The sequence below is a fragment of the Scatophagus argus genome, chromosome 19 (genome assembly GCF_020382885.2).
Source record: "Scatophagus argus isolate fScaArg1 chromosome 19, fScaArg1.pri, whole genome shotgun sequence".
Classification (NCBI taxonomy): Eukaryota; Metazoa; Chordata; class Actinopteri; family Scatophagidae; genus Scatophagus; species Scatophagus argus.
Genome location: NC_058511.1, coordinates 15,171,935 through 15,316,113, shown reverse-complemented (window position 1 = coordinate 15,316,113; position 144,179 = coordinate 15,171,935). Strand labels below are relative to the sequence as shown.

The following is a 144,179-nucleotide window of genomic DNA, read 5'->3' as shown; positions in this document are numbered from 1 at the left end:
ACTTATGTGATAGTATTAAAATGCTATCGTGTCATGACACCGACACTTGAATGGCAGGAAGCTGTATTTTCTTCAACTGTGTCAAACTACTGTCACCTGCAGTCAGCCTGTGCTACATGATATCTGCACTGCTCATAGACTCATTCATTTTGAACTCTTCTCTCATGACAGATATTTTTTATATTTATTCATTTCAAACCAGAGAACCCAACTTTTTTTATTTTTATTTTTTTGGACTTAATTGTGCAAGTGATACACTTCCTGTTTTTTGAACATACTGACACATATCTTTGGCCTTTTAACTTTTCTTTATCCTTCACTTGCACACAGCGAGAACTCATTGCATACCCTTACCAATACTGGTAGTGGATACTGGTTTATCCTTACGTGTACAAATAAACATACAGACCTACAAAATAAACACATGCTTAAAGATACTCAAATACTCCACTTCTCAAAGCCTGTTCATATTCATCAATTTCGAAAAGCATATTGTTCTTACCGATTTTATATGTTTTCCGTACTATGTTTGCACTATACTGTTTCCAGCCACTTGTTTACCTTGGGAGGTTCAGAATATTTTGTTCTTTGCTTGAGTGTTGGAATTCCACACATCCAAGGAGATCGAATGCTTCCCAATACAATCTCATTAGTCTCTTATTCTTGATGTTCAGCAGTATTTATTTTAGAATTACAGCTTCTTGGATGAAACACTGCAAGAAGTCTGTTAGTTACTTTTGATGTTACATGATGTAGGGTGCTGCATTTGATGTGAATCATTTGAAGTACATTTGTGCAGAATTTAGTTTTACAATTCATGAACCACTTCGTGATTAAGAGGAACCGAGGAATGAGTAATAACTGTTGTCTGAAGACAGGGGCTTGGTTCAAGGTTCCTGGCTTTTACACTGTGGGAGCACAACGCTGATACCAGAAACATTATTTCACTAAAGTGCAGTACTTGCAAAGTGCAGAGCTTCATAAATGCTTATATTATCAGTGGGAGTGGCATTCTCTAGATGGGTGTCAACTTGAGGTCACTATCACTCATTTGACCTTTGAACTCAATTCTGCCCTGTGTTATTCTCCAGAGTATTGGCTGAGCCAGTTGAACCACGTGGTTGTTTCTCTTGTCAGTGAATTACTAGACAATCCCCTGTTCCCATATTGCCGACTCACTGCACCAGTGGATTTTAACTGAACACTACATCACTCACACTGTCCAGCTCCCCGGAGACTGTCAGCTGTGTCAAGAGACATGATTTAGAGGGTTTGAAGATTAGGCAGCTCATGACATCAATGAGGATACTCAACACAATGAGAAAATACTTTTTTATTTCTGCTCTGATGTCTGTGAATTCATGCATTACTTTGAAATTGTGTGCTTGATGTGATGTGCTGAGGTATACAAACAAATATCAGGAAAATTATTCAAAAGATTTTAATTCAAGTTAATGGTTTGCATTCATTTCCAATTCATAATGAAATGTATCATGCATGTTTTTATCCAAGTAATGTTTATCATTCTCATCACACTTGATGCAACTACACAGATATGCAACAGGGTGTGATGTAACAAAAAGTATATAATGTGCTTGAAATCAGTTTTCACTTCCACTGTGCCCTTCTGTTAGCCTGAGGAGACATCATGTGGATAACTCATTTCAACCTCACAATGCAACTCCACGATGCATTGCTTACAGTGTGAGCAACAAGAATAAACAGAAATAGGGTGTCAAACAAAAGTTCAAAACAGATTTGAAACAGGTGATGACTCAGTGTTTGGTGGTGCTAATTTAAAAACCTTCAGCTGACCTCTCACTGAGTGACCCTGCTCACTGACTGCTAATCAACTTCGACCGACCTCACCTCCCTGTAACCCTTGGATGGCGTCATGCTCCATTCGCCAGCTGATCAAGCATGAAATGATTATTGGTTTCCAAACTGTGAGATCAGATTTGGTATTCCATTGAGCCTCTGCGCTGGCAGGCCAGTTTGGTTAATGGCATAAATCAAACAAACAGGACCATTATCCAGATGCCATCTATTTTTAGACTGATGGAGGAGGGATGAGAAAGAGATGGAAATGTACAGTGCCTATATCCACCGCCCCCCCTCTTTTTTTTTTTTTTTTTGCTGTAATAAAAGGAATCATGGTCAATATAATTAGGCTTTTAGTCTGTGAGAACAGATTTCTACAAAGTAGTCAATTAGTTAAAAATATATAATGTAACATAAGTAATTTCATAAATATTTACCCCCTTCATTTTGTGTTTATGGTGATGTATAGTTGTTGGTATACACCAAACATAGCGTCTAGTCTGATGGCCAGAAAGCTCTGTTTTGTTCTCATCAGACTATAGAACCTTCTTCCAGTTGACCTTGGAGTATCCCACATGCCTTTGGACACACTTTTGTCAAGATATCTAATATGAGCTTTCTTCATCAGTGGCTTTCTCCCATAAACATTTGACTGGTGAATAACCCAGGCAACCATCACCATATGCAAAGTCCTTCCGAGTAGTCATAGGTGTCTAGTGGCCTCCCTCACTAGTCTCCAGTCTCCTTCTTGCACGGTCACTCAGTTTGTGAGGACGGCTTGCTCCAGGCAGATTTACACATGTGCCATATTCCTACCATTCTTAATGATGGATTTAACTGCACTCTAGGGGATGATTTTGTGTGTGTGTGTGTGTGTGTGTGTGCATGTGTGTGTGTGTGTGTGCACACCTCCTGACTTATACTTATCAATAACCTTTTCTGGGAGTTACTTGCAGTGTTCCTATGTCTTTGTGACATAATTGTAGCCAGAAATAGTGAATAACACATGACTGGACCTTTTAGACACAAGTGTCTTTTGTGATATAATCACTGTAGACCGATTCACTGCACTCATGTGATCTCCATCTCACTAATTGTGAGGCGACTAGTACCAATTGGCTGGACCTCTGCTGAATTAGGTCTGTCACTTTAACAGGGGTGAGTATTCATGCAAAACAACCAAGGGGGTGGATACCCTTTATAGGCTCTGTAATTACACAGAAACAGGGGGAAGGTGATACAAGGGGAGCTGAGACCAAAAAAAGAAGAAGCAAAGAACAAAGGGATGAGAAAGGGAGAAGAGGGATATCGGTACGGTGGGTTCAGGCCTAATGACTATTTGCACAGCTCATTGGACAGGAAGAACAACCTTGGCCACCTTGATGCAGCCCAGGGAAAGCTATCTATATATCTGGCACTTTACAAGCTGCATTGGCTCCTTTATCCAGCTGTATTACCTGCCTGCCATCGACATGCATCATCAGTTCTGGCTGCCCGCATCATCACCCTGAGATCTATACTGCCATAGTACTTAGCAGCAGCTGTCAGCCACAGAAATGGCTGCCTTTATACATGAGCAAGGACAGTCAACATAACACAGTCATACCATAAACAGAATCCACAAAGCACCAGTCATAAGGCTTTATAATACATACATGGGACATTGGGTTTTCTCCTTTCTTCCCGTGCAGTAATTGTCACCAGGCAGGATTCAGTGATGCTCTGGCAGCCTAATTTCTGGGCAGCTCTGTTCAGCACTATATCTAGGCAGGTGATGCACTTAGATTTGCAGGTTTGACCTCTTCCTGCAGCCTCGTGTCTATGTTAGTGGTGAGATGCACTGTTTGTTATGGCTGGTTCATGCACTATGTCTCCTCTTGATTTAACTTCCCACAGAATATAGTATGCAGTCTTCCAGCTTTTCATTGGTGTTAAAGCTCCCCTTGATTTGCAGCTTAGCTAGCTGTGCTCCTCACTGCTGGATCTGGGGTAATATTTTCTTTGAACCCTTAGCTTCACGCATTTTTGCTTTTTCTGAAGTAGGCTGGCTTGTTTTATTCTGCTTACCTCAGGTGGCTTCTGTTTGGACTGTTTGATGCTGTTTAGCGTTGTCCAGAAAACTGTTCTCTGTATGTGCAGGCCAGTTTGCATTACTGTTAATTCAAGTGCAGTTCCCAATTGGTTATTTTGGCATACTCATGCAATAACAGGCACGTGTAGGCCGGCCTGTGAATTGTAGCGGGAGGCCTTTTCCAAAGTACCGCCCGCCATTCCTTGGGTTAGGGCACAGTTATGTGAAGGAAGTCAAGACAGAAGAGTCAAGGGCAGGAAAACTTACTGCTATTTTAGCTAGCACAGTGTTCATGCATAGTCACCCTGACTGCGAGTCTTTTAGTCATTATTCCAAGATCCTTGATTGGCTACTTTCGTGATGTTATGGATTTATAGGCGTAAAATAAAATATAAACATATGAAGCTACTCTTAAATTAATCAAATGTATTAGTGCTAGTATTGGCTTTTATCTCGATTTATATGCAACCTTTTTGATACTAGTTTGTTGACACTGTTTTAACCAGTCGGTTCCATGAACATGGGATGACAGCTAGGTTGGAAACCACCAGAATGTACAAATGTACACAATGCACCTCTATACACAAAGCAGTTATCAACAGTTCACTGATTGGGTATAATTTCATTTGAGTTTTCCAACTTTCTCAAAGTTACTGCAGTAATTCAGTACACCTCCTCACAGTGAATTTGACCTTTATATAATGAGCTTTCCCCTTATGCAATACAGAGCTATGCCATCAGTCAGTTTTCGCTTAGCCAGGCTGTCTGGCACACCATCAGGTGCTATAACAGAGCAGGTGCTGGAGTCTGCGAGCTGTGATTGTGTTTTGAACAGGGTATTTCCTCCAGGCTTCCCTCCCCACTTCTCTCTCTCTCTCTGAGCAGCTGGATGTCACTGTAGCTTGATTTAAATAGAAATGCTGTCGTCATATGTGTTGCATTATTTATATGTAAAGCTTGGAGTAGTTTTTGATGGTTTTCACATAGGGCATTTAAACTGAGTGTCCAAATTGATGAAGGATCTTTCAGTGGTTCTATATTTTCTTAGAGACTGACAGACTGTGCCTTCATTAAATGTAATAACATATTTGAAAAAAAAAAGGTGATTACAATATAATTTATAATACATTCAAAGCTCATGACTATTGCCTGTCAATTTTCCAGTCCTTTCCTGTTGTTTTCAGTTACAATCCTGAAGTGTTTCATCATTTTTGATGCTATTCATGATTGGATTTTCAGCCTACAAAGTCTTTCTATATTTTTATGAAAAAAAAATATGCAGGTACAGAATTATGTGGAGGTTGAAAAATGGTTTGATGAGCCCTTGCTTGGCTTCACAATAGATTTTGGAAATGTGACTGACACTGCTCTATTTGTAATCTGTATTTAATTCAGACTGGTTACTAAAGTCAGAAACAACAGTTCTCTGCTTCAGAGATAAAGCAGAATATTTCATCTTGTGCAGTATGTAACAAGAGGAAACAGGTTACATCATAACTCTGTGTTGAAAAGCCACACATGTGTATGGAGCTCTTTTTTATTTTTAAATCACTGTGCTCTGTGAGCAGGTAGCTGTAGGGACTGTGTTTGGGATCCGCAGCACCAGATGTGTTCAGCGTGGGGAATCCCTTTGTGGCAGACTTTTCTGATCTTAGTATTGCCTGATATTATTTGGCTTTAATCCATTATAATTTCAGACACACTCTGAGACCCAGCACCGGAGTTGTGAGTCCTCATTAGCGGTAATAATATCCAGCTGGCCCTCTCGATGCCTACCAATGAGGCCTATCAACAAGGAAAAAGGTGCTGCTTGTTTTGACTCTGTGCCAGAAGGGGGATGTGTTGATATAAAGGGACGAATGCAGTTGAAGAATAAAAATGAGGCACAGTGAGTGGAGTATCTGACTGGGGAAAGCAAAGTGACGCCACTACTGAGTCACTAGCTGACGTTTCACCTCATCATGTTTGGTGTCATTTACAAGATGTGTCCAGTCACCATTGATCTGTGATGTTCATGGACAATGCTACAGGGGTGAATACACCAAACTGAGCTGTATTCAAAGCCTTCTCTGAGAGTTGTCTTTTTTTTTAACTGATTAAAAAGCCTTTTCATCATTAGGATTGTTGGGATCTCTAGCCAATGTGCTCAGGAGAACAATAGAGAGACCTACATGTCCCCCCAGAAGCCTGAACCAGAGAGACTGAGCGTTAGATACCCCCCCATGATTTACACCTAGTTGTAAAATCTGAATTCAAATGCAGACCCGGCACGGACGTTGGCTGTGGTCCAGCTATCTCCATATGGGTCAGAGGTGACGTCACTCAGGTGATAAAAGGGTCGCTCCACAATCAGCTGATCTCATGTTAATGAGAACAGCGCGTGCCAACTTTGTTAAAGGAATCTAACAAAGTTAGTTTTTCACCTGTGATTTTCCCCTCTGCCCCCAATGAACACATCAGACCACATCACCAGAGGAGCGAGGTAACGGACCGTCAGCACCCCGTTGAGGACAGCGCCGTGGCCGATTATTACTTTTCAAACTCCAAAGGATTGGAACAACTCAAAGTAAGAGGCTTATGTCTGGGCAGAGGTATTATTAGGATATAGTTATTTGTTCATGATTTGTAACTTGTAAGTGCCGCATTCATTTATTTTCTTTTATTACCGATCGCCCACCCTTATCAGTTCAGTGAGCTCACACATCACCAGTTAAAGGACCAATACCTGATCAGATAGACTTCGGTTTATTGATTCTGCTATTGTGTGGTGATAATGTGGGATTCAAAAGAACTGAGGTGGTGATCTTTATTGTGCTCTTTGTTCTTCTTCTATCACTTTCTCTTCTCCTCACACTTTCACACCGGGCCTTGAGGCAAAGGCCCACCATCTTGGCTCTCACTGACACAGCACTCACGTGACTCCATCACCATTTTCTTTTTCTCTTCTATATATATATACATGTATATTTATATCCTTGCTGCTGTATCTGTGTTACTCATTGTAGTTAGTAGCTAATGTGTGTAGATAAAGTTGGATTATAATAGTGTTTAGTACAAAGTGATACTTATCTCTGGATGGTTGTTGCTATGTTAATGAATTCTGTTATAATTTAACTCGTCGTTGTCTGTGGTTATTGTGAATATACTTGTGATAACAGCTGGATTCAGAACAGTCAGTATTCGGATTTACCCTTCATAAGCTCATAAGAAACTGTTACTTCGACCTATTAACTTGGCTATTGGTCCCTTGTGACAGGGTGGTGCCCCGATTTTATGTGTATAAAGAATGGTTATTACAAATGATTATTTTGTTTCAGTTATTATTCTCCATAATCATTGTCCCTGCTGATGCACAACAGGATTGATAAAAATGTATGAATTTTTCTGAATGTGACATTTTTTCCACTATTGTTCCATGTTAACAATTAGCAATATTAACTATTTCCATTCCATTACAGTTCTTTGTTGAATAGTTGAATATGTCCTGTGGGTTTATTTTGTAATAATGACCAGCCTGCCCTACATTATGTGACATCTAATATTTACAATGACAATATTGGAATATGCAGGTTATAATTTACACATGCACAAAAGCAGGTATGCAAAGTAAGTAAGCAGATTTATTTAACTACTGTTTTAATCACAGTTGTTTTACACATTTAACTTGTAAAGCCTTAATTTACTTTCCAATCTGAAGCTGAAGATTTTTAGCATCTTACTGTTCTATAAACTATTCATGAATTATTAAGCATCACAGTTTTCAAAAGTATACACAGAGTGTGCACATTGCTTACATGTCAAGGCATCAGTAGTAACAATATAAAAATGTTTTTAATATAAATATTGATAAACTTTATTATATAGCACCTGTCATGAGCAAAATTCTGCTCAAAGTGCTTTATTAGAAAGCAGCAAATTTGAACAGTCAAAAAATTAAAATACATGTAAAAATGAAATTATTAACATAAGACAAAAATATCAAATCAAATTCAAGTAAAACTGTATTGGTGAGTATATAAACCAGAATACTTAAATCAAGAAACAGCAGTGGAGTAGTGATAATAGATTCTACATGAAAGATCTGTTTTTTTTTACAGTGATGACGATGTCACGTTCAGATTTAGAGAATTCCACATTCCTGAACTACACAAAGCAGCTTCACCTGATGTCTATACTTCAGTTTTTGGACTATTATGATGGCCTTTTTCATATATGTATGAATTTTGTTGAAAATCTGAATGCTTCCTCCAACATTGCACAAAAGCAAAAGAGTTTTTTATAAAATGTTCTAAAACAGAAATCTGTTGTCATAAAGCAATTATGACAGACTGCTTTCAGATAGACTGACATAATCTTTACAACCATGTCTATAACTGATGACATATGGAAATCCCTGCTGCTATGCCTGGCAGAGTCACTGTCAGAGCTCCGCCTATCGCACTATGCAGCACCAGCATTGACTCATCCCTTATGAATATTCCTTTTGTGCTGATGAAGTGGAGGTGTCAAGGTGTTTGGCATTGTGTGGGCCAGATCTACAGATACATACACTTAATCTGTTAGTTCTACTAGCTCTTTTGGCACCAGAATGGGGAGATTTGAACAGGTATGAGAGGCCAAGAAAACCTTATAAAATACTGCTTCATTTAGATATTTATACATTCAAATATAGTTGAAATTGACCATCTACTAAATGGTTCTTCACCTTGTGTATAATATTATAAAACATTACTAATCTTGTTGAGATACATTTAAAAACAAATGAAAAGGCAAATAAAATTCTTGCCAAATCACCTGTTTTAACATTGTTGCTGAAAAAACCTAAACTCCTATAAGGAACAAAATCTAAGCTGCCTGTTTGTCAGTAATAAGCACTACTGTTTCCTATTCAAGTCATTGTACCTGCTACCTAGTGTTTATCAGGACATCATGTGCAGCACAGCTTGTCACCCTGCAGTTTTGAGCATGTAGGCGTTTTAATAGGTGTGAGGAGTAAAAATCCAACATCTGTTAAAATTCTCTCTCTGTTACAACAAATTTGCAAATTCAGTTTCAAAAATATTTATTTTATTCAAATATTTAAATCTGCATTTCTAAATTCCCAAAACTACATTGGATTGCAAACTGCCAAAAATGAAGACAGGTCCTGAGATGATTTTGTAATATAGGTGAACACAAAAAATCTAGATAAAGCCAAAAGAAATAAGCACAACTTTGTTTTAGGTTTTAGTGGACATCATAGTGACTAAAGAAGCTGATATATCTGACCAGGTTTGGGGAAATGTGAATATTAAATGATGCACCAGTCCTCAGGAATAATTCTGTTTGATGTAATAGTGCAATAAAAATGTGGCATCTTTCATTTTAATATTTGAACACAACTCTGGGTATCACCATCCTGCACCATCTTTGACTTTACATGCTTGAAATCGACTTTTTGTGTTTGTCCATTTACACTTATGTGACATTGCTTTTTTAAGCTTTAAAGAGGACAAAGAAGACCTCCTACTATCTGGTGAGTCTGTCTTTTCAACAGTCTGATCAGCTCCTGGAGGAAGACATGAAGGAGCTGTGCAGTCAAGGGTCAACTATAACTTAGTAAGTTATATAACCAAACTTATATTGTTTAAGAATCCAACGATCATGGCTGTCTGTCACATGATTTCTAGACTCTATGTCAAGTGCTTTTTGAAGTATATGGAAACAGGTGGTTCACACCAAGCTTCCATCATTTTTGGTTTTAATATATTGTCTGCAGTTGTGCTTTTCAAGTTCAGTTCATAATAATTTTAAACACAATACAGATATAGATACACTTAAGAGTTATGCTATCAGTCAGTCTTCTTTGAGGACATTCGGGAAATTAAAACAGAGACAGTGACACACACTTGACAGACACTCTTTCTCTCTCTCTCTCTCTCTCTCTCTCTCTCTCTCACACACACACACACACACACACACACACACACACACACACACACACAAAGCCTCTGAAGATGGCAGGAAATCTCAACAACGCATCCCAAGTTGAACCAATCGATTACTGTGTCCTCTCCGCTTTCCCTCTCAGGACTCATGGGCTAGACAACAGCAGGGGACCACTATATGAGTCAATAAGCTGAGGTATTAGACACACATCACTGACAATGACAATATCAGAGGCAGGCTGTCTGTCTGTGTATGAGGTATAAAAGATGAGAGGACTAGTCTAGGACTAGAGTACTAGGACTAGAGAGCTTCAGTAAGGCTGTACTAACACACAGTGTGCAAGCTAATCTGAATATGCAGCTACGCCAATATTAGCTCAGTCAAATGATACTCAAATGACTCCATCTCCATCAAATGTCCCCCATTTTCTTCTGCTCACTGTCTTTCTGTCCCATTTACCCTCTAAGTGGCTGCACCACCACAAAATAAATGCTCCTCTGCAGACATAAAACGCAGCTTCATCTGCTGGAGTGATGTGCACATACTGCACTACAAGGCTTAATGGATGCTTGGGGTAAGACATGCATTATGTATATGGCGAGGACCATGTGACCTGGAAGGATTTTTGCAGTGACAGTCAAACTGGTTGGAGAAGGATTTCATTCAATCGAGGCATTTATTTGCACTGAATTGGAAAACTGTATGCTATCTTACAGCCTGCAGTTTACAGTGTCATTTAGGTGTATGAATCAGCTACTAACGGAAACCTTACCGAGTCCCAGTGGTATCACAATGTACAGTGAAAGCAACCACAATGTAGAGCAAGGGACTAGCAGCTGGCCACTTTAAAGTAAAGAAGAAAAAAAGGATACTCTCTTACAACATTTTGTTATTCATTTTGTTTTGTTTTCAGGCATTGGTTTTATGATGTTCACCCCTTCCCTCTTGTTTCCATTTATTTCTCAGCATCACTATCTGGCTTTTACTTCAAAAATGAGAGGAACAAAAAAGCCTCTCCTTGCCACTAGATGAGTAGGTGATGATGCTTTTTCTATTGCAGTTTGATCTACCTGTGATGGAGTGGAGTTCACCATTAAGATTGAGGATTTCAGCTGATTTATTCCCCAACAGCCAGTGTCCTTGAAAACATCTTTCAGTGCTGCCAGAGAAGGATCGGCTCTCAGAGAAAACACACTGCAGAGTGATGAGGTCCATAGTGAGTTCCTGTGTATGAACTACAGTAGTTGAAATGTAAAGGAAAGTTGTAACCTGCAGCTGGAGGGCTGCCAGTTCGAATCTATGCATTGGGAAAGTGAATGAAAGCTCCTTTTTGCTGTTGCGTATAGTTTAAGGTACAGCCTTGGAGCACAACAACTAACCTATAACTGCTCCAATATGGAAAATATTTTTGGTTGAAATTCAAGTTGAAATCTATGCATAAAAAGAAATCAAATTAAATTTTTATTACACTGTGAGGAATAATCAGGTCATACTTAAAATTTAACTTTAAATCATAAACATGAAAATGTAAAGAGCAGAGGAACTAGAAAAGGAAAACATCAAATATGAAACTCCCAATCGGAAATGAACAAGCTTAAATGGAAATACTTAAATTTAATCTTTTGACATTTCGTACTTTACTTTTGACTATATGCATGGGAGGGTCAGGACTGGATGGCTGCAGGGGCACCTTTGTTGTTCCAACAAGCTGTGTACTCTACTGTATCTGTATCTCTGAATGCCATTCCTAAAATATATTAAAATAAAATTAAAATATGTTCTTTTGTTATCCTTGGACTCAACATCCAGTACAGTGATCATGGCAATCAATATTTGTACCAAATGTAACAGCAGTGGATCTTGTATTAATTTTGCATCAGCAAAGGTCCTTTGGAGGATTCTGTACCAAATGATGTGTCAATCCATCCATCAATTAAAATATTTCACTAAGCAAGTGAAAAATCTGATGTGCTGGTGGCGCTAGATTAAACACGAGAGGGTTCCAAAAAAAAGTTCACCCTGTGGGGAACATGACTGTTTGAACAACATTTCATGGCAATCCAGCCAATATACTGTCAAAATATTTTATTTCTGGAACTGACTGCCATCCCACACAGCTAAAAACCTTCTTCTATTATCAATAGATTATAGTAGACCTACTATTTTATCCTACCTTTCAACAAACAACACCTCCAAATGCAGATGCAAAAAAGAGCCAGTCTTAAAGTCTCTGGCAAGAACATAAGATACACAAATAGCTAACTGTCAGTAACCTATGCGTAAATAAGCTTCTATGTCAGCATCATATGTTTATGACTGCGCAGCTGTTTGAAAATAGCTCAACAGCCACCCACCGAGAAAGCGGCAATTTTTGGATATTTCCCCAGCTACGGTGTCATAATCAATTACAAGAGATGTGAATGCTTGTCACACACAGTCAAAGTGCTGCTGACACATTGACAGCTTATCTACCAGCACAACAATTAAATTAATTGTTAAAATAACAATTTTATCACATCTGTATGCCAGGGTCTGCTTGTACTCTCCCCTTATTTCCTCTTGTGTTCATGTGCACTGCGTACAATTACTCCTTTTAGGAACAGCTCCCTCTTTTTAGTCACAAGGGGATTAGAAAGTACACTGCGTCATTTAAAGTAAATATACTCACACAGATCACTGCTTGTCTGTGTCTGATCCTCCTCTGTCCTACATCCAGCAGCATCCAGTATATTTAGTCAAGGGTGAGTGAATCTTATCTTTAGTTGACAACAGTGACACTAACCTCAACATTTCTACATGTAATAAACAAATTAAATGCGCCGTAATTATGTTATTTTGGTAACTTTTGACAGGCTTTAATAAAGTAATGAATCATGAAGACCGTGAGTCTGACAGTGTAATCTATCAATGCATACAGTTCATGCATTAGATGATGTGTGTGTATGTCACCTCCACATCTACAGATGCTATTTCAGACCATGTTGTCTTGTATACTGTCTATACTCTGATACATCCATCAACAAGGCTGTCAATAAAAATATATATGAGTGCAGCGCATTCACATGAGATATTAAAATATAGATTCTTCCCAGATCCAGTTATTGCCTTAAAGCGACACGTATCACAAATCTGAAGCAGGCTTTCACAGACAAACACATCTACAGTATCTTTTCAGCCATTCCACTCAGCAAATAAATTGAAGCGTGTGCAAATTTACGAATGCAATATTTAGAGGAGTGGAACCAAATTTGGAGAAATGAGAATGGTGTTACAGAATGCAAAGTTCAAACTTAAAGAGGGAAAATCATTTTCTTGTCACAAAACGTTTGTTGTGCATTACTATCTTACTGCAGAAAGTTTAGGGAGATGCTTTCACTGAAATCACTTAACATCTGTATAGGTTTAATAACTGTTTAGTAGCCAAAATCCCCTCAATTACAATCCAGATGTAAGAAAGAATAAAATAAATGAAAAATAGAACATGTCTCACCAATATCAGTGTGAACTCAGGCTTATCCTGGTCAATAAGACCTCTCTCTCCATAAGTAAATGTTACTAAACTATATTATACTCTGCTACAGGGCTGAGATGAAAAAAAGACACATTCCAAGTGCACTGTTCAATATTCTCACACTCGAACAAATATTGTGTATGAAATGAACCCTGTCTGATTCTATTTAGTATACATTTAATCATAAATTACGTGAGTAACTTCATGAGTAGCCTGGCCTGACATATGTTTTACGACTCTGCACACATCCTTTAACGGAACCAAATGCTGTTTCTTGAAGGACTAGTTTGATAGTTTGGAAAGTCAAGTTTCACTTCCTCTCAGACCGTTAGATGAGAAAATTGATGAAGCTAAAGGCAGCAGCATGGACTGGAAACAGGGATGCAGCTACCTTGGCCCTGTATACATGTTAATGCAACAGATAGATATTTTGGAAGATTACAGTTTTGAATTTTTTTTTTGTTTCATACACTGTATGTGTGTTAAATATCAGTCTCCAGGTATCAGCTGCTTTGCTTAGCTTGGAAGAAAGGCTCAAAATCAAGGGATCAGTTAGACTGAATTGGGTCAACTGCAACAAAATCAATCTACCTGCACCTCTAAAGTACACTGGTTAACATTTTGAACCTCATTTGTTTAATCCGTAAAACAACATTTGAAAATGACAACTTAAGATTTTACATGAAATATTTCTTGACACGGAGCAATAACTTCCTGAAGTTTCCATGGTTCTTTGGCAACCTCATGTTGATACCAAGTTACTGCTCAGGGCCAAAACATAGTCTGATACATTACCAAACATAACATCAACCCCCTTTTCAAAAGGGGAACACACCCAAGACCTGTGTGGTCTTTTCAGAGGCTTGCGTGTGTTCTGTAAGCCAAAGGAGGATTCTGATTGGACCAATCTGATCAAGCCAGAAGAGACAACCACTGTTAACAGGTTAAATATTTACATGAATTTTGTGTGAGCGTTATTCTACTCTAGCAATTACGGATTTTGACTGCAGAGTTGGCAGGAAACATGTGGGTTAAGCAGCATTAAAAATAAGTGCTTTATGGTCTCACAAGAAGACATATAATAGTTTACATTCTCTTGGCAGAGAACAGGAGAAAGTACCAACCAATAACATGACCCTTTGAGTGTGAAGACTCTTGATCTGACTGCAGCAGACTGAATGCTTTAAAACGATCGAGGAATTAACAATAAATGGGTTAAGAAGGGAAACATACACAAATATGAAAATCACTCAGAATAACACCAACATATTAAAACAAAGTTCAGAAAATTCTAGAATAAAATTGTTGTACCTGAGAGGTTGATTTAGTTATTGTAAAGCTTGTTTTGCTATCTCTTAAAAAATGTATTCCACGTTTTTGTGATGATTTAGATTATAAATAAGTTTTGTCAATAAAGCTAAATTAATAAAGTTAAGATAAATTTCATAAAAAATAAAAAGAGAATTGTCACAGAGAGATGTCACAGCATATAAAGCATCAGCTAAGTCCCCCCCCTTTCACCCAATGAGAGGCCCCAATGTGTCCATGCCACACATGGACGTACCACAGGCGATGAAGTCCAGATAAATACGTACAAATCCACTTCAATATCAAATGACAAACATGTAAATAGGAGAAATCACAGAAAAACCCTCCCTATCATCCACGGTTACCTTGTGGGTGGGAACTGCTCATAGCCAAAGGATCCAAGATTGCCAGATGTAAACAATTATATAATTTAATAAAGAAAGCAGGGCACAAGCTGAAACCAGCAGCCAGCTCACAGCCTCCATGGCAACATTCACTTACTGCTGGCATTCATCACAAGCAGTCAATGGAACTGTAGTTCCTAAAATCCAAAATAAAAGAGGAACCAGGAACGTCAAATTCCATTAAGGGGGACATATTATTAAAAACTCACTTTTTCAGTGCTTTTGCACATATATTTGTGTATCTGGAGAGCCTTCCGACTGACAAAATGTGAAAAAAGGCAACCCAGTGACATTTGTGTGGGCTGCCCAGCTCAGAAAACATGGGATTTAACAAGCCGTTCAGATTTTACTCCCCTTGTTATGCCAAGTGCAAGTCAGTTGAATAATCCCACCCTCCATCTCAGTATCTCCATCCACAGCTTGAGATCTGCCTTTGTACAAATCCGCCACTTCTTCTCACAAGCACCGCAGGTGCTAGCAGTATATCGGAGGTCAGATCTAATCACAGGAACTGCTCTGTTGCTGGCTGCATCGACCAACACAAATCGTTATATCACCCTGCGGCCCCAGAGGACATAAGAGCTGTGTGGAAAAACTTTTATTTTTGATGGAAATGTCCCAGCAAAGGGGGACTGTGTAGAAAAACCATTAAATGTTCAATTTCAATGCCAAATGTTAGAACAAGTTCAAGAGTGTGATTAAAACAACGAGTGGGTTCATGTACACACTGAAAGAATCCAGTCAAGTCTAATACAGCGATAACACAGTACAAAGGCTATCATTATCAATACCCACATGAAAATTAAAATCAGAACCAATAATCACTTTAGGGACAAGACTTGATAAGAAGTCTGAGAACTGAGATTAAATTCCTGTTTACTTGTGTTAAATTTCTGACATTGATTTCTGCAGCATTTTGAAAAAGTAAAGAAAAAATTTCAATTAAAATAATGATTCAGTGCCCTCATTCCTGAATTATTAAAGAAAGTCATCCTGCTCAACCTAGAATTTCCACAATTTCTCCCTTCATATTCTTGCATTCCCAGGCGCTATATGCCCCACTTAACATTGCTGGTGAAGAGCCTCATTTATGAAATTAGACATGATTAGCTCCCCATACAGTCCTTTCATCAAAGCAGCCTTCCCTCAATTTGGTCAAATTTCATCTCCACTTCACAGAAAAGTTTCTGACAATTTCATCATCTGTGCTCTGTGCAGTTTTGCAATCAAGGCTGCTGACAAAATGGGAAGGGGGTGGAAAACAGAAACAAAAACCCAAACAAAGAAACTGGGACAGAGCAGGGAGGCAGACTCATAGTGAGGGAGATACCAGTCCTACATCTCATGTGAAACACTTTGGTGAAGTGACTGCTGACACTCAATTGGTACAATCGTGTATTGACCTGTAAACCACTGCCCAGATGAGGTAGGCCTCAGGATAAGAAAGAACTGTTGGGTCACAACAAAGAGTTCAAATATCAAAAGGCTGAGATAATCTACGTCCAAAAGACCTCCATAACTTCCTCTAAACGGGAAGAGATGGAGGAATATCTTCCTTCAGCTCAGAAGATATGTAAGTGTCATGGTTTGAAGTGTCTGTTTAGTTAGTGTCCTGTTTTGTTTAGTAGTTTTTCTCCCATTGGGTCTGATTTAACTTCATTTGCTTCATTTGGTTTTCCCTCCTTTTTTGATTGCTTGCTTCTCCCTGATTGTTTTTACCTGTGTCTAGTCCCATTGTCTCTATATACCTGTGCTCTCCTTTTGTGTGTTTATCAGCTTGTTGGGGGGGACTCTAGTCCCACATCCAATGTTTGAAAAACTTGGATGAAATGAATGTTGACACCCAAGTGGAACTCATCTGGTAATGTTATTGAATTTAACAACTCTGTCAAACATCAGGAAAATAAAACAGCTTGCTGATACAAGATGGTAGTCATGAAAAGTTGCTCCTCAAAGCTTGCATTGTAATCACTGCGATACAGGACATTTTATTTACTTGCCGATTTTTAGAAGTTATTAATAATTCAACATACAAGCAAAGAGGAAAGAAGTATATAAGCATATGCTACAGCAATATTATTTCATGACACCTTTGTGTGCATTAATTAGTCAAAAAGCCATGTACATAGATGGAGAACTTCTTAACACATAGTCCAGCTCATCAAGTCAAATCATTTGCATAAAGCAGGAGCCACAGTTTAGCTGATGGTGATTAGTGAGTTTCTATTCAAACTTAGAAGAAATTTTAGCAGAAAATAGTCAGAAGAAAGTGTAAAGTAACGCATGTTTACAGTTTCCTGTTTTAGCAAACATTAGTAGTTTGGTGGTGGCAATAACTAACATCCTATGTATGATTAAACCACTGCAGAAGAAGACAACATGCAAAACAATGATAATTAATAATTAAAAGTCAAAATCAAATCTTGAATTATAGAAAACCATGGGAAAATGTGATGTTTGTTTCATGTGTTCATTTGGGAAGGTCTCCTCATCACCCTACATATGTTTTCATGTTTCTAGTCAAGTCATGTACTTCATGTACATCAGAATTTAGTCTTTCTTTAGTCTTTGTCTCATGTTCTTTGAACATACATCAGGTTTCCACCGTAGCTACTTCGATACAGCTGTGCTTTATGCTAAATGTTTCATGCTAACATGCTCACAATGACAGTGCGAACGTGCCGTCATATTCAACATGCACTTCAGAGTGCTGCTTTTCTGTCCTCTCAAACAGTTAATCACCAGTATTGGCTCACAGATGTCAAGGCGAAATCTCATTAATTGACATGAGAAATGTGAATGTTCTCAGTCAACTAACTGAGTCAGAGGCAAAAAAGGAAAAATTCTGAATAATAGATGATGTACTGAATTTAGGCTCATTTCTCTATTTTGTGCCTCCTCGTCTCCGCTCTCCTCCATCCTCCAATCTGTTACCGCAAATCAGTCTCAGCTCACCATCTTGAAGAATGTCTCAGTTCCTAACATGCATCCCGAGGAGAGAGGAAGCTTCCTAGAGGAGCTAGCAGCAAGAGGATACAAGTGCATCCTTTTCAGAGGTCTTTTTGGCACCTGTGACCTCAAAGAAGTGTACAAGAAGTGTTGAGAGTTGCATCCACTTCAGCAACATTTTTTGTTTGTTATAATATTTGCTTCGCTACTCATCATTTTCCCCAAATTCCTGTTAGGGATTACACTTTCAGGATTGTGGGCTCCACAAGGTGATGACAATCTGTACTTTACTGGGTGACATGTGAGGGAGGGAGGAAGCAGTGGGTACTTTTTCTTTGTAGTTTTTGTTTTCCTGAAATCGTAAGATTAATTTTGATCAGTGCATTCAAAGTTTAATGAAAAACTAATCTTGCATGAAAGCTTTAATTTTTAATTTCTCAGACCTTTGCAAATGTGTAGGTGGTTGTGGCCGTGGGGTACTCAAAGCTGCTTTTCAACTTTCTTCTCTTCTGTGTCTCTCTGCATTAAGAATACACCCCCTCAGTCTGGTAGGCACATGAGAGAAGCCAAGTGTGTTGCAAACAATTTTAATTTATGAATGCAAATCACATTCTGGCTCCTCTCCGTCCTCTCTTATCTCTGTATTTTCCATCCCTCTTGCATGTGCGTGTGTTTACATGTGTGTGTGTGTGTGTGTGTGGACGTGTATTCCTGTAGTTGTGGGGACAAAACCATTGTGAGGACCTGCCGTACTTATGGAGACAAAATGCAAGTCCCCACAATGTAAATCATTAAATATTAGGGTGATGACTTGCTTTAAGGTTAGGTTAAGGTAAGGGTTAGAGTTAGGAAAGTAATGTTTGGTTAGGTGGTGGTTAAGCCTCCAGGAAATGAATGTAAATCAATGGAATGTCCCCACAAGTGATGGAAACAAGACTCTGTTAGTGTGTGTGTATTTGCCACTGTACACAGCAGTATGTGTGTGTCTTTTTTTTTTTTTTTTTTTTTGAGGGTTTTTTGGTGGCTGTACACCAACATGCTCACACACTTATTCATACAAAGAGCTGCACCAACCTGTAAAAAATGAATGTGACCTGTTCTGTGTCTCTCTGGAGCTAAATGGAATGGAATCTACACTGCTGATCAGTTTAATGATTTAATCCACAGCAGACACCATCTTAGCCTGCCAGTATGTGGTCTCTCTCTCTCTCTCCCTCTCTCTCTCACACACACACACACACACTCACTGATATTATGATGAATGGGGCGATTGGAGCAATATGGAAATACAAACAGGCGCAGATGCATTCGGACACCCATGCATTCACTCTCACACGCTCAGTCACTACTGTGTGTGCAAAGATATGCATAACAATAAACATGCATTCAATTGTATTCACAGAATTAAAGACATTTTTTCATTTACAAAACTGTATACTGTATAAACACACAGCATAACTTTATTGTGTTTTCAAAATGCAACTTAAACATGAACCCCTCCCACCAACAAACATCCAAACAAGGGGGGTCTTGAAAGACGAGTTGCTAACCTGAATTTGTTTGTCTCCTTAGCGATACAGTTGGATAACCAGGCGAGGCGAACGGATGACTCCTCTGCCACAAAATCTGCTCTACTCTCAGGCCTGTGAACAACTTATTGCATAGTGGGGTGGGCATGGAGCAGGCCATATTAAAGGAGACTCACAGCCAGCACAAAAGAGGGTAAACAACAAAATACTGCGCATTATAAGAAAAATGAAAGATTCAAACTCAGCTGGTCTGCATGGATTTTGAATAAAACTATACAATTCTAGTTTTCCTGGACTAAGCTGGAATGGTCTTTTCTCATATTTTTAAATCTCTCAGATTCTTAATACGCCCCCAGTCTTAACAATGCAGAGGATCACGATGAGTGTGAACGTGAACATGATCTGTGGCCAGGCACTGAAATACAAGTAATAAAGCTAACAAATGAGCCAATTTGTACAAGGAAAAGTAAGAACTAACTTTGGGCAAGTAGGTTTCTGACCCACTTGACTGACCAAATATGTACAAAATCTTCCCCTGCTCTGTCTTTGATTTGCTCCAACTCTGACAATTTTTTTCTGACTCTAACCTTTGCTTTAACCTTGTGCTTTTAGCGGTTCGGTCCACTTGTGACTACTTATGTACTTCTTCTCTTTGGTGCTGCACAGCCAGTGTAAACTAGATTTTTAGAGCTTTTTCAGCTGCCTACTACCTCAGGACACAATGCTGATGAAAGAGAATCAAAACAGTAAAGTTGTGGCCTGGAAAAGAGCTAATGGGCACCAAAACCTTTGACAGAGCTGAGGGGGACTGCAGAATGAGATGATTTGTCTTCTGGTTCATCCTGTTCACCCTTGTCCCATACAAGTCCTTTGTTAATATAAAGCTATTGCTTCAAACTATCATAACTTCAAATTAAGGACAGACCAAGAATGAGCTTCTGTGACTGACAGGAGTTACCCCCAAAATCAAAGTTAGCCATACACAAAAGTCACTGTGCAAATACAAAAGCAAATTACAAAAGTCATTCTTTTTTTATTGAGCCATTGCAATATGATAAAGCACAAAACTAAGTTAAAGTGAACAGTAGAGAATGTTTATCTGTAGCTTAACACCTTATTTTGTATAATCACTCATAAGAGAAGCTGAGCAGAAGCAAGGTGTACGCAAATGCTCAGTTCATACTCTAATCGTCTGTAGTTTTAAGATATTTTACATTTCCCTTGTCTGCCTGTGAAATTGTGCCAGTGAAATAACCAATTTGACTTGGTTCAGTGCACACAGTAATGGCCACATTCTCCATAGATGGCATTGTGCTTTGATTGCGCTGTCAACTTGTCGTTACTCCTTTTCAGGAAACAAATGGCAATTTAAATCGGTGCTCGCTGATATGAGATTGTCTTGGCATGTCTTCTTTTCTTGTCCTGTCTTACTCACTCCTCCACTCACTTTATTCTCCATCTGACTTAATGAGGATCATTTGTACTAGCAAACAAAACCTGTACTTGCTCTTGTGCTGACACTGCTGTCACTGCAACAGCATCTGTTTGTTCTCTTGGTGTCTTTGGTCTCTCTAAATTTAGACTGCAATGTTTTTAGGACATTATGAAGGTGCAGATGTCTCAGAAAGCATTTGATGTTGAAGCTAAAAATAGATTTTTCTCACTTCTAGCAGGTAAAAAAAGTCTGAGAAAGTAGACTGATGCAGATGCTGATCTGTAAGATTAAATGTATATTAATAAACCATTAAAACAAACCCAGCAAAGACAGTTTTTCTTCCCAAGCTCTACCTTTTTTCTCAGCCATGTAACCCCACTGGCTCTCTCCGACGACATGCACAAGCCCTTTTGCCCTGCGGTGAAGGCTTTAAAAACATGCTGCTTTTGAATGCGAGCACCCGCTGCCTGTGAGGTCTGACATGCCACGTGGAGGAGATGGATTTGGGTAATGGTCCAGCAACAGTCTGGGTATTAAGCTGTCGCTCAGATGGGCCCACAGAGAGAATGGGAAAGAGAAGAGGACCCAGGACTCCCACAGACCTCTGAATTGCAGGAGGAGGGGGCGGAGGAAGAGGTATTTCCCCTCACATTCTGGTGCTCATTTCACTTATGGCTGCTAAGAAATATTCAGCAATGTTGTAATGGAGATAAAAGGTTTGTCATAATGCATAAGACAGGAAAATTATCCACATGATGATTTTACATTTTTAGTCAATGACCAGGAAAAAAAAAAGAATTGGTTGCTGAAATAGTAATATACAATTTAAACTATTTAGCAAAAAATTTACCAATGTTTGCTAATACTTTACAAACATTTTATGAGAAAGACACTCAACTTGTTTGCTAGAACTCAAAGTTACATTTTTATACTTTTGCTGGTTGCAAAATAAACCCTATAGGGTACCTTTAATGAATGCCAAAACTGCAAAACCCTAAATCAAAATGTAATTCAACTATTGCAAAGTATCATTTAAGTATTCATTTTATTCCATTCAATTAAGCTGTCTACACGTTCATAACATAAAGGACTTAGAATCATAACTGGTTATCAGTGTGCTCTCACTGCTAACCAGACAAGTCACATCATAATGACCTTCTATCACATAAAGCTCTGGGTGAGCAATGAGAAGCAGGTTTTACACTCACTACTGCACAGTAAGCTGGCTACCCTGGTAACTGTTGCTATGCTACCATACACAGTATAGCCAGTCAGTAGTGTTTGAACTGAATTCAGCCTTATATTTTGTGCTATCATCTCTGCAACCTGATGCATCTGACACTCACTGCTCTGAAATCAAATAATAAGATTTAAACTTAATCGACATTTTAGTTTGCTCATGTTATTGATTGGTAGCATTACTTAATGAATCCATACATATTGGGCACTTAAAGAAATGATGGTCTAATGCTTTATGGTTTATATTTTGTTTACTGTGTCCCACAGCAAGCCACAATTCAGACAAATAGATTTTGCATTCTTCAGTTCGAAGCCTTATTTAAGCCTACTCTGTCTATGTTTGCTATTCTTCAAGTTAGAAAATCCACTGAGCGGTCCTCTAAGAAGTGATTAAAAATGTATTAACTATTTGTTTTTTCTGCTGTATTTGTACCAGTCTGCATTTTAGTGCAAAAGTAAAAAGTAGCAGCTGCATGGCTCTACACAATGTTTAAATTTGCCAGTATCATAAATAGGATTCAATATAAACTACATACAAAAGCACTATACTGGCAGAATTTTTGCAAAGATCTTTTGAAGAGTTTCTTATAATTTGTTATTTGTTATGGACTCTGCTGGCCATTGCCATCTCCTCTTGGGAGTTTTTCATTCTGTGGCCTTTGGCAATCAGTCTGACTCTCTCATACTGATGTGGTCAGATTTACATTGGAGGTAGTTTAAAGCCTGATGCATCTCATCCAGATATAGAAGGTACCTTTTAGTGTCTGGATGAGATGCTTAAGGTAGTTCTTGCTGCCTTGGAAATGAGACCTTGCTGGTTTTATTGCATGTCTTACCACTTTCCTCATAGTTCTACACAGATCTGATCTGATGTGGGATGCAACAAGCATAAATCTATCCAAAACTGGGGGATGGAACACACCTAATGGCAATAGATGATTTAACAAATGTTATGTTTAAAGTTTTCTCACTGTCCATCACTATCAGTGCCGGTGGCTATCAGTGGCTTGTAATCCAATGGTTATTGGTTGAGTCAATGTGAAACTGAGGCTAGGAATAGCCTCCCAATCCTGAAATGTTAAATTTCCTCCTGGCAAGGCATTACCCAAACAACAGCTCTTCATGAATGTGTTGGTGTTGTACTGGGGATTTGCAGCTTCACGCTGTGTGAATGTGAAACAAGGAGGTGCTGCAAAAGAGCAAGTGGAATTCATACCTTTGCTCTGATAATTTGGTCCATTCAGTCCATATTTGGAAATGACAGTTCCTGGTTGCTGCCTTGACATTTACATTGTTACTTTTGGATGCATGTAAGCCTAGCTGACTGGCTAGGTTGTTAGCAGGCCAGCAAGGTTAATTGGCTGCCTGCCTGTCTGCCTGCCTGTCTGTCTACCCTCACCCTGGTATAATTCATCAAGTGGTGAGTAAAATGCTCATTCTGAATGATGAACCATAGGCTAAGGTCAGTGTGTGAGCGTTTCATTGTGTATACTTAATTTAAGTGCATATATACGTGTACAGGCTTGCCTTCCAGTGGCTGCACTTTGGGTTACCAGCTGAGTTTTTGCTTCACACAAAGGCCTCTTTCCCTCCACTGAACTGTGAAGTGCAGCAATTTATTTTTACTGGGGCCTGATGGCTTGTGAATGGGTGTGAAGATAGCAGCTGGGCTATGATACATGGGCTTTCCCGTGCTCACCTTGGGGCCTCCTTTTCTGCTCCATATCATTACAATAGCTTCTACATTATCACAGCAGGAAATGGAATATGCTTTGTCGCAATGTGGCTGTGAAGAATGCGGATTACAGAAGCTATTTTCAAGCCACCAAACTGAAATCTGTTCTGTGTGAGTTGCCACACTGGACCTTGTCCTTGATGTGGATGTGTTGTTTTTGGTTTGTTTGTTACCCTTTATTTTTGTGCATGTTTTCCTGTGAGACTGTGGCGTTTTAGTTTCCATGTGTTTTTGTTACGCTGCCCTGATTTTAGAGCAGGGAGCTTGTGGGACCAAGGCTACAGAAGCAAAAATCAATAGCTTTGTGAGCAACATCATTTTACCAGCGACAAGTGCATTCATCAAGTAAAAAGCAGCTCTACTCAGCAAGTGAATCTCCCTGCATATTACTCTTCAGAGCTGCAAACGTGTTGTCTTATAAATATAACCTGTGAAAATGCCAATAGGGAGGAATGCTGCCTCTGTCTGTCACTGCTGTTAACTTTATGGAGCCCTCAGGAATCACACTTACCTTTCAGTGGCTATAGATGTGCTTGTAACTGTTGTCATATGTGCCCCAGTTTTGTGAGGATAAAATTTAATGAGTGTTGGATGCTCTCAGGGGATGAAGTTTGCAGTATCCGCTATATACTTTTGGCATTAAAGCTTCAGTACTAATACAAAAGATTAAAATGTAATGTTGTTACTAGAGACAGTTTGAACAACACTGGGGAGAGGTTAAGAAGTCACAGAATCTATCATCAACTACCAGTAGATAATTACCTTTTTACTTTAGCTAAATTGGTCAAAATCAATAGATATCATGGCTTTCCGTGCTTGGTAAGACCTCCAAACATCCAAACACGCCTACATTGCCCATCATGCAACTTTTTCAGACCCTCTAGGTAAAGATTGCCACCTTTCAGACACATCCAGTTAGCAAATCCTGATGATATCTTCAGTTATTTTCTCAGAAAAGCTTCTCCAAAAGAAGCTAAACAAGACAAAATGTTGTTTTTAGCTGTTTTTACAGGATTATAATACTCCCAGTGACCTTTAATAAGACTGGATTTTCTAATCTAACTCTAAGACAAAACATCTGCATTAGTCTGGAAAATCAGTTAAATGAAAACTTCTTCTAGTGTGATGCAAACATTTTTAAAAATTATTTCTCCATTATCTTCACCTGTCACCTGCAAGATGGAAAATCAGAGGAGTTCCCCTTTAAGGTAAACCTTCCACGTTTGCTCCAAAAGGCTGTTTTCTCTCATATGTGCTTGCCTTAATACTAGAAGTGGCTCAAAGTGCAACCAACTTTAACACCAGTCTGGTCACCTCTCCAGTTGTCCTCAGTCAGTCCGAATTTTGTCGTCTGGCTGAGACGTTGATTACTGCTGCTCATTGAAAGCTTGATAGATTTTTTTTTAAGTGAATGGATGGGGCATTAGAGGGACGTAAATTTGCTGAATGTGTTTGTGTCTTACACTCATTTGTTTGCATTCTTATACCACGCAGTAGCTGGAATGAGGCCCAGTTGTCAGGCTGTAAGTGGAGGGTCTGAGGTTTGATTTTGTGTGTAGCCTATATGTCCTTGAACAGAAAAACTTTAAGTGCTTCTCTGCATAAGAGTGTCACCCAAATGTAAATGCATACGCTCAAGTGAATTGAGCCCAGAATGTTGCGGATGTGTGTGTTGTTCCTGGGTGTCATTTTTATTAGGCTCAATGACGGCTGTGTGGAGCGTCAAGGGCAGCCGTAATAAATGTTGGGGTTTTAGCATCACCGCTCTTCCATGGAGAGCTCAGCAGTGAATAATGATAAGGCTCTGTGTAGTGTGGACCTCAGGTTTGATCCAGCTGCAATATGGCTGACCTTCAGATGAGACCTGACCACTGTGATTCATATAAGCAACCACTCTGGTCTAAAGACCAATATAGAGTTGTCCTGAAAAGGGCACTTTGAGAGTCCATTTGTAATATGAGTTGACACTCCTATACGTGCTAAAAGCTCTGGATGTAGTTTGTATTTAAAGAAGAAGGGAGCAAGCTTTATCCTTTTAACAGACTTTCCCTTTGCATTCAAGTTGAATTATTTGATAGCTTATATCTAAATGAGTTTAAATGAAGAGAGAAATCTGTTAAGATCTCATATAAATAAGTGATAATGCTGACTAGGTATCATAATGGATGACGCGGAGGACATTAATTTCTGATTATGGACACCTCAGAAAGCTTATATCATGACCACTAACCAAAAAAAAAAGACCATTAATTTAAAACCTTACATTGCAGTCAAAATGTAAGGTTTTTAAAAAGCTATGCTCTGTTTCAGTGGATCCACCTGAGGGTTTGGAACAATCATTACTGTCCCTTAAGTTTTCTATGCAAGGGAAATGCAGTTGATGACTCAAATAAATAGGTCCAACCTTATATACAACTTGGCAGCAAGAGATACAGCACATAGACAACTCATGTCTTTATGGACCTTACTTTGTGCACTGGGGCACAGTCGTGCTGCAATAGAAAAGGACCTTCCCCAAACTGTTGCCACAAAGTTGGAAGCACAGCATTGTTCAAAATGTGTTGGTATGCTGAGGTATTAAGATTTCAGTAAGGGGCCAAGCCCAAACCCTGAAAAATCCCCATACCACACCTGAATTTGAGAATAAAGCAGTCTGTCCAAATACTTTTGTCTATATAGTGTATTTCTGGTCCGCTCAGCATTTAGCCAGAGGGCTAACGTTATACTAACAAGGCTTAAAGTCAATAATGTTGTGTGTGTTTGACAATAAGACTATGAAGCTATCCAGCCATGTTACTGTCCCCAAATCAATCTCAAGATTTTCATCAACAAATGATAGTCCATGTGTTTCGGCAGCAGCCTGAGGTAGTGAGCTGAGCAGTAAATGAGATGTGAGATGAACAACTATCAACAGGATAATGAGGAGTTAATGGACTCTGCAGACACAAACATCTAACGCACAGTGTCAGGACTTCTAATGAAAACAGCAACGCAGTTTAGACTGAATCATCGGTGTAGTTTAAACTAAAGCTCAGCAAGTACTCAGCTGAAGCCAGTGTCCACGACAGATAATGTATTTGTATGAGTATCATCTGAGTAAAGTGTGTCATTGGGTAGCTGACTGAAATTTGTTCCTTTAAGTTTTTAAAAAAATGTTCTTTAAATAGTTAAATAGTTCTCTTCTCTTGCGAACAAAACCCCTATGATGATTGTTAAGTCTTGTGACAGCGCAAGTTAAAGATGGAAAATTTGTGCCCATAAAGGTCAAATGACCTTAGTTTTTCATGACCTGCCATGACTCTCGGTTGTGTGTAGTGTTGTGTGTATTAGTGTAATAATAAATAGGAACTTCTGATCAACCCATATCCTGTTTAAATCAACAACTTCTGAACTTGAACAGATACAGATAGATAGGGCGGTGTACTTGCTCATCCACACTATTTTGTCCCGGAAGGTACAAGTTTAAAGACATTGTCAACTTTAAAGCGCAACTAAGCTAATTCAGGTTCAACGGGGCCACGTGCTGTAGACAAACAAGGTAAGAAGACACTTGTGCTGTCCCAATACCTCGACTGCACTGCATCGTTTCTTTGCAGTGTTTCCTCTCTCCTGCAAAGTCACAGGGGCCAGTTTGAGCTACAGTTGAGATAAAACCCCAAACGATGGCCCACCATCTGTCCTTCTCTCATTAAAGTAGAACATATGTTAATGCAGCCACTCTGCAGCTTTCATGTGCTGCTGCTAAGTCAAGGGCAAAATTGAATTGCTCCAGGAGATTGCATCTTCCCATATGCTTGGCATTTTGGCTGCTTTTTGTGCCCTCATATCCGTCTCCTCTATATCTTCCTCCCGTTTAGCTCTGAAATATTCCCAGATAATTGAAAAAATAAAAAAAAAATCTCCTCAGTTCTTATTTGCTGTACTTCCTTTTCTTTTATCCATAATTGCTCCAGGGTCATCTGTGCTCACCACAGTCATATCCCTGATTTGCAGTGACACTGGTGGTTTGTTGGTGACACTATCTTGGGAGCCTAAAGCATGCAGCAGCTCGGAGTGAATCACAGAACGGCAGCAGTGCTTCTAGTGATCAGCACAATTGCCAGGCTTTGAGTCAAGCTCTCAGCATGAGAGTCAAGCACCAGCACTGAGCTCTGTCAGCATATAATACATCCTGAGGGGAACAGACGTCAGGGTAAACAACTACTGACCGTATAAGAACAGGAATGCAAGAACACAAGAACTGTCTGGTGTAATATATCTTGTATGCTTATCTCATTAAATAAATTGAAAGCCCTCTCTAACGTTAAACAGATTATTACTTAGGGATTAGATAGAATTGCTCAATAAACTCCAAAATGAACTGTATGTGCAGTATTGTGTCCCAAGTCAAGTTTTCCATGGACGGATTTAGCTCAGGTAGTTTGTATGGTAACAGGTGGATAAACATTAGCATTTGCACTGCTATAAGATCCACTCTTTTCCAGCAAAATCAGTACAAAACAGTACAAAAATACAAAAAGTTGGTGCACACTGAATTAAGCTTTTAATGCTCCCATTGCAGTCGCCAGACAGCGTAAAACATTTTGAGCTGGAAACCAACTGTTAAGTCAGCTGAACTTGAGATGTTCAGTGACCTCAGGATATTGAACCGAATCAACAGCAGTTCACAGAGGTGTGTACACTTGAAGAAGCACAATTCCAGCTTAGTGGAGGGAAATTTCTTAGTTACGGCCTAAACTGTGGTTTGATTATATATTTTGTTCAGTAAAGCGGCTGCTTTTCCGAGTTCCTAGTAAGTGAGCCTTTTTGTACATAGCAACAGTCAATAAGAAAGGTCTATTTTGAAGTTGATCAGGTGAGTGTCAGAGAGGGTTAATATCTGAGGACTGAAAACCTGTGATGCTTTACAGCTTCATGTGTTGGTCCGATGTTGATTTCTGCTTTACTGTTTTTCTCAAATTCCAAACAACACTTGTACCAAGAAGTCCCTGCAGCTAGACTTTAAAGTTCAGCCTGCCTTCAGATTCTCTCTCTTCTCTCGCTCACACACAAACACACATAAATACACACATCTGGTCCAAGTATTTCAACCATCAATATTCCAGTCACATTTTTACTTCCCTAACTTCCAGCCTGATCTCCAGTCATATCAGTCAGTTTGGAAAAATACATGTCTTTAAATTGTGTCTAGATTTGTCCAAACAGAGAACAGCTGAGCAGTGATGTGATAATCTGTTGCTGTATGAAACTGATTATTTGTTTTTCACCAACACCCTCCTCAAAGGTGATTTAAAAATAGAGAACACAGCAGAGGGAGGTGACAAAGCAATTAACCTGTTAACAAGCCCATCTGTGCATGCTGCCTTCGTTACAAATCTCAGCGCTGAAATAATACATTCAGAATGATTAAGTTCTTTGTGGAACTGTTGAAACATTGTACTATTTTGCTTTATAACATGCGGCGTCTTGTAAGACATATTTCAAAAGCAGATATTAATACAACATATATGGGTATCAGTGATCAGCCTTTTTAAAATAATAACTTTTAAATTACGATAAATTCAAAAGTACACTCATATTAAGAAAGACATACACTTTGAAGCAGAGCAGACTTGCTGACTGAGTGACGTCTGGGAGTCACTTCAGGATCTTTCTGATTTGATGATTGCATCTTCTGCCAACTACATGAATTATTACTTCCTTATGCCTTCAAAGCAGAGTATTTCATCCAAACACAATTTACATAAATATCTGAAAACAATGTCATCTCAGGTTTGCACACACACTCACACACACACATTTCCTGGAGGCTAACCACCACCTAACCATAACAATAAATATCACTTGCCTAACTCTAACCCTTACCTGAACCTAACCCTAACCTCAGCCTAACCCTAACCTCAGCCTAGCCTTAAAGCAAGTCTTCACCCTGATATTTAATGATTTACATTGTGGGGACTTGCATTTTGTCCCCATAAGTAATGCAGGTCCCCACAACGTGACTGTGTAAACGAATTATTGACCACACAACTACAGAAATACATGTCCACACACCCACCCACACACACACACACACAGTCACACTCTTTAAACACACTGTTTATTTCATTCAAAGGAGTGAGCTGAGGTGGCAGGTGAGACCTGTGTGAAGTCAGGGTCACATCATGTTTTTGAGCAAAACTGACAGAGAAACACACTGAAAAGGAAACGCACACACACACACACACACACACACACACACACACACACACACAGTGAGGTTGGAGTTGTTTGTACTGTGGGTATTTTGGTTTATATTGAGTTCAGCTGTGAGCACATTCACTGTCACTAAGGCTCCAGAGTTGCAATGCTTTTTCAGGTCTATTGTCTGTCTTTATAACGAAGGCCTCACACAGCACTTTGTTCTCTATCTCAGGGGCTGAATAAAAACTTGACCCAGTTTGATCTCCAGTCTGAAAATACAATCACTAAAACAGTTTTACAATTAACTGCTGAGGGGAGAGCAACTAATCTTCCATTAGTGTGAATTATTTTCATCTATTCATGCACCAGTCACAATGATACACTAATATAACACGTAACATGACATGCAGTTGAAACCACAAGCCTGACCAATCAAGTGCATCAGACTTTTCAGTAAATGTTCAAGTTCAAAACTCACAAAATGACTCTTTTCTCTATGAGAATTTGATCTATATTCAGCTGATAAAACTTGGAATGTGCAGCTACTTCATTATCATGAAGTCATTTTGTCCCCATTCAAGTTAGCAGAGGGCCAAACCGAAAGTTAGCGTCTCAGCTGGTGAAAATATCTGGTATGTATGCTCCATCCAGTTGTTAATGAATCAACACTGTGTTACTGAGCATGGTAATAATGATTTTTTAATAATTTCAATATCTGAGAAAAAAAAATAACAACAACCACTTTCCTTTATTGTCTCATTTATGACTGATGCTAAGTTTTAGAATTGCTTTAGATGGTACATGGTAACTGTTGGAGGAAATCTAGATGAGTATATCTATATTTTTATTAGCTCAGAGCTCCTCTCAAGTGGACCATGATGGTTTGACACATTATTAACTGTGAGGGATTCTGCTAATGTGAGAACATCTCTTCAACCTTTACCAGAAGCCCCAAATGTCTTAAGAATATCACATAATGAATTTTGAAGAAATTAATTCTTAAAGTGTTTTCACTTGAAGGTATTCCCTCTCACTTAACCGGCCCTCTGATGAGAGGAAATCATAGCCTGCGTCCATTTAAGGGCTGGAAGCTCAGGAGTAGTTTATGAGAGGTACTTCTGTCTGAGAGGCACAGAGAGCAGCATACAGAGACTGTACGAAGTGAGTGATGGGTGTGTGTGTGTGCGTGTGTGTGTGAGAGAGAGAGTGAGATAGAGGGACACACTGCAGGATTTAGTGTCAGTGTGTAATATGTAAGACTTTCAAGGATTCAAGGAGCTTTATTGTCATTTCACACATGTAGAAACATGAGGTGGAACGAAATTAGTTTCCCTGGTCCCAGTATAAGCCCAATAACCTACAAATACTAATGCTATAAATATAAAAACAACACTATATAAATATAAAAACAACCAGAATGACAAGATATAACCAGTTTCAGTAGATACCATAGCAGAAGGCAGAACTGGTTTCAGGAGCTTTGAGGGATATTTCAGGTAAAGTTCAAGGACGCCTTTGTATTAGGAGTGTACAACTGTTGGTAGTTGTTGGGATGTTTTTTTCTTTCTTTTTTTTCTACATTTGCCTGGAAAATACTCTATATGCTAATCATCAGTACCCCAATCTCTTTCTCTAATCTGCATCTTCACAATTAACTCAACTTTAAAAAACATCCTTATTGTGACATATTTATAATTAATTTAAATCAAAAAGAAATGATCTTGATGACTGTAGGTGTGCTAGTTCATGGCCTTTATGTGGTGCGGTGGATAGCGCTGTCACCTCACAGCAAGAGTGTTACAGGGTTGAGTCTGGGTCTGGGCCCCTCTGTGTGGAGTTTGCATGTGCCTCCCTGTGCCTGCATCTCTGGAAACTCTGGCTTCCTCCCACAATCCCACTGCACATTAGGTTAACTGACTACTCTAAAGTGGCCCTAGGTGTTATTGTGTGGCAGCCCTGCAATTGATTGATGACCAGTCCAGGGTGCACCTCGCCTTCAGCCCGTTGTGAGCTGAGATAGGCTCCAGCCCCCCCACAACTCTGTATGGATAATTGGTATAGAAAATGTATGGATTCTTAAGTGGCCAATTCAGAGCCCAGAATGAAATCCAATCATTAATTTGTGGCAGGACTTGAATATTGCCGTTCAGTCATACCTTCCTTGCAGGTTAATAGAGGATGAACGGCTGCAGAATGTAGAAAAACTGCACTTCCCAGATCATTCTTTAGAACAATTTGTTGACATTTCCTTTGGCTATAACATGAATGCATTTTTGAATTGATTAATGCTACTATCATAATTACAAGTTATAGACGCTGTAAAAAATGCCATTGTGTGCCTATGAAACCTCCATCTTTATTTTATATTTTTCTGAGGCACAGTTGAGATTTTGGGGAGAGTGGAAGAAAATGCTTTTGCTGATAATGAAGGTTAGAAAGCAGGCATGATTTATCTCCTAGAGATTTTGTTCACCGAAAGCATCACTTTTATTAACCACTGCGATTTCCCTTTTTTTTTTTTTTGCTACTGACTGTGTAGTCACTGTAAAACTCCTTCTCTTCTCATCTTCATAAATCTATCCGACACTGTCTTTAATGCTGTTGCAGATACATTTATGCTTCCTTCAGTATTTTTCTGGAGAATTAATTAATATATGGCTATACTCAATAGTCGGGCCTTAATCAAGATTGCTAAAACAAAATAATGCAATAAAACAATATTTTTTATTTATTCAGTATTATTCATGCTGTTAGACAAGGTCATTGATTTGGTTTCAGAAGTGCAAGCAGGCACAATAAATTAAAGAAATATATATATATATATATATATAGAATATTGTTTATAATAATATATATATATTGTACTGACAACAAACAAGACTGAAAAACAAAGCTGGCAGAAACATTTTATTTTTACTTCACATCTTTGATCAATAAGGTAGGACAGCCTGTATAAAAAAGAGGGAAGACTTATGGATCGAGTTGAACTTTGTTGAACTTTGACACAGATTCATTAAATTGACCAATAGGAGGCAGCGCTGGCTTGTGAGAGTGGAGGAAGCTATAGTAGCTTTTTCTTGTTCCTCTTCTTATCGTCTCATTCTATGTACTTAGGCTTGGTTGTTATATGGCAACCACACATTAAGGAAAGTAAGCATTACCTGCACTTGTAACTTGTAATGTTGCAAAACAGTGCATATGATGATAATAGAGAAACAAAAAATAGATACTTAAGTTTGGTAGACTGCTGAATTAAGTGCCTTAAAAACATGCTTTTGCTGCTTGTGTGTCTATGACTGAGTCCTAACTTTTGCTACCAACATCACTGAATCATGACAAATACATTCTTATTCAAGAAGTGAGCTGTATACTTGATGTAACTAACAGCTACTGTCCATCAGCTTGTCAAGCTAACAAAATCAGATTTGTGCCAGCTGAGAAATAGGAGCTCAGTGCTGCTATTTGCAGTGACTGATGCCATTTTCCTGGATGAAAAATACTTGTTCTGCGTTTCCACCATATTTATTTTTCCTGCAAGGTCCTGCCATTGTATCATCTACAAATCAAAACATCTAGTATTGTTTGACAGTCCTGGGCAGACCTAGTCATTCACTGCTCTCCTCTTCCACAAAGAAGCACTAATTAATGGGGAAACTGTTGTTTCCTGAGTGTTTCTATCGCTGTCTGCCTCTCTCATTTTCCTGCTTTTTTCACCATTCTGCCTCACTGACTTTCTATTCTCCTTTTGTCTCTGTCACAGACCATTTCTCTATCCATTTCTCTGAAGGAACTTTAAGAACAGAGAGTTATGGAATTGGTGAACAACAATGTATATTTTAGATTCTGAAGATATTAAGCACACAAATTTGTATCTATATCTGTATCTGTTCTTCATTTATGAGTAATAATGTTCAAGGCCTCTGTTAATCTTTCTGTCTATAATTACAATATGAGTAAGTGTTGGGGGGAGATTAGGGGTGGGAGTGTCTCCCCATCATGTTTCAGAGATTCTTGTGCACTGCATCAATACTCCATGAGGATAATGTTACACAGGGTAATTTGCACATAAAATTGGTATTTGCACCTAAAAGTTCAACATGCAATACAGTTTTGAGAATGGGTAGGGTACAGCACAGTATGACTTTGTCACAATACAGTACTACAACTGAACAAAACCCTTAACTACATGTCTTTAAATCATTAATATTTATAGTCTATAACATACCTACAGCTATAATAAAATTAGCTACTACCAGGTTAACAGGTTAGTTTGCTAACTTGCCAGGCTATGCTAACAACTAAGCTTGCCAGTGTGCCAGAATATGTAACATACAAGACATTAAGTCTTGTAAGACTTGCAAGACTTAACAGATCATTCTTTAATGCTGACTTATTGACCAATGTGAGTCATATAACGATCTGTGGTGAACACATTTCCCCTCCTTTTTTAATATATTTCATTCCATAAAGTCCTTACAGGATCAGCAGTAAAATGACCACAGACACAGCTCAGTCTTCTGATTTCCTGTTTGCCTCAGCATGACACAACACAGCTCTGCAGTGAAGGGTACACACACTGGTTACAACTGAACTGACTTATTCTTTCTTTCCCGTACTCTTTCAACTTCCATGTAGAAGAAATCCATGACAGTCACATGTTTGTAGTTTGCTGTCTCATTTTGTTCAGAAGTTACACTCCACACAACCACTTCAGTAGCCCAACGTGAACATCACACAGGTCTGCACCACAGTCAGCGCCTGAATACATGTCACATAATGATGCTGAATGCGTTAGAAAAACATCACATGGATTCACAATTTGACAAAACATTTCACAACATGGCACAAGGCATGGTATGAGAAATATCAATAAGCAACTGATGTACTTGGATGAACAGATTTTCAGATAGGTGGTTTCATGATAGTGGGAAGTTTTCTATTCGCTCACTTCTCCGGAAATAAAGCTGTGATAGATTCTCATGTCATAAACAATATGTAATCTCACTGTGTTATGCACTCTGGAACATTTTCTTCTTAGAAATGGAATGCAAAAGCAGTCAGTGCAAACACTGAACTACCAAGCTATTCCTGTCACCTCAGTTTAAGAGTTCTCTTTTCATGTTCTCATGACTGAAAGTATAGAAAAGCAGTTCTGTGATATCTCTGGGGCCTTGTCCATAGGGATATGGGTATGTCAAGCCCTCAGGCTCATCCTGATTGGATGAGAAGTTTGCATAAAAATTTAATTTCATTAAAATTTCAGTGTGGAGACAGAGAGCTCCTTTTGAGCCCGTATCAGATATGGTATAGTGGGAGCAAGTAGGCAGAACCAGCGGCAATTCTTCTTATGTATGTCAGATTAGCAGTCTTGATGGATGCATATGCACCTGCACAGTTTTTTAACAAGTGGTTGGTATATATTGTTATCTGGTGTGGGTTTTACTGTACTCCAAGACATGTCTCGTGGAACACAGAAAACAACAAGGGAGAAGAAATGTCTCAATTAAAGAATTGTGATTGGTTTATGTTTGATGTTTACTGGCATATCACCAGCGTCTACACATGTGTCTTGACTAAATGTGCAACAGCAGTCCTACAGTGCTCAGCAAGTGCTCCTCTAGGCTGACTTTATAGTTTAATAAAATCTACTGGATAAAATTATCCTGCCAAATCCACTTACTGTGAACAATGATTATTGACTGGACTTTTGATTTATAAGTGCTTTAATAAACTTTTTGAATTTAGCTGCTTAACTTTTCAAACAAATTTCCTGGGTGTTGAGGGATGACCCTAACCCCAGAGGTGGGTAGAGGTCTCCTCTTAAAATGCTTCATCTATAGCAAATCTCATTCAAAACTAAATAGAAAGCTGCTACATACCATAGCTACTACATACTGCAGCAGGTTTTGGTTTATTACAGTAGTTATAAATAGTAAATGGTAACAAATTTTTGTTGTGCATGCATTCAAAGAGCAGAAAAAAATGTGATTTGGAGAGAAATTACTTATTGAAAGACGGACTAGTTGTTTCCAGGATATATATACTCCAAGTTTTCATACAGGTACAAAAAAAACCTGTGAGTTTCTGCTTGAAGTAAACAAGCACATTCTCCCATTTGATGTGTGATGTATTGGACTCTGAGCCGGTGGAGGACCATAGTAATGCTGTTGCTGCCTGAAGACCCCATATATACAAGAGTATGCTGAGTTTGGATGTTTTACTGTTCAGTTGACACAATATATGAATTGTTTGAAGTTTGCTAAAACAACATCTTCTCTGACTACAGCTTTGATGTTTCAGGTTGGATGAATAATATGTATTGTAATTTGTCAGTGCGAGCCTCTACTGTTAATGCACTGTAGTCTCAGTTCAGCTGTCTGTTCAGCAGATATACCTCTGCTGGTTGTCCTCAGGCTGACGCAGAACCAATTGCTTTATTGGCTGCACCGGTGGATGTGTGTCTGCTCAGATGCAGAGCAGGGGGAAGCTAGATAAATGAATTCCTCTCGGCTAGCTGCTGATATTAACACGCATGCTGTGTACCAAGAGACAGGAGAAAACAAGCTGAACAAGTCAGTGAGTGAGAAAGAGTGTGGATGTGTTGTGCCACGAGAGAGATTGATTGATTAAGGTCATATACTCTGGTGTCAAGTCAAATACACCCGACGCACCTTGCAGACAACAGTTGTCAAAGCCAGGATCTGTTGATCTGGGATGCAAAATGAATATACATCTGTGATATGTATCTTATGATGCTGCTGTGTGTTGTGTTAAAGCGAGGTCCAAAACCCCATACACTGGCATGTTTTTAAAACATTATGACAGGTAATATACTGACCACGTTGGTGAGGTGCAGATGCTAACGTTGTGCTGACACATCCCAGCGCCTGCCCACATTATGAATATTAATTGTGGTTATGAGGAGACTTGTGATGTGAATGCAAAGCTTTATTTAGATGGAGCATTCAAAATGTGGCAAATTGATGTCTTTCAGAGAACCTAATTACAAACTAAATAATTGAGGAATACAGACTTTAACATGACATGGGGAACCCGTGAGTTCTCACTTCAAGTAAACAAGCACATCAAAATTCAGTCATTACAAGATATGCACCTGGTGAATGATCTTATCTGCATGCACACTTAATGAGAGCTATTTAAATGCATGGCTTCACTCTTTGTTTTATCTCCACAACGTACTGTATGCTCTTTCTGCTAACATGAGTGAACGTTTAGCTTCAGGAGAATCAACTGCCAACTTCAATGAAAGTTGTTTTTATGTGTGTTTTTATATCAACACTATCAATCATCTTGTGCTGTTTGCCTCACTTACTTCATCTCCTCATCTTCTCACTTTTGCTAAGGCATAAACTGTTCTCTTTTCATATTTTGGCTGTAATTATAGCACTCTACATTCTCCACTCCTACTGTACCTGTAATGATAGCATTTTGTCAGCTTTCTTTACCATTGCTTTCAATAAAACGACATATAATCCAGTGCAAAAATGTGAAAAATGTTTTTATACTTTTCAGCAATGGTTGATTTGGTTACTGGAAACTAGAAACTTTAAGAATTTTAAATAAAATTTAAGCATTTTAAATGTTAAATTTTTACATTTTAAGCATTTTAAGAACACCTTTTACAACACAAGACATGACGTGTTTATCAACATTTAACTCATAAAGATTCTTAAAATTGCTTAAAACACCAATTTGACTGATATTGCATTGAACATACAGTTAAAAAATGATTTATGAATTGTCAAAATGTTTGATGTATAATGCCAAGCCATCACAAATAGATCTTGGTGTGATGAAATCATTAAGTATTTCATCTTAGAATTTCAAATAATGCTGAAAAAGAAAGAAGCAAATCAGTTCTAAACAACACTATACTACTTGTCATCACCGTCAGAATAAGAGTACATGTCTATGGTTGGGCTCAGTTATCAGATGTGAACAAACTAAAAGGCATCAGATTTAGAGTAACAGACAGGCAGCCACAGGTGTACCATTCTGTATTATTTTGATCCCTGCAGACAGAAAGGAAGACAGATTTGTTTCTCTGATGGATCAATGGCTGACTCTCCCATGGCTCTTTCTCCCTCATTTATCTTCTCCACTTTGATTTTATTGTTGGAGCAGAATGGAGGATGTCTACTCATGAACACTGGAGCTCAGCAGTTCCAGTTCTCATCCATCTTTGCTGGATTCTCTATTAGTTCTCTTCTTTTCTTGGTAAAAATGTCATAATATTAGTTTGGCAAAAACCAAAAGAATCCTTTGGATTTGTTCTAGATTACTATACTGATCACGTCATTTTCCTGCACACACAGTATGCAAACATAATGACTCTTCTTTTTGTTGATATGTTATTATAGCAGGCTCTTCTACTTCTGTGGACAGGTAGACACAAATACAGATTCTAGAAGAAGGAGAAGGTATGCTTGAAATGGTGTGATGAAGTTTCAGAATGCTCTTGTTTTACAGCTATTGTAGACTAAGAAAGACTTCAGTCTGCCTTTGCTCTCTATTGTCCATAAACAGCAAGGAAACAAAGGAAATTCCCTACTAGTGAACACAAGAGTTGTATATACAGGCTTCCTGCTGCATTTAAAAATGTAGCTTAAGTTCTATTTGTGTAATGACAGGTCATGGATGATGCCATTGTTCTGATGGCCCACTACTCCAAAACCTTGGCTTAGTTAGTTAGCCTCTCAGTCATGAAACGATGTACACTGCTTTCTGATACAGAAATTGTTAAAATTTGGTGGATAGTCATTACCAGTGTCCATGATATTCAGTAGTGTCAGTAAAAAGCATGTGTGCACGAAGAGCAACAAGGAAGTCTTGGGTGGGATTTTAATGTCTATGTGTTCAGTATGCGATTATCCGGTTGGTGTAATGGTTAAGTGTCCCAGTACCTCTAGCCATTTAATGTATTTTGTTATTTTTATTCTGTTAAAGCAAACAATCAAAAACGCTATTTGAACACTTTGGTATAAAATCTTGTGTAGCACCAGGTCCAGACACAGATGTCACTGCACTGCATTGTGATGGATATAACAACGCTGATGAAAGATAAGTGCTACCTACAGAGTGTCCCCCACACAATAACAGGTCATTCATCCGCAGGTGTAGTCTTCATGCTGAAGAGATGCTGCAAGAAGGTGCTCATCATTTATAAACCACAAGCTATTGGACATAATGCATACCTCCAAAGGGAACAGTCTGCAGTTTTAATGAATACAGTGTTGTTAGGTGTACTTTCGTTATTTGCCATTAGATCACTGGCTTCACACATATACCCAGCAACAAGACCATCAGAGTCACTTCAACACCTTCTCAAGGACAGTATAACTGTGTTTCCTGTCATTGTTGAGTTTTCTATCGCCTATGGTGAAGTCAAGAAGGATCTTTTCACTGGGACTGGGAAAACAAAGGCTTTGGGCCTCATAATTAAATGGAGTTTTATCTTACCACACAGCATGGTGATGTCTGTGGCCAAATAGTCACCATCCTGCCAATCTAATTACTGTTATTTGCAACAGAGGCAGCAAACCATGAAGGATTCATTCATTTACCAAAAGGAAAACCCTCTGAGGTACAGCAGTGAAAGAGAGAAGTCTCATTGAGAGAAGCATTGATCCACCTTTTAGATGTTACAGAAACACACACTGCCAAAAGGTAGAGTTATCTTCATCTTTCTTTTTGATGGAATGATTGTTGTCTTATTCCAATTGTGATGTCACTGCACTGAAAAGCAGAGATTTTTTTTGTAGTTATCTTGAATATATGTATATGAATTGGAATTTTTCAACATTCATGTGGCAGTACAGTATAGTACACTCTACAAAGGAAAATAAAATCACTGCAAAGACACTGAAGGAAAATTCCAAGTTAATTGCAAAAAAAAAAAGGTTTTGGCCATTACTTCCATCAGTAAAAACTTTGTTTGTATGGCGTTCTTTTTCATTTTCACTTCAAACCTTTATTTTTTAGTTCTAGTGAGATTAAAATGTCTTTTACAAGAGAGATGTGGCCAACTTAGCTGCCACAAATCACAACATATTAACATCAACACGCAAGACATTACATACAAAAATCGCTAAAGGTGGCACTAAAGAAAAACAATCAGATGAATTCTAAAACTCACCTTCCACCCCATGTGGCGCTCCCAAATTGTTGCTGTCACATTTATAGAGCCAGGCTTACTGTTAACCGCCATTTGGAGGCTTTATGCTAAGCTAAGTGAATTATATCCTGCATTTAGCTTTAAATTTAAACAGGCAGACACAATAACCCAAAATATTGAACTATTCCTTTAAATCTTTCATTGTTTTAGTTTTATCTTCAGCTAACATGGTGCATATCCCTGAGATTTTGACCCATTAAAACAACCACTAACTAATTTCTAATATATACACATGAAAAATGAGAGATAAAAATAGGAGAAACAGGGAGTGGTGTCAGTGGGGGTCACTTTTGACCTGGGACTCATTTTGAGGGTTAATCCAGCACTGCAGATAATGTTTAATAGAGAAAACAAAGAGAAATAGTATTTTTGTTTTACACAAACTGTTCCCTGTAAAACAAGTAATCATCATGTAGCTGTTCATTTCTTTCTCAGTCTGACCAGATCTCAGACATGAATTTGCAGAGCACAGTGTTCTCATAACTAAAAGAAAAGATGGCAAAAAGTACAAGTATATAAAGAACTTGTACATGAAATCAAGTATATTATTTCAAAATGTATGAATAAAATATCCTTCAAAGATCCCTCTGTAAGAAAGCTTTGTGGTAATTATTTATAAGCTCATAAAAAGATTAGTTTATTCAGAATTTCATAGCAGCTGTGATGGATAATCAAGTTTTTCTGAGAATGACAGAAATCGCATTCCAACTACTCTATTATTCCATTCCCAAAGATTAAAAAATATATATTCAGAACTTCCAGTCAGATTCATTAATCACTACCTTTATGTGATGGCAACAATAAGGGAAACACTCAGTGAAAAACACTTGAAAATAACCAAGATAAATATGTTGTTGGGTTATTTGAAATCAGCTGTGATTCACTGCTTCTTTGTGAATGTGAAATGAATCTTCACTGCATGATTGAGAGTTTAGAGAGATGGTGTAGATATGCTGAATGCTCTGAGGAGTCTTTAATTGGGAATCAGCGCAGCATATCAGCTTTTCAGCTTTGTGAGTATCTGTTTCAGGGGAACAAGTGCAGTCAGCTGCGGCTGCAAAACTGACACTGAGAAATATGACAGCTTAGAGTGAAAGGCTGAGTGTATGATGTACTTTTGACTGAGAGCATTTCTGATCAGCGCATGTAATGAGAAGGGTATTCATGAATCCTGCAGAGCTGTGCGCACAGGCAGCTGTCAATCAAAGTGACACACTGGGCACGATTATCCAGCCTCTGTCTCTTTCAGCACAGGTGCAATCAGAGGTCTAATATTCTGCTTTCTTTCTCATCAGGGCCCTACATCACTGAGGAAACTGAGGTCATGTTCATGATATTTCTACTGTGAAATTCTTGTGAAAGACTGAAAAATCTTTTCAAGCACAATTGTGACGTTCTTGTCGGGAAGTGGTTGCACTTTATTTTAGTGCGGTTCTTACACACTCCTCTTGCAGGTTGCAAGTTTCTTTTGACCAGTGAAACGCAAAACAGAAGAAGAAGAAACAGAAGAAGAAGCGTGATGTTGGAAAGTTCCTCATAATCTGCCCATCCCTTTGTTACTCTTTCAAATTGCTGCCTGCACTCATTTCCTCATCTAAACAGGCATCAGTTTTGCAGTGGACCAACTGCTGAGTTATACAGTGAAAGAAGACGGCTGAGATAAATGGCCGCATAAAAAGAGAAAGACCTGCATTAGTAGATGGGTAATGGATCTGAGCTGCCCACTCAGCGCTGGCTAATACATCAGAGGAGTCACTCTGCCATTATATAAAGCCTGGATAAATAAACGAACAAAAGTCATTAAGATGATTTGACTTGCAAATAAATATTATCAAAGATATTGCTTCTCTCTGCTAGCAATACCTCAGCCAGACTGCTAACCTTGTGTGATTTGTCAAACTGCTCTCTAACAGTATCAAACAGTTGTTTCATCAACATACCGTGTGAATGATAGGATATGTGAAGACACTGGCAATGTGTCCCTGGTTTCTGGAATTGCACCTACAAAGGTTTTGTGAGTGCCCAGCTGCTACAAAATGAACTGTGATACCTTATGTTTCTTATTTTAGAATTTGCAGTAACAAACAGCAGGAGATTACAGTTTGGGGATATGTTCTCATCCAGGTGGTCACATGCCAAGGCTTTATAGGTACCCTAACATCTACAGTATATGTGACACGCAAAGACTTCCTGCCACAAAGCCTTTGGGAAAAGATTGATTACATTTTGTTTCACACAGGATGCAAACTCTGCTGGGTGAAAGTCTTTCCGACCCCAACCTCCAACCTCTTGCGATTTTCTCGCTTTGTAAACTACATCACTTTGTACAGTTGCTCTGATCATCTGATACTGATGTGGATGTGTTTGCATTGGAGGTGCATTAAAGCTCGCTGCATCTCATCCACGCTCATCCCTTCTGCGTCTGGATGAAACGGTGAGGGAGGAGCCAAATCAGCAGTATTTGACGCCCTGATAATGAGACCTGGTGTGAATTATCTCACTTAACTTTCCATATATATATTAGTGTACATGTTTTTTTTGTTTTTTTTTTTTAAAGACATCTGCCTCTGAAGATCTGCCTTTTAAAGTTTAAAAACACACCAATATGTTGCAGTGAAATGGGATTTCACTTGCAGTGTTCAAAGCATTGAAGAAATACATGGGAAAATCTCCAAAGCATCTTGCCTTTATCAAAATAACGCTTCAGGTCTCTTAAGACCTCGCTGCTGACAGCTTTCACTGGAACTCTTCTTCAAACACATCTAAAGCTGAACTCAAAAACAAGGGCCTTGTGTTGCTTCAAAAAAGGCCCAGCCCTCTGGCCGCAGCCCTGATCAATCGCCAAAAAAACTCTCTAAGATGAAGGCTGTTTTCATTCAAGGGTTACCTGTACACCACCTTTTAAAAGCTCATAGTACTTATGGTACTGTAAGTTAATACAGTAATAATAATACTCAAGTATTTCTTCTCAAACAAACTGATGAAGAGATTTTATATATCCTATACTGCAGTACCTCTTTAATCCTTTGATGTATACTCTTCACGATGCTGTTGTACTTGTAGATACTTTGTACTGGTGCTTTTGTCAGGGTTAGTTTAACCTGCTGTTTACAAATGCTGAGCTTTTTGCTGGGATCCACAGTAACGGGAGCTGTCAGCATGCAGGCTCTGAAGCATTCGTCTCTGACTTGCACAAAGCTGCTTTTCTTTCATGCCATAAACTGCCTGCTTAACTTCTCTCTCTCCTGCAGCCCCTTTGATCTCTGCTTCGACAAAATTTTAGAAAATTACTTTCACTCCATGATACTTCACAGATGATGAATTACCAGCTAAAAATAAGTATTAATTAAGTCTATATTTGTTTGTTTGTTTTTGTTGCTCTTGTTATAGTTGAACTTTTACCTACATATAATGGCATGGTAATAGTATTATCATTTTAATTAACAGCTGAACAGCATAATGTATCATCACAAATGAAAAGGACAGCATCTAGACGTAAAAGAAGCTGTACAAAGACACTCTTCTTCTTTTTTATTATTTCTTAACATCATTTCCTTCATACTGAGTGTCATACTGAGTCTCAACATCAAGACTTAGCATGATAAAGAGTCACCATGATAACCCACGCATGGTCTTACAAAAATACACAAAGAGCATGCAAACCTTCACATGCCATCTGCTCGAGTGTGTGTGGGCATGCACGTTATGTATGCTCTAGTACATCTGTGCTCAACCTTAGTACTGTATGTGCATGTACTGTATGTTGTATACATTACATCAAAGATGTATTAACAAAGGACAACAGAGCAAAAATGAACATAAATCGATGAGAGACAGAGACAGTAATAAGGAAAGAAAATGATCATGGGGGTGTGTCTCACAGAGACAGCTGTGAGTGGAAGGTCACTTAACATGTCATTATTTGTCCTTGTAATAAAACTGAATGAAGGTCTCAGCTCTCACTATTAAAAACTGCCTGTTTTTAAAGCAAAATTCCACCCCCCCACACACACACTGAAATAAGCAACGCCTCCACAGCATGTGAATTGCGTTCTTTTTTTTGTTTATACTTATCAACAGGGATGCTGGAGAAGCAGTTATTGCTTCATCTCACAACTCTCCTCCTCCACTCAGCTGCCACAACCTTTTCTTACATGGCACAACAAATTCCTTGTATTTACACTGTAGAGAAATATTCAAATAAGCTCAAAATGTCTGCCCTGATATATTGATATAAAAATATGGATTTGAAAAAAATGCTATACTACAAAATAATCATTAACAAATGTTATTGTTATCATAACAGCACATCAGAGTGAGACTTTTCTTCCAGAACTCAAGCCTAAATATCTCTTCCCATTTCCCAACTCTGTTGAAAATGCTGCTACTGTTTTCAAGAATCTGGGTTACTCCAGTCAAGTTAATGCTAAATTATGGAAAAAGACATTTTATGTGTACTGGAAGTGCATTAAATTATTGATTTTTCTTTCTTTATACCAAGCTTCAGCAGGACTCCCTTTGACCTCTGAGTGCTAAAACTCTTCTATAATTCTTTTGCATCAGAATGCTATATTTTAGCACAAACATGGAGACCACAGAAGCTAGGCTAACAGCATTGCATCCTTTACTTGCTTTCTATCTGAACTGAAGAAGTTTGCCTTGAAAACACTCAGCATCTTTCCTTATCTAAGGGAACAGATGGAATAGCTGCATTAATTAGCATGTTCAGCTGTCAAATAGTGGATGACAGTAAATCTCTTTGCACTGTTGCAGTGTAGAAATGCTGACTGGAGTGTCATTCCTTTTCCAGGGTCATGTATTTTTTAAGTCTTGCTCTCTCTCACGCCTGCACAGACACAGCACAGCGAGCGAGAGAGACAGAAATCAAGAGAGAGTGAGCTGGCAGCTGGAGGCAGCCATCTTGGACTGGGTTAAAAGCGTAATCCTGGTCACGCTGTATCAGCAACAGAGGAGAGATAAGAGAGTGAGGGAATGCCTGTGCGGGGAAGCCCCTCTGCAGAGACAGTGTATGAATACTGCAGATGGTGTTGCAGTCAAATGAAAAGCCTGGGTATAGGAAGTGGAGTAGAATAGTCTCTGGGGCTACTCCAGGCTAATGTTAAGAGCCTTATTAAATCTGCATCATATTTCATATAGAGGATGAGTATGAATAGAGGACCAGAGGGTTTCACTTTGATGAGGGAGCTAAATGTGCTAATTAAAGCTGTGTTCAAGTCAACACATTCTGCTGCTTAATCAGAGAGCAAAAAGAGGAAGTTGTGGTGATGGTGGTACAGTAACAAATTAGTGCCACAAGTGGCTGGCCGATTGGTTGTCCAGCAGCTTTAATACTACCTTCCTGCTCTGTTTAATCATTTATCATATTCAGTCAAACACAATTTTGATTTATATGCACTTTATGTTGTCCTTTTGCACTCAACATAACAGTGTAAATTACTGTTAAACAACAGATTCAAATTTCTCTCACAAAATATATGATCTGTTTGCAAAACATGACGCAATTAAGAAATATATAACTGATTAATTTAAATTTTAGTGGTGGATTATTTTCAGCCAATACAGATCAAATAAAAGATAATTTATGAATTATATTTGTGTTTACCTTTCTTTTTATTTAAGAAAGGCTGTATTCAGCAAAAATGGGACAATTACAGCAAGAGAGAAAGCAGGTTTTATGGTGTTAGCTGTGGAAATGATGCTGGTGATGGGAGGTTTCAGAGAAATAACTGCCTGTGGCAATCGTGCATGGAATGGCTAATTAGCTCGCTGTTTACTCCGCAGTATCTTTGGTGAGGAGGAACGTTTTATCGTTGATGTCACACTGATGCACTGTAACCTTAGAGGATCTCATTTCAGATGCACAGTTTCTCAGTCACTTTCAATCTGTATATCATTAGTGTTCATTATGGTGTAAACACTCTCATAAGACAGTAAGGAACACCATGTACAAGAGCTGAAAGTCCCACTGTGCAACTACACAGAAGAATATGACTGTTCAAGCGAGGGACAAAGTGCTGCTATTGATCTTGAAATTTAAAGTGAAAATTGTGTGACGATGCACAAAGAGTCTGTGATCATTTTCACTCCCGCTATTTCAAGGATTTGAAGCACGTCGCTTGTATTCCATTTTTTACTCACTTTCTGCCCTCTTTCATCTCCCTGCAGCTATTTTTACTTCCTCTCATTCCAACGGTGCAGAGTGCACAACTGCACGCTGATGCAAACAGGAGAGTGAGATGAGATAATGGTGTTTGGCATTGTTTTCTTGTTCCATTCTGGATTGTTTGCATCGGTGTTGTTTACCTCTTCCATTTGAATTTAGTTGTTGTACAACTGACAGCTGAAGCCAAGCACTCCAGCAGTGTGGTGGGGTGAAGGACAGAAATGGGATTATGCACACAGCAAGGTGTGCTGAAGGGTCTTTGAGCAAGGCAATGAATCGCCGTGTCCCCAGGGATGTTGTTAGGTGGCTGACACTGACCTTTCTAACAGCTGAGCTACAAAACATTCCAGTGACAAGGCTAACAATAGACGATATGCAGGGGTTACTTTGGGATTAATTATGTGGGGGGAGGGGTGGGGTCTAGATGAACCCAGCACAGCCCCAGCCCAGTTTAAACCATGGCTGTCATTGTGAATGGGACCTGGTTTTGGCGCTTCACAGGTTCTATGATTAAACATGAGAGAGAACCAGGCAAGAGCCACCTGCACTCATTCTGACGTTTGATTACTTCTCCACCCCGTAAGAGTCGAGGTCACCTCCAGCATAGACACAGGATCACAGTGTGGAGCACTCTTGTTCAGTCAAGCGTGTTCAAGCATGTGTATTTTATTCAAACAGTTTCAACATTGCAGAGCAGGTTATAAAAAATGGCCTCAAACATAATAATTCTGTAGTCAGGAAACAAATTGTGCTAGTAACATCTGGTTACACACAAGACTCAAACCCTGGTCTCCAACAGGAAAGTCCTGTATTTGACCCATCCAACCACCCAAACACCTCCTAATTTGGTCTTTTCTCACTCGTTATATTCCTATACTACACAGGTGAGGACTACCCACAGCACTATACTTTGAAGTGAAGGGCTACTGACCAAGCTGCTGTACCTGAAGCAGTGAGAGTGAGAACTGTATGTCACTGGGTCTAAAACACTCAATTACAATGGCAACTATGATACAGTTAGGATTAGGCAACTAAAATATGGGTTATGGGTACACAAATGTTGGTGAGGTGCAAAATCATCTGAAATGTATGCAATATCTTGGAATATTACCCCCCATAAGGTCACAGGGGGTCTGGAGCATATCCCAGCATGATGTGCAGCAAGAAACGGTACATTCAAAACAGCTCCATCACATTGCCAACTACATATGCAGTGATGACAATAACTGTCTGTTAGCCTGAAGCTCATTTCTTAAATGTCATGTAAATGAGAGACCTAATTATTTGAAAAAACATGATTCCCCAGCTAGTTTTCTTGGAGAGAAATACAATTTTTTGGTCAAGTATACTGTATTTATGTATGAAAGAATCACTGTGACAACAACTACTACACACAAACCATGATGAGGGTGACCTGCACGCAATTACAGATCTTTGTGTAAAATGTCATTCCATTAAAAGTCAGGCTTAAACTAAAAATTTCCCAAAGTAGTGTCAAAAAGTCTTTTTTCACAGCTGATCATTTGAGCATTTGTAAGTGAAATTTCAGTAAAAAAAAGAAATTGGCACAGTTTACAAGTGAGTTCTCCAATTTTTTTTCTTAAAGCAGTAGTTATAATCAATTAAAACCCACACAGGCCCTGCAGATAGTATACAACACTGGCAAATGTTAAATAGGGTCTCTGGTGCTGACTGCAGCCGAACGTAGCTATGTTTACCTCCAGCTACAACAAGGCATGCCATTTGGCGGAGTGGGAGGTACAGCTTGTGAAAACTGCATGTTGAATAATTGATTGTGTACATAACGCATGGATATGAAAGAAAAGGAAGAGGAGGAGGAGGAGGAGGAAGGGGAGAAGGGACGGGGGACTGAGGGGGGGTAACTGGTACAGACAGATAAATAAACCCACGCATTACCTACAGTGAAGCCTCACTCCAGCAGCCAATTCAATTCCTGCCTTATCTTCTCTTGCTTTTCTCTCCACTTGTCCCTGTAATGCTTTCCTTCCAGCCCACTCATTTGCTAAATTGACAGAATTACTTTTCTAACAAGAATTTTTGGATTTCTTGTCGCTCTCAATAGACAATAATTGCAGCTAAAAAATCTGACGGAAATGTAAATGCGACAGCTTTCATTGGGGTCCTGGCATTGTTTCAGTGACATAAATTATGAAAGATGTCCTTGAAATCAGGTTTTGGGTGCAAGGAGATGCAGGTGGATTTATTTGGAGAGTGTGACTCCATCAGTGGTGCAGCTAGTATGGTCTTTTCTCATTTGTCGGCAGTGTGTCTGTAGGTAGAGAAGCTTGTGGAACAACATGCACCATTTGAACACTTTTTTGTGCTCATCGGTATTTTAAGTTTCACTGAAAGACCTTTGTTATGAGTTTCGTATATATTTTTGTGCAGGGAAAGCAGAGAGTTTTCCTTCCTTTTGGATCAAGTTTCAGCACTACAATTGATTGTTAGAGAATGAGATTGTTTCCCATTCTTAAGTCCATCACAGTAATGTCTCAGTGCAGGGACAGTGGTTCAACAATTCCAATTTAAATAATAAAAAGAATGCACCTCTTGTCCTCATCAATTGTACCTGCAGGTGTAAAGACAAACTGTTTAAAAATCAAGATCATGTAAGAACATATGTTATCAGTCTGTATGTAGATGACACACTCTTGCATGTATTTGGAATGCAAGGTTTAATTCCCATCTGTGTTTTGGCTGAGGCAACAAAATCACTTTCATAAGAATAGATTAATTATAGACATTAATTATAGATTACATGATTCATTTTGGTTAAGGTTAGGGACAGATTGTGATTTTGCTTACATGTTGATAAAAAAAATCAATTAGTGAAATACTGCAACATTTTATGTTTAGGATTTGCGTACATGGACAATATTCTATATCTAACATGTGCTGACTGTCACAATAAACGATCAGTTAGTTCATAGGTATACAAAGCCTATACATTTAATCACTGTTAAATAGGATAAATATCATCCTCATCACTATGTATTCATAGACTGGTCCTCAACCAGAAAACTACACTCCACTGATTTTATTTTTAAAGGTCACCAGACCAAGCTAAGTTATTTTTAAAGCATTTTTAAGCCCATCCAATAATTTCATTTGGCCTGGAAGAAATAACTGGACAGCCTACCTGCATGTCTACCTGCATACAAATGCATTGTGTCCGTACACTCATTGTGCATGACTGGAGGCTTGTGATTCAGCAGTACATTGATGGATATAATCCTAAAGCTATTTGCGAGCTAGTCGCACAATAATGGTTGAGCAAGTGCATAAACATTTCCCAGTACTAACATGTTAGCTTGACAGCTGAGAGTACTGACAACAACCATGTTTATTTACAATCATTATGATTGTGGTATATAACAGAATGGTTTATTTATAGCCTAAAAAAAAAATCAAAGAGAGATCACACATATCTCCCATGGAGCTACAGGGCAGTCAGTATCGTCAGGCAGTGTGCATTCATGTATCCGGAGTGGCTTTGGAGGTAAGCCTGAAAGGAGAGAGTGAGATTTTTTTCACTTGGATACTTTTAAAATCTAGTCTGTTCTTGCTGGTTTCTTCAACTTTAGCAACCCTCAGCTTTAATGGAATGAACAAAACACTTTAAGACTTATGTCACACTGGCAGATTGTAAAATTTAAATCTGTACAGCGAGTTACCTGGTAATGTTTGTTTTTCTTTCTCTCTGGTGTACTCCGGGCTCTCTTGCAAAAGAAATTACCTGATTAAATAAAGGTTATAATCAAGCAACATAACTAACCTTTACTGGAAAGACCATGAAGCTCCATCTCCATATTAAACGCAAACGCAAAAAAAATAATTGAGTACCATTTATTCAACATAAATTTGCCATTACGATTTTCTAGATCTGTGAAACATGCAAGAAGGTCAAAAGCTCTTTTAATGTAGCTTTAACTTGTCAAGTTGCTCTTGATCTCTGGAAATTACTGGAGTTTATGGGCAGAAAGACAGAAAAAGAACATCTTTCACAGGATAAAGAACTGCAGCACAGATCCAGAACACTCTTTGGCGGGTATGATCTCTCAAACACACACACACAGTGTAGGTTTTCGTGCCCTTTGGGGACTTTACATAGACTTACATTCATTTCCTGGAGACTTACTCAAACCATTACTTGCCTAACGCCTACCTTTAGCCTAACCTTACCCTAAACCTAAAACTCTAACCTTAGACCAAATCTTCACCATAAAATGTAATCATTTTCCTGTGGAGACTTGCATTTTGTCCCCACATGGTAGGTGAGTCCCCATGTGTAACTATGTAAACAGGTTTTTGTCCCCACAACTACAGGAATATGCGTCCACACCCACACACACGCTCACAAGCAGAGCACAGTTGGTTTACCAGTGTATGTGACAGCAATTTGGATGCCCACTCACCTGATGTTAGAGACATAAGAGAAGCATTTTATTTGGTGTAATATGAAAATATGGTGAGAAAATAACCAGAATAAGGCAGCAGCAACAACCAACTGTTGTTGTATTATTAATTACAATTATCTCTGTAAGTAGTGTGCAGGATCTGGTGTTATACCTTTAAAGTGTATAGAACTAGCTTTCTTAAAACGTGGCATAAATTGAATGGCATTCCTGCTTAAATGCCAGTACTCCACTGACAGCAATCAGCTACACCATCACAAAGTTTAATTTCCCTGAGAGGCCAGGCTAGTGTCTGATAAAAAGCGATGTCACATAAAACTACACTCATCGATTAAGTATAAACATAAAACAAATCTGCACCATATATAACTGAGCTGACACTTAGCAGAGAGCTTTGCAACTAATGGAGTCAGTCAGAGGTTTATCCACGATGCTTCCCAGGAGAGGGAAACAGCAGACAACAGTTATCATTACTTACAGAGTACAGACCTGGGAATTCAAAATAAAAGGCACTGTATCATTTAACAATACAGTGCATTAACGGAGTGAGTCATTTAAAATGATGGTTGTGTGTTTTTATAGCTGTATAAGGCTACCACGGAAGCGAAATATGATTAACTAAAAGAAACATTTTTCTTGATTCAGAAACACAGGGGGGAAATTCTTTTTCCCTACTTCCTTTCATTCTTGAAGCTGCATTAGATAATATTTTTATATGACAATGGACAAAATGACTATGTGTAATGTGAAAGGGGTTGCTCATAACAGTAACAAACCTTTACAGAATTATCTCCTGACTGCAGTTACCACTAGCTCGTTGGTGCATTGTAGCATCTTTTAGCTCACTGTTTTGGTTTGGCTGCCCACAAATTTAAATGTCATCAAACTCATCTGCAGTCTTGGGAGGCAGATGTTTTCATCAAAAAAAGTACTGTATAAGAATGTAGTGCTTGTTACCAAACAACTGGCAAAGTTAGCAAATAACTGTTGAAACTTGTGAAGCATTTAGCATCATAAAAAGACAGATATTTGTTTGATTTGATTTGGTTTTCTAGTCAGCCACATCAGTTTTCATCCTCAACCCTGATTACAGGTGGTGATGCGGTGGTTAGCACTGTTTCCTCACAGCAAGAGGGTTTGGGTTCGAGTCCCGGTCTGGGCCCTTCTGTGTGGAGCTTGCATGTTGTCCCTGTGCCTGTGTGGATTTTCTCCAGGTACTACCAAAGTCATGTCCATTAGGTTAATTGGCTGCTCTACATTGTTCCTAGTTGTGAGTGTCATGGAGTTCATGGGGAACTGACCAGCCTTAAAAGTTAGGCCTGAAATGATGAAACTGAATAACTCAATTACTGACAATCACTGATGCTAATTTTCGGCAGCACAACAGTAATAGCATGGCAGCATATATAGGAACAGAATTAAATAATCACATACAGATGACAAGTAAAATACATGATTAAAGCCATATACATGTTAACTATGTGCATATACACACTTTTATAGTACAACCAAATGCCCATAACTGAAACTCAGCTGGGCACTTTTCACAACATCACAGATCTGAAAGGAAATTTGGGGTTTACAGTACACAGCCAGGACACTGCTGGTTGACAATATTGGTTGAAAAGACAAAACTGAGTCCCAGTCTTATTTTACTATTGCACGGAAGTAGTCAAACTCACTCAAAATTATCAGTCTTTCAGTGTTTTGGCTCTTCACCCATATTCGTGTTTGAGGCACAGGAATAATGATTGCTTGGGAGGTTTTAGTGGATTAGGAGGAAAAATTTGGTTCTGCTGTTCTGTGGAGACTGTGAAAATGTGTGATTTTAAAGAAGCCAACAGCCACTTTCACTCTGGATATTTCAGACTACCATTGTAGTGTTTTCTGGGTGTTTATTTCTCCCATGTTTGACTACTCAGTTGCACAGAAACTGAAGCCTTGATTGAACCAAATGTCAACACAAGCAGTGACATGATTTTTAAATAACTAGATGAGAAAATGTTTAGAGAAGAAATACAAAATGAAATTGAGAGTGCCAGAGAGACAAAATCTGAAGAAAGCTTATGACATATTTAAGATTTATTAGATCCAACTATTTAGCCTAAAGAGATGCTTTTAAGTAATGCAAGTGCTACATGTGTTTAAAAATACAGTGACTGAGGCCAGACAGGTTTCTTCAGAAATTTTATTTTTTTTGGTCTGTAAACCTCAAACAGCATGTTTATGTGCGTGACCAACCTGCTGCCAAATATCACAACCAACAGCTTAGAAATATAGCCAAGCCAGCTGGTACTGTGTGCACAGCTGAGGGCTGATGCTGCCTGGGTGTGAAGGACAACCTAGTGTGTCTCAAGGATAAGTAGCTCTCTCTGCCTTACATTAACAAACATGTACAATTATGGTAGCAATTCTTATTGCCACAAATCATTAGAACATCAGAAGACACAAAGCAACATCAGCCAGCCAATGAATGTTTGTCCAACTTCAATCAGATGTTCTCTTTTATCTGTTTTTGCTCTCCATCATCTCTCAAGGGAGATTCGTCAGCTAGCTGCAAACTTTGTCTGTCACAGTGAGGTTTCTTTTTAGAGCTTTTTCCCTGAAAACTGCTAAAAATGGTTATAAAAGGTTAGTGAATGCAGAGAGAGAATGAAACAGTTCAGCTGGGGGTCGAAAAACCAAAACATTAATGTGAAAGACACCAAACACTCAAAACACACGACTACAACACTGTAGTGTTATAGCATGATTCAATGATGATATAAAAAGAAAAAAATATTGATTATACTTTATCTTTTTTCTTTTGAAGAAATATATCACTTTAACATTTTTAACATAATAACATACTATAGTTTAGCTTAATAACACACATGGATGTAGTAGACACTTCAGCCACTAAAAAGCTGCAGTTTCTCCTGTTACACTAAATCAAGTCAATCAAATTGTGCTTGTGCACACACACACACACGCACACACACGTATAAAAAACCCCCACTCTTATACAATCAAATGCCTGTGTTAATTTAACACATATTTACTCAGTGCTACACTTCCATACATACTGTACACACACAATTACACCACTGACGTGTCACATTTTTCATAGGGATCGATCTGTGCGGCAGAGTGATGCTGAGAAATGACACATGCTGCAGCCTGAACACACACTGGGCCATGTGTGCACCAATTTCCTGCTCTGCTGTGATTTGTAAATCATTGATAAAGTACCTTGGGAGGCTGGGCATTTTACTTTGACTGCTGCTGAAATTACGTATTTGACAGTGACAAATCTGAATGTGTCATGTGCCACACGGAGGGATGAATAGGGGTAGCACACTGTATTATTAGGCCAGCTGAGGGTGTTTGGGTGCAAAATGTGAGCTTAGAAGTTAACAGATTCAAACAAATGACATTACATCTACTACTGTTTCTCTTCAGTTGTCCCTGTAGGTGAACTGACTGATTTAACCTTGTACATTAACATACATGAGCACATCCATCTAAATATGAGCAAATAAAGAAATTCTCTCCATCTCTGTTTCTCTAAGGCCCACACACACACACACACACACACACACACACACACAGATACCAAGAACCCCCCCACCCATAAACACACACACACAAAGTCATTAGTCATCCACCAGAGGAACCACCCCCACAGCACACACACACACACACACACATGTGCACACACATACACTTGCACACATGTATATGTAACACAGACACAACCTCAAGCACTCTGAAGCACAAAGACTGTACAGCATTTCCTTTTGAATATTTCCCTAGGGCCCAGTCTAATGTTTCTGACTAAGGTGGAAGCATATATACTGTATCTGGGATGGTCATGGCTTGTTGCTGATAGTTTTTGTGTAAATAACAGCCCATGTTACCTTGTTTGCTTCAGCAAGAATAAAAGCCACATGATGAAAGCAGATATAACATACAGCAGTATGCCCTTAAAGAGGGACAAGGAAAGCACCCAAAATCACCGAAAAGGTCAGTGAAGCAGCCATTCATCGGGCTCCGGGAGACTTTCTCACACACACCCGCAGGCCTTTTCCACAAGACATTTTGACACAGTAGGAAGAGTACAGGTATAAATAATAAAATGAATGATGGCTGAATTCCATTTAACCGAGTAGTTCTGCTACTGTTGATGCTGCCTCACTAGCACACTATTCTGAACCACTGGGAGACTTGAATAGAGCAGATCATTAGTGACACCTGTGTTTCTCTGCTACGACAAGTTAACAAGTACAGCACTGTCTTGAATCATATAAGCAATTTAATATAACCATGGTTTAAAAAACAACAACAAAAATAAAAAAAAAAAATGGAAGTTGGGAGAATGCAAATAAAGGTGATTCAAGCTGTGTAAAAGGGCACCGAAAAGATGTACATTATGTGTCCAGTTTTTCCTGTGGCATTTAAACACAGCTTACATTTGGTTGGGTGCATACTACACATTTCGTGAGATCAGAGTGATCCCATGGTCATTTGCAAAGAAACAATTTCAGAAATACTGCACTTTATTGTTTGAACTGCAAAAAACATTGAAGAATGGTTCGCTTGCCTAGCTAACAGGGTTGATGTGGTGCCTGTGGCAGGTTGGCTGCATGCCAGGGTAGGATGCTTGAAATGTAAGTGACTGTGTATTGAAGATGTTGACAGATGCCTCTGATGAATTTTGTTTTGCACACTTTTATTTGTATATTTATTTATTTATTATTATTATTATTTATTTTGTATATCTACTTTTTTTGGATCTGAAATGCTGTCGGATAGTCCTTGGGTCTATATGGCTGGTGGCAGCACAATGAGAAGGTTCAGTAGTATGAACCGTATGGACTGGGGGGACAGCAAATGCTTGGTTAAAAACTGACCGCTAATTGGAGGTAACTTTACATTGACAAGGGAGTGAAAAACTTAGCTAACTAGATCTCACTGTTGGCAAAAAAATAGATAAATAAAAGTAAAAATAGAGTAGCTGAACAGGACTTGCAAATACTGGTCAAGCAGCGAGAAAATGACATTCAGCCAGGAATTAATTTAACAGAAGAGCAACAGGATCTTGTTAACAAGATAATAGGAACCCGCTTTGGGGCAAACGTGCTTTGTAACAGTGCAGGAATAAATGGTGTGAATCAAGGTGATGGGGAAAGAAATTAGGAATCCTAATGAGCAGGTCTGGACTGTGAGTGACATTTATAGGTAAAGACACAAAACGTTAATCACCCTAGAGATGACTTGATGACTGGGTCTGATACAGTTTTGCAGCACTGTCTGATGAGTTAACCAGCTGATTGTACTATGCAGTAATGTGAGCATGTGGTTATGTTTTCATATTGACAGCCAGATAGTTCTCTGGCATGTGTTCAGTATACAGCCAAGACAAATTGAAAGATGCATGATACCAGAGTTAAATGATCTTCGCCTGGGGCATGTCAGAGTGCAATGCAATTTTATGGTTATTGATTCTGGCCTTGGCCACATCTACTGCCTCAGTATTGTCTGCGACCTCTCCTGCAGGTCAAACTGGGGTAAATCTGAGGTTTCTTGTGGCACCAAACAACTTCCCTAGAGGCTCTTATACAACACTGCTTCCCAGATGGTGTAGTTCATAAAAAAGGAGAGCCAATTTAGGTGAAATTAGGAGGATTAGTAGAATGCATAGGAATATGCAGAATCGCCAAGCTTCCACCCACACTGTTATTCAGAGATCAAAGAGAACTGGGAGAGCTGAGAATCCCTTTATGGACATGAGGAGAGAAAAAGAGCTGAAGAAGGAGAGATGTTCTAATTTAACAGGGTGCAGAGATGAGACAGACGTAGGCTTCCTTTGACTATTGATCAAAGCAAATCACAATCTGCTGCATCACCACTTTCCAAGGTCATCCAAGTACAGTACACAAACCTGAGACTGAATTGACATTTTATTTGTGCAGCTAATGTGGATTTATGTATAAATATAAACAATGCAATGACATGGATGATACAATGATGTAACCTTATGCACCACCAGCAGATTAATATTTCTGGTTAACAGTGAAATATATTTAATATTTAATTTTACATAAATTGATATGAAGTTTAGTACAGACATTCATGTCCACCACTGGATGAACTGTAATAAATTTGACAATCTCCTAACCTTTTATTTAACACCATAAGGTCAAAATTTACCTTTGTCCAATGCTGGCTGTTGGAAGAAAGAAAAAATCCCATCAACCACAGCTATACTTGTGTTTGACACTTACATTAGCAGGTTAATGTGCTAAACTGAGAAAATGAACCTGGCAAAATATGCAAATATGCAAAATAACAGTATGTTACTACTTTCATTAGCATGTTACTCTGCAAAAGTTAGCATTTAGCTTTCTGACTATGTAGAATCTCTAGAATAGAATCTGTAGAATCTCATATGGACTGAGTAGACCCACAGGTCACCAGCAACCCATTACAGTAGTCCCAAGTGGCTCTTAATGATATACAGTGTACACCAAGAGTGTTGTCAATACGGACATGTTATATATGGTTAGAATGGGCAGATACTGCATGTCGCAGCCATCCATCAGTGAGGTAGACTGCTCACTGTCTGCAGATTTTGTGCGTAAAACAAAATTATACATTCTTTCAACAGGAGGCATTTTTGTTACTTTTCCCACACTGTGATGTTGCTACAACAAGTGTCCCTCATCTTTTTCTGTTTAGTTGTCACCCCAGGACACTCAATGCTGAAAACTGTGTGAAAAATAATGATAAACAAAATGTTTTGAACTATGGTTAAAGGTAGGATTTCCAGGGCAGCATAGTGGTGCAATGGTTAGCACTGTCGCCTCATAGCAAGAGGGTTCCAGGTTCGAATCCCGGTCTGGGCCCTTCTATGTGGAGTTTGCGTGTTCTCCCTGTGCCTGCATGGGTTTTCTCCGGGTACTCCGGCTTCCTCCCACAATACCAAAAACATGCACATTAGGTTAATTGGCTACTCTGCATTGCCCTTAGCTGTGAGTGTGTGGTTGTCTGTCTTTGTGTGTTGGCCCTGCGATTGACTGGCGACCAGTCCAGGGTGTACCCCGCCTCTTGCCCGTAGTCAGCTGGGATAGGCTCCAGCTCCCCCGCAAGCACATCGATGTATCTATCAGTGTTCCAGTCATTTTCAAGCTAAAATTTCTGAGCACACTTACTCTTAATCAAGCCATTACTTAGTAAAATTGAAACTTTATTATTGGATCCATTATTTTGTGGTGAAGGACATCAGTAATGAACATCACTAAAGCAAATTTGTTCTGAGCCTTTCATGATTCATCTCAGTGCTTTTTTGGAAACAAACATTTCTTTCAAATCCCACATTAAATGCTTGAATTTAAGCAAAAGACAAGATTGATGTATCCCTCCAAGCTATTTTCTACAGTAAGTCTTGACTCATTCCATCACACTGCCTCTTTCTGTTCTTTTGTTGTGGCTCTCCTGCTGTGCTGATTGTCTTCGGCGTCTAGCTGACTGTATATTTTCTGGACTAATATTTTACAAGGAAAGAAGAGGATGACAAAGTGACTAAAAAAAGACTAACTGTCATCCATTCCTGTCACCCCAGTACATCATCCATAATAAAGTATGGTTAGCATGTGTGAAATGAGGTAGTGAAGAGGAGAGGAGAATGTAAAGGCTGTAAAGCAGGCAGATCTTTGAGATACAAGTGACCAGACTGGATTTGTGTGTTTAGACAGCATATTCATTTGATGTCATTTTGATATTCATCACATAAATGATGCAGGCAATATTACTGTTGGAGTGTTTAGCCATCTTTAAAACCACAAACAGCTACCAGACTTGTGTGTGGTTCTGTGCGTGTATGTGTGGAATGATTTTAAAACTTTTAAAGAAATCTTTCATGACCTGTTTGGGTACAGTGCAAAGACAAGATATTTACCGTTAAAGTTGACTAACGTTATTCATCCATCCCTCCGTTTTCTATACCGCTTATCCGTCAGGGTCGCGGGGGAGCTGGAGCCTATCCCAGCTGACTTTGGGCGAAAAGCGGGGTACACCCTGTACTGGTCTGAGTGAGTTAGCACTACTCACTGTGATACATAATATGATATATAATATAGATAATAAGAGCGATTCACATGCTTTGTTGTCAGCAAATCTTATCTCAGCATTGAAGCTGTTATCTTTGATGAAATCTCTTTGTCCAGCAAATGGTAGCTTGCTGCCTGCCTTTCAGTCATAGTGTATTAATATTTCTTTGCCTTAGACAAACTCAATCTATTACTGCTTTCTTGTGTACAGACCTTCTGCATTATTATATAATAGGATTCCTATCCATTTCTCTTTTGCCTGTTTTTCGTTTTTCTCTCTCTCTCTCTCTCTCATTTTACACTCCCTTCTCACGCAAACTCATCTTATAGGTTTCCGAGTGTTTGGTCCCTTCTACCTCTCATCTTTGCACATACTTCACCAAATGCCTGATGCTGGGCCTGAGAGCTTCACAAGAACAAGTTCGATGGTTGCAGAAAGGGTGACACAGGAACTGATGACGAAAGTGGAGGTTTAGAACATTAGATATGAAAATGGACTGGTCAGAAACAAGAACAGGATGGTTTGTCGAAGATTAATATTCAGCCATTAAATTTCTTAAGTCAAATGGATTTCATTAATCTGTAAACCATCAAATTTTTAAGCTAATCGTCATTTGTTAAGGCCCTCATGTATAAAAGTGCATTGATTTGTATTCATTATTATTATTATGTCCATTTGTGCATCAGAAACCAGCACTTTATAATGTAGCCATGTATTGACCAAATATTAAACACTGCAATAGATTCAGACTTCAGACATTGCTTGCTTTTTAATGTGTGAAATAATATTACTTAATTTGCACACCAGCAAGTGATTTGAATGCTTTTCACAATATAAAAAAAAGTCTTTGTCTTATCATTCTGGTGTTTTTAACTTGTTGTAATTAGCTTTTTCTTCAAACTTCATATTTCTGTTTTAATTCACTATTTATTAAAAAGCAGCAGAAAGAATTTGTAAACCCACATACTTTTTGCACCTACTGTGTGTCTGTTTCTCTTAGCCCTGACCTGCATGAACCTTAAAGCTAACACACTATTTGCAGATCATTTTGCTATGACATTTTCTACCTTGTTATGACTTAATCAGTGTCAAACAGTTAATTTTATGGGTTAGTCTGCAAGTTCCCTGCTTGGAGAACCCATAATCACTGCCGTGACTGTGACAGCCATTAAAAGGCCTAAAAGCAATAATAATTAAAGGAAACCCACCAGGATGAAAGCTGTTAAAAAGCACAGGTTGTTCAGGAAAAGGTTGTGCATAAAATTATATGTTAGCATTCCGCAAAACTGAGCTGATGAGTATCAGAACTGTTTTTCTGACATTTATTGACAATTTCCACTTTACATTTTCACGTGTTTTCCACACTTTGAATAAATGTACAAAACTCCTAGAGAAGAGTAACAGCAATGTAATGCATTCTTCAACATGTAGCAGTTGCATTTCTGTACACACATAACATCTGGCCACCTCTGTGACCATGTGCTGTTAAATGTACTGTCAGAGGGTTCAGTGGTGCATTTCAATATGTCACGCAATACAGAAGCAGATAAGCAACCTGTGTTTAGACTGTGACAGTCTGCTCCAGTCCCTGTGGACTCTCCTTACCAGCATTCCATTTCAGTTTTATACTGAACATGTCACTGCACATGCAAATATATCCAAAGTGGCATGACTGCATCACCCCACCTCAGTTAGATCCTTCTTTTGTCGTCTTTTGTCTTTCCATTGTCCCCACTCCATTCCACATTACATGGATTTGTTTTTCTATCACAGAATGAGGTCAATGTAATGAATGGTGTGTCATGTTCACTTAATCAGGTCAGTCAGAAAAGCACAAAATATTAGTCCTAACATTGTATTTAAATAAACTTATCCAAGGTAATGCTTACATACAGTATAATCTGTAGTTATAAGTAGTATATGATTTCTATAAGCAAAGCAGGCCTCTCATTTCAGGTTAGTCTGTTATTGCTTCATAATGACATAAAGTTAGACACGGAAAACTTCACCATCTTAATCTCTTTAAAGCTTCACTTATAGAATTTTGGACCCCATTTGTGAAACACAACAAATTGAAAACAATGAAAAAAATAAAATATGAGAAAATGTATGTGAAAATAAGCTGTTTGCACATCCTGTATACAAAAAGCAACTTCAGCATTAATTTACATATGTATTTCCTGGTACCTGGTGGATGTAAGCCCAATATTCGCTCTCCTTTTAGCTTTGTTTTGGTCTCCACCAACTCATGTGAAAAATATATGTCTCTTTACCCGTTAAATACCCCACTATGTTAACAAACTAGTTGTTAACTTTATCTGTCTGTCGTTTGGTGCTGAGTGGATAGTGTGCAGTGGATTTATCAGAGCTTTTTCACTGAACAGCTGGCTGCTGCCACTGGAAACAGCACTGATATGGTCAAAAAGTGCTGACTGTAAAACCAAAATAATGAACAGAAAGAACTGCACAGTGCTGTGGATCCACTGATAATATAGAAATATTGAATAGCACAGCTTGAAGAAAGAGACCAGAGCCAAATGAATATATGTACCATGGTCTCTCTTCTGCCCTACATTTTTTTCTTCTTCTTGTTCTGCACTATTTTGTTGCTGTCTCATATCCTGGAGCAATTATCTGTTGGGATGTAGTTTCTTTTTAGATGAGCACAGGTTTATATATTAAAGCACTTTTCATTTTGCTCGAGGCAGTCTTCCCTTAAGACTGAAATGCTTGATAATGAGGTCAAACGAATAAGAGGGAAAAGAAGGTGGGGTCTGGTTAACAAAGCTTTACAGCACATTGTCAGAAAGGAAGAGTTGGGCTTTCATTCCCCAAAAGGGAACCAAAATATTGTTGGGAATTAGACTTATGTCAAAGCTCACTTGTGTAGATGAGAGGATATTGTACAAAAGTTACAAATCTTTAGTTTCCCACTTAGTCTTAAATGTTGAGAATTAACATATGAAAACAGGAGAAATTTGTATATGATTTACAAAAGTTTAAAAACATAACATCTGAATTTAATCAAATTGCACCTCATCATTTTACACTGCATTGCTATGTGATCAGGGGCAGTCGTGGATCAGTGGTTAGGGTGTCGGACCCGTAACCGGTGGATCGCTGGTTCGATTCCCCGTCCCGGTGTCCATGGCTGAGGTACCCTTGAGCAAGGTACCTAACCCCCACTGCTCCCCGGGCGCTGCACGCGGTCGCCCACTGCCCCGGGTTTGCTGTGTGTGTGTGCACGTCACTTGGGTGGGTTAAATGCAGAGAACAAATTTCGTTGGAGTGAGTTCCCTCCAATGACAAAATATGTCACTTTAATCAACATAAACCTTACACAAATATAGGATCAATTGCCATGAGATTTTTTTGACAGGTCCTACTTCTTTTCTAAATATTCACTCTCAGCATCTCATGACCTTTCAGATTTATTGTGCAACTGCTCGCTGCCAAAAACAACGCCACATATCCATTCATTCCTTTATTTTCAATTTTTATTTTGAAAGTTACGGTTAGAGTTAATTCTCTTTTCTCCTATTCTCTGCTATTTGTTTCTGCCAGTATGTGCAGAAATGAATGACGATGTAAATTCTGTAAATTTCATGACTGCTGCAAGGTCCATGCAGTACAATAATAATATTTTCTCACTGTATTTCATGATGTTCCCCTGTCTAGTCCATGAGCGACAATTAAAGACTACTTTAAGTAATTAGTCTGTTTGGAAATTACTCTCCATGTTAAGTAGCTAGCTTGCCCTTTATTACTGTACAAGTATGGAGCAGAGCAGAGACATGTGAAGATAATTTTACAGGAGTTGAAGACAACTCGTTATGTTAATGTAGGTGAAATAAAAGCCTCCTGACAAGAGTAAATCATGAATGTATGTATGAATGAACGCCCCCAAACACCTGAATAATTACACCAATAATTATAGCTTCGTGTCATATTGGTAAACAGATCAGCTACATTATTATAAATGCAGTAAACAAAAACCACACACTGTAATTTGTTTCAAACAGTCAATACAAGGATGGTGCGCATGTGTGTGTGTGAGAGAGCATGTGTGTGGACCTTGTTGCTTGACTAATCTGTCTTCATTAGCAGAATGAGTCCTGAGTGACTGCTGTCCTTTTGCCCTTTTGCTCGGAGTTGCAGTCTCAGAAGCTGAATAAACACCCCTGATACCACTTTACAAAGGAGCAGAGTCAAATTAGAAAGGTGAGTCAAAGTCAAACTTGCACCGGCAGCCCTCATCTGCAGAAAAGATACCGGCTCGAGCAAATTAGTTTGAAAAAAGATGGCGGCCTGGGGGAAGAGGGTCGAGGCTGGAGGGGGTCGGGAGCAGGGAGTGAAAGATAGAGTAAAGGAGAGGAGACAATATAAACTTTTTAAATCGCACAACTGGCAGCTAAGGAGCTCTTAAATAAATGAACCCCATTCCCTGGTGTGCCTTTATAGGACTAATCCACCATGCCTATTGTTACTGCTGTAATGCTGTGTATTGATTAGCTGCACATTTACATCAAGGTGAAGTCTTGGAGAGGTTTCAAGCTATGTTGAAGTGGGTCTTACACTGTCTGCTGGCTCCGGGGGCTGTATCTGACATGCTGATGTAAAGGATGCTGACTCCGCTGCTGTCTTAATGGAATTTAGGAAAAAAAAAAAAAAAGTTTGAGAAGCTTTCATTTCAAGCTTTCATTTCACGGCGAGAGAAACTGAAATGATGAGCGATATCGACTAGAGTGAGAGATGCACAAGAAGGGTTGGAAGAGAAAAAGAAATGGCAAACTAAATGTGGGAAACACAAGAGAAAAGAAAATAATAGGAATACAATACAATGCAATACAATAGGAATAGACTCCAGCATGTAGCCCCTGTTCATGGGCCCTGAGCCTCACAACCCAAGAATAGTTTTCTCTCACTGTCTCTGTACAAAATGCTGATCCAGCAGGCTGTGCCCAACATAGAGAGGCCCTGATGCTAGCTGGCACACTCAGAAAGGCACTGTGATACGCCTCTGCCCCGAAGGCTGGCAACAAAAGTAGATCAACGCTTGATGAGAAATATGGCCGAGCTGTGAACGTATACAGCTAAGCTGACAGATTTAGATGCAACAAATTGTGCTGCATGTCTCTGTGTGTCTCTCTCTGCTGGAGAGAAGGGATGCTGTGACTTTGCAGCAAAGCTCAGGCAACGTTTCAGCACATCCCTGCTCTCTCTGCCAGACCCCTAATCGAGTTCTCTATAGTCTGTCACATTGTGCACAAACAGCAGTGCTGCAGGTGATACACAGGAGTTACAGCGGGGCACTTATACAACCATGTGAATTACATGGTGCGCCAGCAGGATATTGCAGCATCATGTATCAGCATACATCTGCAGGTGTGACTCATTTCTTTCTTTATCCTGCATGATGTATTTACATGCTCAGTGGCGCATGTCTATGTGACATGTGACTCAACTCTCACAATGGTAACAATTAACCTTTTTTACCTTTTTAGCATAACTGTATGAATAGCAATGCGTTATTTTTAATTGCAGTAATTTTGTTTTAATATCCAGGTACATTTTCATCAAGTCATTTATTTGATTAAAAAGTCAGATAATGTTACAGTAGTATCACTGGGTTGATGTATCAGTAAGTGTTGATTTCCAGAGGACTTGAACAGTTAAAAACTATTCAGTCTATTCCCCACAGTAAAACTGTCTGTGAAAATAACCCTGCTTAGCTTGTAGGTTCTGAACTTGAAAGCCACATCTGGTGGCCTTCATCGGTGGACGGGATCTGTTTTGTTGTCATGGAGATGGTTCAGTTATATAATAAAATAATAGGTGGAATCAGGTCCCATGACAGTATCCATCTCCATAAAGACAGAACAAACTCTATCTGCTGATGAACCTTAAAGTCTCAGTTTGAGACTCCAGACAGAAAGACATGTGTTTACCAGACAGGAAGAGTCTAATTAAAGACTACCAAAGAAGGAAGAAGAGGATTCTAAGGAGGATTCCAATTCTTTTGAAACTTGACCCATTTTATGGAGTAAAAGTGCTGTCTCAGCCTTTGTCATATTAAAGTGCATCTGTCTATTACATGTTCCCCAGATTATGAAAATGCAATTCTCAAGTAGTAGTAGTATTAACTAAAGGGTACTTATGACTAGAACAGCTGACAGAACAGCTGACAGATCCAACCATCAAACCATTTATTGAGAAATTGTAATTAAATATCACATTAAATATTTTATTCAGATTCAGATCATTGAACACATTGTTTTCTACAACAAATCTTAAATTTCATGGTCTTTTCTCAAAATGTTCCCAAGAAATATCAATTAATTATCAGGCTTTTCTGGTAAATAATGAGGAAACTCAGGGACCTCTAAAAAAATAAAATATTGTGTCTGCATGTGTATGGTACTGTGTGCTTGATTTTCTATCTATAAACAGCTTTTTCCCTTGTGAAATAAAGCTTCTGGGCTTTTTTTCTTACTCATAAACATGGAGCGAAAATAAACTGAAAGAGAAAAAGAAAAACCCTGCTCCCTGCTTTGCTGTCAAGGGTCACTGCTCCACACGTTTCTGCCTGCAGCAACGTGGGGAATCATTTGGCATCAGTTTTATCTGGGCAGCAAGAGCCAAACAGGATGAGAGCTGCAGCTTCAGACAGCAGCGTATCGATCCGTGATTCATCATAAATACACAGGAGTAAGGAATCCTGTGTGGGCTTCTGAGCAACATTTGCTCGTGGCACTGTTCAGTCCAAGTGTATATGCACGCTCTCGTTTTGTCTCTTTGCATTCTCCATGCTGGACAGCTGAAGATCTCATTGGAGACAGCTGAAAGCCATTGTGCTGAGAGGACAAAATGTTATGAGAAATCCATAAAGCATGAGAGGAAGAAAATTAAAGACTTCCATCTAGTGGCGAAGCTGAAAATTACCTCTGGGAAACGCAGTGACATGAACTTGAACAGTGGTTTCCCATTTTGCATTCCCCAGCCAAAAAAAAAAAACCAAAAAAAAAACCAAAAACCCTGGGACTAAGTTTCAGCCAAAGGTGGTCCGTGGCCTAACTTGTGTCAGAAAGGTCCTTGATGTTAAAAAGTTTAACGACTACTGAACTAGTGTACATTTGGTATCTGTATGGGTAGTTAAATATTGGCTGAGCTGCATATATTTTTAAGTTTTGACATAGAGATAGATACAGTATATTAAGAAGTACTGTTCTTGTCAGAAAGTAAGACGATTCATTCAGTTGCGTTTCAAAATTTAGGTTATGGGGACAGGCTAGGAACCACTGAAACTAATTCTCCATGAGTCCTTTAGTCAAAACATTTGCATCTGATGATGTTATGATGTTAACTTCGATATATGTAGCCCATCAAAAACCTGAACCTGAAATGACAGCACCGAAAAATCAGCAACTGATTACATTTTACTCATCGACGCAATCAACAGAATAAATACTGTCGCTGTGCGTTTCTCCAAATGTTCAGACTTTACGTTTTTTTCTGTTTGATTTCGCTGAAATGCCGTGCTTAAGGTCTGGTTAGGTTTAGGCACAAAAAAGCAACAACAACAACAACAAAAAAAACACCAGGTTAGTTTGTTTTGCCTCAAATTCTTGGTTTTGTTGCCACAAAGACAGCAACAAAATGTTCCAGCATTCACTAAAACGATGAGCTTTGTTGTTCAAAGTGGTCTCACACACTGATCTCTTGTTTGGCAGCCATCTTGCTGAAAAGACCATCGACTGCTTCATCTCCTGAAAACAATATCAGCTCATCTACATTTAATCTGAACATGATATGAGATGTATTGTAGAGATCTTGATGTGATACTGAAGTGTACAAAACTAGCTATCCATCCAACTCCTGGTAAAACTGTGATCAAGCAGAAATTGTAGTAATTTAACACTACTGGGAACCATAGTAACGGCAATACTGACTTTCAAATTGTAATACTTTACATTACTCATTATTTAAAAGAAGCAGTGGTGTTTGTGGTGTCCCCCATCTGCAAGCAAACTTTACAGGTTTGCTTGCAGATGGGCGCCCCTCATCTATAGTAGGATGGAGTTCATTTACAGAAGCACCATTTACCCTGCAATCTGTGACAGCTGTCCCAGAAATGAAAAAGCAGAATACAAGGAGCCTCATTTCTCTTCGTGATATGTATTGACATACTGCAGGGGATGGATGGCGATACAAATTGGAGCTGAGAAGAATGAGGAGACATAATGGATATGGTCAGTATGGGTGGTCATATGGTTAAAGAGTGTGGTCGCAGTCAGGCTGGGGTTAGTAGTTAAGGAACAGTACAACAATGCAAAACAATGTAAGAAAATGAAGGATAATGTCATTATGGGTTGAGGTTACCATTATTGTGCCTCATCTCATCTACCTTAATTTACGACTGGTTTAGTGCTGATTTGCAACCAGCAAAGTATGCTCAAGTGTCCTTCTATTCATACTCCATCTGCTTCTCCACACAAATTACAGTCTGCAATGCAGTTTAGCTCACCACCATTTGTGAAGCAATGCAGTTTAGCTGACAGCTTACATTTTAATTTGCATTCCTCTTCCATTTCCCACTTTTCTAATTATTAATAGCCTTTTCAAATATTCTCTAGTCATTCATACTTTAAGCTGGAAAAGAAAGAGAGAAAGGAACCAGGCTCATTAGTCTCTTTGGACATGATCACAAACGCAAGAGGCTGAAGAAGATGTTGAGTGACTGAGAGAGGAGTAAATCTTGGACTAGCGAAAGCTTTGCAAAATAAAAGTCTATAAGATGGACACTGAGCTGGCCTCCCTGCTGTTTGACTAATAAGAAATATAATATAATTGTTAAGATACGCCTTGTGTTTCTAGACTTGCTTTATGTTTGTCTGTGTTAGCAATGTCGTCGACTCATTTTTGATTTGAGGCAACATATTCATTGCAAATGCGTGTGTACAGCTCTACATATTTACAATAGCGGTGTACACGTGAATATCAATATGAAAATCTAGAGCTACAAATCTCAAAAAATATCAACAGTATAATATTGCTCTTTATAGTCATTATAAATCATGTTGACGTATTAGCTTGTCAGCTTTTCTTTCCTAGAGGCTTGTCATTAGGGGGCACTGTTCATTCAGTTTATTACAGTTTGATGTGGGAAACAGAAACTCGTGCAGGTCATAGAAGCTTCTAGAATAACACATCTTCCTCATAGCTTTCAGTCTACCTTTTGCAACTCTGAAAACTGAGCACTATCAGCAATTTGTGTGCAATGCAATGACTGCATTTTCAATTTCATTGTTATTGGACCCTTACAAAATCATTATTCAGGATAGGCTACAGTGACTCTATTTGCTCTTGCATTATATACCACACTATATAATCTGCATATCAGTTTCCACACAATGAATATGGTTTTTCATCCAGTCCTTGTATATGAAGGCAGAAAAGCTGTTATTTGTGCTAATAGTTCTTGCTTTGAAACAATAGCCATGGGCAGAGTCGGGAAATGCTTTTCACATAAACTGCCTGTAAGTGTGCACCTCCACCTCCTGCTCCACTTATTCTCTCCACATGCAAACACATTGTTGAGTGATTCACCTTCTTTTCTCTTTTGGATGAATTTATTCCCACAGTGGTTGTGTTTAACAGTTAATAACCCACAAATTCAGACACTGCTGGAGTGTGTGTGTGTGTGACTACCTGCACACACACATACACACAAACACAGACATGGTCGTGTTTGTGTCACTTTTGGTGACATTATATAGACTTCCATTCATTTCCTGGAGGCTTAACCACCACCTAACCATAACAATAAACTTTACTGGCCTAATCCTAACCCTTACCTTAACCTAAGTAAGGAGGGTCCTCACAATGTGAATGTGTAAACAGATATTTGGCCCAACAACTACAGGAATATGTGTCCACACACACATAAACCCACACACACACACACTGATCTATAAGTCTATAAACACAGGGATATCTGTAAGCATACCTGGGTTGCAACAAACAGAACTTAATCTACCAATTATCTTCTGAATTCCTCGATATTCAAACATAGCCAGAATATCAGGGAGCAGAAAAAAAATGCTCCTAACAAGCTCTCAGAGCCTAAAATGACATCTTGAAATTACCCTTTGCAGGCATGTAAGACAGGAGTGATTGTGTTCCTTTAAAACAGTTATGTTAACTTATTAATTGGCAGCCGAGTAGTCACAATGTCACCAAGCTTCAAGCAACATTTTGGTCTCTGTGTCCTGAAACTGATGAAACATCTACGGCAGCTTCAACCCAACACACATATGCTCCCCCAAGGTAATCAATACACGCAGACACACTTTCCATCTCAGTCCCCAGCAGGGTTGCTGGTCCCTTTGCCAGTGGGGTGTGAATGGAAACTAAACAAGGTGTTCCATGGTAGCTTATCTGCCAAGCCCAGACTCTTGACTGTCACCGTTCCCTCGTACCCTTACATGCAAATCCCGAGGAGGCTGCGGATGAATAGATGTGTGCATATATGCATCTTAACCATTTATGTGTTTCTGTTGTTATTGATGTGCTACATATAGTGCATCATTTTTGCTTGTTTGAAGCCCAAATGTGCAGGCCAAGCAGTAAAAAATAAAAAAAACATGTTCTTTTTATCAAAGAAGATTTTCTTGTATTTTGCATTCACATGCACTTAAGCATTTCCTGTCTCATTTTAGGTAAATCAAATTTTTGTCATTTCAGTTTGTGAGTGCCACTCTATGAACGAGACTGACTAGACAGGTGTATTTTTAGGTGAAATCTTTAATGAATGTTTTTCTTTCCAGTGTCTGTCTCTCTGCTGCATTCTCTCACTGCCTGTTGACATTTAAAGTGGTGACCTTATGGGTGGCAAGAAATTCAACACTCTGTGACATTCATCAAGACTGATGGGATGCTCAGTCAAGAATCACAAGTGAATACCTTTATGGCATGAGTGGGAGAGCAGTCCATCCATCACAATTTAGAAGCCCCCTTGGCAGGTCAAGGAAGCACAAGTAATTAAAACGTTGTTTGTGTTTAGATCATAAGTTGTTAACACCACATGCACATGCAGTAATATAGCTGTTCTGCAGCAGTGAGTTAGGGTCAGGCTTTTTGAGGATGAAGAAGGAGAAGGATGAGGAGGAAGAACAATCCAAAATACAGAAAGGTCCGTAAGCAGAAATATTTGGACAAAAGTCATCATTAAACCATGATGATATGTCGTTTATGTTTCATTGATATAAAAGCTTTCCTGTGTGTCAGCTCAGCCTTAAACTCACAACGTTTGTTAACAAGACGCAGCAGTATTCAAGCAGTATTCAAGATCGAAGCCGTAATTCTGTTTTATTTGGTTGGCTTGATGGCCTTGGAGCTTATTGATTAAATCATTATCACAACATTGATCTGTCCAGATCACAGAAGCAACCAGCACAGCGTTTAGGGTGACTCTGCTGTAACTGCTGCTGCGACCACATATTATTAAAGGGCTACTCAAACTGTATTGAACTGACCTAAACTAAATGACTATGAGGCTAATCATAGAAGATTAATGATACTGAACAATTACAGCCAGAGACAAACTACCCCTTTTGTTCTAGCACTCTGTAGTATTATAAAAATACATTCTACATGCACAGTTTAGTTTTAGTAATTGTCAGCTATTCAAACTTATTGGTAATGAAAAATAAATAATGATATAATAACTGTACAGCAAAGTGGAGAGTTGATGAAGGAGTACAATAGAGAACTCCTTGCAGCTGTCAACAAAATGTAAGGTTTGTTGTTGGAGTTTTCATACGAACATTGGACACAATAATAAGGCACATTGCAGTAGCTTTTATCTCACTTTGGTGTCTTGGTGGTTCAGCTCTTCCTCACTTCACTGATAAAAATGTAAGTTGCACCATCTGCTGGACAAAAGTCTCCTGTCCCTCTTCTTAAAGTGTAAAAAGGAACATAACAGTGGTTTGGCATTTTGTTTTTCTTGTTTTTTTCTTTTTATTTTGTTTGTTTTTTTGTTTTTTGTTTTTACTCTGGAAAGCTGTCACAGTTTTCAGCTCTGTGATGGATAAACTTTCCACCTTAGTGAAATAGATTAGTCTGTACAGACTGTGTTGATTAGAGATAATATGTTCAAAAGATGTAATTTGTCTGCATATTAATATGCAGCATTTCAGCATTAATATGTCTGAAAACAACTAGAGCTTTGTTAAATATTTTGCTGAGTTGTGTACTCACACAATCCCAAATGTTTCCAACAGCGTTCAAAATCAGAGAAATCATGAGCATTTATTAATGTTGTGTTTCATTTCATCGTCTAATGTTATAACTTCCTTGAGAGTCAGAGAGTGAGGAAGGAAGTCAGCTAACATCCCTAAACATAACGTGAATAAAACTTTAAGCCATTACCTCTTCTGCCACCACTTCACTACGGCATCAGTTGTCTTGACTCAGGTGGTTTAAATTTTTTCACATCTAACAAAATTTCACCGGGCAAGTTAGTGGCCTCACAACATGTTCCATGCTCCGTTCCCACTTTTGTTTCTTAACTTCACACTTACCAGCTATAGGAAACAATCAGGAGAACACATCATGTGGGTACTGATCAGCTCACACAGCCCACTAAAAGCTGGGCTAAACATCACAGCAGAGCACTGCCTTGTTGCCGAGGAACATGAGGGGGGACAGTGCTGGTGTTTTACAACTGATTACTGTAATTATGGATGTTGTCAAAACTGCAATTACTATGAATTTTGTTATACCCTTGACTGCCTGTATTTCTCGTTATCCAAGTACACAAAAATCTATAGGTCTCATTCAACCGAAAAGCTTAACTGCTGGATGAAGTGTTACACACCTACATGTGCTGCAAGGTAATGCTGAGTCTGACCTGTGGAAGTCCGGAACGTTCTCAGGTGAGCAGCAGGGTCTGGGCACAATGACTGCACGGCAGGGGGACACACCTGTAAGAGACGGACAAGAGAGCATGAAGCTGCATGAAACTTGTTTTCAAATTATGTACTTTCCTCAACATATGAATATATCTTAAAAAAAGACTATGAGAATTTGTTTAGTTAAAAACAGAAGCATATCTGACATGTTCATTTGGATTCAATCACAACACCTCACTGATAATATTTTGTTGTTTTTGTTTTTTTCTTGTAACTTAACTGAGTGTCAGCTATTAAACTGCTTTTCTTGCTTTTGAAAGACTTCACTGGTTTGAAGTGGGGAGTCCTGTGCAAGGCAGGTTTCCTCAGCTCGCACTGTGTGAGCCTTGGACTGGTCAAGGTTTTTCAAACACATGCTCCCCCACATGCTCTGAACTGACCTAGAATATTTTCAAATCCCTTTCCAGACAACCAGTTCCTACCACTATGCTTTTACTGAGAAAGTCCCAGATGTGAACAGTACCTACTGTAAGAGCATATCAACCAGCTGCTGCCAAGGAGGCAGTATGCTCAGTAAAACTCCCCCTTGGAAAAATAACGATTAGAAAACAGTACAGAAAAAGCTTCTTGATTGGACAAAAAGGATTATTAGTTGCTATGCAACACCATTTGAAATTCCTACAGGGGATTGAGCACATTCTGGCCTTGGCCCCATTCCAAACAAAAAAAATTAGAGGCTTTGCCAATTTCTGGCAGTGCTGTTGCCACAAAAGAGCTGTAAAAAGGCCATATAGCTTATCAGTGCTAAAAAGGAATCCCAATTACTGATGGTCCACTGCTCGCAAACACTCTGCAGGTACACAACCACGGATATGTTAAATTTGTACATTTCATATGTGTCATATCAATATTTCTGCAATATGTATTGCGTCATGTTCAGATTGCATGTACAGTATATGGGCTGCCTGTCATGTCAGGAGAAGGAGGGGATGGTGATGGTGTGATGTTTAGGTGACACTGCTGCTAAGTGATGGGGGTTTAATGTCAGCACACTCCAGTGTCACAGTATTATGTTTTGTGACACTATTGATTCTAACATCGTATCAGTTTATAATTTATGAATTTATATGCGAAGATTCATTCATTTTGCATTTAAACAATTTCAACTGAGACAGGAGGGAGTAAGCACATATCACCAGTGTAAACACAAAAAACAGGCCTATGAAACAGTATCACCTTGTTTACAGTATATTGTCATATACTGAATCGTAACCCCTGTATCTTCATGACAATTCACTGCCCTACTGATAGATTTTACGAACCACGACCACAGCTTTGTCAGAACATAAAATTAAAACTTGAAATGTAAAGCTATATTCCAGTATATCCATATTGCACTATTGTTGTATATATTGGGACAGACCTCTTAATTATTGAATTGAGGTGTAAGGGTCAGGGGTCCCATTACTTCAGTCCATATAGTATTTGTGATTTGCAGAAACATCCAATGCCAACAGTTATTGGTGACTGAGTAGAGGTCAAAACTCTGACAAACACTACTGACAGGGTCTCCTATTTAACTGCCAAACCTGCCCAGTTCAAAAAGAAGAAATCAAAAGTGCTCCACCTCAAAAATATCGGTACAAAGAAAAAATATTCACGTACTAGTTTTCAGTCGTTGTTGTTTTTCACTAGATTTCCTATGAACAATACTGGATGATGATGAGTTCTGCAGTGGTAGGCAGTATGAATCAGACTGCTGATTCAAATTCTTCTGTTCATTTAGGTTTGTCTGCCCAATGTAGTTTGCTCTGTTTTTTTTTTTTTCCCAAATTTAGCAATCATATAATTGCTCAAATGTAATATCCAGTTAGTATGCAGCTGGCTACAGTGTGGCACTCAGCTAAATCTTCTTGTTTAAAGTTGTTACATTCAGTTCAGTGCAAATCTAGACTTACAAAGGTACTGCTTAGCATCCATCGATTTGAAATGTACGCATGTACCCAGTTTCCCCCAGGGATCAATAAAGTATTCTGATTCTGATTACATCATGATTGTTTCTGTGCTTTTCACTTTTAATCAGCAAGTAATATAAACATGCTGTATGTCATGGCAGAGCTGGCAATGGCACTTTTAAGTCCACAAATATTGGAGATCCAATGCAATGTCAGAAAATGCTGAGCAATGACGCAGCTGTACCCTTAATCCTCTGCGTCACTAGTTGCGGTGCAGAGTCTTCAGTTTGTCTGTCTGTCTTTATCTTACTGCCTGTCTTATTCACTGGCCTCCTGTCTGTCTTGCACTGACACTTTGACACAACGACCTCTTGACGCCTCACCAAGACGCGGTCAGCGCTGTCATATTACCACATGTATCAAGGACAGAGAGGTGGTTAAGTGTCACAGCAATAAAGATGGGTCCTGGAGTAACTTAGGAGAAGTGTGTGTGTGTGTGTGTGTGTGAGGGAGAGGGAGAGAGAGAGAGGGAGGGAGAGAGAAGGAGAGAGGGGGAGACAGAGAGAGAGAGAGAGAGAGAGAGAGAGATGAGGTTGGAGAGGATCTTAGCTGCCTGAAAATGAAGCACTGCAGCACTTTTCTGTAACATCTCAGGAGGCCTGAGTGACAGGCTTGGAGTGTCAGACTACAAAGTTCTCACATGAAGATGCTCTGAAAGGAATACGATGGCAGTTTAGAGCTCTGCCTCCTCTGTTTATTTTATTGAATGCTTGTCATATACTTGTGGCAAAAATGAGGATGTTTAATGATGCGATGAACTCTAAAATGGCCTTTTACTTGTTGGAATCATTTTCACATTTTATTCCAGTAAATCCCTATTTAGGTCTTCAATTAATTATCTGTTTAATGTAAGCAATGGGGCCTGAGGCTCACTGTGATATCAGACTGATGAATAACAAGACAAACTCTGAAACTGAAACTCAGCACACAGGTAACTGTAAAGTCTTCAAAGGATACACAAACTGTTTACCTTTTGAAAAATTTCACTGCAACTTTGTATGCCAATTATTGTAACCAATAGTTGCCAAATTAGCCTCAAATGAAATGCTCAATGGCCCTGCAAAGGTTCTTTCTGTGCGCTCTGAGCGGTTAGGTATCCACTTTTGCAAATCATCAGCATGACAAATGTTTAGAGGTGTATTTCTATATTGTTTAATCAGCTAGTAATCTGTGTTTGTGCTGAAAGTAATAACAAAGCAGTTAAGTCAAAAGCAGCAGCCATGGCCATGGCAGGCTGTTGCTCAGCAACAAGGTGCATGTGTCAAGTTAGGCAGAACAGGAAAGTGACATTCAGTTTCAAGCTAAAACCTGCACTGAGGTGTTGTATGATTTTCCTGTAACTTTCTTAAAACAATCTTTTCACAGCATTTCATTCCTATAAAACCCGCGTTAGACTAGCTATAATAATCTGCCAACCCCATCAATTACAAGGCATGTGTCGCCACTGTGTAGCCTTTCTCATAAAAAGCCAGTTACTGTAGAGCCTGTGAGCTGCAGGTTATAGAGGCTGTGTGTGATGTCAGAGTAGGCACAAACTGGTTGAACTTTGGGCACAGTGAAAAGCCATCATGGAACTGCGCAGGCCATTGAAAGTAACGAGTTTCAGAATGTAGTGGTGCAAACTGTCTGCAAGCTTGAATGCTACAATAACACAAACAACATGTTTACATCTAAGACTGGAAAAAGCTATTGTTCGACAAGAAATCTGAGTTATTTGGTACATATGTCAGAAAAATGTCCACAGACTGCTTGTTCTTTCTTAGACTTAGAAGATTAATGTCTGGTCTGACTTCCTTTAATTAAAGCAGTTAATTGTTTTACTCCCGGTTTTGCAGCTCAACATCAGTCCAGCTGAGGAGGGCAGTGTTATTAGCACTCAAGTCTGTTTTTCTTAGTGTAGCACATCATCAACCCCGTCCCACGCTTTCAAAAAGCTCCACTTGCTATTAAACAGTATATAATCCATAAACAGACATGTTGTTCAAAAACTACAAGAAATGTACATAATTGTTTCCGGTGTAACATACTATAATAGTCCAAAGCACATCGACTATGTAACAGCTCCCGACGGGCATTTTACGAAAGCGTCAGACGGTGGCGCCAGACTCTCACTTTAATTACAGGCTACTTGATCCCTCACTCAAGCAGATGGTTCTGTGTCTATGAAATCTTCATTGTCACAGTATTTTCATTCAGTGTTCCACAAATGTAAATGTTCAGTGTCTGTGAGGTATTCTTCTTTTGGGAGTCTAGATCATTTTGTGCTTAAGAAAATATTTCAGTTATTCTGTCTGAGGCGTGTAGCTTCAGCGTTGTGAACTAAGTGGTCGATCTAATCATTTTGTACGGGTGAACAGAACAAATATCGTGGTACTGAGCCGGTTACACAGTCTCACACATGAAAAACTGGAGCCACAACCATGTGCGACTTGGTTACATGTACTTGGCTACAAAGTCCCTGTAAAACTAAAATTCCACACACCTGCTCCAAACAAACATACGCACGCAGACACGCGCACGCGCGCACACACACACACCCTGGATGCTGTTCTTTTAAATCCACCTGTTCACGCGCCTTCCTGAGCTCCCTGATAGGTTTATCAGGAAGAGAAAACTGCATTTATTAGCGCCTTGTGCATGAAGTGACGAGGAGCTCCTCTCATGACACCACAGGCACAGCAGAGCTCCTTTTCCCAGATGGTTTTGCGCAGAACCCTCCTCACATTAGTGTCCTCTCATCTGTGAGGCGACCGCCGCCTCCCTGTGATTACATGGTCACCTCAACAGCACTGCGGACACAGACCGCTGATCATGCCAAGTGCACTGATTTGAGACCAGCTTTGACTTCAGAGGCGCATCGCCGCTGTTGGGGAACGCACGGCTCATCTCCTGGAGAGGCTTTCTGCAACAATTTGTTGCAAACGTTGTAAGGGGCGAAGTCATGGTGCCGGTACCGCATCGGCTCCCCATGGCACCGTGAGAACTTTCTTCCTGACTCCCTCCTTCTCCCCCTTCCTTTTGTTTTAGATGTTTGTCAGCGGGATCGTGCTTCTTTGGGAAATTGTCCACCGTTTCCCCTTTCCATTATGTTCACTTTTGCTGCCTTCTGCTACATGCTGTCTCTGGTCCTCTGTGTGTCCCTGATCTTCTTTGCAATATGGCACGTAAGTATCTCAGAATGTGTATCATTTGAGTGTCCTTTTTTGCGTGTTTGATGAATAGCAACCGCTCTTTATGGGGATGTTTACGTATTGGGGACGCGCAGGTGTGATATTTGTGCGTAATAGTGCTAGATAGCTCACAGCCCTGAGCATTAATTCATTGATGTATATTCCCGTAGCTTTTACACTGCTCAACATTGCTGGATCATTCTTTGGCCGATGTTTTCTTCATACGACAGGTGCGCACCTGTGTCGTCTCTTCCAGCTCCATCATTCAGAAATGCACCCATTCTTTATACCACTTTGTAACAATTTTACCAGTCTTTCTCCTATTAAGCTATTTTACACATCACGCTGACCCAATTTGATATACACAAATGCTGGCAATCCTCTGCAGCACCCTAGATCAATTAAGCAGCCTTCCTTCCAGATCAATTAGGAAATGTTGTAGAATGTAATCTCCCTCCGCTCATCTTCCGCTCTGCTCCCAGTGCCTTTAATCAAGCCTCAGCTTAGCTATACACCAGTGCCAATATGACTGACTGCATTATGATATTTGAATAATCTAATTATTTGCTCCCTGAACAACATCTCCATCACACAGGCCCTTATGTAAAGACAGATTTGGGTCAGGTCTTTCAGCCTATTGCCCCCAGTCTGCATTTTGCATGGAAACAGCAACAGACCTGATGCACTTGGGATGACTGATCCTCTGGCAATTACAGCTAAGAGTCGGCCTGCCTGTCTGTCAGACAGTGTCCCATGTGTCTGTTCACAGAGCAGAAATAAAGAGACGAGGACAGTGAGTGTGCAGACACCCATGACAGTACAGTTAAGATTGAGAGGTTATGCAAAAAAAAAAAAAAAAAAAGCATAGCAAAGTAGACCCAATAAACCTTTATGATGCTTGTGACTACTTCACTGAAAAGTAAATCATCTCTGTGTTGTAAGAAATTTGTAAGAAACCACAGCACCTCCTTTGCTTCTGTCTATGATATGAGCACCGGTGGAAGGATCACAATGGAACACATTATTCTATAGCTTCAGCGATAATCCACATCGCACAAGGCTTTATTTTGCATTCTGCTTAAGATGGCAGAAACAGTGGAGATGCCTCCTCCACTGATTCCCGTTCATGGTGACACACAGACATGCAGCATAATAAGCTGGGGCTCCATACTGCGAGGAAGCATAATTAGGAAGAGGCTGTGAGGTGGGAATATGTGGAGCTGTGTAAGCTTTCAGCAGAGCCAAGGCTGCACATTAACACCAGTCACCTGCCAAATTCTGGGAGATTTTGGCTGTAACACTCTCACTTCTATCAGCCACTGTGGCAGGTAGCCATCTCTTCATCAGTGCTTTTTTCTGTCTTTAATTTCAAGAACTCATGTGGTTTCAAAGAACTGCTGAAAACACTGAATCCTGCTGCCACAGTGGCCACTTGACCAAAAGGTTAGTTTGTATTGCCCCGAGCAGCAGTGCATTACTAAAAAGAGCAAGTGTGCTGAGTCAAACTACCTAGGGTAAAATCAAGTTATAAATAAAATGAGCCGGAGCAAATGAACATAATAAGACAAAGCTTAGGAAACAGGCCACCGAGAAAAACAATGGAAATAAAATGAGTAATGAACTGCTCTGACTTGAACATATTACCGGTCCTGTCAGCAGGTGACATGAGTGCCTGAGTCAGAGAATGACAAATTGCTGCACAAAGACGGACTTTTGTTCTTAATTGGCCATAATCAATCAAACCACATACAGCCAAGTTAATTAGATCATATTTTGTCCCTTATCTGCTCCTCCCCTCATTTTCAGGTGCTGATAAATCTTTTATTCACTTGTTTTGAAGTAATCTCAGTGAATACAACTGATTTCCTCTTCTATTCCCCTCATTTACACATGAAGCCATTCTATAAGACCTCAGTATGGAAAAAAAGAGGAAGACATGTTGGCTATCTTTGGAATATCTATTATCATTAATCACTTTCCTCCCTGACCATCCCTGGACTCCCTGGACTAAGTTGTTAAGTAAGAATGGGTTGGGTAATGAGGAAGGGACAGAATTAGACTGTGGTAATATAAAAGTCCATTAAAGCCACTGTATACATGCTGCTAACGAAACTATTTTTTGATGGGGAAGTCATGTTGATGAGTTTGTTCTACCACTTATCACCCTGTACTATAATCCTGGCAGTAAAGCACTACTAGCTAAGTGCATTAACTCAAGTGCTGTACTTAAAGGGACAGTTCACTCCAAAATCAATAATACTTATTTGTCCTTTTACCTGTAGTGCTATTTATCCATCTACATTGTTCTCCTGTAAGATGCTGAGATTTTTGGTGTCAGCTCTGGTCTGCCATCTGTCCAATATAATGGAGCTAAATGGTATTTGTGGTTCTCAAAGTGCTAAAAAAATACATTTAAAAAACTTAAAAGCAGTGTCTCTTTACAGAAATCATGACCTAATTGCTCAAGAAAATCCAGTGACCTTGTTGTGAGCAGTTTATGCAAAAGCTATTATCTTTCTACTGCTACACCATATCACTGTACGTAAGCAAAATGTCATGGACGAGAAGCTTGTGCTCGATTCGTGGCTGAGAGGTAACAGTAGCTATCTTAGTTAGCTTAGTCAGTAAGCCCGTCATCCGTGACTTGATGCAGGTTCCCTATGGCATGGTGATACAGAAAGAAAACATGATTAGACCTGGTCTGGGGTACCTAACATCTGTGCAGATTAACTTGCAGTAAACTACTGCTGATTTGTGATAACTGACTGGTGTTCTGTCTAAGCACTTCTTAACAATAGTACAAGAAGAAAACAGCTGCAATGTCAAAAAACTGAATGTAAATTAATGTCTGTTGTACACCAATATCTGAATCAAGTTTTCTAACATTAGCTAACATAAGCATAAGAAATGAAACAATAACAGCAAAACCCCAGAGTGTGTTTGTTTGGAAAAAGGGTGTGACAGTGAATCAAATTGCTGTGTCTCCATAGTCTTGCCTCGCACAATAAATCATTGGGTCCTTGATATGGCCACATTTTTTAAGTATTTTGTCGCATATTTTACTGTCCAATTACATTCAGAAATGTGACTGAGCTGAATTTGAAGGGATCGCATGTAATTGTACTGTAAATATTTATTTCTCAGTCATTAGATCAGTTAGACTTTTTCCCACTGTGTCCCACTATTTTTTTTTAATTGCTTTCATTTCAAATATTCCATCACATCTCAATATTTTTAGAAGAGAATTAAGTTTCTAACTGCCAGAAAGAGACCGGTAAAATAGTTTTCAAATTATGCAATGTTGATGAGCGTGTCATAGTATTCTCACTGTGGGATATAATGATACTGTGAGTAGTTCACACCAGATGCAGTAATCGGCAATATCAATCTGTTCATAACATAAAATACAACACCACAGTCACTCATGGGAGCACTCACGTAAGTGATTACGAAGCCACTTTAATTAACGTACAAGGTGAACTGCAACCTCCCCCGAGCTCTATGGCTCAGCGCTTCAATGGTCAGACTCAGCTTGAGTGATTTTTTGTCCCATGTAACCACAGCCCCTAATGCGCTGTAAGTGTCATTAAAGCTAGGAGCAAGGCACATGGTCCTCTGGTGCACCTCTGATAGATGGGAAAGCTCTGTGGTGTAGATAAGATGTAGACCATGTCCTGCCAGTGTCACAGAGGGCAGAATGTCAAATTGACATAATTTACACTAACAGCTAGGGTTTCCATTATATTGTGACAGTTTTGGTATAAAGTGCATGGACAGTGCGATGAAATAACTATATATACAAAAGCATTTGGACATACTTTGTTACAGGGGAAATCTTAATGCTTCAGCATATCAGGACATTTTGGACATTGCTATGTCTCCAAGTCCACGACAACTGGGGTTGGGGGTGACCCGCCACAGCACAACTGCACCACGCCATACAAAGCAAGATCCACAAAGACATGGCCGGATGATGATGATGATGATGACTGGTCCACAAAGAACCCTGACCTCAATCCCATTAAGCACCCCCTGGATCAACCAGTCAGAGACCCAGAGCAAGGCTCCCATGTCCAACACTAGTGCCTGACCCCACAAATGCTCCACTGCTTGAACACTCCCACAGAAAGCCTTCCCAGAAGAGCAGAAGCTGCTACAGTCACTCTACACCAATGTCCTTGCACTTAGAATGCAATGTCAACAATGTTCCTGTTGATGTCATACAGTCAATGACCGTTTTGCTGAGCTCACTCCAGTATGTCATAGACACAACCAAGAGATAGTGCAGTAACCCCTGCACAAGAATAACGTATTGATTCGGAATTTTGATTTCAAATAAATAATATTTAACGTCTGAGTTAGTGACCTTAAAGGTACTTGTTGACAGATTTATTTGATCTCTTCAACAGAGCCATGTTAGCTGCTTCTGTTGTTTTCAGTTTTTATGCTAAATTAACCTAACCCCTTCCCCTTGTTCTAACGTTGTATTTTGCATACAATCATGAGAGTGGTACAAATCTTATCAGCTAACGCACAGTAATAAGACAATAAATGTATTTCTCAAAAAGCAATGTAAAAAGTTGTAAAATTATTATTATATTGGTTATGGTGCTAGAATAATAAATTAAAATGATGGGGATGATTGGTCAGCTCCTTTATTACCTATTTTTGAGCCTGTGTCTTGTCAAGGGGCATTAGTTTCAGTGCCTGTCTTTTTTTAGTTGATACTGTGCTAATATGGTTCATATTCCTAGATATATTTGTGTCCAATTAGTTGGTCACAAACTGACACCAAACCCAGGTCAGTGTAGCCAGAGCTTGATAGTGCTGGTTGGTTTCTGGGCCTCTGAACAAACTATAATAAATCATCTTTTGTAAACTTAACTTTGCGTTGTGCCCGGTGGGTACAACAGCAGGATACCTACACATTTCATAGTGCGTGGGAGAACTGGAGGGGCCGACTGGGGCCTGCTCATTTCAGCCTCAGGACCCAGTTTTGGGTTAATATGTCCTTGGTGGCAATTAAGGAATTCTTTTATTCCAAAACCTCTTTTCTCATCACCATCTCCCTTCCACCTGCCTTCCATTTATTCACTTAAATGACCTCACACAAAGCAAACAGTGGTTTTATTAACATAGAAATAATACTACACATCAGGATGTCATGCACAGTTCAGGATGGATTTGGAGTGGAGCAGCTCAGCTAGCTCTGCACTTGCTGAGCGTGACTATGCATCACATAGGGATTTTGACAAGTACAGGGCATTCGCAGGTTTAACAGAGGTGTCGTGTGAATAATCGCTCACACTGAACAAACGTAATGCTCCTTCATCTGTTACTGTCTCTGTGGTGTCCTGATGATGGAGCAAAATAGTTGCTTTGCCATGTGCAGGAAGGTGAGAGAAGCTAAGGCTTTGGGACAGTGGAAAAAGACTTTGAGAAAATGCACTGAGGAGAGAGATGAAATGTGGAGGATTAGATTTTCAAATGGCAGAAGGCTGATTTAGCTTCAGACGCAGATGTAAAAGTGTGGAAGATTGAAACTGTGAGCGATATTTATCCAAGCATGCTTTGTGCTACTTTCCTCAGCCTGCCTGAGGTCTAAGCTTGTTGCCATGATCAGTAACGCCTCAGACATCTACTGTAAGGGTCTGCTGGGGATACACTGGCCAGGCCACGGGGTAAAGGGACAGACAAAGTCACACAAAGATAAATGAAATAGGGATGAGACAGAGTCTGCTGGAGAAGAGGGACATGACAAGAGATGCAGGTGTGATGGGATGATGGAGAGGAAAAGGGGGCAAGTCGAGAGAGCACATATTTCTCTTACCAGGATGTCAGACCAGAACAGACTGGATTGCTGGATAGATGATTAGAGCAGCAATAAATGATGATCAGACATGAAAAGTAGGGAAAAGGCAGATGCAAAAATGTGAGTAGGAGGCAATACAGATCAAAGGCAAACAGGTAGATAATAAAATTAAAGTTTTGTGTGGGATGAAGTTTCTTGGAGTGAGAGCAAAGTCCTGAGATGGATTAAGCATGTGACAACATGGGACACAAGGAAATAAGGAGATCACAAACAAAACAATTAACTAAAGAAAGAAGAACAGACCACTTTAGACACAACAAGTAAAGTTTGTTGTTTGTACGCTTTTCATTTGGATTATTCATTTCTTAATAACAGTAGTGAAATAAAGATGAAGTACTATCGGCTTTCTAATTAATGTTCTTGTTACAGCTGACTCTGACTGTGTCTGAAATAGTTTACTCATTTTAATATTTAATATTTACTCATATAATATTACATATTATTCAACTACTATAGGGCATTAGTGTAGAGGACCATACAGTGCCTCAGATGGCAGAATAAACATGGACAGTACAACCATTTGTAAAAGAGATGATCTTCTGCATACCTTGTAATGAGTGGTTACTTGAGTTACTGTTGTTACTTTCTATCATCTCAAACCAGTCTGGCCATTCTTCTCTGAACCCTGGCATAAACAAGGCATTTGCTTGGCATTTGTGAACTGTCACTCACAGGATAATTTCTCTTTTTCAGACCATTCTCTGTAAACCCCAGTTTCTCAAATACTCACACCAGCCTGTCTGGTACCAACAACCATGTGATAGTCAAAGTCACTTAAATCACCTTTCTTCCCCATTCTGATTCTTTGAAATTCAGCGGGTCATCTTGACCATGCCTACATGCCTAAATGCATTGAGTTGCCACTATGTGATTGGCTAATTAGATATTTGTGTGGACGAGCAGTTGAACAAGTGTGTCTGATAAAGTGGCCAGTGAGTATAAGTCTGTGTCTATAAATAGCAGGACAGAAAAAAAAAAAATCACATCCTCCTCATTGACTGGGTTTCATCTAGCATTTCCCACTATGATCCCCTAAACTGTACAAACTAGGAAGTAGCTTGTGCTCAAGGTGTCATAGTAAGACATCAAGGAGAAGAAATGCATAGGTGATACAACTGATTGTAATCTCAATGAAGCAAACAGTCAACAGGGCTTTCTGGCACCAGGCACCAGAGGCTGTAATGGAGGTGGCGTTCAGTATATAGCTCGGTTGGCTCAGCATCGATTCGTGTTCATTAACCCCTGCTGGCTCCTCATCCATCATTCTGACTCCACTGTTTCTATTGTTCTACAGTACATGCACTGTAGGATTAAATGGGTGATCCTCATCCTCCTTCCCTTTTTCCTCCGGTTGTTTGTTTCTTCTCATTTCACCTGCCAGCTCACTAGCCCCTCACATTTAAATAATTACGTATAACTGGCTATGTTTGCTCTGAAAAGTGTTTCCGGCTTTTTCTTGCTTGCTTTCGTTTTTTATGCTTATTCATAAGCTTTGTAATGAGGTGGCGATATTACAGAGACCACAGTACAGTCTTATCATATTTTGAATGTTTTGAGACTAGGCTTTATTAGAGACGATCAGGTTTCCAGAGCCCTGACGGTTCCCATTAACCGGCCCCATCATAGACGACTTGCTCAGACAAACATCAGACAAATCACTATTCCATTGTTTTCTTTGTGAGTATGTTAAGCTTATGAAAAATTCTCTGGGCCAAGTGATCTCAACTGACATGGTAAAACCTATGAGGATTCATAGATTTGGAATAAACTGGATTTACACTGGTTTTTCTTATACCTAAAGAGACCTGGAAATCTTCCAATACAGATGTGGATAATAGTCAGAACTGGCAATATGGAAAAAGAATAGCAGAACTGATGCTAGGTGTAAATGAACTAATTTTTTCTTTTTTTTGGTAATAACTGTTTTGTATGTCCATGTCCCCCAGTCAGATCAGAAATGTAAAAGTTTGACTTTCACTTGCAAATTTGGGTGCAGTGGGATTCTCACTTTGTGGACAATTAGCGTACAATAGATTTATCTGAGTTTTTCATTGAAAAGAGCTATCTGATGTGGTTGGCAAAAGAGGCTGATAGGAGTCAAATACCACAGCTGAAACTCTCCATAGAGTCACCCAGCTGGGTGGCATTTCTTTGTGGGTTTCACATTACACACAGTCATTCGCACCATTGTTTATCACAGTATTGTTTGTGTTATGTTCCATTCCTCTGAAGACATAAATTACTTTGTAGATTAAAAAGCTGCATCAGCCACTGGCCAGGTTCTGTTATAACCAGAGTGAGATGAATATTCCAGCTCAATTAAAATTAGTTAAATTTTGATAATGCCTGTCCATCACAAAATTACACACTTCCACTTTAAGGTATGAAATGAAAATGAACCTTCCCACTATTGTCCCACAATTTGCTTGTAAGGTTAAGAAAACAAGTCCTGCTGCAATCAATGTTTCCATGGTAATGTAACCCCTGCCATCGATTTAAGGACAAAAATTATCCTGCAGTAATGTCACTGCAGCATAATTTCTTGGGCCAATCACAAGGTATAGTCACCAGTCTGCAGACAAATGTATATGTGTTGAAGCTATTGAGTTGGCCTTGCAGAGATTCCTGAGAGCTGAATCATGCATAAGCACAGAATGCTGATATTGACATTTTCTGGAAGGAGGAGATTTTATTTCATTTGATCTCGTCACAGTGCAGGGAGGGGTTAACTGTGCCAGAAGTGTTTATTAGCACCGGAAAAACTGGCACTTCTCCAGCAGTCTCCAGTGCCAAGGTGTACAGCAAAGATACAGGCTGACACTGATGGGGGCACGTTGGCGATTAAAACACAAACCAACAGCCAGTGACCCCTGGGAAGTCTGTGGCATAGGGGATATTTTGATCATATGGAATTGTAGAAGGGTAAAGGGGTAAAATGTGCACAGATACACTAACTAACTCCTTTTTAGCTCCATTCATTCATGAAGTGTGCATCCTTGCATGTGGATTTGTCTGTCAGGGATCCATGTGGGATATGCTGGACATTGCCAGCTGGAGATTGCCTTTTTGCTTTCCTAACATTTTACTATTAAATTTTCTGTTATTAAAAAATAAATCACAAGTAAAAAAAACAAGTGCAGACTTTGCATACCAGATCTTTTCCCATTCTTGGTTAGCTAGGTGCTGTATTTTATTCTCTGCCTGAAATGAAATGAAAATTTAATGTTCCTCATGCGGAAATTGGGTGCATTGTGTTGTAAACTTTGCATCATGCCTGTTGGTTAATGCATAGAAACGTACAGATTGCATGAATTAAGTCCAGCACTGTTGAGATGTCAGTTAGCTGCTGCATATTAAACCGAGTGCTTGGCAACAGCTACATCAGGTTCTAAATTGTGCATCAGAGGTTGGTGAAGAATAGTTGTGCAGAAAATTAACCCATATTGAGTGGGTTTAAAATCCCAATGAATAATTAAGACAAGACTTTGAATAATTAAAGTGGACCTTGTAGTCTTTCACATTAGTATGGAGGTTCCTCTGATAGCTGTTGTTGTTTTTAATCTTGTTATTTCCATATGAATGCCTTGAAGTCTGCATGGTGGGAATAGTATGATTTTGATTGGTCATAGCATCAGCCGATGAAAGACAATGACAGTGAACACAGGTTTACATCCATGCACAAATATACAACAAATTAGTCTGCATTCATCACTCTGCTCCTCTCTTTTCCCATGAAGACACACACACACACACACACACACAGAGAGAGCGAGGTATCAATTCACTGTGTCCTGAAACACACTGCTCAGGCTGAATTTGGTGTGCCAAGAGAAAAGCAGAGGGTGCCAGTTTGTTTGCTATTACGGCCAGCCAACCTTGACTTCAAAGCAGTCTGTTAAAGTGAACTTCAATATGAAAATAGAACTACATTTGTACAAACAACCCATGGTCCTTGCCAGCAGATCTTCAGCAGGAATCACCCTCTTAGCATGCCACCGATTTGAGTTTTGGTTCTCTGGTCTGCAGCTCAGGGGCAAATGTTGCTTGTGATCATGACTGACTGAACAGCCTAAGATCAAGGGGATGGAATAGGTCTTGGTTTTGTAGTTTGTAGTCCCTTCTGGTAATAAAAACATTATACTTGCTGAGGTGCTGATATTTGGAAATGTCACTGTTAAAACAGAGGTCTGACAGAATAAGTAACAACACTATCCAAATAATTAGACAGTTTGTAAACAAACCCTCCATGTTTGACAAACCTTTTAGAAACAATAAACAAACCATGAAATTATAAAACATTGATATGGATCACAGCTAACAGATTGACTTCCTGGTTCAACTTTAAGCTTAGATGCAATTGGTTCAAGTTATTGTAGTTGTGTACATATTTTTTATGCAATGAGTTTTACAGCCTAACTCCCATGAGTTCACTTGAACTCCCAGTCCTGCTTTTTGCAACAGAAGCCAGGTAGCTTTCTTCCTAGGTTTCCATTCCATAAGGCTTCTCAGGTCACTCTCATGCTGAAACCTTCCATGGGACCAATTTGCCTTGGGCCAAGTTTCCTTCCTTGGCCTGGCATCAGGCATCAGGCATCACTCTGACCCCCTCACCTGGAGCTAATTTGCCTTGCAGGACGCTACCAGTAACTGTTGCCTCTGACAGCACAGGTTCTAGTTTTCTTGGATTCAGACCTTTTGTATCCCATTACTCCACCTTGTTGACTGAAAACAGCAGTAGCACTAAGGGGGGAACAATTGGTCAGCCGGTACCACAGGAAGAAACCATATGCCAGAACCAAGGAGGAGTAATACCTCATCCTAAATTGAAGTACTAATTTGAATCCAAACAGCACTGGGCTTTGAAACATTTAATTATGTTTTTGGCATTCTCCCCTTATAAGTTGGTTTCTAGTGACTGGTTAGGAAAAATGAAATCCCCCCTTTACACTTTAAAAGCGTAAACAATGTCAGATGATGTAGATGTAAACAAAGTGTAGCAAGTTGAAATTGTCATGTCAGGCAAGATCCCATTGCCATGTGGTACAGAAACCCATCCCGTGTGATATGGTGGTAATCCTTGGAAAAGGAACAAGGAAGTGAAACTCCCAATTCAAACTCCGAGCTGAATGACTGATAGTCAATCAACATCACAATATTAAATCTATTGGTAGGGTATTGCCTGAAAGAACAAGATCATGATGAAATGGCTTTCCTTTGCGGTGTAGCTGAGCTCACTCTCAGATGTCCAAAAGGTTATAGTAGAAATATCAGTCAGAGATTATTCAGGTATCTTATTAGGATACCTGGTGGACATCTCCCTGTGGATGTACTCTGGGCATGTTCGACTGGGAAAAGAACCTCAGGCAAATGTAATACATACTGGAGGTATTAACTATCACCGCTGGCCCAGTAACACCTCAGGATGCCAAAGGAAGAGCCTGAGGACATGGCTAGAGTGATGGACTTGCTTGTCCTTCATGGCTGAATGGATGGATGGATGGATGGATGAATGAGGTAGTTTATACAAGTGGTTCACAATTTTTTTCACTTCAAGAACCCTGACATTGCGGTTCGATTCCCCGTACCGGTGTCCATGGCTGAGGTACCCTAACCCCCACTGCTCCCTGGGCGCTGCACGCGGTCGCCCACTGCCCCGGGTTTGCTGTATGTGTGTGCACGTCACTTGGGTGGGTTAAATGCAGAGCACGAATTTCGTTGGAGTGAGTTCCCTCCAATGACAAAATATGTCACTTTCTTTCATCTTTCATTAAATTTTCAGTTTTTTAGTGAGCAACGGTTAGATAGCTGCTGTAATTGTCGGTGTTAATTAATTATTGCGTTAAGATGCACAGCCTTAATATAGATGGAATTATAATAAAAATAACATATTCCCCTTTTTGCTGGGTACCCACTGGATGCCCCTCAAAGGCCCCTGGTGGCCCTGGGCCCCAATTTGCAAACTATGGTTTTAATAACCTGGCTAAATAAACTTGGCTGTTACAATGTGTTTTGTCAACTAACCATCTAATTCTTTGCTTCATGAAAGTTTATTTTAGCAAGGTTGTCATGTTTCAGCTATTCAGTTATGACTTTGAGTGCCATGGCATCAAAAGTGAGAGAACTGACTGCGACAAAGATTAAAATAAAAGCTGATGTACTAAACTGAGGGATCCTACATCCACTTAGAATATCCAGTCTACAACGTTCTTCTCATGTGGTGCATATGAGGATGTATTGGCAAGGTATTTCTTCTCCACTTTTTTGTGTGTCTCTGTGGAAAACTGTATTCATGCACAATACGTCTTGTATGCTTGGATTTTTGCACCCATGAAGACTGTGTGTGTTCCCTTCACCCATGAGGAAGAGCCTGAGGGAGGCCAACACACTGTAATAGAGTGAGGCAATGAGCCAGGATCACTGTTGGGATCCGTTGGGAAATAACATGTAAAGAGCTGCCTGTCAGTGTGGGGGCGAGACCAGGGAAATAACCCGGGAATGGTGCAAACCTTTGCCGTCTCTCTGATGTTAATTCCCCATACTGGGCTAACACACACAATCACATGTACACGCTCACATGCTGCTGCTTCCACTGCTTCTTTCCCATATAACACACAATGCATGGATTTTCACACCACACAAACAGTAATCCAATTTTTGCACACACACGCATACACATGCACTGATATACTCACGCTGTTCTCACATCTTAAAGTTCCCCCATGGTGCACACACCCTGGAGACCCACAGTGTAGCTCATTTGCAGATACACTGACTGACACACTCATATCTCTTCCTGCAATGTCTCTCTCACTTTCTCATACATACACTTCCCTCCTGAGGCCAGCCTAGTCGACAAATGACATCTGTCTTTCTAGTGCAATTGCCTCCATTGCACCGTATGCAACACCAATGGAGCTGTTGTGTGTTTTCTCTGCTGTTCATCATTACTTGACGTTATTACTAAGAGCTATCCCACAGTGCTGCAGTGGAGGAGCGGTGGTATCAAATGACACCAATTCAAAGGGTTCTGATTTCTAAGTCTGCGGCATGCAAATGTTGTGCCTCTGGGCAGATTTGCTCCAACATTTTAACTGGAGCAGATCGTGTTAATGATGACGAGAATGCAAAGCTGATTCTGAAATGGAGGATGTGGGTGCATGATGCCTCCTCGTAAGAGAAAGTTCCAGCTACATATAATGCTCATCTCAAGGTCTGTGTTTGCCTTGTGCAGCAGGTGGACTGGTTTGTTCAGGAGTCTGTATGATTGTGACCTTAAATGATAAGGCTGTCGTTGATATTTATTCTTATAGAAAAAAAAATAGCAAAGCATTTTGACTTTCTTACTGTTGTGACAAAAGTCCATTAGTTGCTACTGAAGATGTATATGTTTAAAAACAGGTCACAAAAGGTTCCTTTCTTAACAGCTGGCCTGTACTATTTAAACCAGTGTAGCACAGATGCTTGGTCACTCAGTCACTATACTGTCCTTTAAGTGCCAATTAATTAGTGCTGCTAATTTCTCTCATGGTTTTGATCTTTTAATAGGATTTTTTGACAATGAAAATTTTTTTAAAAAAAAATTGAACATCTTCAACCTTTAAATGTACCAATTGTGTTGTTGCCATACAGGTTGAGATCCACTGTAGTAACAACATGGTTTTCTGCAACCAAGACACACAGTAGGTTGGTGGCAATGATGAGGTGCTTTCATAGTGAGAAGTGTCATTCCAGTTTTACTGATTACATTATCATCTCTTCTTTTCCTCTCTCTCTCTCTCTCGCAGATAACAGCTTTTGATGAGCTCCAGGCTGACTTCAAGGTGCCGATTGATCAGGGCAATCCACTCCATGCGGTAGGTTTGTTCTCCCCACTCATTTATTCATACTCATTCATGTTTGTTTAGATTACTGTCTTAGTGTTTATGTGTGTTTCACAGTAGTTAGCACATAGGAAAAACATTTTACATTTTCTTTGCTGAGGGGCACGCACATAGTGCACACTACAGGAGGAGATTCTCTCTTCTTTCTTGTTACACTCTCTGTGTCCCCGTCCTCTCCGGTCTACATTCCTGTATTTTCTCTCCTCTCTCTTTCTCCATTAATTTTAAATCAAGCAGCTGCCAAACATACTAGTTTTGCCTGACATCCTCTCTTCAATTCCTGGCCCAAAAGCACAACTATTACGGTGCTCCACGCCAAAACATCAAGTATGAATGAATCATCTTTTGTGAACAAATCCTTGAAGCCAAACGAAAAAAAAAAGATACCAAAGACAACGGTTTTCAAAAACAAACGATAGTCCATGTGTGGTGTCAGCCCACAGTCTGATGTAGGGAGTTGAACCAGTGAATGACCTTTTGTGTCACCTTGAAAGGTGCCAGCAGATTCTCTGTGGCTCATACCCACCATTCACTTCAGTTTATCACTGATATCATTTAAAGGCTGTTTCAGGCTAATGCTGGGATTTGGACTTTTAGTGATACTGTGTATTCAGTTTGGTATTTAAATAGGAACAGTTATTTATTTTAGCTTACAGAATATTATGTTTTAACAGTAGTCAATTCACAGGTTAATACACTGGATTATACATACATCCTCACTTCGCCCAGGCTGTCTGGTAAACAAATCAGATGTGCAGTTAATATCAAATAAATTCTGTGCTTCAAACAGTGTTGGTCTGTTTTAATGTATTTTTACCTTTAAAAGTAAATATAAAGTAGGTAGGCGACTGTGGATCTCTTTGAACTTTGGTCAGTTAACGGTGTTTTTCACAGGTTTCACAAATCAGGTTCTCCCCCCCCTCACCCCAATCTCATCTCTCATCTCACACCTCACAACCTTCTCTCTCTCAAAAAGCCTCACAGTAAAGAAACAAGGCAAATATTTTCTGCCTCATCGCTTCTCAAAATTGCCACTGCAGCAATCAGGACAAGTTGTGGAGAAAAATGTACATTAGCTTTGGCAAGCATGAGAAAGCTGCCTCTAGTAGTTGTTTTAGGAGGGATCCCAGCCCTCTAAATCCTTTTCCCTTGAGTCTTGGGCTTTTACTACAATAGTTGGCTCTTAATAATGCATGGTAGTACAGTACAGCACAAGCAGTTAGTTTGGAGGTGACTTTGACTTAAGAGCTCTGGACTGTACAGCTTCTCTCAAGTATTGACTTCTGCATATCCTTGGGGATGAGTGGAAGATAGACAGAAGAAAAGTTGTAGAAGGAAACCAACTGAGTAAAAAACTGCAAAGTGGGTGAAGAAGTGGAAGAGATGAATGAGGATTTCTCTGCAAATGAAAAGAATTGCTCTGCGTGAAAGGCATTTTCAAGACTCTGAAAACAGTGCATTAGACCAGATTTCCCTTCTCAGTACCACTTTCATATTTTGTCATATTTGCATATCATTATGCAATGCAGAACATATCAAAGAATCCTGGGGGAATGGGTACAAAAGGTTCCATCCAATTTTCTCTTGCTTTTCCTTTCTTTCCCTCACTCCCCCATGTTTCTTGAACCGATCCTTCCCATTCTGGTAGCATCAATGCTCTCTCTTTCTAAATAAAAATGTGGCCTTGAAATACGTGTTTTTTCTCTCAAATACATTCATTGCAATTCAGTGCATTCTTACAATTGTAACCAAGCGTTTGTGTCAGTTTCAAGTTTGTCTTGTCTTGGTTCCCACAAACTCTTTAAACCATAGAAAGTTTGTGAATTTGGGAGAACTAATTATTATTAATAGAATTTGTTTTTTTGGCTAGTGATGGAAATGTACTTTGACGTATTTAGAGTCACTTGAGTCATGTATAAAGCAACCACAGATTTAAAGGAGACTTAACACTCGCTCCCGTTCCTAAAGTAAGATGAGAAAATCTCATCTCATGCCTGTGCATTACGCACAGATCTGTGCAGTGTGTGGTTAACATAGCACAAAGACTAATAGCAGGGAGACGTTGCTGCTAGAAATCATCAATGTAGTTTTATCCTTAACAGATTATCCTTAATAAAGAAAGACTAGTGAAGGCTTCTTAGTCACAGTGAATGGTCTTGTTCTCTTGCTGTGCTACTTTTGATCAGCATTTTATTTTCTGTGCGTTTCAGACGCCACATGCACCTCACAGACAGCTCTGTTCTTACAAATGAAGGTGAAGCACATCTCTTGTGTGCAGTGCATACGCTGAAGTCTTACTTTACTTGCAGGTGATATGCCTTCTCAGTTTACTTCAGTGGAGAACAGAAGCATAGTCAGATGACCTGTATTGTCACTGTAATGTTTGGAAATGGTTGCAGCTTGGTTAAGTTTACGAAAACACTATGGTTTGGTGTAGCATAAGCTACATAATGACCTAACAAGCCAAATTCAACATTGACTTTCGCTGTTACAAACATCTGGGTAAAAGTCTTGTTTGACCTCTAACCTGGCTGGACATGCATTTATGTGTGTTATTTTGAAACATCTATTTTCCACAGAATTGCATATCACCCGCATGCGAAATTGGATTTTGGTGTATGTACTGAGTGCAATTTAAAAATCTAAAGTCGAGTTATTTGTATGCAGCCTGAAGCAACTGTGCTACTTGTGAGCATGTGAGCTGTGTCTGCAACAATCAGTCAAGGTTCCAGTAATGAGCTTTTCCTAAAGCCATATGGAGATAGGTAGGTGAGAGAATTATTGCATTTTCCATGCCATTAGTTGACTGACAAGTTAGTGCACTTCAGATTGCAGAACATAATTTTGTATAGTCAAGCATCAGCACTGGATGTCTTACCCCCTTTTTACTCCAGTCTACATTGTTTTCGCAAATCATTGGCTAACAGTCATTTGCAATTTAAGACATGTTACCTTGAGCTGTTCAGTTTCCACTCACACATTGAAAACTCATTTCCATAGCTTGCTCACAATGTTGTTGGTTCTTACTGGCCTTAGTTTTCATGTGCTTTTTGTGGCATTTCTGTGGAAGTTTCAGTCAAACAATCTGTCTTATACCTCTAGCCATGAAAGCTATTGCTCATGCTAGCTACTCATTTCCTGGATAATTTCTAGCCTTTACATTGTGTTAACATTCATACTTCAATGGTATTAGTGGACTCAGGGATAGATAAAAAAAAAAAACTAAAAAGGGAACCAACTGTATGTAGTGGGGTGCCATTCATGGTGAAACAATGAAAAACCCAGGTTAACTCAGACTCGGATGTTAGAACTACTACACCTCTGTAATCAAAACAGAGAACTATTTAGAGGAACTTGGAGGCCAGCTAATTTTCTACCATACACAGCATCCTATACAGAACTGCATCACATTTTTTCCAATAGAAGAGCACCTTAGCAGGCACTACGTTGCATTTTGTTCATTTTAAGGGCACCTCAGAGGGCACTTCATCATGTTTTGTCCATTAAAGAGGCCTAAAGTTTGAAAACTTGAGATTTCCATTCCTTTTTGAAACAGCAGGATGATGTCTTCGTGCTGTATAAAGTAACCAGTCATATTTTTTCTTCCCTCTCTCATGTCATTCACTTCCAGAAATGATCCATACAAGCCGTCTCTCACTAACTCTTGCATAATGTCTCCCGCCAAGCTTCCTCTCTTTCTATTGCCGTCTCTTTCTTAAAACCATGCAATCTAATTAGCAGTTTCTGTCAGCTTGCTCCCTTGGGGAGGAACCTCAAATTGTGTGGACATACATACACACACACACACACATACACATACAGACATGCCAACACACAACGCAATTCGTCTGTTCTGTGTCAAATTTGAGCCCCTGTAAACCTTAACTGTTTCCCTTTCCAGCCATTCATCCATATGCACACATACACACACAGACACACATGATATTGGCAAGTTGTAGTTTCACAGGGTTCTGGAAATAATACATTATAATGAATCTACCACAAAATATGGAGCGGAGTTGTTTCTTTCCTCCAAAATTGATTCCAAGAAAAGTAGGGCTACTGTTGCTGGAGGAGCTGATGCTCTTGTTGTTGATGTTTCAAAAACTCTTTGGTAGTTCATATGCTCATTCATTTGATGAATGTGTATGAAAGCGTGTACTTTTACTATGTCATTGTGTGTGATTGCCTGCATTGCCATACCTGCCAGATGGCTGGTAAATTATTTCACTATTCAATCCCCAGTTTAACTGTGTTTCTATATGTATGGTCATGTGTCTGTTTTTCTTTTCCTTTTTACTGTTTCTCATGTCAATGTTCAGAATGCACTTAAGCTGACACTTCAGATCCAGTTTTCAGTTCCCAGTTGGCTAAATGGCTATTTTTTTTTTCAATTTTATTATTACTTGTGCTTCACCAGAAATTTAAACTTTTTAAAGCTTTTTCATTTAAATTGACTTCAGCGTTATTCAGCATTTCCATTTTAACTGCTGTTTTCCTCAGTATTTTTATTTTCACTGCCACTTCAACTACTTTTGGACAAGCATTAGTTCTTATTGTTGTTTTCTTCCTATTGTCATTCCTGTACAAACCAAATGCTGTTGAAGTGTCTATACCTTTGTAGTTCACATTTGCATGCAACAGAAGATGATAGGCTCAGAGTTTTTAAAGTCTATTTTAAAACACAACATAATGGCATGAGGCACTCTCCTTCATTGCTCATTGTAAATGGTGGAGGATATAATTTTCAGTCCTTGTTTATTGCAAAAATGTTTGTAATATGAGGCTACAGCAGTGCCAGAGGGGATATCTTTGTCCTTGCAGTCTCTTGTATGTTTATTGTTCTGTCTAAGCGACAAACACAACATGAAAATGTCAGAGCATATTCCACCATTGCAAGAAACACTCTGAGTGGAAACACAGAAAGTTAATTAAACACAAGACAGAGCATAACTTATTGAGATACCCACCTCATATTAGGCTTGACAGAACTTTAAAATGTGTTTTTACAAAGTACCAGCACTGTCCCCACCTCATGCATCATCTTCATGGCCAGTGTGAGCAGGAGGAAGGATTACAATGAGCCATAACTCCGTTAATGTGCAGTACATATGGCATGTGGGTCTTGTATTAAAATAGAGATGAAAAAATCTGAAACCTTTAATATTCCTTCCATGTTTCTAACTCTGCTCCTATCTACGAATGTTTTTCCTCTGTCTAGGCTTACATTAGTGCTGTCAGTCTTCCTCTGTAATCCCATTTGAAATGTATTCCTCATCATTTTTAACATTTGAATCATATTAAAATTTGTAATGCTCAAATGTAGGACATTCTTAATATTTATTATGTACCTGTACAATGTATACACGTATACAAAGGCTTATGCAATGCCAATTCCACTATCAGTATGTGGTTGTTATACATTCTGTCCACTAGAGAGCATACTGCTATTGTGATGTATGACGATAATGTTAACGTAGTGAACGTGAGATTGTGATTCTGAAAACTTATTCACCAGACGTGTCAAAAGCATTCTGTTTTCACATGTCGGTAAGCCAGTAACTACAATAACTGAGGCAGAAATGCCCATTTGTTGGAGTAGATTGTCCATGCTGAATGTCAATGGTGAGTGTTGTGCTTATAAATCTTTGAGTTGTTAGCTTAGTAGTCAACCCTCTGTTAATGTAGTGTTAATTTGGCTACCTAGCCAATGTCAATCAAAAGCCATATTGGGTGTTATTTTTCTTTCCTGAAACAAAGCTATACGGACAAGGGATATAGTTGCAGTGAAGCCGTCACTGACACAAAGTAAAAGGAAATCCTAATATGCAGCTTTCCTGACATATTTATTGTGTCATATATAACATACTTTAATGTGTGTATGACATAGTCAGCATCAGATGACAAGTTACCCACAACACTGTCCACCAGCTAGCTCTTTAAATAGTCTACAGCCACCACATCACCAAGCTTCTAGCGCTACATATTTCATAAGGATGTGTGAATTAACTGGCGTGCTATTTTATAGTGAGACACGGTGTAAACACTCTGTGAAAAAGCACACTTAACGTTGATGCATGCACATGTATTCGATACGTTATGACACACCTACTCGCTGTATATAGTTTCAAGCATATCACTCACTCACATGCAGACACAATAGTGTATTTCAGTTCTCAGTTTTTCATTTCCCACAGTGCTTTTTGTCTATTATTTGGTTTCCATGCTATTGCCATTTGATGCTGGTGTGAGTGTTACACACATGCACATTCTGCAGACTCTGCAATGAGGATGCGCCCTTAGAGTACATATTCACCAACACACATTTATTATAAAGGATGAAGCTATAGCTAGCAGCACTGATAATATCATCTGAGTCTAAAATCAGAGTGAAAGCTGAGGAAGGAGATAAAGGAAAGAGAGTCTGTTGTCTTTTTTTTTTTTTCATTCAGATGTTTTATGTATGTGAATTTTCATTAACGTCCTACCAAGGACAGGAGCTTCTGTAGCCGCTGCATACTGTTTAAATGGCTAACTCCCATCACTCCATCTCCCTTGCCACTCCACGCCTGTCTCCCCCATATAAGTTTATTTGTGGGGGGGTCAACATTTAAACACACTTTGCACCAGTGAAATATCAAGAATTTACTCTTAAATGCTCTGCCTATTTAAATACAGGTGTATTTAAACCTCCAGCTCGCCCTCCACCTCCCCTCCCTTCCCCTGACTCTTGTTTATACTTATACCGCACTGCTCTTGCTTGTCAAGCCAATTCGAGCTGAGTAACATTTCAAAGAGGCATCAGCCTAATTGCTTGCTAATGAGTAGACAGTTGCGGGTGCGTGCACACTCGTACGCCAACACACAACACACAACACACACGTACAATACTGCTATGAGTGGAATATATATGCGTGTCCTCGTTCAAACCTGGCAGGAGATGAGGGAGAGCGGAGATGGTGTCACAGAGGAGTGAACTGATCTGGTCCTTGATGAGGTGTGTGATCTCAGCCAGAAGTGGACTTAAACATTGGAGATAACTGGCCATCAGACTAGGCCTTCATGTAGTGTATATAAATATACTGTATAAGGATGTGGGTATATATCTGTGGAGCAGGAGAGGTCATACTGAGGATAGAGGGAGGGTTAAAATTCTGCATTTTGAACATCAAGAAAGATTTCTCATACATGTGGCAGGAATCTGTAATGTGCCACTAATAATACAAATTCTTTCCCTGGTCAGACTTTTCTGCTGTTCCTCCTCCCAATCATGGATTCCCTTTTTGCCCGTTGTGCTGCTGCCTTACACTGCACTTCAAAGTCAAACTTCCCTCAGCTGAAATGGCTTCTCCTTGTATTTTGAAACATTTGAAATAATGAAAGGTTTAAAGGCAGTGCAATATATTCTTATGCTTTTTTCCCACGCTTCCTTCTGTGTGAAATGAGGTAAAGTCCCATGAGGGGCTTTGGGGAGATGAGAGTGAAAGTTGTGATACACAGATGCACATACACAGATACACACAGACATAAGAAATGAATAAATGATACAAAATGATTCAGTGGTCACCCCCATTTTTATACTACCTCCCACTTACACTATATGGGCACAAGTATTGGGATGGGGTCGTTTTTCAGGGGTTGGGCTTGGGCCCTTACTTCCAGTGAAGGGAAATCTTAATGCTCTAGCACACCAAGACATTTTGAACAATGCTATGCTTCCAACTTTGTGGCAGCAGTTTAGGGAAGGACCTTTTCTGTTCCAGCATGACTGTGCCCCAGTGCGCAAAGCAAAGTCCATAAAGACATGGTTGGGTGAGTTTGGTGTGGAAGAATTTGACTGGTAACACACAGAGGCCTGACCTCAACACCATACAACAGCTTTGGGATAAACTGGAACAGAGATTGTGAGCCAGGCCTTTTGGTTCTATGTCAGTTTCTGACCTCACAAATGCTCAGTTGCATGAATGGGCAAAAAATTCCCACAGAAACACTCCAAAATGTTGTGGAAAGCCTTCCCAGAAGAGTGGAAGCTGTTATAGCTGCAAAGCTGTCTATGTATTTAGAATGTAGTGTCAGAGTCCCTGTTGGTGTAATGTCATGGGGCCCAGTACTTTTGTCTATATAGCGTATTTTCTGTTCTCTGTCTCTCTCCGTTGTTACAGCAGTGTTACCTCAGACTTGTTTGCAGCCTCCTACTCAGGAACCTCTGGTTTCATTATTTAGAGCACAAGTATAAATTAAACATTTTCAAGGAGAGACCTCTGTAGCAGTCTGCACTTCTTAAAAATAGCAATCAAATATGCATGTTTACATCTTCATCTTTGTATATTTTAGGAGACGATACAGAGACCACTACCCTTACTATAAAGAGGTCGTACAACAACTCTGAGGAAAATGATTTGCTTTTTGTGTTCTGTTGGCACTGCACTGCTAGATGCCACTAAATCCTCCAAACTAGAACTTTAACAAACAGACATGAGGTAGGTATCAATCTTCAAATCTCAGTTTGGGTAAAGAAAACAAACACACACTTTTCCCAATATGGTGAACTTTTTTTTTTTTTAATAACTTGATATCTAAGTGTTAAGCTGCATACATACACACATAGACTGATACAGAAAGAACTGAGTGGTGCTGGAGGTGTTAGTGGCTGCCAAAAAAGGCACAGTGACTCACTCATCCAAAAGAGGAAAGTAATCTTTAATTCCACATACAACAACAAACACAAACAGTCAATCAAGAGTGTGTGGCCCTGCAGGTTCCTCATTTAGCCTTCATTTGTGTTGCTTAATACAGTGCTGTTTTGATTCCAGCCTGCCTGAGACAGATGGCCTGTTACAATTACCTGTTTAAAACTGTAACCACTACTTAGCTATATTGTGGACTGGTTTTTAACACTTTAAACAAACTGCAGTAAAATTAAAAGTCGAGTTAAGCCCTTGTATGAATGAAATTCCTATTTCTTCAGTGACTGTGTTTGAAATACAGTGTGCAGACAGTTGTGAATGAGTGAGTGTGTGTGTGTGGATAACGAGGGCTCTCACTGTCTCCACACACAAACATACGCAGTACATTCTGTCTGTCTCAGCCTATCTTTCTCCCACCAGCTCCTGCTTCTGTCTGTGATTTTCTCTTTCTCTCTCTCACACACGCACACACACACACACACACACACTTTCACATTGCAAAATCAGCACTGAACATAAAAAATTGCACAGGTTGCCACCAAAAACGCATTACAGTATGGAGTATGGAGTAACAGTACACAGTAGATGCAGATTTCACTCCAATTATTTCAGGACATCTTAATCCTGTTTTCCTTGTGTCGTTAATATTAAATATTAAATATTAGTTCAGCTTCTGACACACTGGCTTTGATGTTCTGTATGAGCGTAAATATTTTTTTATATACTTCACTGTTCCCATGGAGCTTCTGATGTTGACGTGTGCAGCCAGTTTATGAGGACCAGAGATTAAGTCGAACTAAAGCTAAGTCAAAATAAGCACAACGCTCTGATCAATATATGATTTATAAGCAGCCAGAGTTCTGCGTGGCCCCCCGTGGAACACACAGTGCTGCCAGTCAAGTCCACATCGCATCTACATATGAATAAGTTAATATTTGATGGTGATGTTAAAAGCTTTGGTGAAATAGTGACTGTAAGAGTCAGCATTGTGGCGAGTGCTGATTGAAGCAATTCAGGACTTATTACACAAGCTTTGAACGCTCCAGTATATTATTAGTAACAGTAAGTTATATAAACACCTGATGGTGCCTGATGGAGACATACTCTCCTAATCTCTCTGAGATCCCAAGGTGGTCCTTCTCTGCTTCAACATTTTGGCCAGCACGTTCATATTTTGAAACATGGCCATTAAACGGGCAGTAAAATATGCAGGATCATGCTACAAGATTTAGCACTGAAATATATTGTGATATGTTGTGACACTGTAAGGAGAGTAATATATTGTTTCATAGCATCGCTTCTGTGTTTTTGTGCTCATTTCTTCCTGTCTCACTTTACGTCATCTTGGGTTGAAAGCATCAAAAGGCTAAAGATAGACGCACTGCTATCCAGCTGTCAGCGATTTAAACACAGCACAAAATGAACCACAGCCACTAATCTTAGCATGTAAACTATTAATTAATTAATAAATTAATTAATCAAGTTTAGGAATGCCCTAAGGCCGAATCTAAAAATTAACGGTGGACCCCAGATTATTGATTTTTCTTTTTTTTTCTTTGCTTGAAACTCGAGTGTACCAATATTTTCTTACACCGTATTAAAGTGGAACAGGCTTGAACTGACTCCCATGTTGATTCTCAGATATCGAGAGTGGGGACATGTCCTAGAGCATGTTATCATTTGCTAATCATTTTTTGACATATACTCAATTAAAAACAGTGCAAAGACAATATATTTAATGTTTACTTAAGCAGCTTCATTGATTTTTGTAATATAGTATATTTCAACTGACTGAGCCACCAATAACAAAATGAAACCTAGAACATTATAAACTTACCTTTTTTCTGTTTGACTCCTCACAGAGGGAGAGACTGCGGAACATCGAGAGGATCTGCAACCTGCTGAGGAAGGTAAGCAGAGAGGGACAAATCACATTCTGTTTGTGTCGTTCAGGTTCTGATCAAGATTGCTGACTGGCTCATAAATATTACTGATGGAACAACGTGTACTCTGATGGGAACGTGCATAAAATGAAGTGGAGGAAAAAAACGTTCTTTCAACGAAAATTCAGAATATTTTACAGATGACGCCTTACTCTCTCCTGGAATCTGACAGTTGTGTATTAATCATGTTTTTGATCTGTCAAACATGCAAACTAGATTATGGTATCTATACTTTCTAAATATCAACTTACCCCTAGCAGCATTTTTCACAAGTTCTTAAACACCTATTTGAAATGATAGGCTTCTGTTTGGTAATTGACTGCTTGATTTTTGAACTCTTTGAGTTTTCAGAGCTGCATATCAGTATTCTGCAGGTCTACTTTCAGTAGTTCAGTTTTTAATGAATTTTTGATTTGCACAGTGATGCTTCCTTTGTCTTCTTGCCTCATGTTGAACCAACTTCAAAGGGGAGACAGAGATTGAGAGGTTCTGTGCTGTGCTGTGTTCTGCAGAGCCATGCTGTGTGTGTGTGCGTGTGCGTGTGTGTGTGTGTGTAGAGAGAGAGTTTGCCTCGAGGACTCAATATGAGGATGAGAAGAGGCCTCCTCCCAGCTTCAGTGGGACATCTGCTTCTCTGTCCACCTCTTTGAAACTCATACTGTGCCTCCATGTCTCATGCTTGTGATGTGGTGTGTGTACAAGTGTGTGTGTGTGTGTGTGTCTGCTCATGCTGGAGGTTCATTGGTTGAACAGCTGATCTTGGTTATCAGTGTTGTCAACTTGAGCCCCCAGGCCTTCCACTGTCCCCTGGGGAGGACTTCCTCCCTACAGTGCTTATGCATGCACAAACACACACAAAGCAACATACAGTGCATGAACACACACATGCACACATTTCCAGATGCAGTGGCCTTGCAGCTATGACCTATTGTGCAGGATCATTGGAGGTAGCTGCAGATGTGACACCACAATGTCATCAAGCAACTGCTTGAAGTAGAACACCATCCAATCTAAATCTTAATACATGCCATTCAAATCAATATTTGTTTCCACGGATATAAGACTTGTGATGAAATCAATATATTGTTAAATCTGAGCTGCTACTTGCAATATAAAGTATATTGATTTTTGCTGAGACACAGACTTGCAGTTTCAGTTTCTACAAGTACATTAGCTGCACTATCTGTGCACAATTATCAGTCATAAAACCAACGTTATCCTCACAAATCTGACATTATATTGGCTGTATTATAATACTGTACGGTATTGTCAAGGTTTTGATATCTGTAGGTTTGTAGAACCGGTGGAATGAAAGCTAGACAGACTCTTTAAGCATGATTTTAAGCCTGAACCAGTTACACCTGACTAATTTTTGTAATAAGGCACAATGTCAGGTCACTTGTTGTGATGTTCAGTGTGAGGTGAGTCACGGCGAATGATTAACTGGTTGAATGATCAATGATCTGGCACTCGGGCAATTAATTGGATTTGTCTTTGCGCTTTGAGCAGTTTCTGCATGCCAACAAATCTGTTATAGTGACCTGAACTGAGCTTCATCGAAGAACAGACTTCTATCACCTTAATGATGAATACTGGCCTGTGCCAGCATACTGACATTATTTAGCATGTTTTAAAAGCCTGTTGAATATTGTGAGGCAAGAAGAACCCATAGTGGGATGACTAAATTCATCTGAGAAAAACATTGTAAAATAACCAGATATAATTGTTATTTCTCTTGGAGTGATTGAAAATAACTTAGGAATCAAGATGCTTAATCCCATTGATGCAAAAAAAAATCTTGATACAGCCTGCTCTTTAATATACAGCTCGGCCCTCAAAGGCCTCATACAACCACTGATATCTACTTTTAGCAAAAGAAATGTCTATCATCTCACAGTATATATGTCATCATATTGTTTAAGCCTACCTCAAAGTATGAGGTGATTGACAAACAGCATTATATAGTGGCTCAAGGACTCAATCAAAGACAAGCAGAAAGAGAGGACATCCCTGCCAAGTGCCTCAAGTGATGATTTCCTTTTTCCTACAACCAGTCAAATTTCTACATCTATTCACAGTTGGCGAACTTCACACACAATTTACGAGCTATATTTCGACTCTGTTGCATACCGTGCCTGTCAGTTTGGACGCCTGAGGTCCTGATGCAGGAGGATCTGCTGCATTGTGAAGGTTTTTTTCTCCTTTCTCTAGAGCTCTTCCTTCCCCTGTTTAAACTATTCAGCTCACTCCAACTGGCACAGTCACAACACGGTGGTCCTGATTGATTTGGTTGAAAGCCCTGGCTATGTTTCTTTACATTGGCACAACTATTTGATAGTTTTCACTGCAGATACACATATGCATGCAGGCATATGGACACCTGCCATTTTTGTTCTCAATAGAGTGTGTTGTGTTCTGATGGCCTTCGATTGCCTGAGAACCCCTGCAGAGGACAATCGCTTGAGGGGACATACTGTGTTCTGTACTCTTAGCCATGTGTGTCTGTGTGTTCATTGGATATGCAGTTTTGTGGCTTGAAGCAATGAGCCGGTGTGTTGTCACAGCAACCGAGCAAACCTGAGTGTACTCATTAGTTTTCTCCCTTCCTTTCATTTTTGGACCTTTCCAGCTGCTTTTCCTCTCTCTCCCTCTCTCTCTCAACATGTTTCTCCACTACTCTTTTTTTCTCCCTTCTCTCTACACCTTCCTAAGTGTAGTAATGAGTAGGTGACTAAGGATGAGATGCCAAGGGTATTTCTTAGAATTGCTGCCATGCTGTCTTCAAAACTCAACTTTGGCTGCCTTTCACTCTTGTCACCAGGTGATTACGAAATCACTGACTTTTAAAATATCCTTTAATATCCCTGTGGGAAACCAGCTTAATGAGATGTTGTAGAGAGAGGGAAGCAGCCTCTGGAGAAATTAGGTTTTTTTAGTTTTTAAATGTTTTGGTCGGTGCTTTTGTTCATAAGCTTACATTTTAGGGAAAACCCAAACTGTTGTGACTGATATTTCTATCAAACCCTCTCACCATGTTACTACTGTGTGGCAGTAACAGAGTGCCAGAGGAGTCAATTCTTGGTCCACTACTATTTATATCACTCTCCTCAATCAGTGATTTAATGCATGTTTTTATGTAGATGATATTATTTTGTATGTCTCTGGTTTCACTCCTATTGCATGTCCTCATGTCAATTACAGACTTGCTTTAATGCAAATTAGACTAGATTCCTGATATTATCTGCATGCACCTATCTCTCTAACCATCCTGTACCTCAGTCTTTACATTGTGTCTGCACTAACTGGCGCTTTATTGCGTACATGTGAACAATTTAACATCATCTAAAACAACAGTGTTACCATAGTTTTTACTTCTATGAAGTGTTGGAATTTTCATCTTTTGCTCACACCTTTATTTGGATGGCATTAGATTGTACAGGGGTACCTAATAAACTGGCCAGTGAGTGTATGTTACTATTAAAGGCTGTCTGCCTTAACAAAATCATTTGCTGTTATTTTGTTTTATGATTGGAATTTATAATGAGGAAGTCCTGCCTGTGACAGTGTCACACTGTCTATGTCTATGAAGTTCTACTGTTAAAGCTTCTGAACAACCTTACATCTCTTCTGTAACTTAAAACTTGTGCTCACACGATCAAATAATTACATTACCATATTAATTCTATTTGGTGTGTTTGGTTGCAAAATATGACACCAAGTGCATAATGGAAGACACAGGAGAGATTTTGTGGCTCTGTGTGTCCTTTTCATACCCCCCCTTCCCCTCTTTCTCTATGGCTCTGCGTGTGTGTCCCTCCTCACATTGGAAAGAGATAAAAGAGGAGTCAGAAATTGAGAGGCACTGTGCTGAGCTGTGATCTCTGCTTTTCCGTGTGTGTGTGTGTGTGTGTGTGTGTATTGTGCACATTTTGACATGCCTGTGTGTTAGTGAAAGTGCACATCTTTGGGTCCACTGTTGCAGCCCAGTTGCCTCAGTGCAGCTGTGTTTATGATGTGTTTGTGTGTATGTATATGTGTGAACACTGGTGATTGTGTAGACCCAAGTGAGTAAAAAGTAAACGCTGTGGCTGAATGCATCCACTGTAGACGTTGAACACCATGTGAGCAGGACACATCAGATCACAGTAACAACATGTAGATATCTGTATCTGACAAACACAAAAACAAAAATGAGTTGGTACATTTATGAGAATACAAACTGTTCAGGTCAGAGAGGCTGGTCAGATGCAGGGGGCCTTTTCGGTGTAACAGAAATACAGATAATTTGGCGGCATTTCATCAGATAATGTTTAAAGTAACTGTGAGTTAAAATTCATTAACATGTTTACTAATAATATTAAGGTCTAGCAATAGGATTCATGCATTAAATCATTATGCATCATGCATACATCAATCACGATGCTTTGGCTGCTGTTTGTCACACCAAATAACATCATTAAAACCCAAGATGGGTCAGAATAATTATTACTTGAACATATTTTTGATAAGAACCACTTAAATGACAGAACCCATATTTGGGAAAAATTTCTACGACTTGTACTTTGACGCAGTTTGAACCATGGCCCATCTACTAATGTAGAAGGGTTTATGACGTATACTGCAGCTGGCCAATAGGGGGTGACTGACATGTTTTGCCTTCACTTCTGGGAAGATCTCATGTCATTCCATCTTTATGTATGTATTAAACTACACTCCCATGTGAACACGCCTGCAAGCTGCCACTTTGATTCACTTTGTGTGAACGGGGTCTGTGGAGTACTGCTGCTGTTGAGTGACTGCTGGAGATGAGCATAGACTCTGTTGTCAGGTCTTTAACATTTTAGTAGTGCTTTGCATGTTTTGTTTTCTGCATACGGCGTTTACATGTACAGTGACATCACATGCATATGGTCTTTGCCTACAATTCTCTCCTCATGCATATAACACACATAAATGCAGCGCAGATGCTTACATGAAGTCTTTTGTCACGATCAATACACTGAAAAATAGTCCATGGTAAGTACTGTTGAATAATTGCTAGCAAGTTGTCAGAACGCTACTAAAGCACCAGTGTGTTTGATGCATCTGTGAAATGGCTTCAGCATCCTTGCTTTCAAATCCCACAAGCTACATGTTCTTATTAGCATCTTGTGGATTTGGTGCCAGAGGCAAGTGACCATCAGAATCAATCAGTCAGTAGAGTAACAGAGTAGTGATGGCACTTTTCACTGTGGAGTGCTGGAGATCCCTTGGGACCCTGTCTGTCTGATTAAATCTCCTCAGGCTGCTGCACACAAAGGCTGGAACTTGAATGAGTCATTAAGAAATCTGAACTGATGACAATGTGACTGAAGTGACTGAGCTCAAATATGAACCATGTTTTCGATAAATACATGAAAGGTTTGATTAAAACATTAGATTTGGTAAAAGTAGAAGGACAATTTGCCATAAATTGGCCTTATTTGCTAAGCACCTGCAATATTCATTTAATTTATTAATTTATTAATTTTTCTTTTTTGTCATTCAAAGGCATTAGTGTGGGTCTTTATGATGTAAAGATTTCTGCAATCGGGGTTTGAAGCCCTTCCTGTCTACCAGACTTTCTCTTTTAACCGACTGTCTCATAAGTGGTAGCCCACTGAGAATGGCCACAGTTAAAGGCAATGCACTAGGTGAAACCAACAAACCAACATTTTTGGTTTGTGCACAGGGTTGGGTAATCTGTTGCTGAACACAATTTACATGGCAATTTTTGTAATTAGTAGCGTAAAACACTTTTGGACTCCACAAATATTCTTCTCTTTAAACATCTCAAAACATTTTCAATTCTAATGCATTGTGCATTCTGCATATTCCACATTTACAGTTGGTCAGAACACATGACCTTTACAAAAACAGCACCAACACACACTACAGGTGTACTGTATGTATTTTGTAACATCTGGGATGCTGTGTATATTGTTGCTACTGCTTTTTTAATCAAAGACAACATGACAACAGCAACAACAACATGACTCTGCTCTTGTGACTTAGGAGGGAAGTCCTAGAGGTTCATCTTTCATTTTTATGCCAGTAAAAAAGAATAAAAACTCATTAATCTATAAACTATCATTAAGAGAGTAGCTGTCCTTGAAAACCCAATATTTGAGATATGTTATTTATGAACTATTGGTTATCATGTTAGATCATGATAATATCATTTTAAAGATGTAAAATGTAATCATGTAACATGGAATCAAATGTGTAACGTTTTGTGTTTACGCAGTATTATATACCTCTGCTGTTGTTCAAAAACTATTTAAAACACATCAGTGAGCCACACTGTCACCACATGGTCCTTCATTGCTATGAACACACATTTTACTTTGACTCGATGCCACACACACCATCCTGCTTCGTCACATACTCACTATACAGCAACAAATTTGTATTAAGCCTCAGCAGAAAATAGTTCCCAACAAATGTAATATTTCCTTTTGTTTGAGTATCATGTTCAGCTGTTTAATGATATTACTGACCTTTTAAAAAAAAATCTAAATTTACATTTTGACCATTACCTTTTAAAGTTTTATATTGCCAGCAAAAAGAACTGATTTAGAGCCAAACATATTTCTGTCTATAATGAAATGTATTTTCATCACTGACGTAACAGATGAAGGCTCAATAACTGCACAAATGCTACCTTCCTTGTCATTGTCAGGCAGCTGTATGAGCAATAAATGACCGTTATGATTGTTCAGTTAACCTACAGTAATTCTGCTCCCTACACGGTTAATGCTGATCAAAAAATTCATTCATTATCATTTGCCAAACCTTCATGCAAAACCGTGTATATAAAATACATTTGTTTACTAACTCTAACATTTGATAATTTCAGTTTCTCAAATAACATGAAATAAGCTTATTGCTAATTATTGTCATGGGACAAATCTATTGTCTATTATATATATATATAATCTATTGTAGTGGTTCTGATTTTGGATTTGTGCCTTAATCAAGGACAAAAGATATTTAAGGTTGATGAGAGCCGATATATAATCAGCTTTCACCAAAGTCATGAAACATTTGTCAGGTTACACAGACTTCATTAGTGTGACAATGAAAAACATGTTAGCTTAAAATGACTAAGTGCATGAATACATGCAGCAAATAAAACATAGACAAATACATGTGGATGTACATCACATTATAAAAGGAGAATTATGCAGCTGTCAGACAGTAAGTAAACCAAAACAACAACAATGCAGCTGAGAAAAGACTGTGTGATTTCTTCTGTGTTATCCCTCATGCAGGAAGTGTGTAAGTTCTCTGTCAGTCAGAATAATGAGCTTATAGGCAAACCACAGTGCCTCCTTGATCCCACACACTGTTACCAGGAGAGAAGACCTGAGAGGTGGAGAGAAAGGTGGAGACCAGGATGGAGAGGAGGAGGTGAGAGATAACAGGGAGGGAAGGGATAAAGGAGAGAGAAATCGAGAGGGAGCATTGGGAGAGGATAGAAAGAGAGGAAGAGGAGGGGGGAAGGGACTCCTCTTTGACAAGAAAACAGAAACCACCGTTAGGCTCAGCAGGGAATGAATATTAATAGTGTGCTGCGTACTTGCACTGAAGACAGCCCAGATTTCCATAGTTGTAGTCATCAAGTACGTACTGTATTTTCTCTGAAAGTCTGTTCCCGTGTGCATGGGAGTTGTTGAATGAAGCTGTAACTTACTGCGGCTGCTGATGGTCTGGAGGCTGGTTAAAGGAAGTAGCGTTACAGTAATCAGCTCCTCTGGTGAAAACTACATCCACTGTAATGATATTTATAAAATGCCTTTCAGGGCGTTACAGTCCAATGCAATCCGATGCAACTGTTACTCTTTTCTTGACACGGTCACTGGGCTGTTAATTAGATGATACATGCTCAACAGCATTTTGGGAGCTAAGTTACATTCATATTCATATACATTTACTTTCATATACATTTTGCACTATAAACAACTGTAGTCTGTGTTTTGCTCTTATTACTGAGAATAATAAGTGATTTCATAAATATGTTAAACAGCAATAAATTGTTAAAATCAGCTAATAATCACTAGATTTATTGTAATAAGCTTTCCTTTAGAACAGCAGTGTATGTTAGTGTGACTTTAAGGGAAACAGGTCTCTTGTGTTTTCTTCTCAGTTGAGGCTCATACAGCAACTGAGCCACAATTTCCTTACTGTAGTATTGCTTGCTACTTGAGAGAACTTTGAATACTCCCATAAGAAGGAAGCACAAAACTGTGGAATAAAAAGGACTTCTGTATTACTCTTCTTACATTTGAGTCATGTATAGTAAAGGGTTTTCTCTCTTGCTCCTCAAATGAACGTAAATCTGTGTTATAGCTGAGCTTCAACCCCACGCAAGCTTTGAGGTCAGTTAGTGTACACTAATAATAGTTAGTTTTATTCTGCACTTGTTTGTGATAATCTGCTAATCTTTTTTGACATATACTCAATAGAAAACTGTAAAAAGATAATGTAAAGTATCTTATCAATTTTTTAATTTTTTTTAAACTTTTTTTGCAATGCTGAATTTGATTCCAGTTGCACTTTTCAAACCAGTTGGGACAGTAGTGACAAGAGACTGTTAAAGTTGTGTACTGCTCAAACTCCTGTTTGTAACACTAAAAGGTGATAGTATTATGACAGGGTATGCAAATATTAACTGATATTGGCTTATTACATGCAGTGTTACCAGAAAGTACCCCAAAGTCATACTTTAAAGATAAAAATAAAGATAAAAACATGATGCTAAAATATTACTTTGGTAAAAGTATTATACATGAAAGTATTATACATGAATTATGTATAGAATTATGTATAATTGAATTATACATATATGTACACTAAGTGGTATACTAATTGTACACTGCTTATCATACTGTCAGTTATCAGATTGGATTTTCAGCATTTTTTAATCCTATTGTGTAGTCAGCACAATAAAAGCAAATCCCAGTAACTGTCTTGTGGTCATTGCAACGTGGTTGTGTGCATTGAGGATAAAACTTAATTTTGCAGAAGACTGGTCACTGAAAAATTAGTTAATGCCCTGTAAATTGTTACAACAATCCTCAAATTCTTCTATAAATTCATCATTTGATATATAGGGCATATTTTCACTTTAATACTCTACTGTCATCATAATCCTATAGTTAAAATGATTGTTTCATCCTTTTGTCATACAATATGAGGAGAAAAACATTACCTGCTCTTAAATGCTACCATGAAAATACAATACTCCTATAATTACCTTTTGAAGGAAAAACGCTAGATTTTTAACAGTTTTGTTACTTTTTTACAACAGAATATTGCACAAACCAGTAGTTTAATAGCAAACATGCAATTTGTGAAGTATGGCTGAAATCTGTACTGTTTTGCACAGATGCTCTGAAGTTAGCATGCTAACCAGCTAGCTGTGGCACATCCTGTCTTCTCATACCACTTTGTACCTCTAGAGGTGTCTGACAGGCCCCTGTAGTTTCAGGTGGGAAATGTGTACATTGTCATACCATGTCTCTGGAAAGCAGAAGCGTTAAGGAATAATTCAGAATAGGCTCAGCAAACTATATACTGTAATTATCATGTAGGGCAAATATTCTAAAAATTCTCCAATAGACCAGTAAGTTGTTTTACTTGACTAATGAAATAAATATGAAAGCTATATTATTGTACATAAATCCACCACTCCGGTGTTCTTATTGATGGTCTTTTGGTGGAGCCAGTCTGTGTAACCAAAGTACTAAAGAGAAATACTGTGTACACATGAAAGAAAAAGTAATATGCAGCATACACTCCATCTGCCAACACCTGGCCGATTTAACAAGAGTGTGTTGTCAAGACAACAGACAACACAAACAGTAATGTAAGACACTAATTCATGCGGAGCAAGCGGTTTTCATAGCAGCTTTAATGCTGTTGCACTGAGTAAAATATAAAAAGTTGCAGAATACTCTAAAATTTTACAAACACTCTGTGAGATACTGCCTCCAGCCAGCCATCTGTCCATCCAGATTCCACTTTATTATCCATCCTGACACACACACACACACATGGACATTTCTTTAACACACAACCAGTCACAAACTAGATTCCCACCACTGGTATAGAATGCGGTATTTTCAACCTGGAGCACTGCAGTATCGCGGTGTGTACTCACTCCAGGAATATTAACTCAGCCGGTCAGCCTGCCTGCTGGAAGTTAACTCACTGTAGAGTCAGGCACAGGGCAAAACAACTTAATACATAAGCATGAGGATTTCTTAGGCTTAGCTGACATATGGTGGGACAGCTCTCACAGGTAACTTTGACTACATAATATGAAAACTGAAATCAGTAACTCTACGTCATGGCCTCTTCATTGGCTTGAATATAATAAATGCAGATGATTTTAATCAAAGCATAACTGTTTTGGCCACAGTGATTACCTTTAACTAATTTTTGAAGTAATACATGACTAATTTGTTGCTGAATTTCTGTATTTAAATAAAAAAAAATGTGGTTCTCAATGTTGCCAAGAATTTTCTCTTACTTGAAATAGAGTTAACAGGGAAGGTGTCTTCTACCTAGCTTGTTAACGAATGGCAGTTTGAACAAATTGTTCCATCAATGCCAGAAAAAAGTGTGCGTCTGTCTGTGTGAGATTTCTTTCCGCTCATGTCTAATTTGCCTGCAAAACAATTGACTTTTGTGTGTGTTCATACTCTGACAGAGGAGGTTAAATAAAAGTCAATATTGCAACACAAATAAGCTTCCTCCAACATGGTTTTTCCCTTTGGGTGGCTCAATATGCAAGACATGACATGTGATAAAGTGCCCTATAGTGTGCCCTTCCAGTGGAGAAAATGTCAGTGCCATAGAGGCTGCCATACATGCTAGTGACATTAGTTGACCTCCATGTGCCTCTAAATAGTTAAATAGGTAACTGTCCCCTGTGTAATTTTATTACAGAGGTGTTGTAGTTGTATAACATCTGAGTCCATTTGTTGTTTGTTTGCTTGCTTATTGCTTCATGACTTACTGAACAGTGTGCCCCATCACATACGGCTATTGCTGGAAGAAATTCCACTGAAATCAGTTGATATTTCAGCTAAATTTCACTGTTTTAAAACGCTAAGGTGCCTGCAGAGCCTTAATACTGACTAATAATAATAATAATAATAATGATACTGAAACACTGTCTTTATTTCTAACACGTTAAAATATGCTCAGGCAAATGTGACCCTGAAATGTGTTAGAGGGGGTGAGTTGGACACCTTCTCTGATCTGCTTCTCAGACTGTGCTCCTGTCTCTTTTCCACTCGTCACTCCTCCCATCCCGCGTGTCGCCACAGGTCACCGTCTCTGCTGCTCTCATTGCAGTAACTTTCACTTTCCTAAAAGTCACCAGAGCTGCGGGCTGCATGGAACTTTTTTCCCCCCAACCTTTGGAGAGCAGTCCTAATTTAACAGAAAGTAATCTGAAAGACGATTCACATCAATTATCAATAATTCCAAAATAAGCTTATTAAAAAAACCAAAAAACCCTGTAGCTTCTGTGCGATTCAGAATATTGTTGCAGGCTCCTCATTCCCTCCCTCCTACACGTTACTGGTGTTGCTCTTCGTTCCAGTTCCAGCCAATGAGATTTGGATGCAGAGGAGTTGGGTGGGGAGGGAGGGAGATGAAGAGGGAGGGGTCCCCTGTGGTTCCCATAATGCTTTTGAAGTTTCAGTACAAAGGTTCTTTTCGCCTCCTTCCCTCACCTCCTTTCTGTCTCTGACTCACTCTCATTCACTGTGTCCGCCATGCAGGTCACATCCATCTCCACGTCTCACTCACTCAGTCTGTCTCTCATCGTCTCTTTGTCTTTTACTCTCCCTACTGTGTGCACACACACACGCACAAACCCACACACATGCTTTACATACATAAATATATGTGTATACACAGTACACAGAAGCCAGCAGCTGTGCATGCAGGTGATGAAGTCTGTGTGAAGTGTATTGTCTGATGTGGGGCCACTGAGGGCCTGTCCTGCATACTTTGATAAAACTCTGTGAAGTTTGCCAAGACAGAGGACACAAAGGGAAGCTGGCTGCACTGCACAGATGGTGTTTCTGTTTGTGGGATTATAGCTCTGAGTGTTTGTGTGTGTGGGTGTGTGTGTGTGACAGGCAGACACACATAATGATACAGAGGCATACATTTTTACTGTGAATGGCTTTTTCAGAATGTGTAAGTGCACAAATATTTTTGCAAAAGGTGGATGTCGGACCTAGTATTTTCTTGACGTAAAGTAGGGGTGATCAGATGTTTTAGACTGAGATCGGCCTTGAGGGTATCTACACAGAGTTTACAATAGTTAATGTCCTCTTACCTCTGTTTCCAAACTTCATCTCATTGATTAAAAGAGCTGCGCTATGTGAACATAACATCATTGTGTATTAATGGTGAAAATGGAGGAATTCACAGGTTATTTCAAAGTTTGGCCATAGTCTACAGGGGCTTTCCAAATTAAGTAAAAGATTTAGATCCATTGTTAATTGTGATTGCAATTGATCATTTTCAATGCAGATATTTCTAAAACAGGAGAGAATTAGAGAGAGACATTCAGGCTGGATCTGTGGATATAATCAGTGTTCTGTAAGAGTTCACCTCAGCAGTAGCAATGTGCGTTTCTGAGGACCTCCTGGGGTCCTGGAGGGTTTTGTTTTGTTTTGTTTTCTTTGTGCTGATCCCTATGATGAGTTTTATTTCATAGAAACTGAATATTACTGTTATCTCAGCAGTTGCAGAAAACAAAAATGACAATTCCAGTTATTCTTACTTATGTACATGTGTGTGTGTGTGTGTGTGTATGCATGTGTGATTGAATAGTGTCATGGAAACATTTGAGGAGTCCAGACTCACTGGCTGATGCTGATAAGGTGATCACGAACATGAGTCACTGTGCTTTGATTGAGCATGTGTGGGTTGTTTGTACAATAAGAACAAGAATTTCCTTCATTTAAAATGGTTACTGTGAAAATAGATAACCTAACTTGATTCTAGGATTACTACCCTCTGCTTGGCTACAGTGAGTAGTTTATTTTAGGGAAAATACTTGGGAAAGGTTGTACAGTTGCATTTTTACATAGCAACAAATTTCTCTGTGTGACACTCTGTAGCTTCCAGTCTGTACATCTGTTTGAGCCCCATCTTCCGTTGTTTTTAGACAGTGAGCAGCTGCTTCTGCCTCTTGGCTCAGCAAAGTTGGTGTTCTGTACTTTGAATTAGGTGACAACAACAACTGCCAATGCAGCTACCAGCTACATGTCATCTGCCTCCTGTAATCTCAATCCTACAGCCAGAATTAAATACTGATAATAGAAAATTCTTCAATCACATTCCAGAACTTTAAACATTGTTTCTCCAGCATCCTGTGAATGGCCGTGACAAGTAAATAGGAACACAAGGAGACAACTAAACACTTGGTTATATTTAGAAAACTATTACATGGCTGTGATCGAGAAACCAAAGCGGACTGGTCTATGACAAGATGCAAACTCTTGTCTCCCAATGGCAAATGGCAAATAATCGTGCACATGCACAAAAATGGCAGCCACCTCCTCACTACAGCAACTGCCGACATCAGGGTCAAGGCTGCTATCATGTCCACTTTGGTAACGCCTTACTGCCTGAAAGCAGATTCAGACAGAAGCTGTCTATACAGTACGATAATAGCAGTAGTAGTAATGTCAAGCCGTAGTCATTCATGTTCTCAAGCAACATGTATATTTGTCTGTATGTGCCTAACTGTGAGTCTTCTCACAGAGCTGATACCTTCAATACTGGATGTGTGACTGCGTATGGATGGACAGACTAAGGCATTTCTGTTGTGTTTTCTATATTTTTATATTTAATATCCGCTTGCTGACTTTTGTAGTTTTTCACCAGCTTTGTAGCTGACCTCTGGAGTAAAAAGAGGATTTCTCTACAGGGATTCAAGGAGTTTCACATCACCGATATGCGGATGTGAGGTGATGAATAGTCCTCATAAAGATAATTATTGAACATAGAGATTATCACAAGCAAAACTGTTGAAGAACTATCAGTAATGGGAGTGACAAACGCAATGTTTCAGCTTGGGGCAAAGATGTTCAGTGATGGAGGCGTATAGCTGTGTTACTGCAGCACCATTTCTCCATTCGGAAAGCAATTGCTTGGAAAATTTAAATGGCACTCACTTCCTAGTCATCCAAAGGCACAAGCATGGGCACAGTTAGGATATCTGAAACTGCGAATATGTTGCTCGGGGCCCCACTTAATTACTGTAATTTGTACATCCCAGTAGAATCTTTATATACTGTCTTCAGCACTGGATCCCTATAATCATCGTCACTTTTTACCCGATTAACGACAGCACTGGAAGAGTGCCAACAAGTTATGTGAGACCTTTCTTTGCAATAAAGAGCCTCTGGGATTTGGTTTTGGTTATTTGCATGAACACATAATGAATGGTAGAATTGTAGATGAAAATGGCATTAGAAAAGAGGGGCATTCAAAACAATGATTCATCCACTGTGGACTGTGGACTGCTCTTTAGATGGCTGGACAGACAGCTGGACAGACCAAAGTGTCTGACAGACCAATTGTCACAGTCAAAATCAGAAAGATATTCTACTCTCAGCTGAGGCCTTTCATTACTTTAAAATGAGATGACATTTGGTTTAAGCGGCACCTGTTTTAACACCGTAACTGCTGTTATCTAAAAAGCAATTGTGATTGGAACATAGTTTAGTGAGCAGTTATTTCAGTAGTCTCGCCAAGAAAACTCCATTTTGTTTTCAGAAGTGATAAGAAGAAATAATTTCAATAAATCTCTGAATTTATTTCTCCATATGCCATGTGTCCCAATGACCATTATTTTATCCCCGCTGAATGCAGTATTACACATGTCGCCACTCTCAAAACTTCAGCGAAATATATGACGGCTTTTAGAAAACACTAAGGCCCGGAGCAGCTGTCCTTACCAACTCGTTTGGAAAGAGAATTTCATCATCTCAATTGCAGAAAGAAGACACTTCCAATTCCACACCTATCATTCTTGCCCTCGGGGTGAAAGGGTGTCCACGGAGGACTACTGAATACTGTAGTGAGCTCAGTTTATTTAAGCTGAATAAGGGGGGTCTTTGATGTTTCAGCTCCAGGGAAAGAGGCCTTTCAGAAGCTTGGCCATGAATGAAAGCAGTCCTTGATTATGTATTATATCACTTTTGTCATGCCAGATCCCTGAATCTAGAAAGGATCAATATTTAGTGATTTAGCAACTAGAAGAACATGGCTTCTTAAAGGCAAATTATGGCTTATTTCAAAATGTAGTTGAGGTGATCAGTTCTCGGGGGGGAAAAAAAGGTTTAACAAAGCTAGAAACATGAGCAGTGAGATGAGTGTACAGATTGAAAATAAACCCAGAGATCAGCTTCTCTGTTGTCAAATTGTCAGCAATGGTGGCTGTTTGTTTGAGATTTCCGTAGTTACTATAGAGAGTAACTGGCCACAGGAAACAGCTAAAGTAAAACCCACCTGTAATTAGCAAACATTTCTTGAACATATTTTTCTTTAAATGATATTCAGTGTCATATTATTAACCAGATCATGTCTCCAGTCTTTCTGCTTAAGGTTATCACCAAATATAAAGCCTCCATATACATTTCTGTTTGACCAGAGAATCAAACAAGTGTTAAAATACAGTTTCACTCTAACTTCAGTCAGTAAAAACATAAGTGCCACTTTTACTTACTTACTACATTCACTTTAAATCATTTTAGTTTATCTAATTCAATGTGAAACTGTACTACATCAAGGTAATGACTATAATATGTTCTCCATCTAACAGAAGCCTTCATGTTAGACTATGCCTTTGGTTCATCTGGATTCTGTTTGAACAACCAAATGAACCATGCAGATGTAGGGCACTGATCCATGGTATCTCAGAGGATGTGAGTCACCTCAAGGTTGTAAAATATGACCAACCTTTAAATATTTATTTATTTATTTATATAGGTTGTTTTTATTTATTTATTGTTGCCAAGCCTAATTGCACATGCCTGTCCTGAAAGGGTTTGAGACAGTAATTGGCAACTGGGTCCTTTTTGATCTTAAGCTAGGGAGGATAAGTTGCTGCAGCTAAAATGAACATGAAGGCTTCATCCACAGTGAAAAGAATGGACCCAAATGAATTATGTGGAGAAGATATGGGATACTTGGTGGGGTTGAATGTGGGAGATTGGAGAGGGAGGGGACCATATGTTTCCTTGTTGGCAAGGTAACTCCTCTACATCTGCAGGCAGTTTGCTGTGTTCCCGATGTGAAGTATAGTTTGTGTGTGTCTGCAAGCTTGCAAACTTTATGCCCGTTCTTGTGGTTTTACATACTGTATGTGCTTTAAGGTGTGGTTTTTGTTGTAACCACTACTGCAGATGATCTCTTGACATTTCCTATGAGAATTAATTTGCATGGTGTTGTACAGTATGTGTGCATGCATTTTAATAGGCAGCTCCAACTGTTTTACACAAAGGTCATTATACTTGCCTGCATTTGAAACTAGGCAAGTGGAGACTTGTGCTTTTCCAAGGCAAGGAGGGCTATCAGAAAGATGCTTTTGAGTTGCATTATAGGAAATGTAAGACACTGCATTAGAGCTTGACCCAGTTGGGACAAAAAGTCAGCATATTTCAACCATATCTTTTTAGCTTCCAATCTTAGCATCACATCCCAAGTACCATTTAGTTCTATTATATTCAAGAAAAGGTCAATATCTCCAAAAGTCTACAACTCACACCAAAATTATCTGGAATGACAAATAGCACTATAGGTGTGTTTTGATTATAGGGTGGCAAAAAGAACCATGAAGAGAGAGCTCTTCATGGTTCTTTTTGTCTGGTGTGCTTTATATGTCTCAATAAACGAGAACACGTTGACTGTAAGCATTGGAATGTGATAATTCAATGTCAGCCAGAAATATTAGGGATTAGAGACAGCTCTTATACCTACCTATCAAAGGGGTTTGACCCCAGCTGTCAGTCAGTCCAAGTCTGAAAGTTCAGTGAGTGAGCAAATGTCTGTATCATAGCACACAGCTGCCCTGCACTGCGCTGCTCTGCAAGCTGCACAACCAGACGCAGGAGTCAGCGTGACCACACCAAGATGAAGAGCAATGAAGGCTGCGCAACTGGTGTTCTCGCTCAGCCACACACAGAACACGGTTTTCTCTGTCTCATTCGCACCTCTTTGATACTCTTTTTATTTATTTCCCCTCAATAGTTGCGAGGGTTGCTCAGTGACACTGTGTTCCTACCCCACATCCCTCAAAGCATGCATGCTTCTAAAGTGAAAAGCTCTCCAGCCTCTTTTCAGCTGTGTGGCGGGCGGCCTCACTAATTGGACCTGGAGAGGTCGGAGAGACGGCCCTGTCAGGTTCCACTTGGGCTTTGAAAGGAGCACGGGCAGGAACTCTCATTTATCGCATTGGATCATGACTTGCAGTAAGAAGCCTGGGAGTTGTTTGCGTCAGCACAGGGTAATCAGAGGGAAAAAGAGCAAGTGAAAGTGAATAAGTACAGGCACTTATTTTTGGAGCGATTGGTGGTAGTTGAAAATAGAGATTGGGCGGAGGAAAGCATTTGAAGGGTGATGTATTTATACAAAAAATGGCCTGTGTACTTTCACTCATGGTTAAAACAGAAATTATACTTTACTTTTTTTATAATTTTGACACATTTGAACTAGGTCTGCTCAAATCCTGATTATTAAAGCAACAGTGGGCCGGGGAGCTAAATATATTTTTAAGAGAAGCTCTTGGAATGTTTTTGTCCCGCAGATGCATACAGTTTGACTGCCTTAATAAGAACTTGTTTATGTGCTTGATCACCTGTGTTATACTTTATAATCAATTTTTTTTTCAAGGATTGCCATAGTTTTTTCTATTCCAACATGTTTTGAGTTGAAGTCAAAGAAGCAGCATATCCTTTGAGTTGCCATTAATGGATCAGTTTACTCCTGATACAATAGACAGTAGGATGGCTCAGGCAAGTACGTGTCGGGGATTTTTGTGTGCCTTAATGGAAACTAATCTCACTGGGGTTTAGTGCTGAAACAATTAGTTGATGAATTGATTGATGGAAAATTTAATAAACTTCGATAATCATCTGACCTTTTCAGTAATTTATCAAGTAAAGACACCAAATATTTGTTGGTTCTGGCTTCTCAAGGATGATTTGTTGGTAAGTGTCTGTGAAAATTGACTGCCTTTGTCAGAGTAAGATCTAGCTTCATAGTGTATTGCCCAACATTTTGAACTATTTCTTAAAAAACAGAATTTATTTCTTGTGAGAGATTTTTTTTATTTTAAGTTTTTGCAACCTTACCTCCTCTTCCCTCATGTACAAAGACCTCTACTGGTACTAATGAGCTGAACTGTTCCTGCAGCAAATGCACCCAGAGAAAGACATCATTAAGCTCTGTGCATGCTGTTATTTGTTATTTATGCTGCATCCTGTAGTCACTGCTCCATTTTTATGTTTTCTGTCTTAGATAGATAGTGTATTCGTCCTTTTCTTTTCATACAGTCAGACCCCCAGCTGGACTTCTCACACGTTCATCTTTATTGATAAAATCCATGGTTCACTACCTGCCCTAAAGCTTATAGAATTTACTATGAAAGCTGCAGCTGCTAATTCCACACTGTCTGATTATTGCTTTCTGCACCCCCTCTCCATACCTCCCTCCCTCTTCCTTTTTTTTTTTTTTTTTTTTTTAACCACAGATCATACATAATTCATGTAAAAAATACTGGATTTTGCTGGGTGTGCTGGTGAAAACTAAAGACCAAACTGAATTTCTTATTTTTGTCAATTTGAATCTGGCTTTTCAGAGTCACCTGTACTCTTCACCATAATAGTCCCTGTCACCCAGTAGTGTATTTCAGCTGTCAAACGTGAAATGACAGTCTGAACCACACTAAAAACTGTGGGCTCTGACCTGATTCGGTTGTCTGTATTTGCATTTTTGCAGGTTAGCACCATTGAAAGTATGCCAAATTGGCCATTCCTGTTTGCAATGTACCCATCTATGTGCACACCCCTGTGACTGGATTACAATTATACTGACTGAATCTGATTTTTGATTCACCTCTACATTCCATCATATTACTTACTTTCACTCAGCGCTCCATACTGCCTATCGAATGTGAAATTCCGATGAATTTGTTTTCTTTTTTTCTTTTTTCTATTCTAACATCCACAGTGTTGAGAGTTCAGTTGGTGTGGTGTACAGCATGGCTGCAGCTCTGTGCAGTGTTCCTAACTGCAGTGGCGTTGTATCACGGGGTACTTGTAGTGACTGGGGTAAGATATAGATTCCCACATGAATGGAGCTTCTGCAGAGTTGCTGCTGGGCAGATCAGATGGGTGTAAGGGTGGCCCCTAGGCACCACAGCAACAGAAACATATCTGTAGTCCCAGCCAGACACAGTCCCAGATGGGTCCTTTCAACACACACACACACAGTTGAGTTTCCATCAGTTTAGAGGACATTCTTTTCCTTGAGACTTACCCTACCTAATCGTAAACTTCACCCTCACCTTAACTCAAGTCTTCAATCTAAAATGTAATTATTTACATTATGGAGACTTGGGTTTTGTCCCCAGAAGGAAGATGAGTCTACACAATGTGACTGTGTAAACAGATTTATGTGTCCACAGCATGAGTAATACTAGTGCACGCCTGCGCGCGCACACACACACACACACACACACACTTTAGTCCATCTGCAATTGAAAGAAGAAAATAGTTTGTTCCATTAGCCTGGAAATTGAATGCATATGCTCCAGTACATCCCAGTACACACGCACACATACCACACATACACACACACACTTAGTGTATAGTGAACACATTCACTGAATTTGAAGGAGTCACAGCAGTGTTGGCAGCACGATGTGGTTTTGTAATTGTACATGATTTTCGTTTTGCAAGTGTGTGTGTTTTACATTCTGTCCCAGCAAACACGGCAAATGAACTGAGCCATGAAATAGGGAAAAGGATGCTCAGGAGGACTGCAGGGTCAGCTCTGGACCTGGCAGGGTTTCTGCGTTTCTGTGATGGTGGCCTGAAAAACACATCCATCCTGTTTGTGAAAGTAAACAATAAGCACAGCTACTGTTGAATGTAGTTAAACAATGATAAATATAACAAATTACAACACGGCTGTTCACACAAGTTGGCCTGACTGCTCACCAGACCTTGACTGAATAGTTTGTTCTCAGACCAGTGGATCGAAACTGCAAATAGAACTTTATGCTCTCTGATAAAATTGTAAATTGCAAAAAGGATTTTGTTGTTTTCTTTCCCTTAGTCTGCAATTGACCTTGAAGGGTGAACACGGACTTCCTGTGATGTTATTTGAACTGTCTATGCATGGCACTGCAAACTTCTGCCTGTCAAATGTTCCTATTTCCACAGTCCACAGTTGTGCCAACAATATGAAACCCTTTACTGATGACTGTCTTCTGTGCGGTCTGACCAGCTGCTGGTAACACAGAACTGTAGTTTTTTTCCTTGGGACATAATCTTGATATTGCTTCATCCATCTCTACTGCAGTGTTCAGTAACAGTTCACTATAATAACTGTAGACTCTGTGTCCACCAGGGATGTAAGCCAACACATTCCCATCACATACACATACCGATACATCCTCATGTGCTTTTTTGTCTCATCCAGATACGCAAGGTATCTTTTGGCATGGCTGACCTGCAAAGCCTCAACATGTGTTAAATATGAAAAGCCACATTGGTTAAGCACAGGCACCAAGACTATGTGGTCATGTGTAGGAAAAGATACATGTTTCCTTTCACATGGGATGAAAACTCTGGTCTCCTGGGTGAAATTTATGTGCGTGACCTACCATTCACCCCCGACCTCCATCCCACCTGGGACTTTCTCGCTTTGTAAACTAAATCACCTCGTGCAGCTGCTTCGATTGCCTGATACTGACGCAAATGTGTTTGCATTGAAGGCACACAAGCCTGTTGCGTCTCATCTATCCAACCTTATATGTCCTGAGACAGTGAGAGACGTGAGCAGAGGGTCTCAGTCACAACTCGAACACAGATTTTTCTCTGCTCTACAATCATTATAAATGGAACCTGTTTTTGCCAAAGAAGCTTGTATCTGTGATGTGGATACAGGAGAAGGAATGCTCAAGTTTTCCTTCTTATCTAAAGACAGACAGACAGACTGCTTGGATATGTTCTTCTGTTGTGGTGCTTTCCTGTCTGATGATGAGAGTGCATCTTTATGGATACATCAGTAGTTGTGGGCAAAGCAGGAAATCCCCGCTATCCCCCAGATCAAACTCCTCTTTGTGGCCACCTCAGTCAACCAGCAAAAATGTATGTTCTCTCTCTGGGTTCCCAAAAGCAAACACATATGTATTAAACAAATGGAGTATTTTATTCAATAATATTGTATTTTTATTAAATTACAGCTATAGGAGTTAAAAGTGTAATTGCTTTCTTTGGTTTGAGTCACTTGTCTTTGTTTTCTGTGGATGTTGGCTTTAGATGTGACATGTTGATCAAAATTATGCACATTACAGAACATGAAAGCATGCGAGATATAAATACTAAACACAGTAGTTATTTTCCTTTCTTTAACAAGGCCACCAGGGGACACAAGGGTGTTTTTTTTCCTGTTTTTGTGTTCACATCAGATTCTTATGTCATTGTCAGTAAAGTTTTATGTACTTCTTAGTGTTGAAAGGTCGCTAGAGTGACGCATCGTGCCTGTACTTTCATCCGAGTGCTGTCAGCTAACATGCATTAGGGACTTGAACAAAATAAAGGGTGGGAGGGGGGGGCAGAAAAAGGAAAATGTAAAGCTCAGTGTGACTATTTGTTTTTTAATGAGCTTTTTGTCTGTGTGGGGAGGGTAGTATGTGTGAGCGTGCATGCATTCTTGTCCATGTACTGCATGTATGCTGCACTGGTGTGTGTATGTATGTGTGTACAGCTTCCCTGCTGTATGTGTGAAAGCAAATGGATATATTTAGGTTTTGTCTTAGCAGCAGTTTTCTTGTCTCCCGCTGGTGAAGAGCTATTCACTGAAAATGTGTTTTTCTGTTATTAGGAGGCATGTGGCCATCTGAATAATGCATCCCGAACAGTGCCTCGTTAAGACAGCGTATACAGTAATGTTCAGGGCCAGGTGGTTCGGAATGGCACCGTAATGCATCACCCTGTACGCTTTTAAATATACATGAGTAGTGAAGTGGCTTTCATTGTGAATTAAATAAACCACAGCGGTGAAAAGCTAGTGGAGATTACAGCAAACTACCACATTCACAGGGATTTGTATTGCAAGCAATTTGAGTCACCCATGTATAGTGGCAAGACAAGATGTACTGGTTGTGTGCTAACACTTTGGGTACCCAAAGATTAGACATGTTCAGTATAATCTAAAGGGATAATCTGCAATGCTGTCAGACCTTGTTGCAACATCTGGTGCCTAGGAATGGACAGTAATAAGAATCTGAACAGCAATAAACTTTGTATATTTAAGTAATTTTTCCTTAAAACAAAATAAATTATTTATCATTTAAAGTGTCCTTTTTCAAAATGAATGAGCTCAATTTCCAAAAATCAAAATGTTCGGCAAAAATCAATTATTCTTTTGGTCTCTTATGGGAGGTGAAGGAGATCTATGAATTCAGCACTGTTCACAATTCTGACATCTAATCACCTTAAAAAATTGTTTTGGTGAATATATCCAATCTGCCTATTTACTCCACATCCAGCACATGTAAAGCAAAATTAGCATTCATAGAGATGATTCTGTCTACTTGACTCTTTAAATGTCATATTGACTCTCCTTTTAGCTCTTTATTGGTCTCCACCAACTGGAGAAATGGGCCTCAGATCAGAGTTTGTCTTTTATCTGCTAAATGGTCCAATATGTTCACAAGCTAGTCACTAACTTTGTCTGTGGTTTGGTGTTAGTTTATCAGAGCTGCCTGCTGCTGCTGGGAAATGATGATGAGAGCAGTGAGAGTGAACCAAAAGTAAAGCTGTCAACGAAAAACAACGAGCTGACAGACCCTTAAACGCTTTGCAGAGCTGAGAGGAACTGCAGAGCGGGATGATGACTCTGTTGAGAAGAGTGACCTTGTTCACAATAGACAGAGTCATTTGATCCATTGTTGATAAAAACAAAAATATTGAGTCATGCAGCAATGAGAAAACACAGCTTGTAGTTACATTGACAAAAGAGCATATTGCAATTTGAAAGAAAGCAGAATTTGAAAAATAATTGCACGCATCTCCTTTCTTTTGTTTTCTTCTGATGAAACTGAGCTCTTTGCAGAATGCACTTTCTCTCTGGTCTGATATCGGTGCTAGACAGTATCTCCAAGATTTCTGTGTGTCCAGACACAGTCAAATTTGCCTTGGAACACATTTTTGCATTAGCAGATGATTGTGTTGCTTGTCCCTCTGGAGATGTAATTCATAGTTACAGTTCAACACTGCTTCTTCATTTCCTCTTCATTATTTTTAAGTGACTACTTTTGCAAGTGAAAGACATATAAAGCTAGATATTTTGTTTTGGATCTACCTCTAACTAAGTTCTAACCTGGCTAGTGATTGGATAGGATTGGTGAAGAAATAATGGGCGAAATATCTCAGACAGATAAACATACAGTAATAACTGTTTACAAAAATGTAACATTTTGCGTGATGATAAGCAGCAAATCTCCTTAGTCCTTATGCTTTTCATGGGCTTTTTTTGCCATACATTTTTTTTTTTTGGGTCAAATATGCACACATACAAAATCACAACATGTCAGCTGTGTTTTGCACCTTGTCATAAAGTAATTGCACTTAAGTGAAGAATATGCTGACTACAGCTTGTCTGGAGGAGGATTAATCCTGATCAATGGCCACAGTAAAATTTCACCCAGAAAGCTCCACAGTAAATCCACACTACATTAAACAACAAACAGGCAAAGTTAGCTGGTGTGATAATTAGTGAAACAGAGTTAAAAAGGAGAGTGAATAGGTGAATATTGACTTAATAGGTCAACAAAAACACTCCAAATGAAAGTAAACTTTACTTTAACACCTGTATAAGGTGAAAATATGTCAGTGTTGATCAAAAATCAATTATTGCTGCTTTAGACTGTAATATCAGGTATATTCATAGTGACATGGGGAAGATTAACTTTAGTGAGTTGCTCTAAAGTCATCATAGACTTGACTTGTTCCCTAGTAAAGTACGGTGGGGCCTCATTTTCACTTTAGAGAAAAGAAACACTCAAATGTTTATCTGTGACATGGTAAAACAAACTGTAGAAGAAGCGGAAAGTGATAACGTCAGTGAACTGATTTTGATGTCAGTTCCATCCACAGCCTGGTAACATCAGCTACACTCACATTAGCCTCCATAAGCTGACCAAAAATGACTGGCAACTGGCAAATGACTGGCAACTGATGTGTATGGAATTAAACAACTTGTGTGACTTTTATTTGGATGATGATTGCATCAAAGCATATCATAATGTTCAAATAAGAGCCTTTAAAATGTTGGGAACAGCCTATGGGCAAAGTTAATGGTGGTGCGGCCATTTGTTATTATTATTGATTTAGGATCCCCCACAATAAAATTCAATTTCTTTTACTATTTTCTGAAAAATGTTCAAATCATAGTCACAGATGACGGTGGTTAAACTCCTGTGTTACTGTGCAGCAAGAACATACTTTTGACTATATTCAAAGTATAAAAGTATATATACATAGCATATAAAAGTATAAAGTTTGTTAACTGACTGCAAGCGTAAGGAATTCTGTAACATCTGTTATCATCATGGATCATTATAAAAATTGCAAATAAATGCTTATTTTCACTAATCTCAAGTTTTTTATTTTGGAGAACAAAAGTGGGCCTTGTTGCTTAGGGGGGAGTTGGAATTGGTAGAGGACTCACATATCCTCACCCTTGCTGCTTGCCAGGAGGTTGTCTTGTTCCTGCATTCGCAGGACCAGGCCCTGCAGTTATTATGATAATGGTGGAGCCCTGCCAGCAGTGTGTGCTGCCCATTGTGATGCTAAGCTCTCTATAATCTAGATGGGGGCATTTAGCCATTTGGAATTCTTACAGATAGACAGATTTGCAATGGCTAAATATAGGCTAGGATAAGTATTTGAATACTAATAATTATACTTGAGGTGTTTTCTTACACCTGTGGGCATTAATATGATAATGTGGCATCTGCTAACCAACTGCCGTTTAGTTTAATATAGTGTTGGTTTATTCATGCTCTTCTGATATCAGAGCAAATAAAGGAGTAGGAGAAGTTGACAGCTGACAGCTGAAGTAGTTTCAGAAGTGATTTAAGTGTGAATAATCGATTTCTCTTTGCTCCACTCCTCTCTGACTCATGCTCCTGTCTTCTTCCAGCTGGTGCTACCAGAGTACTCCATCCATGGGCTTTTCTGCATCATGTTCCTGTGTGCCCAGGAGTGGCTAACTGTGGGCCTCAACATTCCCCTGCTCTTCTACAACACATGGAGGTAACTGAACAGTCTATCATTGTGTGTGTGTGTGTGTGTGTGTGTGTGTGTGTGTGTGTGTGTGTGTGTGTGTGTTTGTGTGTGTATGTATGCAAAAATGCAAGTCCCCACAGTGTAAATTGTTAAATATTAGGGTGAAGACTCACTTTAGGGTTGGATTAAGGCAAGGGTTAGGATTAGGCAAGTTGGGTTTGCATTGATGGTTGAAAGTAAGATTAAGTCAAAATAAGTTATGGCTGGGAATTAAATTAAAAGTAACTACTAGTGAAAAGCTGTAGATGACAGTCTTAGGCTTATGATACTTGCCCATTGCTAACTGCTGACAAGTGGTGTGCGTTCCAGTATTACTAGGAATTACATCCATATTGATAAATTTTGTTGCACACTGCCTGTATTCAGTGCTAATGATGAGCACCAATGGACAGGAAATAGTCTCCCATTTTAGCCAAAATAACCAAAATATCTCCTTCATCATACCATTCACATTTATTAATTTATTCCATTTATTCTACTGCTGTAATGTCTGGTGCAGCAAATCTGTGTGTTAACACACACATGAAAAAATAGTTCCTGTTTTAGGAATGTTGCTAAAAACTATAGTGCTCAACTGTTTTGGGTAAATCACTGGGCATTTTTAACCATTCGTTAAATGTAGCTCCATTCGTTTTTAGGAACGAATGGGACATCCAACCAGAAGCAAGATAGGAAAAGCCTTGTGTTGGATTTAGTCTTCTCATGGGAGTTTTAATTTACTATGAAAGTTGTTATTGTTACACAATAAAGCTACAGTAATTCTAATTTTGTTTTTTTTTTTAACTGTCAACAAATCTCATGAAAAGATCAAAACCTTCTGGAATCGCCCTTCAACACTTTCTGACTTTTCTACCATGTCTAACTTGTTGCTTTCAACTGAATACAGATGATACGGAAAGAAAATAGTTCCTACATGAAATTGCTGACAACAAAATCTGTGGATCACCTGCAGTAGCCAGGTCGCAAGTTCTGAAATGAGACGTTGCTGTTCAGTTTTTTAAATGTACTTCTTTAGTGCTTTGAGCACCACAAGCAAAATGTCATCTGACATCAACATAAAAACAATCTAGATGGATAAACAACACTGCAGGTAAGGTTCATGAATATGAGTATAGCAGCAGAATGCTGTATGTGGGATGGAGTTAAAATAATCTAAAATGTGTGTTAATGGTAATAAAGAACAAATATGTCAGCCAGTGCAACAGTATGGCTAACTGATGTGTTTCAATAGATTTTGGACAAGAATGAATCTCCATAGCAGAGACGTAGAAATGAAAAATATTAGTTAAAAGCAAGTGTTCTAACACATCTCAAGCTTCTTAAAGGCAATATCTGAAAAATGGGTCACCAGTCAGTGATCCTCAGATTCCTTGTGCTGCTCCTTCATTGTCTCGCTGTCTTTGTTGCTGTTCTTCCTGCTAGTGTGGGTCAGACATGGACTGCTGGCAACCTGATTGGTTTAAGTTCATGTGCTCAGCTAGTGGAAGTTACAGGCAGAGAGGAGAAGAGAGGAGAGGAGAACTAAAGAGAGAAAAACATCTTGCTATCTCATTAATTGGAGACTGTGCCAGATGCCCACCGGCTACAGATGCTGCTACCTGCACAGCTGAGAGATGAGAAGACAAGTAAAGAAAGAGAAAGAGAGGGGGTAAGACGGAGATGGAGGAGGGTGGAAAATGAAGGAGGAAGTAGCAGGAGGCAGGACGCCGAGGCCAAGAGAAAAAGCCAGTGAGTGATAGGAGAGAGATCTAATATTGACAAGGTGATTCAGAGGAGAGGGAGGAAGACACTGGTGGTGAGCTATTAAAACACATACTTCATAGACACATGTATGTGTATGCGATCACACCAACATATCTGGATGGGTTTGTTTGCGTATGTGCATGAATGTACGTTTGTGTAGCTTTTCACTTGTGAGTCGAAATGACGATGTGATGCTCTGCAGAGTTTACATCTATTGCTGGGAATGAGCTTTAAGGTCAGATGACAACTTTGTCGGCAGCAGAACTTGAGCAATTTGTCATTTTGTCTTGTAGCCAGGAAAAGCAGTGATTTCTCAGTGAGGGCTCTCTCAAAAGGATTTTCCAAAACTTTTAGTCAATATGATTAAAGAACTTAGTTAACTAAAAAATAAACCTTATGTTTTTATTCAATTATAAAGTTAAATATGAATTTTCAGTTGCATGTCCAGCTAAGGCGAGCTACTGGATCAATTCCAAAATTTTGGCAAATATGTAAATATAGGATCCAGTTTTAAAAAATACTGAATTCCTCTTCAAGTGAAACATCTGCAAACATCTACATCCGCATACATAACATAATGTGTTTGTTCAACTATCAGATGCAAGAGTCAAGTATTTCAGATTATTCTACTGTTATAAATCATGCTCATGTTATTTATACACACTTATGCAACATGATAGGGAAACTTCAAATTAAGTGAGACTCTTTACACTGAGCTCGTGCAATAAAGTCCATGTATGTAATTAAAATAATTACATTCGATGTTTTGGGCTTTTTTATGCGACATTATGTGGCGCCCTAAGGCTTTCTAACTCACCTCTAGTGCTACGTAGCCAAATTTGAAGTTATGCATCCCTCTGCCTTCTTTGTGGAGAAAATTCAGAGTTATAAAGTAGTCTCACACAGTGAGGTCTGTTCATTACTGCATCAGAAGGAAAGTTTGTCATTGTAGATTAGACCTCTGATTTGGCTCCTTCATCAACACGGTCAACATTAGGAGCTTCAGCAGTCACTGTGACACACAGCTCATGGAGATAATTAAAGTAGTAACTCTTAATGACCAATTGCCCAAATTTTACACATATTTTTAGGTTCATTGTGACTCACTGAGAATATCTTTATTGCAGATGTCCATTGTAAATAAACGTCTATAAATCTGCTTAGAAATCATTTTAAAAAGATGGCTATAACTCATCACTGCAGAACATGAATCATCGTTTTCTTTACTATCAAAGTAGTCAACGGACATTTGTCTGTCATAATTTATAGACAGTCTTTCAAGTCTTCCTTGTCTGCTGTAGACACTCCTGGTGTTCATACTGGCCATTAGGAGAACCCTTTCTAATGTACATCTAACGTAAGTGATGGGGGCCAGTGTTCACACTGTGTATAAATGTACTCCAAAGTTTGTGTCTGTCTGATGTTAATAGGAGGTTTCAGCTGTGTGAGTTAGTCACAAATGAAGGGGATCTTCTAAAGTTAGTCTATTTAGTCTGAAATTTCCCCTTCCTGAAGAAGAATGTGCATTCTGTCTCTCACCTCTTTCACCTCCCTGCCATTAGAAAGGGGTCTTTTAGTGGCCAGTATGAACAAAAGGAATTATTACAGCAAGCAAAAACTGTTTCAAAGTACATACAGGCATGTAAGTGTGTATTGCCTCAACATAGAGACATTAATTACTCTGCAATGATGTAAGTGGCTGGTCCATTCATGGGAGACATTTCCTTTTTTTATTAATAAAATACATTTTTTGCCAGACTAAAAGCTCTCACAATATGCAAACGTGGGAGTGTAGAGGGAAATTCCAAGACATTCTGGCCATGCAGTGTTGTTTCAGTTTCTTAAAATGCTTTCGATGCCAGTTGAATCCAATGCAAAATCTGTGTGTGTGTGTGTGTGCATGTGTGTATTTGTCTTGTTGTTTAGCAAACTCTGGAAGATTTATCTATACAGAGGATCTTTACCTGTGACATACAGTTAAGCATGTAGTGTGTCAAATGACTGTTCTCCTTCTTGTCTTTTCTGTCACTTTTGCTTAGGGCAATTGTGGAACAAATAGCTACTCATATGTTGTAGAACTTTAACTATTGGCTAACCTTGTTTACCTTATCATCAGCCATTTGTGCATGTATCTTTTGTAGAAATACATGTAAATTGTGTTCAGTGAGTCATTATAAAATCCATCTGTCAAACTCAAAATACATTGAGATGCATTTTCGGCTGCATTATTGAAGATTCATACATGCATGAGTCATCTACTGACCAACATAAATGTGAATTAGTGAATGGACAATGTAATTAATTTATGACATTTCATTTTAATGTATGATCATTTCACCATTGTGAACAGTCAATGTACATGAATTAACATAACATATGGACATGAATAAACCATCTGTTAGCTTGGGCAGTGGCTGAACAGACCACATGCATAATGATGGCAGCTTCATGGTTGGACTGCATTACCCATCACACCTTCCAAAGCGTAATTAGAATGTTTAAATGAGTGAAATTCTGAGATGGGCTTTGTGGACTGAATGACTGAAACTTAACCAGAAGTAAAGCAGCTATCCTAATGCAACTGGTCTGTTAGGCTACATTAAGATACAGTTGTCCACTGTTAATCCTGTTCATTTGTATCAGCTCTGGGGTCCATTAAAGGCATATTTCCCCCTATATAAAACAATGTGGCGGTTGCGTATCGGTACATAAACAGCCCTCTCTCAAAGAAACAGGCACCAGCTGGAATTCCCTCTTCATATTTCCTCAGAGTGACTTTCCCTGAGTACTAATTTCCTGTATGACATAATTTCTATTTCATTATTCTAACAGCCCTGCTGAAATAAGTCTCACTGGGATGTAAACATCCTACAATTCCCTCTGCAGTTAATCACCGCCAGGTTTTGTCTTTTGGTGACATTGCACATTTTCATTTTACACAGCTTTAAGAGGGCTTTGTGTTTACAAATATTGATTATGCTAAAAGTATAGCAACAACATGCATATTATTAGAGGGTAGATTTTCCTCTTCAAACAGTCAGTGTGTGATAGATGGTTGTAGTTTTAAATCTTTCATTGAAAATTCATTCTAGTGTTTCATTGAAAATCATTGTTTGGCTCATTTTCATGCACAGCAGTTAGAGCTGCAAGTCACAAGATAAACCCCAGCCCTGATACCTTAAAGAAACCACATAATAGACCTGGGTGAACTTATATTTGAATAGCCATTCAAATATTTAATCATACTCTATTTATCTTGTCAGGAACTTTATGTTTGCACCACAAGATAAGTGAAACTAATTGTTGGAATATCTTTTGCTAAGCTCTTATCTCCTCACTTTCACCTGTCAAGCTTTTTGCTTTAGCATAGCGCACAGGGTGTTTACTGTCATAACAATGGTATATGTACTTCTCAGAGTTCTAGTATTTTTGATATATTATGAGTCACTGATTCCTCTCAAATGAGGCATCTCATTTCCAGGTAGTAATCGTCGATTTGGTCGGTTAAAACAAATACTAGCAAATTTTATCAACTTTAGCTAGCTCATTAACATTAACATTGTTACTAGCTGATTTTATTTAAAACAAGCATAACCTTTGCAAAAAATTATGCACTTGATGAGTACACGCATGATATCAAAATACTGAGACTAAAGCTACTTCACGTCACATCATAATCCCAGACCCAAATCTTAAATAACCGTTATTTACTTGTACTGTGATGCTACTGATGTCTATAATGTGGCAATAATGATAAGAGAGTAACATTTCAATTCAACATTTCCACAGCCTGCTAACTGTTGCCTGACTGCAGATGAGAACGCTGTTTATTCCATTCCTTATACATTTGCCACGTACCTGTTTCAAAACGTAGAGAATACAAAGCTTGACAGGCCTGTTGCAGCTAGTCACATTGGCTAAACTATTTAACTTTTCAGGAGAGGGAGGTTGGCAAACGGTAAAGTTCCACAAACATATTCAGCTACTATTTCACCCACGTCTACTGCATGATGATGTCCCCCCTAACTCATCATGCCATCTTTTTCCATATTATTTCCTTCCCCATTTCCTCCCGTCATCTCCCCTGCCTACCGTCTTCGCTCCTTCTTTCCCCTTCCCCCCGGGGTCTGGAACGGGTCAACTACCCGTGGTGTGGTCTTTGCCCTCTGTGGTAGGTACTTCCATTCCCCAACGGACACTAAGGAGCTGCTCTACGACCCGGCATCCGTGATGAACGGTGACACGCTCAAGTTCTGCCTGAAGGAGGCCTGGTGCAAGCTATCCTTTTTTGTCCTCTCCTTCTTCTACTATCTCTACTGGTGAGCACTCGAGAAGATGTGGGCAGACATGATTAGATTACATGTAAAGAGATTACATTAATCTGATTATGACAGCTAGAGTTGAAAACAATGAAACTGAACTGAAGCTACTAGACAATAAACCACATAGACCAGTTTTTGAAGGGAAATGATGAAAATGCAAAACTAGGAAAATGTGACAGTGAACAGTCACATCATATGTTGATTCCAACCCTTTTGCTATCATGTGGTTATTTAACTTGCTTTGATTTCCCAGCTCTGATGGAGCAATGTGAGTGCAAATCACTGAATAAAGTAACAATTTCTCTGGCAGTCACATGCAAGTATTGTCACATGCTGTCGATCTGTCAGGTTCCTTAGGCTTCCTATTAGGTCCACTACTGCTAATGCATGTGATGTTGAGAGAATTTGATTCTTTACTTCATTGACAAGCACTACCAGAATGCTCAGGGGAAGAGCCAAAGGACAAACTGTTAGGCATTGGTTAAAATGTTCATTATTCTGAATTTTTATACATCAGAAAGAAATTCTGTAAATTATGATAATTTTGAAACTGCACACTGCCTGTGCAGTGTTTCGGGATTTGTCAACTATTGTTTTTGCTGATTGCTGCTACATGACAATAATATACTGTCCATGTGTAATGTTGCTGTTATTAATCACTCCGGATTCTTGTTCCATGTGTGTCGTGTGGGTGCTGCAGTGTGTGGAACCTGGAAATATCCCTCTAATAGGTCTTATCAATGGAAACACTTAAAGGTACAATCCTTATATTTTTTCTGACCTTTCATTCTATGGTAGTAAATTGAGACAGAATAGCAATAGTCTTAAGAAAATTTGGCCCTAATGGTCTTCCATATAGGTGCCACAGTTTTAGATAAATTCTCTTGATCTTGATCTTTATAAAGGCCAAGTTTGCAATTAATGTGCCATGAAGGACTGCTGTGGCTTTATGATAAAGATAAATCATTTTTAACAGCCAGATATGGCAGTATTCACACACAGAAAAGAATTCTTAATGATTGTCCCATTACCCAAAAAGGATTGCAACTTTAACATGAAGTTGTTCTTGTATGTGTGTGATAATGCTTTGATTAAACATTTAACTCATGCTTTATAGTCACATCATTGTAGAGAAATAATATTCTGCTGATATAGCTTTTAAGGCAATAGTTACTTTATTAATAGTGATGTTAATATGTTTATCACAGCAATACCACACAGGTAGAAAAGCAACATCATGAGCAATGTGGTGAATGTTGTTCTTTCTCTATAATGCAAAATACTATTCTTTAGTGTATTTGTTAATGATAAAAGCAGCATCTCTACAGTAAACCTGACATCCTTAAATGAACATATGCAAGAGAGATATGATATGTGACCTCATTCCCTTGTTCCTATAGCTACAGCTACTAAGGTACAGATATTATGCTATGATTAAAAAAAATAATAATATTAATTAAGTTTTAAATGTATTGAAATAAAATATGTCATTTCATGTCCTGAGTTTTCTGAAACATGGACACACAGCACAAATTCCAAACTTAATGGGTAACAAAGTTGTCAGCTTTAAAGAATCAGCTTCCTGAAACTACATTTGTTTTCTATGGACAGCAGTAATATTAAGACCAAAGATTATGAATATAGTATTCTCCCTCCTGGCATGGTATAGTACTAGAAACTTGGGAAAAAAATATGCTCATAAATATCTCATCCATTTTCATACCAATGCCTCCATCAGTCAATAGATGAAGTCAGTGTGTTGTCGTTTCAATGAAGAGGAAACTCTGATGGTCAACTTAATGATAGTTTTAAATATTTTAGTTCATGATTGACAAAAGGTGTACTTTAACAGCTCGAAAGCTTTGAGAACATGGCCTAGTATATTTTTCTCTTGAATGTACTAAAGTATTTTTTTGAATAATTGGTATAAATTAATTTTGCTAACATAACCTTATCTCTTTCAGAGAGCACCACACAGGGTGCAGCTGCTAAGAATACTCTTGTGCTGTGTGTTATATAGTGTTTAGTTTATTATTAGAATGAGACAAGAAAAGGGAACATCCTGGCTAGTGTGGGCCTATATACTTATACTTTTATCATCTTGCTTCTCCATCCCACTCCATTCTGCCTTGCTCATGCTGGACTGATCTGCTGTTTTAGAGACACTGGCAGCAGCAGCAGCAGCATTGAGGTATTTGCCAAAAAGCAGGGCGATGATCCATTCACTTTCAATTCTGTCAAGTTCAAGAGGGTGGGTTTGTTGAAAAAAAGTTTAAAAAGCATATGGCTTCATCCCTATAGGCTGATTCATTAGTTCTACCCCATGTCAGCGCCTTTAGAATAGTAGTTTATAGTAGTAGTGTAGAATAATAGTTCCTTCTTTTGCGAATCAACCATAAACTATTAATAGTATATTTAGTACATCTCTGTTCTACTCATCATCTAGAAAATACGAGATGATGCTGTAGCAATAGAATAAATATTATAATAAAGAGACTGAAAACCTGGGTCTTATTTTTGTAGTTTTAGTCAACGTTTCTGTAAATTATGATAACCTTATCAGTCCAGCCTCAAAAGGTACCGAAAGTGGTCTCACAAACACACAGGTTGTAAGCAAACCCTCAAAGTTACAGTACTTATTTGAGTTGAATTGCATTGTGTGTAATGAAGGTACAAGGTTCTATAATAAAAGGGCAATGCTAAATCAGTGAGTACTCTTAATATTTTGAAAACTGTCCATTGGTCCACAACTGTGACCTATTACTTTTCTGTTGTACTCCAAAGTGAAGTGGTTTGGACAACATGAATACAGAGAGGGTTTATTTAGAGTCTGTGTCATGCCAAATTCGTTTCTGGAGAAGTTGCCATATAAGCAGATTTAAGCAATTATATCTGTGATTTTAATTAATACTGTGACCATAAGAATAGAAAACTAGGACAATCAAATCCCAGGTTGTATCAATACAGTAACCTTTGTAGTTGCTAAATTATGTTCTTATAATCAGTGTGTATGGGCCTAACCAGGTCAGTCCAATGACATGCGAGGGCTGAAAACCAATTTCCGAAGTGAAACTGCTGTTTTACAGACTGGGTTGATAGCTGGGATGAATAGCCAAAATTATTTTGGTTTGGGAAGTGGGTGTGCAGAACTGGATGAATTGAAATTGAAAGAGTCTGAAACCTGCCACATGAATCTTGTTTCTATTTTTTTCACCCTGTGATGCTGAACCTTCTTTTTCACTGCTCCCCAAATCCAAACAGCACCGCTCGCCTGCATCCATGACCTAAAGATCCTTCACACTCTCACAATAAATCTTACTGCACACACACACTCAAGCACAAAACCCCATGTATGCACATAATGAAATTGTGCATGCCCTCGCAGACACAGAGATAAACACACAGCTCCACCTGAGTGCTCACCTCCACACCTGGGTGAAGAGTGATTTAAAATCCTTTTTGGTTGCTCAGTGGAGCTTATCTGGTGCAGATGATCTAGTGGAATTACTCTATAACTCTTGATTTTGCCCATCTGGGCGCAGCAGGAGGCCAGAGGCACAGACTCAGAGGGCATTTGGCAGACCTGGGCTAAATATATTTCTTGGATGGTTTCACCTATTTGACACATAGATAAATAAATTCCTCAATAAGTAATTCGAAATCAATCAAAAAGAACAAACCACTGCACTTCAATATAAGTTTGCCCGTGTCTACTCTGAGCTCTGTGATGTGTCTTCCTCCTCAGCTGTAGCTCCTCTGACACTGGATGATAATGGAGCCCCGTCTGACAAATGGAGTTCCCCTTGGAATGTGACCTTTACCCTCCAACCTCTCCTTCCCTTTCTCCTCCTGAACGAGTTTCTGTCACAGGGATGCTGTGTGAAATGTGATGTACCCCAGTAATGAGTGCTGTTTCCTTGCAAGATACAGGTTTCCTGTCTTTTCTCAGCTTGGTTCAACCCTTATGGTCTAAAGCTTCTAGTTCTTAGCATGTTGTTGTATGCTGTTGCCCATGTGCTGTCCTGTTGTACATTTACAGGTCTAACCTTTTAATCTAATTTTTTTTTGTTCTTTCCAGAAAGGCCACATAAGAACACAGGCCTTTATGTTTGCTCACACACATACACATAATCAGATGCATGCGCACACAAGGTTAACCTCGGCTCATTTACTAGACAGATGTTGAAAGCTAATGGAACGTGAAATAGGTTACATCTGTCACTGAAGGAAAACGCTTGATAGCAAATGTTTTTTTACAGGCAGGAGTTATAATAATAAATTATGATTTAGGTTCTTCGTTTAGAGCACATGAACATCATCATTGTGTATATTTCTACTATAAGGTGAGCCACCTTGGCAGATAATCCATCTGGTATTGGTGTTGTGTTTTCACTGGTCGAGTTACTGTACTGTGGATCAATGTGTCATCAGGGAGACAGAATGCATTTTACAGTGAAGCAGAAGCACATGTGTTCTCCCATTGTTTGCTTGTATCTCAGTGTTCATTGAGGTGTATTTATTTGCCATTGAATTACCTAAGGAGATAAAGTCCCTACCCTTCCAGTGGACCAACATAGGACCTTATTTCAGGAAAAAAAAAGGCACAATAGGTAGTGAGACTGCTGAGAGAGTTCGAATTGTGCCATATGATGCTTGTTGATTTAAAAGGTCATTTTGCAAATCAGCAAAGTCACAGTTGATACTCAAGACCATGAAAAGACCTAACCAGAAAGACAAGATCCCCTACAGTTGTGTAAGTAATGTTTTATTTCACACTCACAGAAACCCTCTGGTGTCAGTCCTTTACATTAAGCTGTCTCTTTTTTGACTTGTAAACTAATCTTTTAAATTGACAAATTTACCAGTGTCTCTCACTCCGTATATATTTTTTTCTTGTATTAGGGTCCCATAGTGGGCTAATGAAAGGAGGGATTTCACTTCTCTCTTAGATTTAAAATATATTTTGCTGTTTATAGCCGGTAAGAAAAAGAGTTCTAACTTTGAATCAAGTGTCATGTAGTTAAGAGGTTGAAGCAACAACAACAATAACAACAAAGTCTGCTTTCTCAAAATGCCTCAAACATCGTGCAAAGCTGCAGGAACAATCAAAACACTGATTGAATACTATAATCATAGCATCTGCTACTCAGTATATGGAACCATGCAAAGAAATGTTGGGCTCTCTCTATTTACAATTTAATTAAAGAGTTTGGTCTAGACCTGCTCAAATTGGAAAATGTCATGAGATAACTTTTGTTGTGAATTGGCGCTATATAAATAAACTGAATTGAATTGAATTGAAATGAGAAGAAAAACAACACAAACGATATTAGTTAGTAACCATGTTTTGCACATATTAGCCATCTTGAGCCGCTCTACACAAACACAATTCAAATCACTCACCTCAATGATCAAACATTCATACTGAAATATTTAAAAATGAACACTCGTGCCACAAAGTGTGCAGTGGTGGTGGATACAGAATAATGTTGGGTGAAAATGACTTAACAGGTGAAGGGAATTGGATTTGTCTTCCTTTGTGTTTCGCCTTGCACACACATGTGCTGTGCTGTTCTCTCATTAGACCTACAGTGATTGGATGTTAACTCATTGACTCGCGTTCTTCCTGTGTAATAAGGTGTCGCGTGAAAAGAGTTTGCTTCACAGTGGCTCTGCTGTTCATGGGATTTGATCAGACACATTTACAATACAGTTCAAGGGCTGGTTACACTTCAAACCCCAAATGGACATACAAAGTTAAACAAATACTGAGTTGTTCTTCTTTGTCTATGAATGAGCATAATATATTACTTTAGTTTCAAAAGGAATTATTAAAAAAAAAATAATAGCGACTGCTAATTTAAAAAGCGAGAAACTGAACATATGATTATGTGCAAACGTGTTTTGCCATTAAAATGAAGTGATAAATAATCATGACTATCTGGCAAATTAACCAGCATTATATTTTTTTTCACACAGCCTATAGCGCCAGTATTCCTCTTTGCTACAGTATGTCTTATAACAAGTCATATTTTTGCATACATTATGTTTAGTTAATGTCTAATTAGGCTGTGAAAGTGAAGGAGCTGGTATTTAAAGAGCTACAAGTCAATTTGCTAATGATAAAGCTAGTTCTCAGAGGTTGTAATGGGAGAAGGTCAAGTCTCTGAGAAAGAAGCAGCCTTTCACTCTTTATCTGTCTGTCTCTCCTCTCATGTATGTCCTCTGCTGACTCTCTCTCTGCATCATATTTTCAGTCCGTGCATATTCATGAGTCAACAGGGTGAACTTCTCACCAGCAGAGATTAACAGAGGTGTTAGAAGCTTGGAAAGGCCTCAAGGATGAATACAAACCTTTGGAAGCATTAGTTACTGTCAGCGAGGTTCTGATCTGTTCGTGTCAAGTCACAGCTCTGTGAGACAAGTGTTGAATCCTCCATCTGTGGTTTTGGCTGTTGATACTTCATTCAGTCTGTTTATGAATCTCTTTTTTTTCAGGTGAACATCACACATCACTCTTTATGGAAAAAAAAAACTTTGAAAAAGAAAATTCTTGTGAAATCACTTTGTCACTTTGCAGCAATGTGTGTTTTACAGCTTGTTTTGCACATGCTCATTGCATTACGTGTTGCTCATCGGCTTTTGCTTTTTCTTTTGCATCCGGTGACAACCTTTCTGCAGCTGCAGTCATTTCAGGAAAGAATCAAATTGCACAAACATGCCAGGAAGGATTGTTGCTTTTACACTTTTCGGTCATGGTAAAAACCTAAAAGTGTAAAATTAACACATTTAACGTAGACACACAATGTTATTAGCAACAGTGAAAAGGCACTCTTGTGACATTTCCATGTATTAATGGTTTGAACGGCTGTGTATAAAGATGTTTTCTTGCTTTTTATATATGCACCGGCTGTCAGTCAGGACTTATTCTTAAAACACATTCAAGAAATACCACATGAATTAAATTAAAGCCAGTAACACAGAAATTCTGTATTTGGAACTTTAAAGAAGGATCTCCTTTAACCACTGTGTGTTGTTATAATTGCAGATAATGAGGCTTAAAATCATTTTCCAAATTGTTCACATGGCACAGTGTTGTTAGTTCAACATATGCAAAGGTGTCTTCAAACTGAATAGGACTTGCTAATTGCTGGATTGGGACAGTACAGGTTACAGATATTAAAATGAAATGTTTCATTACAGGCACTTCTTGCCTAACTTGCTGCCTTTCATGTGCACTAGTGTCTTTCCACTGACTTTATGCAGTCTAAGCTGGCTCAAAGCTGTGTTCACACATACTTTTTTTTCTTTTTACAGTGCAACAAGGCACTATGGAAGCCTTTAGCTGAAAAAGCTGAACTTTTTCTCTACTCTGACAAAACAAAAAAATGCAGCTGTATTCTGAGCACCTTGCTGTCCTACCTTTGCTCTGTAAAATAGGCTGAGGCAGCCCACATTGCTTCTCTGTCAAGATGTGAAAGGGGTCCATGATACCACTTCAGGTCATAGAAAACGTAAGGCTGTAGATCAATAGAACTGATCAGGAGCGTGTTTTCTTGCTTATGAATTCGACTTCTCTCTTAGAATATGGAGATTTGTACGTTTATTTTGTCAAAAGTTACAGAATCTTATCCACTTATTACTGCTGTAGCACCACTAATCACAGTGTTGCTCCTGTGGCCAGTGTGGTCCCCGTGTCTGTCTAATGTAGACCGCAATGTTTAGTCGATGAACCTATTAGCTGAATGAAAGAAAATTAGACGCCAAATTCCAATTGATTATTCGTTTCGGTCTTTCTTCAAATAAAAATGTCAAACATTTGCTGGATTTGGACTGTTGATTGGACAAATAATAATAATAATCATAAAATGTAAAAAAAAAAATGAAGACATCACTTTCTCTTTTGCACATACTGTAGGTAGACTACCACAGCACCCTGATGGAGAAGCACAACTCAAGCTTTAGAAGACAAACAGCATGTGTGAACACAGCATTAATCTGGACAATACGGAAAAGCTTCAAAGGGACATTGCATACTCTATAAAGGTCTGATGACAGCAACTAAAATAAATTAAATCTTCAAGTAGGTGACATAAATCTGCAGAAAACTAAGGATCAGTGAAATGTGAACAACTACGCACACACACACACACACACACACAGTACTTCAAACAGGTCATTAGATGATTTAAATTGTTATGTAATTGTCACTCTGTCACTTCCCGCCTGCCTGCCCGTCCAGTCAGACAAGTGTTGACTCACTTCCTGTTTCCTGTTTCTTCTTGCTGTGTTTCAGTATGATCTACTCCTTGGTTACCTCATAACAACTGATATATCAGCAACTGGAGAGACACAAAAAAAGACCTCTGGATACGCAAACCGCAGTTGTCTCAGTCGAGAATTGAAAGACATGATATTTAAAAGTGATGAAGAGAAAGAAAAAAACTTTTCATTTGCTGTGAAGCCAAACAATGAACTGGATGGAGATCGAAGCTTCTTTTCCGCTTCACCGGGTTTTATGCTGAACTGTACATAAAAACTGAAGACTGACACACCTGTTTACAGTTTGACTGGTCATAGAAAGACCCAAATTAATCACTGCCTGGCCAACGTTTGTACCACAAACACACACGCGCTCGCACACACACATATATAGAGACATCCACAGCCTCCTCTGGAGTGCTACCACACTTACTGTACAGTAGCAGCGCCGGTAGTCCAGAGGACGAATAGCACAGTAGCATTTGCACAGTTTGTCTCAGGCACAGCATGGTGAAGCACTGTCCAGCCCAGCACAGCTCGCTGAGCCCTCAGTCATTCCCCCTCAACGCCTCACCAACTGTAGCTTCGCCGGTGAGTCAGACAAGAGGGATAGACGGACCACACTGTACAGAAAAGAAACACCAGAGCAGCCACTTCCCAATATTTTCCCCCAGATGGCACATACAGCCCCATGGCCTGTGGGTTTTCTTTCTAACATTACGTGAATGGCTTTCGTGATGTGTGCATTTTGGTGTATTCTTTAACAAAAGGCATTTCTAATTGAATTACGGTCTACAGCAAACGGTATCCTATACAGCAAATGCCTTCTTAGTGTTGTCCTAGTGTCGTTCTATTGTGGGAAACTTTTCTAGAACTCGAAACTAAAAACTGACACCTGTCCAAGCTTTTATAGTAGAGGAGCACACATTCTTTGCACAGATAGTATCTTTGATCTTGCACAATATTTGCAATATTTGGCTATATATTAGAGAAGGTTTATAATAGTCTAGGTACACAGGTGAAGGTCTTCCAACATGACAAGAATTATCCAGCCCTATTTGAAGATGGGGAGACAATGTGAATATTTTCTAGTTCGATTTACACCATGGACCAAAATGTTGTCTTTTCAGTATTTAAACTGATTTATTTATGTCTATTTGTGAGATACAGATGGCTTGCCTCCATGTTCTACTTTAAAGGAAAGACTATTTTCTGATGTATCCACTCCATGACAAGTCAGAATGACTGAGTGAATAAAGCCGAAGACGTGAAAGGTGCCAAACATGAATCTGTCTTTCTCTACGATTTGACTGTAGCAGATGGTAAACACACATAACGAGAAAGTGTCTGAGCTGTCAAAGGTCAGCCTCAGCTACAAATCGTCATCTCTGCAGTTGCAAGGAATTCAGTGTTGTGCTCACAGAGGCTTCGGCAGGGCAGGCGCTTCAACCTGCATCTTCCACGTGTAGCACAGTTTTCTAACCATCGGGCTGCTCTTTAGCTCTTTGCCATCATCTTCACACGATGGAGCCGCTACTCAAGGAGCAGATAGGAATGCCCACTACTTGTTGTTTTCTCTCATTCTAATTCAAGCATTTTCTATCCTTACTGTGTATGTGACCAAGTTGAATTTCGATATTGTTTATGAAATAAAGTATTTTAAAATCAAAGATTTGCTGTTTATATTCTTTAGATATACCATTCAACTTGTCATTCTTTTTTAAGTTGTAATCTTTTAATATGCTCCTGATGCAGAAGATGCATAATCAGGAGATTCAACTGCTTATGCTTAAAGGATCAACATGGATATTAACTTAAAATCTGTGCAGTGTTTTTAGATATTTGAACAGACTGTATTTCTGCACTTTAGTTTGTAAAGTCATAAAAATAACACAGGACACGACATCAATGTGCTGTTCAAATCTCTCTAAAAAAGTACGCAAGCACAAATCTGCCCATTTACACTGTACTTCTTAACCACTGAAACCTGCACCATGGATCATGTATAATCATGAAAACAGCACTCCCTGTCAGATGATTATTATCAAAAGAATAAAATAAAAAAACAAAAAAAAAGTTATGCAGTACACATCAAGGTACAGGTAGCTACACAAACGCTGCTCCTTACTTTCAGCTGGGAGATGTGGGAAAGAGTTCAACATGTTCAACAAGCTCTCTTAGCTCAAGCTTTTTTTTAGTCTAATACATATAAAATTTTTTTAAAAAAAACTTTGTTAAATGCCATGATCCTGTAAACATAAGCAAAATAGAAGTCACAAACAGATACTACTCACTGCTGTGTGTGTGCTATTGAACAGCAGCGTGTCTCTGCGGCAGTGGTTGTTCTTTGGCACAGGACTGTTTTGGCCTCATTCCTGTCTTATTCACATTTAAAGAAATACCAATATTAACAATGAATGTAAACAACAAACACACGTGTTGTTAGTGCTCATATCTGGCAAGCTAGTATGTTAGTATTCCGAAAGTTTGGTTTCACATATTTACACATCCATATCAACTTTCAAACACACTTACCAACACAGCACATGCATCAAAGTAATATACAAATTTTATCTAGTTAAATAAATATGTTTTTTTTTTTCATTTGGTAGTATTAACGTTTCTAACAATGACAGTCTCGTCTCTGGCCCCTTGTCCAATATAAGTCCACTATTCACTCTTCTTTCAGCTCTGTTTTGGTCTTCACCA

At 39.1% G+C, this 144,179-nt stretch overlaps 1 protein-coding gene across 1 annotated transcript; it reads left to right on the top strand.

The window, feature by feature from the left end:
• Positions 1 to 76,526: 76,526 nt before the first annotated feature.
• cnih3 (cornichon family AMPA receptor auxiliary protein 3) lies at positions 76,527 to 143,117 on the top strand. Its single transcript, XM_046373843.1, has 6 exons — positions 76,527 to 77,112; positions 90,775 to 90,843; positions 101,420 to 101,467; positions 126,998 to 127,110; positions 133,062 to 133,205; positions 141,505 to 143,117. Exons 1-6 carry the CDS (start codon positions 77,035 to 77,037, stop codon positions 141,530 to 141,532), a joined length of 480 nt encoding a protein of 159 aa, XP_046229799.1. The 5' UTR covers positions 76,527 to 77,034; the 3' UTR covers positions 141,533 to 143,117.
• The last annotated feature ends 1,062 nt before the right edge of the window (positions 143,118 to 144,179 follow it).

What these genes read in the sequence shown, in the direction of transcription:
- cnih3 (XM_046373843.1), top strand. Translation starts at nt 77,035, where the DNA reads ATGTTCACTTTTGCTGCCTTCTGCTACATGCTGTCTCTGGTCCTCTGT. An exon ending in AGGGCAATCCACTCCATGCG is followed by an intron (nt 90,844 to 101,419) that starts GTAGGTTTGTTC and finishes GACTCCTCACAG; the next exon opens with AGGGAGAGACTGCGGAACAT. An exon ending in TCTGCAACCTGCTGAGGAAG is followed by an intron (nt 101,468 to 126,997) that starts GTAAGCAGAGAG and finishes GTCTTCTTCCAG; the next exon opens with CTGGTGCTACCAGAGTACTC.